The sequence below is a fragment of the Ambystoma mexicanum genome, chromosome 7q (genome assembly GCF_040938575.1).
Source record: "Ambystoma mexicanum isolate Mex_15411 chromosome 7q, UKY_AmexF1_1, whole genome shotgun sequence".
NCBI classification, from domain to species: domain Eukaryota; kingdom Metazoa; phylum Chordata; class Amphibia; order Caudata; family Ambystomatidae; genus Ambystoma; species Ambystoma mexicanum.
The window spans coordinates 489,826,312-489,970,490 of NC_090941.1; positions in this window are offsets into that span (position 1 = coordinate 489,826,312).

Sequence of the window (144,179 nt, forward strand, 5' to 3'; positions counted from 1 at the left end):
TCATTTTCAGGTGAGTTTCGCTGACGTTTTATATATTAGGGTAGCGTTCCGGCCCGTTCCGTGTACTTTTTTGTGATAAAATGTAGATTTTGGGCAGTAATGGGTTAATGTCAGCATATTGGTGCACCTTTCTCATTTCAAAATGTCCTTCATGTGTGCTTGCATCATTTTCAGGTGAGTTTCGCTGCCGTTTTATATATTAGGGTAGCGTTCCGGCCCGTTCCGGGTACTTTTTCGTGATAAAATATAGATTTTGGGCAGTAATGGGTTAATGACAGCATATTGGTGCACTTTTCTCATTTCCAAATGTTCTTCATGTGTGCTTGCATCATTTTCAGGTGAGTTTCGCTGCCGTTTTATATATTAGGGTAGCGTTCCGGCCCGTTCCGTGTACTTTTTCGTGATAAAATGTAGATTTTGGGCAGTAATGGGTTAATGTCAGCATATTGGTGCACCTTTCTCATTTCAAAATGTTCTTCATGTGTGTTTGCATCATTTTCAGGTGAGTTTCGCTGCCACTTTATAATTTAGGTTAGCTTTCCGGGTACTTTTTCGTGATGAAATGTAGATTTTGGGCAGTAATGGGTTAATGACAGCATATTGGTCCACCTTTCTCATTTCAAAATGTTCTTCATGTGTGCTTGCATCATTTCCAGGTGAGTTTCGCTGCCGTTTTATATATTAGGGTAGCGTTCCGGCCCGTTCCGGGTACTTTTTCGTGATAAAATGTAGATTTTGGGCAGTAATGGGTTAATGACAGCATATTGGTGCACCTTTCTCATTTCAAAATGTTCTTCATGTGTGCTTGCATCATTTTCAGGTGTGTTTCGCTGCCGTTTTATATATTAGGGTAGCGTTCCGGCCCGTTCCGGGTACTTTTTCGTGATAAAATGTAGATTTTGGCCAGTAATGGGTTAATGACAGCATATTGGTGCACCTTTCTCATTTCAAAATGTTCTTCATGTGTGTTTGCATCATTTTCAGGTGATTTTTGCTGCCATTTTATAGGTTAGGGTACCGTTCCGGCCCGTTCCGGCGCGTTCCGGGTTTTACACACACCCTGGAATCTGTGTGCTCACTAGGTGCGCTGATTTTAAAAAATATACTCTTCGCGTTTTACAAACCCTGCCTGGAACTCTCACGACACGCCTTTCTACACGGTGCTGCTTTTGTTTCATTTTAGTCCTCTTCACATGCCACATTATGTCATTCCCTGACAGATTGGTATGCTCTCTGACATCAGGAAACCAGTGCAGAATTAAACCGGAGTTGGCTCTTCTCCAGAGGCGGTGCTGGGGGCCGGGAGGGGGGGGGCTTAGCCCCTGGTCTTTTGGTTGTAGCCCCGAATAGAAGTTCAGGGGCTACAACCTGATGTTTTAGATGTTTTATGCTATGTCTTGCACTTGCTTCTCCTCCCCTTCCACTGGCCCTTCACCCCTTCCCACTCCCCTGCACTTGCACGTTCTCAATGTCACTGGGCCTAGTAAGATCGCTGTCTTGTTCCCCCTAGTTCCCCTCCCCTGCTTCGTCACGACTTGAAACACTTGTGTATAGGAGCACTATCAATAAACTATCATATCATAGCCAAAGGGCTTGCTAGCCGCTATCCCGACAGTACTGACATTAGCGTAGCACCGGATCGTCTCCAGACCTAGCAACACCCTTGCTCTTCTCATTCACATCAATTGGACCAGTGACACTCCGGTACACTGCGTTGAGTGTCCGTCTATGGACTGCAACTATTTTAAGCTCCTAAAGCTTTGGGCTCTTGTTGGATGTAGCTGCCGACTGGAGGCATTTCTTGATTCATCTATTTGTTCTTTCCACCTGCCAATTGGCCTGCCGTTGTTGGATAGGTTCCTTAATTTGTCTAATATTGCACTCTTCAAAGAAGACCCACTACCTTATGCAAAATCAACTAGACTCTGTTATCAGCAGCTGCCACTTTTGGAAAGCGTTCTTTTCTGACAACGTCTCTCAGCACATCAGCCGCTGTTCTTATCATGTCTGAGATAAGGTGGAGTTCTGGTCACTGGGACAGGAAATCTACCACCAGTATGCCATAATGGCGTCATGTTCCCTCTGATCCAGGGGCCCCACAAACCCTAGTTCTTATTTCTTTAATGTGATGTAGTTTTAGCATAAAACGTTATGCATATAAAATAAATAGCACAAGTATAACAAATACATTACATCTTCAAATCAAATTCGAATTACACTCAAAAAATTACTATGACCAGAAGGTTCAGAAGTAAAAATCTTTCAAACTAGAGATATGAGTATGAATAAGCTTAAAGAAGAAAACGATTTTAATAGAATAACAAAGAAACAAGAAACCAGCAAACTGATATATGATAGAATAAGAGAAAAAAGAAGACAAATTCACTGTTCACAATTCGTAGTGCATAGTTCACGATTCATAGTTCGCAATTCACAGTTCTCAATTCATAATTCACAGTTTGATTATACTGATGTTATTGGATAGATAAATAAGTAGATGCTCCTCCTTCCAGAGGGTCACTAATCACCACCTTCCAAATTCTGAACAGAGCCATGTAACGCCCCCTATTATATGTATTAATGCATTGCTTCCAAAATAGGGGGTCTTTTATGGTGTCTAGATTGTGGACAAATGTACCCAGATGACTAGTGTACACTGTTCCCAGACTGGGACATTCAGTCAAGACGTGCTTGGCTGTCTCATCATTTGCTTTATTTAGACAGATACGACAATAATGTTCCTGTTCCGGAAAAGGGACAGTGAGGGACCCAGAACACTCAAGACAGGTAGGCGGTTGCTACGTAGGAGAAGAATACATCTCCTCAGGTGGATTGAGGGGCATACATTCAAATAAGGCTGCGCCTTCTTAAATTTGTACATGTTCACAACTAAAGCATAGGTTTTAACAAGCTAAGATGTTCAAAATTTGCATTCCAATTCAAAGTGGCAACTAAGATCAAAGATGCCATCCCCCAGTTAGGGATCTATCCTATATTTTGGAATAAAATATTCATATTCTTACTGAAACTGGACTTTAGTTCTAGCCTCCACTCCACTCAGCGTTGCCAATGGTCTGGAGAAGGGGAATGGAACGCCCACATAGCATTTAATGTACATAATTTTTCTTTTTTTTAAGACCAAGGATTTGAGTGACATACTGCCCAACTCAAGTCTTAATATTGCCATGGGCACAGAGTTGGGCAGGCCCAGTAGTTTCCTCCAAAAACTCCCTTCTACCAGCTGGAGCCATTTTAGGTAAATGTCTACCAAACTCTCCAGGCCATAGATTACTGCCGGGACCAAATACTGCAAATAAAGTCGTCTTGCTCCCACAAGCGTATATCCACCGCTTCTTTTGGCAAATTGGACTATTAGAGGTGTCAATTGTAATGCCTTTCTGGTACGGACCTCTATGCAGGTTTCGAAGCCCGGTCCTGCATCAAATTCAACCCCCAGATATTTATAAAGCTTAGTATATGTAATTTCAATATCCGGCACCATCATCCTAGGTCTGGCTATGCACTTTGAAGCGAATAACATGATCTGCGTCTTCTCCCTATTGATAGTCAAGCCATTAGTCTCAGCATACCTCCACAAGGCGTCTGCTATGCGTTGCATGCCACTAAAGGTATGGTCAAGGAGCACCAGATCATCCACGTAAACCAGTACCGTACAATGAGTATTGTCAATTTTGGGGGGGCAGCCTCTGGTCTGCCTCAGAAAAAGGGGAAAGTCAGAGAAATAGAGATAATATAATACATTGGCCGTAACACATCCCTGTTTGACCCCAAAATTGTGTAGAGTAGGCATAATCATTCAGCCCCTAGCATCAAGTCTTAAACACACTGTATTATTCTTACGGAATAGTTTAAGATAGTACATTAACCCCAATGGGCAGCCCATGTGTTCTAATGTGTACCAAAGTAGTTCCCTGCTGACAGTGTCAAAGGCAGCTTTGAAATCTATAAATAAAGCGTGAAGTGGAGAATTGTTTAGGCCATGAGCTTCTGTCACCAGAGAATCCATGAGCCGCAGGTTATGTGAAGTAGAATAATCAGGGTGAAATCCACAATGGTATCTTTCCAGAATACCCTTGTGTTCGACCAACTTCTGTAGTTCCTTCAAAAGGAATGAAGCCAAAGGCTTTCTGGTACAGTCTAGCATTGAAAGTAATCGGTAATTACCAACATCTCTGGGGTTCCCTTTTTTTAAGACGGGCACAAGGATGGCTGATTGCTAAGTGGCAGGGATGTTTCCCTTCTCGAGAACCTTATCAAAAGGTATCTTTAGGAAAGTGGACCAAAAATAGGGATTTTGTCTCATAACCACGTTGGCCAGACCGTCTGGCCCAGGGGCCCTAAAAGATTTTCAGGGTAATTCATGGAATTTCGCACAAAAGTGTCTCACGCGGCTGGCGCACAGTGTGTGTGTGTGTGCGAATGTCTGCGCCAGCCGCGTGCGCTAAAATCGATTTCCACGCACAGCGTATTCATGGATTTTCCCCTCCAAAACCAGTCGTGGCGCAGCGACCCTGCAGCAGCGCCAGTTACGCCCCCAAGAACGCCCCTAGCGCAAGGAAAAGCCATCAAAATCCCCAATCCAGCGCAAAGGGCTGCGCGAACCCTGGACCAGTTTACAGGGCTGCCAAACAGCAAACGCCAAGCGGGGAACGTGTATAACGAGTTTGTGTGAAGTTGCACACGCGAAAGGGCCTGTGTGAGTGGGGTACGTGTATAACTGGGCTTCGCGTGAAGTTTCACACGCGAAAGGGCCCTGTGCGAGCAGGGTACGTGTATAACTGGGGTTCGCGAGAAGTCTCACACGCGATTACAGCAGGGTACGTGTATTACGGGGTTCAAGGGAAGTTTCACACGCAAAAGGACCCTGTGCGAGCGGGATACGTGTATAACTGGGGTTTGCGGGAAGTCTCACATGCGATTACAGCAGGGTACATGTATTACGGGGTTCAAGGGAAGTTTCACACGCAAAAGGGCCCTGTGCGAGCAGGGTACGTGTATAACTGGGGTTCGTGTGAAGTTTCACACGCAAAATGGCTCTGTGCGAGCGGGGTACGTGTATAACTGGGGTTCGTGTGAAGTTTCACATGCGAATGGGCCTGTGCGAGTGGGGTACGTGTATAACTGGGGTTCGCGTGAAGTTTCACACACGAAAGGGCCTGTTCGAGTGGGGTATGTGTATTACTGGGGTTCGCGGGAAGTCTCACACGCGATTACAGCAGGGTACGTTTATTACGGGGTTCAAGGGAAGTTTCACACGCGAAAGGTCCCTGTGCGAGCAGGGTACGTGTATAACTGTGGTTCGCATGAAGTTTAACATGCGAAAGGGCCCTGTGCGAGCGGGGTATGTGTATAACTGGGGTTCGCGAGAAGTCTCACACGCGATTACAGCAGGGTACGTGTATTACGGGGTTCAAGGGAAGTTTCACACACGTAAGGGCTCTGTGCGAGCAGGGTACGTGTATAACTGGGGTTCGCGGGAAGTCTCACACGCGATTACAGCAGGGTACGTTTATTACGGGGTTCAAGGGAAGTTTCACACGCGAAAGGTCCCTGTGCGAGCAGGGTACGTGTATAACTGTGGTTCGTGTGAAGTTTCACACGCGAAAGGGCAACGCCGTGCACAATACGTCACAGACGCGCATACGTGCTAAGGGCCTTTGGTCCAATGAAATCGCGTACGTGTGCTGACCCGCTTACGCGCTAAGGGCCTTTCCTCGAATTACACGCTGACGTGCAATTTTTTCACGTGCCAAATCACTCCGTATCAAGCTAGCCACGCATACACACACAGAAGACCACGCTCCTGCCCTGAAGGCCATTTTCCTGCCCCCCAGAGCCCTGAGCACGCTCCCACCTGCCATCTGCTGCTGCCTGTCTGCTGCCCACATGCCCTGCTATTTGGTGCCTGCACATCAGCCATCTGCAGGGGTCCAGTTGCTGTGTCCACCCCTGCTGGAACAGAAGACTCCCTACTGGGATACCATCGCTCCACTGCCCAGCCCCAGGACCCAGTTGCCCACCCACTCCTGCCTCTGGGGTTGCCATGTCGGGCACATCTCCATCTGGCACCACTGGCAACCCCCAGCCAGAGAGGCAGAGGGCCATCAGCTTCACTGCCACCGAAGTTGGTGTCCTGGTGGAGCATGTCCTGGGGCATTATGATGCCCTCTTCGGAACATCACCTGCCAACAAGGAAGGACGGGAGAGGATCTGGGACGACGTAGTGGTTGCCATCAACGCGGAGGGGGTGGCAACCCGCGACATCAAGCACGTCAAGAAGCGCTGGGAGGATTTCAGGTCCAGGACCCTCCACAAGGCCCGGCGCCTCGCGGATGGGGGCTGGGCACGCATGAGTAACATCCAGATGAGGGTCCTGGAACGCGTAGGCCCAGCGCTCCACACCCAGATCCTTCGGAGGCATACCCGTCCGGAGTTGGGCGGTAAGTGGCCAAGCATTGCTGTGTGAGACAGGACATCTTGCAGTGTGCTGGTAGTCTTATGCTTGCCTGTATGTGTGACATAGGCCATGTGTGTGTGTGTGCAGGGACATCATGGTCATGCATGTGAGACCAGTTATGTGTGAACCACATGGTTGGTGCATGTGTTTTAATGTAACATGGAGAGATCTATGAGGAATGCACACATGAAAGCATGGTTGTCTCTGTTCCTGGACATGAAGGGGGGGTGAGGAATGGGTGCTGATGTCATGTATATGTATGGTGCACATGTGTGTGTGTGTGTGCCAGAGAAGTGTGTGTGTGACTTTGAAACGCCATGGCTGCATGTGACTTTGAAGGCAACATCTTGGTTTACAGGAGCCCTTCTACATGGATGTTGATGTTGATTGCAGGCGCCAGGACTGTTTCTGCATGTGTGTTGTGTGCATTCACCTATGTGTTGTGGAATGACAGGATGGAAGTGACATTTGACAGTGCCACTCATGTGTTATTGTTTCCTGTCTAGGGTATTTTGTACTGTACCCTGATGCTTGTGTTTTATGTCTCCCTCTACGCAGCGTCAAGTGAAGAAGAGGGCGGAGATGGCGCTGTGGAGCCAAGCGGCGGGGATGCCTCCACTGGGCGGCGACGCAAAGCCCAGCCACCCTCCCAGGAATTACCATCATCCAGGACCGAGGGGGCTGGTGCTGCGTCTGCCACAACGGCTGTGGTGGAAGGGCCGGGTGAGCCCCCACAGGGGCTTCCAATGGCGGAAGACGGTGTGGAGACATCCAGGTTGGTGGTCACCATAGAGGAGGAGGAGCCTGCTACTGAGCCGCACATGGGGCTTGGTGACGGTAGTACCACTGGTGCAAGTGGTGCAGTCCAGGGCCAGGGTCAGGAGGCAGCACAGGTCACCGCAGAGGGGCCTGTGCATGTCGCTGTCCCTGACCCTGTGACTGCACCACCATGCACCAGCAGGGAGGCCCCGTCCCAGGCCTGTCCGCAGGTAGGGGAGAGTGCCATGTCATCTGCCTCTCCACTACCTGCGGACGAGGGGTCCCACGAACGTATGGGCTCCGTCCTGGTTGGTGGGTCCCTACACGTGTCGTGCACTCTGGCGGACCTCTCCTCCTCTGTGGAGACTATGCGCCAGTCGTTCTCCACACCGTCTTCTGGCCCAGATTCTACCAGGGCCCCCTGTGGACCTGGCCCGACCAACACAGCCAGCTTGGTGGAGCTCACATTCCTGCCACAGTCGGGAGTTGGCGGCCCAGCAGGGGGGGACACCACAACTGGAGACCAGCTGATGGAGGATGTGCAGGCACCATCAGACACGGCACATGGACAGCAGCAGCAGGAGCAGGCTCTAGGTGGGAGCCATCATGGCTCGGGGCCTTCGACATCGGAGGGGCAGGCATCGGCCAGAGGGCAGGAGGACCCAGGACTGGAAGTGTCTTCCATGTGGCAGCGGTTAGGCCATGCCATAGATGCAGAGCGGCAGCGGGCAGAAGAGGCACGGCTCACGATGGTCAGGGCGGAGAACTCCATGCGGAGGGCCCTGAGGCAGGCCGAGTGCCTCGAGGCAATTCGCAGGGAGTTGGAGGAGAACATGTCGTCATCCCTGCGAACCCTCGGGGCCATGGAAGAGGACCGCCTCCAGGACATTGAGCAGGAGTTCGATGATGCCCTGGCCCGGGACATCCAAAAGTGAGCCGTCGGACTAGCCCGCTGCCCTTGTAAATAGTTTTTAGAGTTAGGTTTCCTTTCGTTTTCCTTTTATTTGTGGTCAATGGACAATGCCACACAAATTTGTATATAGTTATATTTTTAGGTAGGTAGGTAGGTAGGTTTCAATTTTTTTGGTTGGATCATGGACCCTTTACATCCTTGGACAATGGATTGTATATAGTTGGACTATGGATTGATTTCTCTTATTTTCTGTATCATGCACATGAAGCAATGGAGATTTTTTTTTACATTTCCTTTGGATTTGCGTTGTTGGAGGGTGACTTTGGACTGTTTTTCTTTCACATTTTTTTGGATTGGTTTTCATTTTCAGTCAATCATCTTTTTCACATGCTTTTCATTTCATGTTTCATATTTTGGTATGCTTTCATTTCATTTTTGATTCCATGTACATAATACATTTTCATTTTTTAGTTCCATGTGTGGGATTCGCTCATTGAGTTGATGCATGTGAAAATGTGCGTTTACACAAACAATGTCAACCAGTGTATGTGTGTGACGGACATGTGTTGATGTACATAGTTGAATTTTGGTTTGTGTCATGAGATCAGCATTTCACTGCTGGGAGGTGGGGGTGCAGGGGGACATGAGTGGGGGCCTGCTGGCAGGTGCCCTGCACTGCGGGGGGTGGGGGTGCTGGGGGACAAGAGTGGGGGCCTGCTGGAAGGTGCCCCTGACTGCTGGGGGTGGGGGTGCAGGGGGACATGAGTGGGACATGACTGGGGGCATGCTGGCAGGTGCCCTGCACTGCTGGGGGTGCAGGGGGACATGAGTGGGGGTCTGCTGGCAGGTGCCCTGCACTGCTGGGGGGTGGGGGTGCAGGGGGTCATGCGTTGTTGATCAGTAGTGCAAGGTGACATGTGGCTTGGCTGGGGGGCATGCCCATGGTGAATGGGCTGCCTGCGGGACATGACCAGGGGTGCAGGGTAGTCCCCTGTGGTGTGGGCTGCCTGCAGGGTCCGTGGAGGGTGTAGAGGGAAGGGTGTAGAGGGAACACCTGGGAGGACCCACACTGCCAAATCACATGTAGGACTTCCCTGCACCCCCGAAATACACGTACCCCGCTCGCACAGGGCCCTTTCGCATGTGAAACTTCACACGAACCCCAGTTATACACGTACCCTGCTGAAATGGCGTGTGAGACTTCCCGCGAACCCCGTAATACACGTACCCCGCTCGCACAGGGCCCTTTCGCGTGTGAAACTTCACGCGAACCCCAGTTATACATGTACCCTGCTGAAATGGCGTGTGAGTCTTCCAGCGAACCCCGTAATACACGTACCCCGCTCGCACAGGGCCCTTTCACGTGTGAAACTTCACACGAACCCCAGTCATACACGTACCCTGCTGAAATGGCGTGTGAGACTTCCCGCAAACCCCGTAATACACGTACCCCGCTCACACAGGGCCCTTTCGGGTGTGAAACGTCACGCAAACCCCAGGAATATTTGCCCTGTGCGAGCGGGGTACATGTATTATGGGGTTCGCAGGAAGTCTCACACGCCATTTCAGCAGGGTACGTGTATAACTGGGGTGCAGCGGAGTCCTACACGTGATTTGGCAGTGTGGGTCCTCCCAGGTGTTTCCTCTACACCCTCCACGGACCCTGCAGGCAGCCCACACCACAGGGGACTACCCTGCACCCCTGGTCATGTCCCGCAGGCAGCCCATCCACCATGGGCATGCCCCCCAGCCAAGCCACATGTCACCTTGCACTACTGATCAACAACGCATAACCCCCTGCACCCCCACCCTCCAGCAGTGCAGGGCACCTGCCAGCAGGCCCCCACTCATGTCCCACTCATGTCCCCCAGCACCCCCATCCCCCAGCAGTGCAGGGCCCCTGCCAGCAGGCCCCACACATGTCCCCCAGCACCCCCACCCCTCAGCAGTGCAGCGCACCTGCCAGCAGGCCCCCACTCATGTCCCACTCATGTCCCATTGCACCCCCACCCCACAGCAGTGCAGGGCACCTACCAGCAGCCCCCCACTCATGTCCCACTCATGTCCCCTTGCACCCCCAGCAGTGCAGGGCACCTGCCAACAGGCCCCCACTCATGTCCCCCAGCACCGTCACCCCCCAGCAGTGCAGGGCACCTGCCACCAGGTCCCCACTCATGTCCCACTCATGTCCCCTTGCTCCCCCACCCCCCAGCAGTGCAGGGCACCTGCCAGCAGGCCCCCACTCATGTCCCCCAGCACCCCTACCCCCCAGCAGTGCAGGGCGCCTGCCAGCAGGCCCCCACTCATGTCCCACTCATGTCCCCCTGCACCCCCACCCCCCAGCAGTGAAATGCTGATCTCATGACACAAACAAAAATTCAACTATGTACATCAACACATGTCCGTCACACAGATACACTGATTGGCATTGCTTGTGTAAACGCACATTTTCACATGCATCAACCCAATGAGCGAATCCCACACATGGAACTAAAATATGAAAATGTATTATGTACATGGAATCAAAAATGAAATGAAAGCATACCAAAATATGAAACATGAAATGAAAAGCATGTGAAAAAGATGATTGACTGATAATGAAAACCAATCCAAAAAAATTTGAAAGAAAAACAGTCCAAAGTCACCCTCCAACAACGCAAATCCAAAGGAAATGTAAAAAAAAATCTCCATTGCTTCATGTTCATGATACAGAAAATAAGAGAAATCAATCCATAGTCCAACTATATACAATCTATTGTCCAAGGATGTAAAGGGTCCATGATCCCAACCAAAAAAATTGAAACCTACCTACCAACCTACCTAAAAATATAACTATATACAAATTTGTGTGGCATTGTCCATTGACCACAAATAAAAGGAAAACGAAAGGAAACCTAACTCTAAAAACTATTTACAAGGGCAGCGGGCTAGTCCGACGGCTCACTTTTGGATGTCCCGGGCCAGGGCATCATCGAACACCTGCTCAATGTCCTGGAGGCGGTCCTCTTCCATGGCCCGGAGGGTTTGCAGGGATGATGACATGTTCTCCTCCAACTCCCTGCGAATTGCCTCAAGGCACTCGGCCCGCCTCAAGGCCCTCCGCATGGAGTTCTCCGCCCTGACCATCGTGAGCCGTGCCTCTCCTGCCCGCTGCCGCTCCGCCTCTATGGCATGGCCTAACCACTACCACACGGAAGACACTTCCAGTCGTGGGTCCTCCTGCTCTCTGGCCGATGCCTGCCCCTCCGATGTCGAAGGCCCCGAGCCATGATGGCTCCCACATTGTTGCTGCTGCTGTGCCTCTGCCTGTGCCCTGGCTCTTGCTGCCTGCACATCCTCCTCCGGCTGGGGTGCAGTTGTTGAGGTTGCCACCCCTGCTGGACGTCCGACTCCCGACTGTGGCAGGGATGTGTCCTCCACCAGCCTTGCCGCAGGGTCAGAGGCAGCTCCACAGGGTACCCAGGTGATACATGAGTGGGAAGATGGCATGGAGGACGACTGGGGCATAGGCGGTTCAGTTGAGGAGGGGGTCGGAACAAGGTCCAGAAAACGGAGGAATTCGGCCCTGGTGAGCTGTCCCAGTAGGTCTACGCGGTCAACGAGCCATCCGAGAAGACGTGCAGTCTCCTCATGGAAAGACTGCAGGTCAGCTCGCATGGCCCGTTGACGCAACGCCACCCCACCCAGGACAGGCTCAACCCGGTCCCGGATAGCCATGTCCGCAGGGAGAGGAAGGCCAGTTGTTGTAGGTGGATCCCCTCCCTGAAAACGGGTCTGGACGTAGGCATCCCTGCTGGTACTGGATGATGCAGTCACAGGATCGGGAACAGGATTACAAACAGGCACCTCTGCGGTGGCCTGTGCTGCCCCCTGCCCCTGCCCCTGCACTGCACCACTGGCACCAGTGGAATCCCCACCTCCAGACCCCGTCTCTGTCCCTTGCACGGCCTCCTCCTCCACCAAACCCCCCACCAACCTGGATGACTCCGTGCCATCTTCCTCCATCGGACCCTGTGGGGTCTTAGCTGCCCCTTCTGCTGCCGAGGAGTCCAACTCCGACCTCCGCCTCTTGGACCTTCCCTCAGCAGCTGTGGCCTGGGACGCGGCACCAGACTCCTCACTCCCCGACAAGATGACAACCTGGGAGGGGAGCCGGGCCTTGCGTCTCCGGTTGGCGGGATGATCCCTGCCACTGTGCTCCACAGCACCCTCTCCACCCTCTTCTTCAGTTGACGCTGCAGACAGGGAGAGATAAAACACAGGCATCAGGGCACTGTACAATGGACTGATACACACATGACAGTTGCACATGACTGGCATTGTTTAACTACAGACACGACATCACACTCCACGACACACATGCCATTTTAACTCACACACATGAACATTTCAACAGCAACATTGCACCAGGCAGCACCATCCATACACATACAAAAGCATGAACAGGCAAAGGTGGGCCTAACATCACATGGAACACAAGAAGTGCACTAGACATGCACACACGCCACCACACTTACATGCATGTCTACATCTCCTCCAACTGTTGCAGTGATGCGATCGCCATACATGTCACATCTGTCATTCATCCTTCTACATATCAGTGTCACGTGCATCCTTGTTGCATCACATTTGCACACTTGTCAGATACACATACATGCACATGTACACAGTGCAGATACATGCATTATGAACCACCATCCATGCCTACAACCATGCCACTGTACATACACAGAAATTCAAACATGTGTGCTCCCATACATGCATTTGCCCAGCATGCTTACCAACACATACACCATCAAAGTGTCTCAAAACTGAGAGGACTCACATGTGGCTGCCTCATGCCCATGTTCATACACATCCCTACATTCCCCTACATAAACACATGTGCAACCGGCACACTACTGGCACACCACGACACGCACAGCGTACTATCACCATGCATGTACACTTACCGCTCGACTCCAGACGGGTCTGCCTCTCAAGGATCTGGACGTAGAGCGCTGGGCATATGCGTTCCAGGACCCTCATTTGATGGTTCCACAGCTGGCTCCGGCGCCCCTTGGCATCCACTGCCTTAGCGAGGCGCCGGGCCTTGTTGAGGGTCCTGGACCTGAAGTCCTCCCAGCGCTTCTTGACATGATGTAAGTCGTGGACTGCCACCCCCTCCGCTTTGATGGCAGTCACGATGTCCATCCAGATCCTGGTCCCTCCTTCATTGTCGGCGCGCGAACTTCCAAAGAGGGCATCATACTGCCCCAGGACTTGCTCCACCAGGACACCAACTTCGGTGGCAGTGAAGCTGGTGGCCCTCTGCCTCTCTGGCTGGGGGTTGCCAGTGCTGCCAGATGGTGTTGTGCCTGACATGGCAACCCCAGAGGCAGGAGTGGGTGGGCAACTGGGTCGTGGGGCTGGGCTGTGGAGCGATGGAATCCCAGTCGGGAGTGTTCGGTTCCAGCAGGGGTGGTCACAGCAACTACACCCCTGGCTGACGTGCAGGCAGCAAATGGCAGGGCACGTGGGCAGCAGGCAGTCAGGCAGCAGCAGATGGCAGGTGGGAGCGTGCTCGGGGCTCTGGGGGGCAGTAATTCGGCCTTCTGGGCAGGAGCGTGGTCTTCCGTGTGTTTTAACGTGGCCAGCTTGATACAGAGTGATTTGCACGTGAAAAAATTGCACGTCCGCGTGTAATTCGAGGAAAGGGCATTAGCGCGTAAGTGCGTCAGCACACGCACGCGATTCCATTGGACCAAAAGCCCTTAGCGCGTAAGCGCGTAAGTTACATTACGCGCGCAGGGGTTTCCATCATAGCACGTGATGACAGAACACACGTGGAAAAATTGCACGTCCGAGTGTCATCGCATGTAATTGGAGGAGAGCGCCCGCGTACACGCGTCTCTGACGTGTACGTGTGGGCCGGTTTAAAAGCTACGTGTAGGACGCCATTTCCTTGTACGTGCTTTTCGTGGAGAGCTAGTGGGTGAAATTTGTACTTCTTGTCGGTTCACACGCGATTACTTCACAGCGTTTCTAGTTCGTACTCCCTGTTACCTCTGACAGCTCTTTTCTGAATTATTGTTGGGCCTGTTTCCTCTAGCAGAGTTCACTTCTGCTTTTGTCCTGTCTCCTCAGACAGCGTACAATTCTTCTTTTGGCGGGGGTGTTGCCAACGCGCACACGTGCGTATTTTTCATGTTCTTTTTCCAGGCAGACGGTGAGTTCCGCACGTACTTAGCAACTGTGCTTGCCCCGTGTGTCGCGTTCCTCTTCAGAGGTCATTGTAGGCTGCGTGTATTACGCGAACGCTTATTTTTGTGTTTCTGGGTGCCACAGCGTAGTGCGGGTTCATTTTTTCACGCACGTGGTCTACGAGGGGTTGCGTGCTCGTTTATTTTTGATTTTGGGCTGCCTGTGCATTGCGTGACCTGTCATCTTCCCCCAGGGGTCACAGACAGCCTTGTTAGAGCACTAGGGTACGAATTCCATCTAGTATCCTACCCCTTTGACCCCCAATTGCCCAGGACAATAGTTTACTGAAACTCCCATAAGCACAACAACATCAGTGCCATGGCTGGGAGGCGACCAAGCGGTAAGGGAGGCAAAGGTGGCCGACCCTCAAAAGGTGGGCGTGGTGGGCACGGTAGGGGACGTGGCCGGGATTTGCAGGGTACCCCTATACCCCCATGTGTGGAGGACCAATCAGGGACACCCATGCCCCCCCCCCATGGTTGAGGGAAACATGGCTGACACCATCCAAGCTCAGCCCCTGTTGGACCAGCCCATTGTGGCACCTGACCTGGCACAGGATGACTCCCTGGCTGACTTTCAGTTCAGCAAGTCTAGACCACGTGTGGCGGTGCAAGTTGTTGTCACCAATCCACGTGGATCTGGGGCAGCTATGCCATCTGCTGCCCCAAGTATGCAGGGTGGGGAGGCTTCAGGGGCAGCTGCAGCTCCATCCGCCCCAGCTCTGACTCTCCCAGACAGGACAGTGTCAGTCCCGGTCCATCAAACTGACGTTCTCCCTGCCAACATTACCCTGCAACCAATGCCTGCATCAAGACCTATGGTCATTGTGCATTCCCACACTCCTACTACCCAGTCCACCGGTGGTTCTGCCCCTACTGACCAGAGCGGCGTAAGCCACTCTGGCTCTGCTCCACCTTCAAAGAAGAGGAAGAAGGGTGCTCTGGCACGACAGGCTGAGACCCCAGACACGGCTACACACTCCGGTACCTCAAGGAAGCCTTGCTTTAATGATCCGAAACTTGATACACGTGTGGGCTATGTGTCGGCACATAGCCACGAAATGCTGGTGACTGCAGGGTGCAAGACCACACCTGGTCAACGTAAGGCACACTGGCAGACCATCACCGACCGCATAAGTGCCCTTGGATTTGTGAGGGACAAAGCTGATGATTGCTACAAGCAGTAGAATGACCTGAAGCGCAAAGCAAAGAACAAGCTGGCCTCAAATCATGCCGCTACTCTGGTGACTGGCGGTGGGTCTCCACAAGAGGACAACAAACTCACTGAACATGAGTCTGTTGCTGGGGCCTTCGTCACAGAGTTACAGATCCAAGGTGTGGGAGGACTACCTGATTATGATGCATTGTCCGGTGAGTGTCCATGCATGTGTGTGTAATGCATGTGTATGTTGTTTGGGTGACGGGTTCTGATTGAGTGCCAGGTGAGGGTGTGTGTGCCTGAGTGGTATGGGTCACCCATGTGCTTCATCCAAAACATTCAGCGGCCTTGGATTTGGGTGTGACAGTATCCCTTCTGCCCACATTAGTAATTTGGATCAACATTACGGCAGTTGCCCTTGAAGTGGCATCTTGCAACAACATTTTTTGTATTTTTCACATTGGGGGGGGAAATTTGAATGATCAGCTAGCAATAATTCATCCCTCAATAGTGGCCGAAAAGTGTCATCCAGAAAAATTCGGAAAGTTCATATGGTCCACTTGCCGACCAAGTGAAGTACAAATAGTGGGGAAACAGACACATCTCCATCACTTCGACGAGGAAACTTTCAAAAGAAAAAGAAGTCTGCGACAAACACTGCGAAGTATAAGACAGACCAGAGCAGAAGATCCTTTAGGCTGTATTCAAAAACTTAAAAAAACCAAACAAATTTATAGAAACTGGTCTAAGAATCACAAACATTTAAAAATCCAAGAGGATGGGGAGAAAATGCTTTCGCTTCTCAGTACAAATAATTGCAGAAACTTTTGGGCAGCTCTAAATCAACTTGAAACTGGCCAAAACAGTGCTCTTTGCAACTTAGTGTCGGAACACAAGTGGGTAGAACATCTGGCCAAGAACTTCGATGCAACAGGCTCAAGAGACATTAACATCAGCAACATTATCTGGTCTCTGGATTTTACCGAAGATGACATTGAAGAACTTATAACATCATCCTCTACCTCGAAAGCCGCAGGTCCGAACGGCCTCACATATCAGGTGTTAAAAAATCAGCCAAAACTTTGGTCAAAACTGCTATTCCATCTCTTTCAAGGAATATAGAGGGAAAAAACTTTTCCACCATCGTGGAAGAATGCAGTGATGATTCCATTCTTCAAAGGGGGTGATAGGCTAAGTCCAACATGCTATCGACCCATAGCCCTCTTGGACATTGACAGCAAAATATTCATGAGAATATTAATGAGGGAACTTTCTCTTTGGGTGGACTCAAATGAGATTCTCCCCCCGCACCAAACAGGTTTCAGGAAGGGTCTTTCTACCAGCCTTAATGGCCTTACACTGAACCTGTTGAGCGAAAGCTCGAATGAGAAAGAAGGCTCGCCGCTGTATGGGGCATGGGTAGACCTGTCCAAGGCATTTGACCTGGTGGACAGATCACTCCTCTGGCAGAAACTGAACAAACGGGGAATTCCAGCCCCCCTGCTGGCTATGCTCGTCGAACTACATAAAAATACTACGATCAGAGTGAGGCTGGATGACGCCGGCAACCTTTCAGAAGCAATCCAGGTCCTTAAAGGGGTTCGACAAGGATGCTTGGGTGCACCACTGCTTTTCAACCTTTTTCTATCAGACATAGGAGACTTTCTGGCCTCGGCGTCGCTTATCTGTCCCAGGATTAACAGCAGAAGACTTCACTGGCTGGCCTATGCGGATGATCTTGTTCTTTTGGATGGATCAGCATTAGGACTGCAACATCTTTTATCCAAACTCGATGAATATGCCAAGTTAAATGGCTTAATAATCAACCCACTAAAATCCAAGGTCCTGATCTTCAAACATCCAAGAAAAAAGGTAACATCAAGGATCTGGGTGTTGGACAACGATGAAATTCCCCGAGTAGATGAGCTCATATACCTGGGATACGAAGTCTTAGCCCATCCAACTGTAAATAAGGTGAATTCATCCATTCTCAACAAGACCTCGAAAATCATTGCGCAAATGAAAAACTTAAACGGAAAATTCTGTAAATTTTCATTGTTACCACTCAAGAAATTCTATGTAGGCAAAGTAGTTCCTGTCCTCCTCTACGGATTGGAGGCAAAACCTTTGCTGTGGAACTATGATTGGAACAAAATTGAGGGCCTAATTTGGAAATCATCCATTTGGCTACCAATGTGCACATCGTCAGTCAGTCTGAGGTTCGAACTAGGCTTGACCTCATTGAGCTGCTATGCAGAGTGGAAACTTCTCTCACTCTACCGTAATATAATCACAGCCAGTAAGGCCACTCTCTTTTTCGACATAAACCAACATCTAAAGAAAGCAAAATCAAATCAGCTATCGAGCCTAGAAGAGAAGATCGGACAGATTCTGCATAAGCTTGATTTAACAACAGAAATCCTTCTACAAAACCCCTCGAAAGTAAAAAAAAATCTAAAAATGGCTGACTGGATCGACACAATCACAAGAGTTAGAAGCCTAAAATCACCGAACTCCTTCCTGATAGTAGACAGGAAACTTGGAACCATGCCACGTTACCTGGAAAAATTCCCAGATCGCGAGATAAGGAACAGCTTTCTCAGACTACGTCTGAATTTAGCCTACACAGGAGAAATACTGGCTCAAAGAAACCAGGGAGAGAAGGCAATAAAATTCTGCGAAATCTGCCAAACTTCGAACCTCCAAACCTTGAAACATCTACTGTTGGAGTGCGAAGGCACATGGGCCATAAGAGTGTCTTTTCTGAGGAGATTCGTCAGCAGAGAAGAGAGCCTAATTCAAGATGCATTCTGGAACAGACTGATCTCCGGCCAGGAAATCATGCTCACTGCAGCGATAGTAAAAGTATCAGAGGAACTTACTATTCTAACAAAGTATCAAAAGATGACACAGCCTACTGAGCTTCCTGGCCGACACTCACTGGCCTCTCAGTAATCTAGTTATTCCCTGGTTTCCGAGAACCGTTCGTAATTTTATCTAAGGAAATGCACTATTCTTTTGTAAAGGTTTTCTTTTAAAACCAAAAACAAATAAATAAAAAAAAAAAAAAAAAAAGTATTTTTCAGTGTTCATTCAGGCTGATTGTTTCAATTCTCCCACTTTTGCTACGCATTCATCAGTCCTATTGTCACATTTGTGACATGCTTCTGTCATTGATGAACCCCACATTGGCCCACATGTGTTACCTTGTTAGATGAATGATTTGACCATTCAGGCTAATTGAGTATTGGCCTGATCACAGGAATTTTTGGGGCCTGTTTGAATGTGGAACATGATAGTTGTTTCCTGTCATGTTGAAGTGAACAACCATTGATGCGTGCATCGGCCTGCAATCACTGTATTTTTGTACACTGGATGTGTTGCAGTGTGTGGCACATGCCTATTCTGTCACACTATGTAGCATTTTTCATCTTATCATGTCCATCTCACATGGATGGCTGACAGTATTCATTCACGGACATATGGATGTACTTGTGGAATGTACCATGGCTATGGTACATGCCATCTGTGTGATGGCATGTGTCATGTATGTGTATTGGACATGCCACTCACAGGCCAATGTGTGATGGCAGTGCTACCCAGCATGAAGCAAATGTGTTGCTCTTCCATCTTGGTGTCATCAGTGTCTGCCTTTTGCCTCCCCTTCCAAATCAGTGACAGTGCATACATGGGAGGGTGTTAGTCATGTGGGACATGTGTAAATAATGTACTGGTTCTGTAGCTTGTCAGGCCTATTTGTGTGCTATGGTGCTAATGCCTGTTTCCATGTTTTGTCTTTCATGTTTTTGCAGGGGATGACGCACTTGATGCTGTTGAGGTTGAGGAGATGGTGCAGACCCAGGAGGAATCTCAGGCACGACCAGGCACCAGTGGGGGACGTGATGTGGTGGTGGGTGAGAACCCAATCTTGCTGCAGAACATTCTGGCGAGGGGTGCCTCTGGGTGCACCTCCCCAGACCTCTATTCAGGTGCTGATTCGGATGATGAGACCTATGTGGCGTCGCAGGTAAGTGTTTCTGGCAGGGATTCTGTTCTGTCCAACCCACCTGTACCAGGGGTAGAACCCTCTATGGGGATGTCAGTGTTGGTAAGTCCGCCTTTGGCGGTTACGGATGCAGGGTCACACTCCACAACATCTGATCCTGTTCCTGGGCCAGCAGATCAGAGGGGGAATGCAGTCCTGCAGCCTCAGGCAGTGCCAGCACAGCAAGGCGCAGATCGCCTTGCCCGAAACAGGTGTGGTGCCCGCCGACGCGGTGGCCGTACGCCACCAGGCAATACTGCATGGTAACAATCCATGTACAGTATGGCAACCCAACAGGCAGCATCAGTTGAGATGATGGCTCAAGCAATGGAGAGGGTGGCCACTTCCATTGTCCCCCCTGAAAGGCAGATGAAGCAACTACAGCAGGCAACAGACTCCATTTGCCAATCACACAGGGAGGACATGTTGGCGTCCAACAGGGACAGACGGGCGGCACTGGAGACTCTACGCCAATCGATATCAATAGAGTCCCAGGGCCACAGGGAAGCCCTGAGGGTAGAACTCCATCACCTCAGGGAGACTCTTGTTGACCTTGAGGCTTCCACTAACTTTAGGACAGAACAGCAGCTGGAGCGGTTCACACGTTCGCTCTCAGCTGAGATGCAGGCAACTCGGGAGGAGATCCGGGTATCACGTCAGGTGCTGCATGGGGATCTCTGCACTATAATCCTCCAGAACGAGACCTTCCACACCTGCATGCTTGCTGCCATGGAGGACCATACCAGGGCTTTGCGTGGGCTGCCTCCCATAGCACCACCACCTCCTGTGGCAGCAGCACCTCCTGTGGCAGCAGCAGAGGGTGATGAGAGCGACAGCAGCAGTTCTCCCACATTGGCATAGCCATGAGCCCATGGAGGTGTTTTTTTTTCCCAACATCCACACAGGTGGGTGTTGGTGCGCACCCTGTCCTCAGACCTCCTGGGTGGCCCCAGCCCCCACATGGCCATTTTTGATTTTTGATTTTTTTTTACAGTGTGTTGCCTTGTGTGGCTCCCGTGGTCATCCATTGTATTCCGGCTGGGAACATGCAGGCTTGTCCTGAGTTTGGGTTAGATACTTGGGTTCGTGAGACACACACCCCTCCTGCTTCCCGTTTCCATGGGCTTGCAAAGGGTGTGCCCAAGTGACAGTGACTTACACGGTGACGTTGGACTCCCATGAGCTGTGTGGGCAGTCTGTAGTCAATACTGTGTATACATTCCTAGTGGATATTGTTGTTGAATTGTACACTGCATAGTGTATTGCTATGTGCTTGTGCATCCATGTCTTTCGCCTAATTTACAGGTTAATTCCTCATGTCTTCACAAGGCCGTCTACTTTGGAGATGGAGTTCATGTTGTAAGTAGTGCACTTAGACATTTGTGTGGCAGCAGCACTGTACAGTTGGAAGTGGCCGATGTGCTGGCATGATCAGGTTGTAAGACTACCATTACTTTAACTTAGTACTGTCATGTTTATGCTATGTTTGAGGTTGTGTAGCTGCATTGTATTGTTGGTAAGTATTTGGTCATGTGTGTTGTTAGTTCTACATTACTGGGAGCATATTGTGTGTGGGCAGTTTCCATTAGGGAAACTTGTGTCATGTTTTGGCGATTGCTTTGTTTGCTCTCACATAGTATGACATGCCATGGTGTGTTGGGTGGTGGTGCTGGGGAGGGGTTGGGTGACATGGCACTGTTGTCATGTTGTATTTTTCAAGGGGGTAATGATTTTAGCAGAATAGAAGTGTGTCTTTTGATGACACAGCATTGGTGGTGTTTGTGTAGGTAGGGATGCACACAATGTAACACTTCCAGGTGACCAATCTCAGGCTGGTATGGTTGTGACAGTTGACTGTCCCTTATGTCATCATCATTGATTGTCAGATGGTATATGCCAGGGCTATGTGCACTCCACAGGGGTGTGATTTTAGGTGAAGTAATTAGCCACCAGCTGCGTGCAGCTGCCTCACCCCGTGCCCTTTCCCCTCCCATGCACAGCGGGCGTGCATGTGGTTGGGGATGTGGGGGCACCACCATGTCCACGGGCAGGCCCCGGCGTGTTGTAACGTTGTGCAGGACACATGCTGCCACTATGATCCTGCACACTACTGGGGGAGCGTATAACAGCTGCCCGCCAGAATGGTCAAGCGAAAGCGTGACTTGAGCACTCCGAATGTGCGCTCCACTATGCCCCGGGTTGCAATGTGGGCTGTGTTGTATCTTACCTCGGGTGGCGTGGTGGGGTTCCGAATTGGCGTCATCATGTGGGTGCTCAGAGGGTAGGCACTGTCCCCTGGGGAGGTGGTGATGGGTATCATTAGTGGGGTTGTGACATTGCTCTGTATCTGACATGCATGCATATGCTGTGGCATTTATACTCACCGAGCAGCCATGTATCGCCATGCCGCCCAGGTTCTAGGTCCCAGTTTAGGGTTGACATTCTGTAAATGAAACTGTCGTGGGTGGACCCTGGATAGTTGGCATATACTGAGGTGATGATTCCCTTGGCATCACATACTACCTCGACGTTGATGGAATGCCAGTGCTTGCGGTTTCTATAGATGTGCTCTGATGCCCTGGGGGGACGTAGAGCCACATGGGTGCAGTCAATGGCAACTAGCACTTTGGGGAAGTGTGCCATCCCGTAAAAATCCTGGACGACAGCCTGCCTTTCTGCAGGTGTTCTGGGCAGGTATATGTGCCTGCGGACTGATGGGCATGCAGTCATGATGGCCAAGACCTGGTGTAGGCAGCGTGACTGCGTGGCCTGTGACACCCTCCCCACACTATAGCAGATGTCCGCTGAAATGATCCAGTGGCCAGGAAATGCAGTACATTGAGGACCTTATGCAGGGGGCTGAGTGCTTGGGAGCACAGGGTGGGTGATGTGAGGTCCTCCTCCCACTCACTGACCAGGTTGAGTATTATGTGAGATGGAAACCTGTACCTCCCATACACCTGGTCATCGGGCATCCCAAAAAGGCTGGTTCTCGGTGTAAAAATTCTGGGCCTGACTATCCTCCTCCTCCTGCAGTATCCCACGACCACTGCTGCTACGAACGGTATATTCATCCTTGCGTCTGTGCTTGTTTGTTGTTTACGCGCATTTTTATGCTGCGCGGGTCCACGTACGCCTGCTTCCTGCTGGCGTACGTGTTTCCTGATTAGCGCGCCTTTTTTGGCGCATGCCTTAGCCCCGTTCGATTCCATGAATACGTGTTTTGAACGTGCGTGTGGGCGTTCCGCGCACTTGCCTCCTGTACTTCCCCCGTGACGCTCACATTTTCACGAGTTGTTTCCCATTCCTCGTGTCACAGCCCCTATTCCTCCTACTTTTGTTGTGTGCGCCGCGCTATGTGCGATTTCGCTGTGCGCGTAGCGCACGCTGTTTGGAGACGTGTGCGCCAGCATGCGCCACGCATAATTTTGGCACTCATCCTGGGATTTACACGCACACAGACTTCCATGAATCGCTGTGCGCGGGTTTCGCTGTGATTTTCGCACTGGCACTGCGATTCGCACGCTTTCGCACGCATGCGCTGAAAATTTCAGCACACATTAATTCCATGAATCGGCCTCTTTAACTTCTTAATTTTCAAGTAGATATCCTGCAGTTTTACCTCCATAGGGAGGACCGGGGGTTTACTATCTACCCGAAGAGTGGGAAGGGCCCGGAAAGGGGAGTTGTGCTTAGACAGAGAGGCAAACCATGTGTGTTCGTTTATGCGGTTAATCATGCCCTGTTTCTTACATCCCTTAACCTCATCTAGGAGGGACCAAATGCTGTAGGAATCGCCATCACAAAGGGCAATCACCATATGTTGCCATAAGGCATCTTTATTAGATCTGCGCCACCAGTTGAGCCAATTGCAATAAATGTTTTTTATTGATTTTATCGCCAGCAAGTATGCCCCCCCCCCTCCCGAGGCAGTGCAGTGAGTTCAGCCCTGCGCAGGCCTCCACGCAACATTCGTTTAGGGTCTCTGATGTTTTTATTGTAAATCAGATGAGGTTTCCTCACTCTTAATGTCAAGCATGTTTTAGACGTTGCAGGAAGTTCGGTAAAGGAGACAAACCATCTCTCAATGTCATCTATGTCCATTTCATGAAAGACCAGCCTGTCCAATGTGTTCATATGAAATTTGGCAAGCTTGGCTTTGATGATATTATTCTCAGACCATTTAATGCGGCTTCCAGCGTGATTAAACTCTAAGTCCCCGATGGGTTGCGCAATGGCCCGCACAGAAGGGGCCCTGAACTTCAGAATGAGGCCCTCATGATCACTCTATGTATTAACGCTAATATGTAGATCTATCGCCCTCAGCGCGGCTTTGCAATTTACATAGATGCAATCAAGTGTTACACAGGTACATCCCCTCCTCCAAGTGTAACCCCCAGGGGTGTCACCTTTAGTGCGCCCATTCAAGTGCTGGGAGCACCGGAGACCCAAAGTGAAAGCCACAGCTGGCAGAAACACAACGCGGTTTTGTTTACATGCCGCGTAGTGTTTCTGCCTACAGCTGATTTCCCATTTGGGGCTCTCGGAGAGCCCCAAATGGGAAATGCTAAATGCTGCGTTGTTTCTGCCTGAATCTGCTTTCCCATTTGGGGCTCTCGGGGAGCCCGAGAGCCCCAAATGGGAAAGCAGATTCAGGCAGAAACAACGCGGTTGTTTTCCGCAATGCTGCGTTGTTTCTGCCTGAATCTGCTTTCCCATTTGGGGCTCTCGGGCTCCCCGGGAGCCTGAGAGCCCCAAATGGGAAAGCAGATTCAGGAAGAAACACAACGCGGTTGTGTTGGAAAACGCTGCGGTTTTTCTCCGAGCCGAGCCGGAGGAGCCTGAGAAACTTGGAAAGAAAAACCGGAGCTTTTTCCAACACAATAACGTTGTATTTATGTTTGCGGTCGCTTCAAAAGCGACCACAAACATAAATACAACGTTTTTAAAGCTGCGGTTTTATTTCTAAGTTTTCCGGGCTCCTCCAGCCCGGAAAACGTAGAAAAAAAAACGCAGCTAGTGCTTATTTTAAAAAATAAATAAATAGCACTCACCGAGATTCAGCTGCAGCTTTCCTGCTCTGGTCTCCGGTCCCCGTCCTCCGCGTACAGCACTAATGAAGGGAAAGCCACCCAGCGGTAGCTTTTGTTTACTACAGCTGGCTGGCTTTTTCTTCATTAGTGCCGCAAAAGCAAAAGCCAGCACAGGAGGGCATCCATTTCACAAAATGGATGCGCCCATGTGCTTGCTTTTGCGAATTTTGAGCTTGAATAGCTCAAAATTTTACATAGGAAGTTTTAAAAAAGAGAATGCTAGTATTTTTTTTTTATGTTGCCTATCTATTTTTTAAATAAAAATTTTTACTAGCCCATGCCTTTAATCTGAATACTCAATATCATTCGTACTTTGAAGATGTTTGGGGGAAGTGCATGGTGTGAGGTGGCATAGTGGGGCATAGTGGGGTATTTGGTCACGCCATGGCAAAGGATAGATGGGGTTCGCACAGAGGAGAGATTGCTCTGAGTGGTACAGGAGTTGAGTTCACTCTAAAATAGGTGTGTGCAGAAACATATATGGTAAAATTAATAATAATAATAATAATAATAATAATAATAAATGTAATACTAACCAATGGATTATAAATAAAAATGACAAAGTACAAAGAACTGACCCTCTGGACAGACACCAAGTGGTACACAAACACACATTCACTATACCTTTTTTAATGTTTTATTTAAATGTTATTTCAACATGACTATTTTAGTGCAACTTGAAATTTCTCATATATAATTACACCTGTGATCGAAGTGAGCGGTAACGGTCAGGAGCGGTGTTCCACTACTTTTATTTTATTCTGTTAGACATTCCTCAACTTTTTGTGACCATATTCACCATTCTATACAGAGGATTTGTCCATTCATGTCTCTTTGCAAGTGTAAAGTTGTAATAGGAGCCTTAGTTACTAGTCACTTACTATTGCAATGCCCCGGCTGCAGGACCTTGTTACATGTTGCTCTATGTTTCCCCTACCCTCTCCCTTGCCGAGACCACAGGGCCACTACTTTTTTAGGTAGACTTCTACCACTGAATTACATGCTTTACATCAATGGAGGTTGGTGTGCAAGTGTGAACAGTCTGATGCATGGCGGCAAGGCATTTGAGGATGCTGGCATTGAAGGATTGAAAGGCAGGGAAGTGATGAGATGCAGCGGAAGTCATGGGCAAGGTGTCAGGGAGAGGTGAATAGGCACTGAGAGGGTGGTTCAAAGTGTGCAGCTGAGAACAGCTGGAGGGGCGCTGGTATTCCTACTTCTTCATCGTCCAGCCCCTGGAGTTGTCGAGTCAGCTCCCAATGCTGTTTCAGCTAAAAGGCAGACTCCTTTCTAGGAGGAGCGCATGCTGCTTCTGGGTGCACAGCCCATTGAAAATGATCTTGGTGCATGCTGTGCGCGGGCATTCAGGTGCAGGCTTATGTGAAGGCCCCAATACATCCTTGCCACCAAGGCCTGGATGTTAAAGAATACGAATATTCTTGCAAGTCATAAATCACCGGGAACACAACACAGCAAATAGTACTGTAACCCCATGCACAGTCTTCCAAGACAGCAGAAAAGGAATGACAACCTCACACATGGGAAGAACACTACAAACAGTAGTGTGTCCCATATGAACCTTTCCAGCACCACCAGGAAGAAATGGTTCTATTCTTGTGCTGACTACTACCTTCTCTCACTACTCTCCACTCCTACTGCTTCCTACTCTCACCTCTCACTACTCTCCTCAATCACTACTCTCTGCATCTCCCTCCTCCCACTACTCTCCACCCACCCCTTCTCCCACAGACAACATCCTTTCAGTCTCCCAGTCACTTTTCCCAACTAATCTCACTCGCACCCCTGCACTCTCCCTTAGACTGCCTCACTCACATTTCGTGCACTGTCACGCCCATGTACCTCTTTCAGCAACCAATACCTCGGCTGCACGCACGCACGCATGCACGCACGCACACACACCCTATGGGCCTCATTACGACTTTGGAGGTAGCCATGCCCTTAATAAGGGCATGGCTGCCTCCGAAATCGTGTCCAGGTTCCCTGAATGGGGAAATACAGGGCCATTCCGAGTATGGAGGGCCCGGTATTTCCTCCTTCCGGGACCCCGGTGCCCGGTCCTTCCCCATTCCCATTCGAGCCCTCGTAGGGCTCGAATGGGAATGGGGAGGGGGATAACAACGGGCCCATTACGAACTCCACTCCGTGCTCACCCATTTCGCCTCTATCTACCAAACCTTTAAGCTATGATGGCAATAGAAATTTGTTCATATTGAGATTTGGTTCGTTTTCTCTTACCTATCCTTCACCCTAGATAGGCAGCTCACCAGTGTACTCTAGGGCTAATAAAACACCCAGGGTGAGCTAGCACTTGTTGGAGGGATAGAATAGTGATTAGAAAAACAGAAAAAAGATAACGATAACTAAGATTATGGAATGATATTCGTTTGTGTTTGATCATTAGGGCAATATAACCGGTCCAGCTGCCCTTGGGCCCTCTTATGTGTTAATAGACTAAAATGATAGCACATTTTTGAGTTTGCCAGGATTACTTGATCGTCTGGGTGCTGGTTTGATTTGTGTAGTCTGCCGGTGCTGCTCCGCTCGTTGCCATCTCTCTCACCAGTGAACTGCAAGATTGAAACTCTGCCGCAGGGATCGCTGATGTTCGTGACCTATGGGGGAACAGGGAAAACACTGGCCATCATGTTGCACAGCCGGTAGGGGGAAGTTAAAAGTAGTACTTTTTTTCATTTAGCCAGTCACACCTAGAAGGGGAAAAGGCTGGGGCCTACCCAACTCACTCTCCCTGCCTCTGGGGCAAGCCTGGCTCTGGAAAGGACCCTGGTAGGCCTCCTTCCCCAGGTTCAGAGGTATCCCCATCCCCTATTGACAGGATCTGGTCCCTGTCCATGTCATATAGTACAGGAGCTTCAACCTCTATTTAATGACAAGGACACACCTAATTGCGAAATGCTAGATAGTGTCTCGGAAGCTTGTATCTGGCGTGTATTGGAGATCAAACGGGGCCAAAATAGTGGCAAGATGTGTTGGTGAGATGTTGTTATGTCTGATAAAAAAGGGGCAATATTTACAAATGTTGCTCTCAATGCAGACAATGGCCCTCATTACGACCCTGGCGGAAATCGAAAAACGATGGCGGAAATGCAATACCGCCATCGAATAGCGCTCGGTGTGACTATGACCCGTCACCGTAAAGTACGATGCCATTAGCGACACCGTAGTGAACGCCAATGCTAACTGCACCAAGTACGCGCACGCGCGCCATGCCAAACCGTAATTAGCACCATGGCGCAAGGGTACGCGAATTCCGACCCTAGCGGACATGTACTTAACGCCATCAAGCACGGCGGAAAGTACCATTCCGCCATGGTGAGAAGTACGGCATCGCGAATCAACCGTAAACGGCCCCACTGAGTGCCTGTACACCGCTCCCTGGCCACATAGTACAACTCCCCGTAGGTGCAACGAAGCCACAATGCAACCAGTGAAATGTACAAGTCACCCATGCATGCCAACAAACAAAAGAATCACAAGAGGGGCCAATGGGAGCTGCAGGGCACAGATGGCACGAATACAGAAGCTATACCAATGGACATGACCCCAGTCTCCCACCAAGAAACGCACGCAAACACAGGCACCTGTGACCAGCAATATTCCGATAATCACATCATTCCACCAATCCACCTGGCTGACCGCCATCTGTTACACAAAACCTAATCCCCCGCCCCTGAGCATGACATCATCCAAACAGTCATATTGGCAGCCCTCACCCCTGACCTCACTGGGCTTCGTAGGCAAACGCGCCCAGCACAGTACCACGCAACTATACTCCGAAGCTGGAACCCAATGCAGATCTCCTCACAATACATCGCTCCCCAAATAGGAATATGCCACATCACTTGCAAAGAAGAACGCTACACGGCCCATATCAGAATAGAAATTTAATGCACAACAAATTCACCAAGCCCATACAGCCATTAGGCCATGAACTCCAAAACACATTTCACCATTGTGGGCTGCATCCGCAAGAAATGACCAGCTACTTCTTGTGTGACGCCCTGTTCCTTCATGGTACACAGGGGCTACATTCTCGTACGAAAAGGCAACATGGAAGCGCCTAGAACCGCAGGGCCGTCCCAATAGGGAGGCACTAGTCCAGCTGAAAGGCCGAAATGTTGCTCCGAGCCACTAGTACTGCGTAAGGGCATGTGGCCCATTGGCGATCGTCCCATAAGATCGTAATGCTGCTCCACTGATTAACACGAAGCAGCAGGTGTCGGGAGTAAAACCCATCTGCAGGAGTGGCATACAGATGGCAGTGGCAAAAGGGGAGGAGATACCTGTCAACCAAAAGAAAAGAAAAAGAAAAGAATGGCCATCAGAACTACATTCGAACAACTCACTTCAATGATCACACTAGATCCACAGCCATATGCATGCTAGCCCACTCCAAAGGATCATCACCACCCCAAAACCACTTGCGACTCATAACTATCCATATCGAGGTGAAAACACCATCACAAACGAGTGTACCTGTGCATGCGTCTGTGAAAACAGAATCCATCAGATGGGATTGGTAACGTGCATGGACACAAGTGTCTGAAGGCGCGTCGAGACAGGGAGGGCTCAACAAGGCCAGATAGACGATGGTCCCACTATGGCAGCCCTGCATCACATAGCGCAGGGGAGGCGGACAGATTCCAAGAAGCCCTGTACATGGCAAACACCGTATCAAATCATCTGCCCATGCATCCATTCATCATTCCCTCATCCCGTAAGAATAACGCCTGTTTCCATACTCACATAACATGTGAGAATTCCATTGAGTCTGTGCGTTATGCAGCCTGCAAAATCCACTGTGCCCCAGCCCGTAATTCCAGTGTTGTGAAGTAACATGTATTTGGGAACGTCCGGCCTCATCATCCACTTCGCTATTGCGCATCCCAAACTATTCATATCAATCATTGCATCCTCGCCATGGCCCCTGTCCCAAGGACACTGAACAATAGAACGTTATATTTGCAGTCAGACCTGTGGGCATCTCCTCGCCGCTAGCTGAAGACCGAAAGCGCCGCCCTTCGAATTCCTCATTTGCAACATCACGTCGAAAAGGCATCTGTGGCCGCTTGAAATCACAAATTGATCCATCTAGTGTGGCTGTGTGTGAAAATGGCAACTGCCTTCACTCACAAATGGGACGCCCCGCCCGTCGGTGTACCTCGGTACAGTGATGCATGAGGGTCCACCGTTACTCGAGTACTACGTTCCACTGACCCTTCACAAGTCTGTTCGCGACTGCAAAGAATGCATGTGAAACAATGGGACCATAGCCGAATGAACATATCAACCAATGTTACACGGCCATCGGGTACTAATACGTGATTGTAATAGCAAGATGCCATTCCTCGAATTGCAGCGTTGTGTGCGGGACGTGCTCGCCCAAAGGGGAGAGCAGCTTGCACAGGTGGAATGAATCACCACAGGTGGAGGCCATACAGCCTGAAAACACATAAATTGCACGCCCAGTCTCCTCCCACAACCACTCCGAAATGCTACCGGCAGGACTCGCGATGTTGGCCCTGGGGGACCTGATAGCACTGCAAGTACTCCAACTCCAAGAAGAAGACGAACACCAACTACAACCGGCCGCACGGAGGAGACGCAGGAGGAGGAGGAGGGCAAGGCAGGGCCAGCAAGGGCCGCCAGCACAGCCACTACCACCACGCAGGCAGCCCGCCATCCCACCCCTACTGAAGGTGGTGTCTGTACTCCACTTCCTGGCCACAGGCACCTACCAGCACACAGTCGGACAGTTGCATGGCATTTCTCAGCCACTGTTCTCACGGACACTATTGCAAGTGCTCGATGCCCTCCTGCAGCACGCAGACGACTACATCTCTCTACCACGCTCGGAGCAGGAAATAACCAACACAAAAGTGGGATTCCATGCACTTGGCGGCATACCGGGTTGCATTGGTGCCATCGACTGCACCCATGTGGAATTGGTCGTCCCACATGCCATGGAGGCCCAGTACCGCAACCGAAAACAATTTCATTCACTGAATGTACAAATGGTGTGTGACTCCAACAGGATCATTACACATTGTTGTGCCCGATTCCCTGGATCAACCCATGATTCTATGGTCTTGAGGAACTCTACAATACCACGCTACATGGAGCGACACGCAGGGAACAGATCCTGGCTACTCGGTGAGTCTCATTTCATGCATGATGATGTGGGGTATGTGATGCGGCAATGACCTGGCAGGAAGGGGGGGGGGGTGCGTACGTAGCAATGGCATTCCACATAATTCGTTTATCGTCCACATACAGGTGATGCCGGATATCCACTGAAGAGATGGCTCCTCACACCAGTCCGGAACCCACGGGACCAGCATGAGGAGGACTACAACCATGCCCACTCACGTACCCGTGTAGTCATTGAACAGGCATTCGGCCTACTGAAGACTCGTTTCCGGTGCCTCAGCAGGTCTGGCGGGGCACTCCTGTACCGCCATGAGAAGGTTGCAAAGATGGTGATGGCATGTGTCATGCTCCACAACATGTGCGTACGTAGAAATGTGCCCATGCCCCCTGACGCAGAACTGCAAGCACCTGAAGATGGTCATGATGAGGGTGGGGATGTGGCAGCACCTCAAGGAGTCTGCGAGGCACAGGAGGGCCGTGAAATTCGTCAGCATCTCATAGATGCATGCTTCTAGCACTCACGCCTGGTGGCTGATACATGGACACGGGACTCGTGGCACTGTGTGTGTCTGGTACATGCACAATATGGACTGTACGCCTATGATGGCCTAGTACACAAAGATCATTGTCCACACATCTCATTGTTTGATCGTGCATTGTTTATGGCATATGTGATATCATGTGGAACACCCTATCGACCCGCCACCCAAGTGAGCCCAACACACCCCCTCCACCCTCCCACCTCCCCCCCGAACACCAGTGTCCAAAGATGCTCATTGTCAGTGGGCAGTCGCTATTGCAAGCCCCCTCTGCGGGTATCAGGGGCACCCCTGCCTGTGGAGCGCAGGTTCCTCCCAGATCTACGTTGGGGGCTGCCCTGGACGGAACTTGCAACGGATGATGTCTCTGCCTGCTCACGTCCATGCATGTCCCTAAGGGTTTGTGAGAGCTCAGTGAGCACACGGCGCACTGCGGCAAGTTCGGCACATACGTCTTTGGACGTCGCATGCAGTTCCCCCCTCAGGCTCTCGGTGCTTCTCTCCATTTGGACTCTCAGGCTCTCGGTGCTACTCTCCATTTGGACTCTCAGGCTCTCGGTGCTACTCTCCATTTGGACTCTCAGGCTCTCGGTGCTACTCTCCATTTGGACTCTCAGGCTCTCGGTGCTACTCTCCATTTGTGCCCTAAGTGTCTCAGTTGATGTTTCTATGTCTGCCTTGGTGCCCCCACATCCATCGGCATGGTCCTTGAGGAGCGTGGCCAGTTGCTGCTGTTGCACGATTAACTGGTCGAGGGACTGTTGCCTCTGCTGGGCCATGGCCATTTGCGGTGGTGTCACAGAGGGGCTGTTCGCCTCATGTTGCCCTGCCACAGGGCTTGTGGGGGATGGCCAGTCGTCGTCTTGTGGGTGCCCCTGCGTGGTATCCTCATGGTGTACGGGATGGAACAGACAGGGGGATTGGGACAGGTCATGGATGGATCTGACTTCGACATCCCCGTCTTCTGTGTCGGAGCATGCTGCCATTAATGGGGTGTCACCTATGGTGCTGCTGCCACCAGAGGCAGTACCTTCTGTGGCATCCATTGGGGGGACCTGTGGTGGTGCTGTTGTGGGCATGCTGGCTGCTGGGGTGCCTGTTGATGTTCCCTCCTGTGTGCTGCCACTTGATATGTGCTGCTGCCGTGTCTTGATGCGTGCAGCTGAGGTGGAGGGTCTTTGGCCGTCGGTCTTGGCCCTCTTTGCAGGTGTGCTGGTAGGGGTGTCCTGGAGCTCGTCGTTTGGATCGGACCCTGTGGTGGAGTAAAGGAGGGCGAGCGTTATTAATGGGTCTGTGGGAATTGGAATGGCAATGTATCACATGCATTGGGGTGGTACCTGAGGGTGATTTGGGTCGGGCCTTGGAGGTGCTTTCATTTGTGTGTGGAGTGAGGGTGCAGTTGTTTGGCAGCCTGCAGTTAGGGTGTGCCTGCTGCACGTGTAGTGGGTGTTTTTGGGGTTTTTAATTATTTATGTATTTATTGTGTGTTTTAAAGTGCGCTATCAGGCCAATGTGTGTGGACGTTCTCCTGGCCATGTGTTGCTGTTGCGCTATGTGGACACATGTGAGTCACATGATTGGACATTGTGGATTTGGCATGGTTTTATTTGGGCCACCTACCTGATTCTCCGGATGTCTGCACTCCTTTCTCCATCCCTCCGACTCCCTCTATGCTCTCCATTCCAATGGTGGAGGCACAGATTTCTTCCCAGGGGGTCAACTTGATGGGTGATTCCGACCCTCCCCCGGTGGCTGTGGCAATGTTGCGGTTGGCAGAAAGTATGCTACGGACGCGTATCCGCAGGTCGTCCCACCGCTTCCTGCATTGCTGTGGGTTGCGGGGTGCGGTCCCCACCGCACTTACCCGCTGTGCCACCAGGGCCCATATGGCCTTCTTGTTCGCAAGTGCCGTCCTGGTCATTTGCGTGGAGAAGACGGCGGCGGCATTCTCCTGGAGGGTCTCTGTGAGTACGGTGAGTTCCTCACGGGAGAAGTGGACCTGCAGCTTGCGGTCGCACGCTTTCTTCGCTACTTTTCCCATTTTTCTTGGTTTCACTAGGGTGGATGACGGGTTGGGATGTGTCTCAGGGTGGTGTTTTTAGTGGTTGTGTGTATTTTGTGGTTTTATAGGTGTACGGGGTGTTGTTTCCCGTTCCGGGCCCATGTTTTTACTTCCGTTTCCGTATATTTACGGTCGCCGTACTTTCCGGTTGGCGCTCACTGCGGTGTCCGCTATGATGGGTGGCGGTATTGCACCTAGGGCGCCGTACGGCGGCGGTGTGGGCCGTTTTGGGGTCATTTCCGCCATCGCGGACTTTGCACTTCCGCCATGGGGTGGTGCTCGTGCCCGAGGGGTCGGAATGGGCCGCACTTTGCTCCATCGTGCAATGGCGGAAACGCTATTTACGCTGTGGCGGTCCGGTCAGTCACTTTCCGCAAGGGTCGTAATGAGGGCCAATGGGTCTCATGAGTTTGGTGGTAAGTAATGGAATAATGCCACTGTCAATTTACAAGCGACACAAACGCAGTGCTAATTCCTCTGGTGCTAATTCTGTCTGAGGACTTTGCACCAAAAAAAGAAAATATGAAATCCACAGTATTGCATGTAGAAATACCAGCAAAATTCCACTAAAAATTTGTGGTAATTGCTCCAAAACATCAGTGTATCTCATAGGTGTGAGTGAATGCATCCAGCTGATAGAAATGGAACCACAGGTTCACCTAAATGCAGCAAAAAGGGCATTTGAGGTCTGCAACTTCCCCAAACCCACTTCCAAGAGACATTCAGCCTCAGAGCAGATGTGGACTGCTAACCTTCTATTTCAACAGGTACCGACCCAAACCCACCCACCCTCCTCATCTCCAATACCCATGCCCACCCACCACCCTCAATCCCAACACCTTCAATCCCAACACCCATGCCAATCACCACCCTTATCCCCAAACCAATGTCTGTGCCATGGCGCTCCTTATTTGTGCGAGGTCTTGCCACATCCCTACCTATCTGGTGGTGAGGGCTGCAGTTTCCTGTGACAGTGCATCACTGGGCTGTTATGAACTGATTCCTCTGTTGGTGTAGTCCCGATGACGAGGCCAAAAGATGTTTGGGGATGCTTGTGGTATCGTGCAGAAGACAGCCTTAAAACAGCCTTAAAACATGGTTACGCGGACCAGTTCCCTGCAATGGCAAGAAAACCACCACCCCTCCGCTGGCTAGACAAATACGACTAACGCAACTCAAAACCAGCCCCGAAGCCCACACCGAACTCACCTTCCTGAGTGAGGCCAACTCGGAACCAAGAGCAGCGGAGGAAAAGGCGAACCCCCAGAAGCGCCCCAACGCAGACATCGACCAGTAAGACCTCATGGCAAAAGACCCAAAACAACACCCCCAAGAACTACAGCACCCCCAATTGTCCCTCCCACAGTGTACCCCCCCATCCCCACCTGATTATGTTTTGTTTGTTATGTTCATCTCTAAACGAATGACACAAGATGTGAATTGAGGTGCCTGAGATGTTTGTTTACTGTTAAAATCAAATAAAAATATTAATTGAAAAAAAAAAATGGTTGATTGTGTAATTTGTCTTGGACGCTATTTTCTTGCCACAACCCTTCTTCAGTATATTAAAGCATTATGAGTAACACGTATCTATCGGCACCTTGATGCCCTTTGGCTTAGCACGCTTTATAAATGGACCAAGCAGTTCGGGCTGGACGGCCCGAGGTTAAGATTCATTCCAAACCTTACAGCCATCACTGCTTTTGTTTTTCCATAGTCACTCTGAGTGGGACGGATATGCCCAGATGTGGGTCCCGTGCCTGCTTGGTCTAGAGACCCAATCTACTCCTCACTGATGAGACCCAACAAGGCCAAAACATGTTTGGGGATGCTTGTGGTCTCGTGCAGAAGGCATGTGATCAACCAGCCCTGGCTGGACTGTCCCTTTTTTAGTGGGACCAGGCCTGATTTTCAAATGGTCTTTACCTTTTTGTAATGGCTTGGCAGGCAGAGAACGATGGTCTGGAGGGTTGCCCAGAGCAATGCCAGAGTTTAAGATTAATTCTAAACCTTCCATCCATCACCCATTTTGTTTTGTCTTGTTCTCATTTGAGTTTAGACCACTTCCTGGACAACTGGTGTTCAATTGCTTTCAGAAAGGTTTGGAATGAGGTTTGTATAGTACTGTAGAAGACTAAAAAAAGAATCCAGTTCATCCTTAGAGTTGGAAGCTGGAGCAGCAGCAATCACATTGACAGGTCTAATTTGGGCCTTATTTCTTCGTTAGGGATAGTAAAAGCCAAGGTATTCCACAGTCTCTGTTAAGAATTTGCATGGTTCCTTCCATAGGTGGATGCCCACACTTTGTAACTTATGCCTTCCTCTCTTCATTGGGACCAGGATATCACCCTGGAAATGGGATGTATTTCTGATATTACTCAACGTCTGGTCTATCATCCTCTGGAACACTGACGCAGACGAGGAGCGGCCCAGTGGACTGTGAGTATACCAGTGTACTCCAAACGAGGTAATGAAGGCTGTTAAAGGCGTAGGGGCAGTTTCTGAATTTTCTTTGGGCTAAAGTGATGAAATGCTGGCTCTTTGCTATTCCTTTGCTTTGTTATTGGATTGGATTGGTTCTAGATCGCGCTTTAATAAAATGCAATTTTCAAAACATAAAAGCCTGCAGTGCTAGTTGACTACTGGTTCCAGAGAAATAAAGGTATAGATGCTAAGCCATTGGAATGCTAGCGAACTGGTTTAGAAAATATGGTGGGAAATCCCCCCTCATGTCCCTAGTATTCATGTTCTGGACTGCCAAAGGACAGATAATCACGACAGACACTCTACTTGGTGATTGTGGGTGGCTATGCTCACTCATCCAGCCACTGCAATCCCTCTTTGTGTTGCACTGAGCATTAATGAGGTCTCACAAGCAGGGAAACACCCATGCCCTTTTCCAAGAGGTGTTCAATTCATTCAAGTCCCTATGTCCGAAGGACATAGAGGGAAACAGCAAGGACAGAGAAATGCCAATTTCCTGAAACCTCTGGGCAGCTAATGTCACCCTCATCCCCATTTGAGGCCTTTTGTGCCGATATCAGTATTTGGGTTGCCATCTTTAGGTATACATCAGAGTCAGTAGAGAAGGTAGCGTTTGGTGCCTGTTGCAGTGATAGGCTCCTGAGGGCCGCCTCCATTCTAAGAGATTTGAAGTATGTGTTGGCTTGTGATTTTCTCAGCTGAGGCGGGTTAATATTTCCTCTTAATTAGAGGGACCGCAATACTTGATTAAATGTCACTCAATTTACATAATACATGAAAGCAATCAAACAGATGCCAGTTCAGCAACAGCACACTGGACCCTTTTATAACTCTTTTTCATGACCTCTTCGCTCACATTATATGCCAGTACTGCCACACCAAAGCCAATATTCATGATGCCTCTCTCCACAATATATATGAACGTAGCCTTGAAAAGCTCTCGTTCATGCGGCCTGTGCAAAAATGCAGAATTCAAAATTGAGGCGAGCAAGGAGCCATTTAGCTCCTGCTTGTAGCATACAAGAGCCCGGTCAGCTTGACACCAAAATCTACACTTGGCTCCCCCGGCCAACCAATGCCAAACACAGACCTATGTGAATTTAACTCTGTGCATTTGGGACCATCTATAATTAAACATTATGCTACATTTACATAACAGTTAAAACCTAAGAGGTCCTAAATAATGGACACAATGATATGTTTCCATCTTATGCAGAAGTTAGATTTGCAGCACTCTTTTTACTTGCTCCTCATTGCTAGTGGTAGCTCCTGGTCACTGGTTAATGCTGGATACCCAGGAGCTGCTTTTAGCTCCTGCTTATGTAATCTGAATTAGGGCCTTGATATATATGCCAACACCGTAACAGTAATAAACGTTTGTGATGCTGTGCTCACAATATAGACCAGCACTATTACAGTAAAACACTTTTTTAAAGGCTTTATTTATCCATTTTATAAATGACAAAGACAAAAGGAAATAAAGAACAAACTCTACATAAACAGTGTGCAACAGCGGAAGAACATAACAACAGAGAGTGCATAAGAACCAACACGGTGTGGAAGTCGAACCACATTCAGGAACCCAGTCCTAATCATCCATCGCTTCCTTTATCGAAGAACTATAATTATGGAGACTTATATTAAGAAAAGTAATGTATCTTGTGTGGTTTGACATTATGTGCAGGGTAGTGCTCAAAACCCATGTAAAGGAAGCCATGTAGAGAAATGCCTGGTATGTTTATCCTGAAGCAAAGCCCCCAATTTCTCTGCTGCTGCAACCTCCAGGATCTACACCACCATACATTAATCTGTGGCCCCTCCTTATTCTTCCATGTTTTTGGGAAGAGCTATGCATCGGGCTAGCAACAACTGTGATATCAATGTCATTCATTCTAGGACTGCTCATTGGGTAGGCCGACTCCACTGGTTCGCTCAGAAGGATCACTCCTGGATCCATTGGTAAGGCTGAGCCTGTGATTTCTGTTATGAGCGCTGTCACCTCCCACCAGAAGATTTGAGATGCCCTGCCATACCACCACATGTGAAAGAAATTCCCCTTTTGGACACACAGCCTCCAGCACAGGAGGGAAATCAAGCCATCAAATGTATGAAGGCGGATATGATACAAATACCACTGATAGAGCACCTTATAGGAATTTTCTTCATTGGTGGCATACCAAGACAAGGTTGCAGCCCTCTGTCAAATGCGCCACCATGTCTCTTCAGATATGGAGTGGTCCACGCCTCGTTCCCATTGGACCATATGTGCAAACCTTGCTGAGGAATCGGACCGGTCCAGCAATTTATATATTTTAGAGACTATCTTAGATGCGCATCTATCTTGCAAAGTTAGTTCTAGAGCCAAAAGGGATCTCGTTCCCGCTGCACGTGTCTCAGGATTGGTGATCCCATGGCGGAGTTGACAGTACCTAAAGCACTCCATCTCGGGAAGACAAAATGTTACCTTGCACCCCTCCTGATACAACTGGTGTAAGCGCTTTAGGGTGCCTCTACTCCACTGTGTGAATGTGCCAGGCTCCACACAATGGGCAAAGTGGGGGTTACCAAATATTCGGGAGATGGGGCCTTGTCCCCATGGGCTCCACACTGTCTAATCGCACTATCCCAATAAGAAAGAGTGGTCCTAGTGGAAGACAATAGAGGTCCACCACACGATCTGTCCGTTGCTGCCCTATGTGGAAGACAGGATAAGGGGAAGTCTTTCACTGCCTGCTCCATTCCCACCCAGAGCCGCACCTTCCTCCATGTCCAGGAGAATATCCTAGAAATATTCACTATAGCAACACAATTGTGGAGAATTGGGAGACCTAGATCCCCACTGTACCTGTTGGCATGAAGGACCTGTTTACTAACCCGTTGCTTACTACTCCCCCAGATAAATCTCATCACGTTACGGTGCAACATCTCCAGCAATGCTCTAGTAATAGGAACTGGAAGGACTGAAGCAAAATATAATAATTTGAAATATGTTCATTTTGAAAGCAGTATTCCGTCCCAGCCACAAAATCTCTTGTGAAGCCCATCTAGCCAGATTATTAGCAAATGTTCTAAAAAGTGGCTCAAAATTAGCTTTATATAAGTCTGTCAATGCTGGGGTCAGTTTTATCCGCAAAGAACTCGAACCCTCGATCGCCCCATTGGAATGGGAAATCCCGCCATATGAGAGTCATTGTACCCTTAGGTTCCAAGAAGTTTAGGCCTTCAGACTTTCCCATATTAATGGTGAAGACCGATATCGCCTTAAATTCATCCAGCACCCTCATGGTAGCCCAAATAGTTTCCTGCGTGTCCGACATTATAAGCAAAATATCGTCTGCCTAAAGGGCCACCTTGTGTTCAACCCCCCATGTTTAAACCCCTGATTTGTCGGTCCACCCGCAGTCTAGCCACCAATGGGTCCATTACTAATGCAGAGACCAAGGTAGAAAGGGGGCACCCATGGCGGGATCCTCTATGAATTGGGATGAAGCATGAATAGCGGCCATTGATGGTAATTCGGGCTCTGAGAGAGCCACACAAGCCATCACTCATTCAATAAAGTTGGGGTCAACCCCAAACCTTTGGAAAGTCATCCTGATTAACCTCCAACCTACTCTGTCCAAGGCTTTGTCGGCGTTCAGCACCAACAGAGTCAGAGGGGTGCCTCGGGAACACCTCAGCTCAATTACATTGATGGCTCGTCTGATACTGTCGTGAATGCTAGGAACTTCTATGAATCCCGTCTGATCAGGATGGATTAGGGAGGGAAGGGATCCCATCAGAAGCGCAGCAGCAACCTTCCTAAAGATCTTCACGTCTGTATTGAGAAGGGATATCGGGCGGTACAACCCACACAGAGTAGCCTCTTTGCCAGACTACAGCTATGGGAGAGGTATGATTCAGCAATTGTTTGTGTGACCACTTTAGAGACCAGGAACAAGTTAAACAGGGAGGTGAGGGGTCCCCATAATTGTGTCTGGAAGGTTTTTATAGAAGGCTGCTGAAATCCCATCAGGACTAAGGGCCTTCCAATTACAAAGAGAACCGATAGCCCAACCCACCTCTTCCTGGCTAAAAGGAGCCTCAAATAAGGCTTGTTGGACTTCCGAGAGGGTAGGTAGCATGTACTCAGCTAGGAATGTGATCTGATTCCCTGTCTCCAAGGTCTCAGCCCTGAGTAAGGATTCATAGTATTCGGCAAAGGTCTCGATCTTCTCCCCCTCTGAAAATTTAAGTATTCTGTTCCGATCCCTGATTGCTTGAATACAATTCCTGGTTTTCTGTTTCTTCAATTTATATGCTAAGTATCTATTAAGTTTATCTGAGAGGGGATAATATGACATGCAAATCAGTGAATTGGCAGTTTCCGAGGCCATAATGGCTTCCAGGTTCGACCAGACCAGCCTCAACTCTTGCAGTGCTTGCCCCGTTTTAGTATGAGCATCAATAAGCTTGCACTCCCTCACTTTGCCCTCCAATAATTCCATATACGTTTTTTAGTTGCAAAGTGAGAGAGAAAGAAGAATTCACCTCTAACCATAGCATCCTACACCACCTCCAGTCTTGTCTCATCCACCCGTTCTCCCTAAAATAATTGGAAATCACCCCTGTCATCTGTGTTCGCAGAGGAGCATCTTGAAGTAGCAGGTCATAAAGAGGCAACTCGCACTTCGGCGCAGGCGTAACTCCAGAGAGAGCAGAGAATGATCCAAAAATAACCTCAGACCAATGGCTGTGTCAGACGGATATTGAACCAATGAAGAGAAATCAACTGGAGATTGATGCGGGAGAACCCATGAGAATAAAAGGTGAAATCCTTCTCTCCTTGGCAAAGAAGCCTCCAGACATCCACCACATCCAATTCTCTTAAGAATCACATCATAGCAGGGGAGCGTTTATAGTCATCTTTAGCTGGGGCCAAGGACTTGTTCATAACTAGGCCTGGGGTCAGGTTAAAATCGCCGCCCTAGAGTTATTCCCCTTCTGTGAATCCTGCTATAATTGGAATCAAGGAATTTATATAGTCATGCTGGTTGTCATTATGGAGATAAAGCAAAGCCAGGGTAAAAGGCGTCGACCCCAAGGTACCCCTAGCCAGCACGTATCTCCCTTCCGTGTCTCTAAGTAGTATCGCCCGGCAGGAATGGAAAATGTTTGCTATCAGAATCGCCACCCACCCACTTTGTTTAGCCCCCGGAAGATGCATAATACTGCTGAGGAAAGAAGTTGTATCTTGTGCGGGACCCGTCCATGGGAAGCATGTGGGTCTCCGTAAGCATTGCTATGGAGATCTCAGATGTCCGAAGCATCGACCTACGTTTAACCAAAGAATTCACAACCTGAACATTCAGTGTTGCTATTTTATAGATTTCATCCTCCGCCATAGACCAATTTAGAAAGCGTCAGCCCTCCTTCCCCAACAAGAATATAAGCAAATCGAAGTACCCCCACGCTCCCAACTCTTAAAACTAATATTAAACACATAGACGAGTCCCCTTTGCCCCCCATAATGAACCCCAAACCAAACTCTGCTTCCTCTTCCACTCCAGAATCGAGCACTCCCTCCAATGCTACTGGGCTATATGGGGGCATCGGCCAGGAGAACATCCGGATGGGACCAACCATGACGTATACTATCATATCTGTGAAGCATCAGTACTGCCTTAGATATAGTCAGAAATAGCTAATAAGCAATCATGGAAGTATGTGCTTTTGAGGAGATGTAATGCTAAAGAACAACATGTCCATGTACTGTCTGATAGCCCCCTGAGGGGGTGGGGCGGTCCTCTGTAGTGGATTGGTTGCCTGCAACTGCATTTTGTCTGTGATTCTTTGATCTCCCAACTCTTGTCCAGGCTATGGTTCTTCTTGGACGATCCTGGGTTGACCCAATGTCTTCAACAGAGCCCGTGGGTGAGGACTGGAGGTGAATTCATGATGGACATAGCTTCCTTTATGGTGGACATTGAACTTCTCTCACTTTCCTATGTGGAGATCACACCAAGCGGGAAACTCCCTCAATATTTAATGCTTTTGCTCCTCAGCCATTGGACGAAGTGCCAGAGTGCATGTCTTTTGGCTAAGGTAGAGGTAGCCAAGTATTGTATTGTAGTTTTATTTATATAACGAACCAAGCCCTTAGGGATCTGGGCGCATTTCTTACATTGGTGCAGTAAAAGTAGTTACATGTGCATACAGTGGATAAATTAGAAGGATAACAAAAAAATAGGTACAGTAGTTAATTTACAGCAGTTACAATTAATCACAGAGGAGTAGATACAGGTAGGAATGTGGTACAATAGACAAGTAAGTGGGAAAGTATACCGAAGGTGTGCTATACATTGTAGAAGGATTTAGCAGTATGGAAGATCAGACTGTTTCAGCCAGGTCACTCACTACCTGACTTCTGAATATGTTGAATGAGGGTTCGGCTCTGAGAATTGCTGGTAGAGAGTTCCACATTTTGGCTGCAAGGACTGGGAAGCTACTGCCGCCTGCCTTTTGTAGCTTGAAACTGGGAATGGTCAGGCAGTTGGAATATGCGGATCTAGTCGGCCTGTCCGAGGATTTCCTGGTGAATTTGTCACATAGGTACCTGGGGGCTAAGCTGTGCAAGCATTTGAAAGTGAGAGGGTTTTGAGACTGATTCTGATTCTGTAGAAACATGATCCTGGACTCTTCCATTTCAAAAGCGGATAAGCACAGGCGGCTTACATAATGTCTTCCATAAGCTTGTAAAAGTGAATTCTGCTAAGGAATTTGGGCGACCAATTGTTTCAGATCTGAACTGAAGAAAAGACCCTATGAGTCCATTCCAGTTCGAGCTCCTTCTCTGCAGACCATTGGAGTAACTCTTTAAAATGCCAGGTCTGAATCATGAATCTGCATCGGTACCACTCGTAGCCTAGTTGTTGTTTCTCGTAGAGCGATTTTCCTTGTCTTCCACTCAGAGCTGGTGGCATTCGCTCGTTGATTCCAGGTCTTCCACCCCCCGCTAGTTGTGAAATATCATAGGATATCGTATGTCGTAGGAATATTCGCAGGCACCAGTTTCCAGCTCTTCGATGTGAGATTCAGTAGCTGTCACTCGCTTATCGATTTCCGACACCTTCTGGGAGAGTTCTCCAACCGCACCCTGGTTATATTTTTAATATCTGTGAACATTTGAAGAAGGTCAGGTCTGATAGCAAGAACCATCAGGTCACCATCAATCTCTCCCAGGCTCGTCACATGCACTTGCGCCTCCGTCAATATTTCCAGAGATTTCCTTTTCCTGGTTGTGCATTAGCAATAGCACATCTCTGTTTTTGCCCCCTTTTGGGGCTTTCCCCGCCATAATTGAGTTGTAGGGTAGAGAGGGCCTCTCCCACACCAAGATCACTGGACCCAAGGGGACCCCGCCAACAAAACATCACAGAAACACTCTGGGCTCTAAGGCAGGGGCTCCTCTGACCAAAATGCACTGCTGGGCTATGGTGGGCATCAAAAATTAAAATCACCTCTAGCATTTACGCCCCTTCCTTAAGCGCATTGCTATAAAGGGAATCTGCCTCTCCCAGAGGCCCATTAGTCTCAGTCATTTGCAACGTGTGATTTCTGCTGGGCCAAAGACTAACAGCGCTTTTCTCAGGCGCTGCAGGGCACTCAACAGTCTCTCCTCATGCTCCGTGAGGCCGCTCTGGAATCGTACCGATCATCAAGCTGAAGAGGAGGATGCTGTCTCAGGCGAGGCCTCTGAAGAGTCTGGAGCCCCTCTCCATCCACCAATGCCACAGTCCACTGGATCCTTGATCAGGAAAGGCTCAGTGCACCCACTGAGCTGAGAGCAGAGAGACGAGCCACCATGGAGGACCCCATGGCATCCAAAGTGCCCTGGTCCAAGGGTGATATTGAGTCCATCTGGATCGGTTGACGAAGAGCGGGCCTGCACTCAGCAGCCCAAAGCAGCCTCTAATGTTTCTCTGTAATGTCAGTCCGCCATTTTGGAGCTGAATCTCCAAGGATGTTTCTGCATGCTTCCTGTCACTTTCTTTTGTTGTGCACCTCCCTTCGGCGGACCTGGGTGTTCCGGCAGCGCTTCCTCTTCCAAGATCGATAAAATGATGGGTCCCGAGGTCGGTATGAACCCCATGCCGCCTTCAGCTCACGGGTCCATCGAAGGATGCAATGCTCCAACTTGCGGCCAAGCCACATCCATTGATAAAACACTTTTATGATACCTTACCACAATATCTGCAAACATTTCCATACTGCCCAGCACAGGTCAGAATTGCCACTGTAAAATATTTGTATGCAAACTATGACCAATAAATGGCAGTATTACCAACATAAGAAGATACTTCATGCTGGTTGTGCCCACGATAAGGCAGAAAACCACTGTAAAAACATGCTGATGCTGTTGGTGTGCCCCACCACCCCTTCACACACACGCATGCAGGTGTTACACACACACACAACTCATACAGGCTTGCACACTTGCACAAAACCTTTCCATGCACATAGTGTCTTCTTATCAAAGGCTGCTGCATCCGCTCTCAGGCACAACCCTGGCATGGGCTTGTAACGTCTCACGGTGCTCCCTCTGGCACACCTTGCTTGCTTCAGCCCTGTCTTCCTGCTCTTAGGAACCACATTCTTATCAATTTGTATTTGTATTTATTTTATTTTTGAAGCAATTTCGCCAAAGCGCTTTGACAAAAATTTGACACAACGACAGTACGAAAAAACAGAAAAGAACGTGAAAAATCAGGGAAACAGAATTAAGTTTGAGCTAAACTGAAGTAGATGGGTTTTGAGGTGGATCCCAAAAACATTGGTGAGAAGGGAAGGAACAGCGAGGCGCAGGAAGAGAGTGCCAATGTTTGGGATAAAGAAGCGGAAATGAGTGTAAACATTGGGAGGTGCAGGGTGGTTTAGGGACAGAAAGAACAAAGAGAGATTGAGAACAGAGAGAGCATGCAGGGACACATAAACCAAAGAGCAGAGGTATGTGAGGGGCAAGACCATGGAGAGATTTGAAAACAAAGCATAGAAAATGGAAATTAAGATAGAGATCAAATGAGGGAAGGGGTGACATGGGAAGGGGGCAGGAGATGAAACAGTAACCAGTTAGCAGTGTTAAAAACAGAATGTAAAGGGGTCAGGCGAGAAGAGGGAAGACCAAGAAAATGTACAGAACAGTAATTAAGTCAGGAAGAAACTAGTGAGTAGACACGGAGCTTTGTGGCCTGAAATGAGAAGAAAGATCGTGTGCAAAGTAGATTAAATATATGATAGTGAGCAGGACGAGCAGTAGCAGAGATGTGAAGAAAGAAGGAAAGAAAGGAGTCAAAAATGACCCCAGGATTGCGAGCTGTAGAGGAAAAGGGAAGCAACGTACGGGGTGGGGGTGGAGTAGAAAGCAGATGGCTGGGGAGAGGGAGAAGGGGAGGGGAAGGAAAGTAGAGGATTTCAGTCTTAGTAGGATTGAGATGGACAAAACATGTCCATGTCTTAATAGCAGAAAGTCAAGAGGAAACAGTGTCAATGACTGTGTGACATCAGCGTAGAAATGACATGAAAGATTAAAGGAGCTGATGAGTGCAGAGGGAGGAATTGTTTAGAGAGAGAAAAGATGGAGCCTTGGGGTACCCCAAAAAGAAGTGGACAGGTTGAAGACAAATGCCCAGCCTATGAAACCAAATAGGAGCGGTTAGAGACATAGGCTGCCAACCACTTGAGGACAGGCCCAGAAAGAGAAGAATGGGGTGATTGACCGTATCAAAGGCCCCAGACAGATCAGGGAGAATTAGAGTAGAAGATAAGTTGCTGTGCCTAGTAGAAAGAAGTGAGTTAGAGACGTTTAACAGAGCAGATTCCGTAGAGTCAGCGCGATGAAAGACAGACTGCAGAGAAGGAAGAAGAGAATGAAGGTGGAGATAAGAGGAGATCTGAGATAACCCTATCAAGAAGTTTAGATAAAAAAGGAAGGCGAGAAATCAGGTTGAAATTAGATGAGAGAGAAGTGTCAAGGGTAGGTTTTTTAAGAATAAGAATGATAACAGTGTATTTTAAGAAGAATGAAACAGAGGCTGTCAAGGATATAGACCGATAAGAGCTGTAAAATAGCAAATCAGAGGTGGGTAGATGGAGGAAATGAGGGAGGAAGGAATCGGGTCCAAAGGAGCGGCTGTGGTATGAACATGTGCCAAGTAAGCAGACGTATCGGAATCAGTAAGAAGAACAAATTAAGATAGAGACGGAAAAGGAGGAGAGAGGGAAGCAGAACAAGGAGAAGCAGCAAGAGAAGATAGTGAAGACCCAAGGAGCAAGAGAAGAGGGAGAAGGTATAGAAATTGAGAAAGAGGAATGCAGAGATGTGACTTTGGAGGTGAAATAATTAATGAAGTCAATAGCAGAAGGTTTAGATGAGAGGGCAGGGTCCGGAGGGGGAGGGGCAAGAATCTAGTTGAGTAAATAAAATAAGTGACAAGGATGGTGATATAGTGAAAGAGTACGCAAGGAATACTATTGTTTTCTAGCAGAAAGTATGGGAGAATCATAGGAAGGTGACAAGATATAGAACGTAGATGATGCTTTGAATTCATTTCTTCCATTGCCGTTCAGCCTTGAAAAGAGAGGAGCGAAGAAAGTGGAGAGGGGGACATAGCCCGGGCGGAGAAGGTTTCAGAACAGGGACATCATTTCACCAACATGCCAGGGGTAGCGGAAGTGACATCACATGACCCTTGAACTCTGATGACATCACAGGAAGTGATGTCATTTGACCCTCACCTAAAGTGACATTGCGGGAAGCGATGGAAGACAACCTTTCACCCCTTGACAAACAGGAAGTGGGATCACATAGCATTATTCCTATGTACACTATGAAAAATATGGTTACGATATCACTATAATGTTATATACATTTCATACAAGAATGGGTCACCATATGTATCGTTAAGATAAGTGTGTATAGGCCCATATTACCAAATTACTGTGAATGCAAGCAGACGTCCATGGCCAAATGATAATGATGTGTTATTATATAACACTTAACACTTAACCGATTCATATAGAAAAAATATGCATACAATACTCAGTTGGGGTGTTTAAGAATAGACTAAATCAGTGACCCCCTGAAGCGTGCCTGAAATAAACCTTTAATGAGTCTAGCAATTGTATAGAATTCCCGAAAAACACATTTTTTGGTATTCCTAGTATTTCTTATTCAGGGTCACTGCTGCAAGTGTTAGACTTGTGGAACCCCTGTTTTAAAATAACCAGGTTACTCACCGTAGTGACCACCTTACTCCTAGTCCATAGTCCCCTTTCCTCCATACTTATGGGACATTCCTCCGTCCTGTGGGACGGGACCGGAGCACTTTGAAAAAGCATCAAAAATTGTGCAACATTTTTTTTGTCCTTCCTCTCTTTCTGCACAGGGCACAGCGCACGGCTCTAACCCCGCCCATCTCAGCTCCGCCCCACGCATCGCCCATCAGTCCTTTTCTATCGCCAGGTCAAAGACCTTTAAGCAATAACAGAGGAACCTTATTAGAAGGGACGGCGGGCGGGCGTATGGAGGAAAGGGCCCTATGGACTAGGAGTAAGGTGGTCGCTACAGTGAGTAACCTGGTTATACTTCTACGTCCCGTCCCCTTTCCTCCATACTTATGGGAGATTCCCAAGCACTCCTTACAGGAACTACGGGTGGATGGAAAAAAACCCTATTGAAAAAGGTTCTTCAGCACAGCCTGGCCAAACTGAGCATCAGATCTAGAGCTCAGGTCTAGACAATAATGTTTACAAAAGGCCGACGGGGAGGCCCATGTAGCCGCTTTTGCGATGGACTCCCAGGGGACATATTTCTGAAAGGCAACTGCGGCTGCCTTGCCCTGCACCCGGTGTGCATGAATACCTTTGGGAGGCTGCAGTCCTTGGACAGTGCAAGACTCTGTAATTCAGGCAGCGATCCATCTGGATATAGTCGCCTTAGAGGCCTGCTTACCTTGTGGATTACCAAAGGTCACCAACAGTTGAGAAGAGCTCCTAAATTCGGATGTTCTGTCCAGATAGAACTTAAGAGCCCTTCTAACATCCAAGCAATGCAGAACCCTTTCCGCTTCTGAAGCAGGGTTCGGAAGAAAGACCGGTAGGGAGATTGATTGGTTCAGATGGAAATCAGAGACCACCTTCGGCAGGAAAGAGGGGTTCGTCCGTAAGACCACTTTGTCCTTGAGAAAAACCAAGAAGGGATGCTCCACCGACACAGCCTGGAGCTCACTCACACGCCTTGCTGAAGTAACGGCAACCAAAAAGGACACCTTCCATGACAGGTGCTTGAGGTCCACCGTGGCCATTGGTTCGAAGGGTTTATGGCACAACGCTGTAAGGACAACATTCAGATCCCATGCCGGGTGCGGTTTACGAACCGGGGGATAAAGGCGCATCAAAACTGTAAAATGTCGCGCCTTGAAACTCTTGTGTATAGGCGCGTTACAAATGCCATATCATATCATATCATCATAACCACTAGATTAGACAGAGAGTAAGAGCATTGGTCCGAAGATAGGTAGGCGGATACCGCCGAAAGATAAGTTCTGCATGACAGAACGTGAATTCCCGACTCTGCTAGGTGGGATACAAAGGACAGTACAGTGTCAATCGTATCTGCCCTTGGATCCAGTTGTTTGTGTAAGCGTCAATGAAAGAACCTAAGCCATTTGCTTCTGTACTGAGACCTAGTCAAGGGTTTTCTGGCTGCCTCAATAATGAGCATGTTATCCGCAGACAGGTTGAGATGTTCCAAAGACCTGAACTCAGGCACCATGCCGCCAAGCTGAAGGATTGTGGGGAGGGATGCCACAGCTGTTGATCCCCCTGGTGAAGCAGATCAGGACTCACCGGTAGCCTGATCGGTGGATACACCGACATGTGTTGAAGTTCTGAGAATCAAAACCTGGTCGGCCACCACTGGGCTATCAGCAGAAGAGAACAGTTCACTGTGTTCTTCAGCTTGCAAATCGTCCGATGAATCAGATGTAGAGGCGGGAAAGCATAGGCCCTCATGTTGTGCCATGGAATCTCGAGAGCATCCCCCAGAGAGGAGGCTGCGAGCCCGTTTCTGGAGGCATACAGAGGATGTTTCTTGTTTGCCGCTGTCACGAAGAGGTCCACTTCCGGAGTGCCCCAACGCAGGAAAATCCATGAGAGGATCTCCGCCTTCAATTCCCACTCGTAGCTGACCATCGTCCGCCAACTGAGGGCATCTGCCGTGACATTCAGCTGGCCCGGAATGTGTACTGCAACTAGCCAGACACCATGAAGAACCTCCCACTCCCAAATCTGGATGGACAGGTCAACAAGAGGGGACACTTGCTTGTTGATGTAGTACATTGACACCACATTGTCCGTGCGGATACGGACCACTTTGTTGGCAATGATTAGTCTGAACGCCTTGAGCGCTAGGAAGATCGCTAGGAGCTCCAGATGATTAATGTGGAGGAACTTGTCCTGAGGCGACCAAAGATCCGAGACCTGAAGACGATCCAACATCGCACCCCAGCCCAGAAGGGAGGAGTCCGTCATGACCGTTACCATAGGGGCTGGGTCTTGAAAACCCGCACCCACGACAAGTTGCTGTGAGACGACCACCACTCCAGGTCCGCTCTAATGGAAGCCGGAATCAATATCAACTTGGAGTCCGGATCCACAGCTTGACGCCAAGAACTCTGATGAGCCATCTGAGTCTGCCTCATCTTGAGACGAGCAAGAGGAAGAGCCAATACGCACGAGGCCATGAGGCCCAGAAGCCTCTGGAACCACCAGGCCGACATGCGCTCTGACTGCGCAAACATCTGACACGTGGTCAACAGATCTGCCATTCTGTCCCTGTCAGGTACACTCTGCAGTCGATCGTGTTCCAGCGAAAACCCAGGAAAATCAAGTCCTGCGAGACCATCATGGAAGATTTCCGCCAGTTCACCGACAGCCCAAGATGGAAAAGGAGCTGAAGGAGAGACTGAAGATTGCACGCGGTTTTCAATGGGCAAGGGCTGCGTAAGAGCCAGTCGTCCAAATACGGATACACATGGATACCCTGCAGACAAAGATAGGCCGCAATCACCAACATCATCTTCGTGCACTGAAACTGGAAGTGCTCCTCTCCCACAGAGAAACAGAAATCTCCTGTGTGGATTCCAGATCAGAATATGCATGTACGCATCTGAAGGTCCACCACGCTGAGCCAATCGCCCATCTGCAAAGAGGACCGTATCTGGCCGGGCGTGATCATCTTGAATTTCTCTTGGGGTAGGAAAAGATTGAACTGGAAAAGGTCTAGGATGGTGCGCAGGCCAGCCTGGTTGGGTTTGGGCACCGTAAACAGCCGGGAGTAGAAGGCCTCCCCTCGTTCCCCGAGCGACTGACAAGACCCACCGGTCCTCTGTGATGGTCTGCCACGCCTCCCAATGAGAGGCAATGCGTCCTCCCACCGGGGTCTCGTGCGATCGCAGAGAACCCTCATTTGGCAGGATTTTCAGTGGTGTTACCACTTGAACCTGAGGAGGAGGCTGAGAAGCGGGGGGAAAAACTGAGTCCGTTGCTGCCTCCGGCGTTTATTACCCGAAGTGGTATCTGCTCTGTGGGATTTCCAATCTAGAAACCCTCTGAAACCAGAGGAGGGCTGGCTTTGCGACAACGGTCTCTGGGTTCTAAAAGGAGTTTTAACCAGGACGGACAAGGACTTAGCTGTCTGGGTGCTGTCCTTCGTTTTGGTCAGCTCCACATCCGTTGTGGAATGGAAAAGCTCCTTACCGTCAAACGACAGGCCCAACACCTTGTCCTGCACCTCCTTTGAGAACTTGGTGGCATGCAACCACGCCTGTCGAAAGGTATCAAATCCCAGCATAAGGCCCGGAGCCGAAGTGTCGAAGCAATGAGCCGTGACCTCCAGCAGATCCTGGGCCAAGACCCTGGCATCGGACAATCCCACCTTAAAGTCCTCCAGCTTCTCGACCGGAATGAATTCCTCGAACTCTGACAGACCTTTCCACATTTTCATATTCGCCCCCGCTAACACCAGTTCTGCATTGGCCTGCCGGAGCTGCAGGGCCGAGTTAGCAAAAATCTTCCTCCCAAGGGAGTCGAGGAGCTTGTCCTCTTTCCCCAGGACCTGAGTAGCTGTCGTAGAAGAGGATGCTGCAGGCCTGGACTGTAAAGTGGCCGCAGCCACCATCGTGGAGGAGGGGGGCGGACAAGATGCTAGGGCCACCTCTTCCGAAGAATGCAGCCTGTATCGTGCCTCAATTTTCTTATTGACGAAAAGGCCGGAGTGTGGCTTCTCCCAAACTCTACGGACCTCGGCCAAAACATCCTTCTGCCAGAACAGGCCGGTACGCTCCGAAGGAGATAAGGTGAACGCCCCCGATAGCACCCCCTCCTGCGGAGCGGGTGCCTCGGGCACTGGAACATCCAATAGACACATCATGTCCAGCACCCAGTTGTGGAAAGCTCGAATAGAGCGGGGCTGGTCTTCGCTGTCCTGATCGCCCTGCGCATCATCCGACAGGTCAGGGTCTTGCTGAACTACGTCTGGCACCGCCTTGTCCACCGGGGACAACAGGGGCAAGGGCGGAAAGGTAGGAGGAGGCACCGCAGGCAAAGGCGGTGCCGGCGGAACCACCGGAGGTGCGGGTGGAGCCGGAGGCGCAGTGGGCATATCTCCCTAAAAAGACCCTTGAAATACTCCCTCATGGGGTCAGTGTTAGGTAAAATTTCCACAGAGCTGGTAAATCTTCCTTTCCTGGTTCAACCCCAGAACCTTTTTGCTTTTCTAGTGGGATATTTTTCATTAATACCTCAGTGAGTGGGAACCTTTTTCCACACTCACCTAATCTTTAACTCTTTTATGGGTGTCATTTTTAAGACTCTGCATAGTGTCTTTTTAAGGTTATCATGTCTAACAACTTATTGGCAATAAGTGCCTGTTGTTGCTGGGTTGCCCTAGGGGCTCCCCATTTAACTTCCTTGTGCTAACCTTGAGCGAACTACAGTTCCCAAGGGAGAAAGGATCTTTGGATCCCTTTTACATTTTATTCTGTGAAACCAGCACACCCCACCTTATGTGGAGTGCTGGGGAGATACAAGGTATCCCCTTCCACATTAAAACTGTAACAATTCTGTTACAGTGACAAGCGTACCTTTAATGGCTGGTGGCAGTGATACCTTTTACTAATTTGGTGCACCTTTACTGCGGGCTGTAATCACAGCTGCAGTAAAGGCACCTAAGGATGCTCATTTTACCAAAATGGCCCCTGTCTTCTTTTTCTGCCACTTTAGTGTTTCTTGTCGTTTCTTGTTCCTTCCGCTGACATCCAGGGCAGGAAATTCCTTTGTTTGAGTTTTGTCTTTGGAGGGAGTCCCCTGGACACCCCGCCCAGGCTCCCATCAGTCTGTAAGCACAGGAAATGGGGGAGGATTCCAAAACTCCCTCATCCTTTGTCTTACGCCTTCCTTCAACTGGGACAAATCCCAGTGGGGGCTGGCTGCCTGATTGGACAACCAGACGCCCCTTTCTTTTAAAATGCAGGGAGAGAATGCAGAGGTTGTGCTGTAGTTCCTGATAAATACTGGACACCTGGAAACTGAGGTCATGTCGACCACTGGAACAGAAAACATAAGAGGATGACGAAGGAAAAGCGGCGGGAATGATTTCCAGCGACCAGAGAGCCTGCTGTGTAACCAGAGCCTGCTGCAGCCCTTCCTTCCAATCGACCTGGGGTCTCCAAAAACTCCACTAGACTCAAGAAGACCTTACCCTGGGCCCTCCAGCCACTGTGCGGTGCACGGTCTTCCGAATTCCGATTCTCGCTGAAACTTCGTGGGCATTCTGATGTATCTCCGGAGACACGAATCGAGTCCAAAAAGTCCCCTCACAAGAGTGCTGGACCTTTTAAACGACGAGAATGCAACCGCGATTTTCTTTCTTCTTCTGTGCTTCTTGAAAAGGCGCCAAACCCGCAGAACCGCATTCAGCCGCGAGAGAAATCTTGCCTAGAGCCTTCTTCATCGATCCCTGCTGCAAAGTCCCTGCTGAGGTCTTGTGTTCAGTCTCCAAGACAAGGAATCCACTGACAGGGTATTTGGCTGCAGTCCCTGAAGTTCTCCTGCTGCAATCACTTGTTCATTGCTGAGGTACTGTGTTGGCTTGGGTATATACTTACCTTAAGCCTGTTGGGATTTCTGTGTAGTCCTGGGGTGTTTTCTGTGATTGGGAGGTCCCTCATCCAGTGCACCCAGTCCCACTGCTAGAATTCTGCTGGGGTGTCTTCTGTGAAGCCCCTGGACCCTCTTCTAACCCTAGCAGTAAAGTACTCACCTGTTTGCCAGTTTTCCTAAGGAAACTCTGACTTTTGCTACTAAAGAACGTATTCTAACACTGCCTGTTGGTAACTGGTCCTAGTGACCCCCCTTCTGCCACTGAGAACACTCATGCTCTAAGAGAAAGGGAAAGACTTTGAAGGGATTGGGACTTCTGCCTAGAAAAGAAATCAAGTGTTTTACTTACTTGTAAAGAGTTGGTGGGTAACTGTAATTCTCAGAGTGAACAGTTACAAAAGTTCTTACTGATCTTGAACGTGTGATGCACTATTCTTAAAAGTATGGTTAACATCTTTTCTTCCTTAGCCACTGTTTTACCAGTCTAAAAGAAAGTAGATGTAAAGGTATTTTTACTTTCCTGTGATTAGGCTGTGCCTCTTTAAAAAAGTAATGTGTTGGTTTCACCAGATTATTCCTGTAGGGTAATTGTATGAGTGTCCCCTAACTGGGTCCTGCTTCCCCTGACTTGCTGCTAGCCTATCCTTAATAAGTCTACATTAGGTTGTTGCCTACCTAGAATAACTATTCACTAAAGTGTGACATTGGGTTTTACTTTCCCCTTCATTGTGAAGTTAAAGTATGTGGGTTTTACTTACCTTGTGTTAGCTGTGTGCCATCCAAAATAAGTTACCAGAGTTATTGCTTACCTCAATCTGGGGTTCCCTGATTTCCAAAGCATCTGTAATTGTATATTACATATTTTACTCACCTGGTATAACTGTGTGTTATGACAAAAGTAATTATAGGTTTCTACTGCACCTAGAATAAGTGTTTCATTATTCACCAAAAATTATATTGTCCAGTTGACTGTTTATGTGATTTGTTCCAAGAGTCACTGTACAACTAGAAGGGCCTACTGCCCTTGTATTGCCAAAAGTAATCTGAAAGTAACCATTGGTCTTTTACTCCCAAAGAATAGGCTTGACCTATACTAAATGTGTATAACAAGGTTTTGACTTCCCTAGAACTACTGTTAGGTGTTCCAAATAAGGTCTATACTTGGGTCTGTGTACTTCCAAGTATAGTGTTGTGTTTTATATTGTGATTTCATATAATGTGTTAGTACTTACATAACCCCTAGATTTATCTGGGCATACCTGTATTTAAATAAATCCTTTATTTTTACAATACATAGTGGTTCAGTGTTTCTTTGGATCATTTGTATTACAATTTCACTTGTACTGTATCAACGGCCCTCTCTCCCTCCTAAGATAAGCCTATCTGCTCTGCCTACGCTGCCATGTACTCAGGTGGTACAGTCTTATACTAAGAGTGGAGTCGTGTACTGCCTCAGTTGAATGGTTTTGAAGAAGTGGGTAGCACTTCAAAAAAACTGTCCTAACAGTCGGTACGCATGAGCGTCTGAAACTTGCTGAAAGCCTGAGGCCGAAGGCATAGTTGTAGGTGAAGCGCCCAAAATGACCACCGTGGTTGTGGCAGGAACAGCCACCATTTTGCCGTCACCTGAGGGGAACTGCGGCACATGTGGAAGTGAGGCAGGGGTCCCCACCGGTGGATCAGGGGTCTTCATTTTAGCCTTTACACAAGGAACCTCGGCTGAGACAGTACAATGCGGCCTGGAATGTTTCATGCGACATACCAATAGCCAAACTAGCCTTCACAGGAAGGACCTCGGCACTGCCGGTAAAGAGGAACTTCGGTTTGAATTCTCACTCCTTGCCCCCTCAACAGTTCTGGCGTCAACACAAGAGCGGGAACGGTGAGAAACACCCTTCACCGATAAGGCCTTCTCAGGCCTCTCAGAACTGTTGGCTTCCTTAGCCTCTGTACGAGGGCCCTCGGACCCAAGTCCGGTAGCAGCCTTTCCACAGCGGGCCTCGAGCACACGTTCGGTAACACCAAGCCCAGCCGAGGCCTCGAGGCGCACCCCGGTACTTTTGAGGGAAGCTGATAAAGAGGCCTTGGTGCGAGCTCTGGTACCCCACGACTCAGTAGAACTCGGTCTACAAGCAGCCCCCACAGGAGGGGCCTTGGAGCGTACTTCGGTTTCCACAGGCCTCTTACGGAGACCCTCGGAGAAAACTCTGGTACACATCTTAGGCCCTGGAGGCACCTCGGGGCAAGCCCCGGTGAGAGAGCGGTCAACGCTCCTCCCGGACAGGGAAGACCCCGGGAAGGCGTCTGCTGGCCGGGGTGCTCTGAAAAGTAAAGTATTTACTGGCGTTTTTTCTTTTTGTCGATGAAGGATTGAAAATGAGTAGGAGGAGTACGCTGGAACACCTCCTCCCACCGCTCTTACCGACGTTGAAGCGCTGGAACCGAAAGGGAATCACAATAGAAACAGGAGTCCCAACGGTGATCAGGACCCAAACACTCTAAACAAAGAGGATGGGGATCCGCCCTCGCGAAGCATCGCTGACACGAGGAACAATTTGGAAAGTCTAGTTTAAACGACATAGACTAGTACACGTCGCTAGCGAGAGCCAGACAGGAGGAAAAAAGGAAGAAATTCTTCCGCAGATGCAAGTGCGTCCAGTCCCGAACGAGCGGAGAAAAGGACTGATGGGCAATGTGAGGGGCGGAGCTGAGATGGGCGAGGTTATGGCCGCACGCTGTGCCCCTCGCAGAAAGAGAGGAAGGACTAAAAAAATGTGCACAATTTTTGATGCTTTTTCAAAGTGCTCCGGTCCCGTCCCACAGGACGGAGGAATGTCCCATAAGTATGGAGGAAAGGGGACGGGACGTAGGAGTAAAAAAAAAAATACTTTTTTAAGAGGCCTGAACAAGAAAGCCAGACACTCCAGAAGCAAAGAGCCACATGGCGCTGGCCACAGCCTAGGAGCTTGCATTAATAAAAAATGTTTTTTAAAAAAGACACTTTATTAGGGGTAGAAAGGGAGACCTCAGGGGTCACAATTACGACCCCTGGCAACCCCTAAATGACGTCCCTGTTTCACAGAGGGAGTACAAGAAGAACAGGCAGGAAAGGAGGAATATAGAGTAGAGCGCAGTGCCCCTCTTGCCCCTCCAGCAGCACCACTGGTCAGAAAGTATCTAGCCACTATACATACCAGTTTATATTCAGACCTCTGCATGGCTGCCAAACGTGGTCAACTTTATACCTCCTTCTGACTTCTTGTATATCTGAGGCTCAAAATCCAATGGGCAAGGTTGATTTCCCTTTTTCAAAGCAAACTCCAGGTAGCAATAGGTCATGACGTCCGTTTATTATTCTTCGTAAGGCAAGAAAAGACACAGACAGAATATCCCTGTCTGACCAACTGAACCCTCATACCAGAAATGTAGGCTCCTTTTATTGATTTCAGGTTGACTTACTAACAAAGAACATTTCATGACCTCATGCATTTGACCTTGCGTACATACCTCTTTCAGAGTGTGAAGTGTCTACTCCTTGCACTTCTGGACAGTCAGGTTGGTTGCTTCTGGGCTAGGCGTCCCCGTTTTAGTCAGAACATCCTGTCTCCATTTAGTCCAGTGCTATATCCCTGCATAGTTCGTTCTGCAGCGCCTTATAGGCCGCTGTGCTGCTTTTAGGCACAATGCACCAGAGGGTTCGGAGATCCCCAGATTCCCAGAGAAAGCATTTTCCTTTGCTCTCTTTCTTGTGCCAGCAAACATTGCTGCACATTGTATGACACCTGCTTATGCCAGTTTCTAATACACTTGCTTATGTCTTTTTATAATGTAGGTTAATGCATTTGTCTGCTGCCACACATGTTCTTCCTGTTATGTATGTGGAGAGTTGTGTGTCTCCTACTACAACAGCATGGAGCATGTGGGGGGGAAACTATGGAGGACTAATTGATAGACTGCCATCGGCTTGTAGGATTAACATCCTGCGCACCAATCGGACGTACTACAAGAAGATTACCAGCTCCCACGACCTGCCATACCCAGCAGGCCATGTTTCACCTGCCTGCCTTTGTCGTGCCAGGATGCAGCAGGGAAGCGATGGCCACACACTATGCTAGACTCCGCTTAAAGACCCGCTGCCATATTACTCTCTGGAATTAAACGCACACGCCTGGGAGATGAATTTCCACTTTGTGCACGAACTCGAGTCTCCCATTAAGATGGAGGCCAATAAAGCAATCAAGGAAAAATGTCTTTGTTTACCTAAACTCTAAAGTGCTCTGAACTGCCAGAGGTAGGACTTTACATCAACAGGATAAAACTTTTATGTGTTGACTCATCCCACATTCACATGATCATCCAGCCAATTGTTTTAATGACTGCTTCTCCCTCTTTTGTGCGCCCCACAGTGGCGTCTCACTGGGAGTGTGGCGTATTTCCGTCTGGTTCTCACTGTTCCAGTCACTGAGCACGTTGCGCTGCCTTTGATCAGGTCCCTTTCATGGTCACAGCCGGCCATACAGGCCCACTGCCTCACAGGTAGAGCAGAAAGTGTGTCAGTGTGTGTGCGTGCCTGCCTTTTCGAGTACACACCTTGAAAACTGATAGCTGTAGCAAAGCAAACAGGCTTTCCTTTGTGCTCACACCCCGAGAGCATCCGCCCAGGCCTTACTCATGACTGCACAGTGCCCAGTGCGGGCCTCAGGTCTGCCAGCACACTGTGCGAGATTTGTGCACCCACCGCCCACCACATATGCAGAACAGCAGGGGGCTCAGTTATGTTGTTCGGCAGAACTGAGCCCCCTGCTCTTCTTGCAAAGTGTGCTTAGGGGCACCTTGGCTCGAGCTCAGTGCCATGCTAGTTACGACGAACAGCGAAGCAAAATAGAGGAGGCACCCCGATAACTCGGGCAGTGTCTTCCTCCTGTCCTCCCCCTCCTGGGAAGAAGGGGAGGCGCCGGGCAGAGGAGTGACCGAGGCGGACCAGGGGTTCCCGATCGAGTGACCTGGGCAGCAGAAAGGTGTTTACAACTACAGGAGCGGCGGCCGAGGGAGCAGAGCACAGCAGCGCGAAGAGGACGGCAGCCGACGCAGAAGGAGCTGCACGGAACGTGGAAGGCGCCATGGGCAGGACCAACTGCCATTGAGGGACCAGACCGGTGCTCCGGAGGCGTGCAGCGAACGAAGGAATCAGGAGAGGGGACGCCGTAAGAAGAGGGCCGGGCAACAGTTGAGCAGGCAAGAGGCGGGCTATGGGCAGGGTGTGGAGTAAGGGGAACGCGCGGAAACCGGAAGAAAGCAGCCAACAGCACAATGCTTCCCCGGTGTTACGTGCCACTCCACGCACCGCCTTACTGCTCCCGGACAAAAAGAAACACTTGTGGCAGGACAGAGGCCTTTGGACGGTAGGCACGGAAAATTGGAAGAAAGCTGCCAACGGCCCTGAACATCCCCGGCGCCACGCACTGCCTCGGGCGGCGGCCCACCACTCCCTGATCCATAAGGAGCGTGTTTAACAGGGCGGAGGCCGTTGAGGGGCAGCGGAGGGGCACGGCAGCCTAAACGGAATAAAAAACGCCTAAAAACTGCAACAAACACGCAGGGCACGCTTCAATAAGAGCAAATGGCGGCATATTAAGGAATAACACTGTGTGCGGCACGCACTGCAGGAAACTTGCTCCCTCCTCCCCCACACATTCAGTGGGCACCGAGGCTCAAAGACTTCCAGCAACAAAAACCGAGGACAGCCACGAGAAACGGCACACGCGGAAGGAGGGAAGCGCAGCAAGGAAGACAAAAAACTTGGGCCAGGTAAAACAGTCTACTGCTGTACCATGGACTTGGAGGCATTAATGGCGATGGCCAGATCAGCAGCAGCCAAACACGGCCCCAACTGGATGGAGGCCCTGATGCCTCAACCAAGGGAGGAGCAAGCAGGGACAAACCAAAGGCCTGTCTCCCCGCTAATGTTCCCGGATGATGAGGACCTAGAGGAGCAGGAAGAAGAGGAACAGGTGGAGGAGGAAGAGGAACCAGCCAGAAAAAGGAAAAGAACCATGACCCAAAAGGCCAAAGCTAGCAAGGGGCAAGCTGCGAAGGGCAAGAAACCCAGGGCAACTGGGGCAAAGAATAAGGGAAGGACACAGGAGGTTGTAGCCGTACCGGCACCTGCACCAGTGGAGGCACCAAGGAACCGGGGGCTACCCAGCACGTCTGCAACCAGACCGGTGGCTGCGAGGGAAGACGGGCCGCCTCCTTGGAAGCTGCGAAAGGTATGATAATGCAATGTATGCAAGCATGGGGGAATGTGGGCAATGGGCAACTGTTGAGTGGGAATGTAAATGCTTTTAACCAAATGGCGTGCGGGGCGGCAGTGGTACAGCAGAGGGGAGTGACTTTGGGGCAAGGGGGCCTGGACACAGGGGATTACCAAACAGGGATCCCTCCCAGCGACAGGGTACCAGGGGGAGCAGGCCAGTGGGCGGGTACCTACCTCAACACTGCATTGCCAGGCGGGGTTGCACAGTTTGCCCAGGGTCACAAGGCCGCCACATTGGCCAACTCGAACCCCACAGGTGGGGTTAATGCAACACAGTTTTCTCAAGGTCACCAGGCCAATTCAGTGGCCAATGCGGAATCCGTACACAGGGTCATTGCTACACCGCAGGATCGGCTGGCAAGAGCAAGGGGGGCGCAAGCACTCAACTGGTGGGGACAAGGGGTGTCAGGGGCAGGGTTTCCCTCTGTCTCCAACCCCAATAGCGGGCAAGATGGGATAGGGGCACCTATGATGACACGGTATGGAAGGACAATCCCGGGTTTTGCTCCAGTCAGGGTATCGGTAAACTCCCTATCATGGCACATACCAATGGCCATCAAAGAGAGGGTGTGGAGAAAATAATTTATTGAGATTTTGGATTTTGTGGGGATGGAACCTCTGGGAGAAGGTATAAAGGAGTTGTCTGAAAAAGAGAAGGAGAAGAGGGATAGGGAGAAACCCAAGACAGAAGCATCCATACATAACTGGCGAAAGGCATTCAAAGTGTATGTGTCAATAGTGATAGAAAAGTACCCACAGGATGCATTATCAATGATGGCATATGAACAGTATATATATGACCTGTATTTGAAGCATGGGGTCGAGGGATGGTTACAGTATGACCGGGGTTTTCGGTTGAAGATCCAGGTATGGTCAGCTTTGTCCTGGGATGAAATGGATGTGGGTAGCTTTTTGGAGAAATTAGTACCAGCATGCCGCTTTAAGCACCCACAGGGGGTGGTAACAGGGACCACAGCGCCTCAACCAGCGATGGGAAACGTAAGAGCAGCCCCAAAGCAAAGGACAAGATCAAGAGGGAATGAAGTTAAGAACATCATGCCAAAATCAGCGCAACAACAGAGGTGTAATAATGTGATTAAAATTGGGCTGCCAACCCCGGTCAGCTTGCAAGCAATGACTCCGTGGTTGAATACTTATCACAACTGTGGGGATGCTAAATTTTTGTGGGAGGGGTTCAGGTGGGGGTTCAAGATCCCATGTGCAGAGGTAAAAAAGGGCATGTAGCCGCTCAACCTACAGTCAGCACTAGGGATGCCAGAGGTTGTGGCACTGAAGGTATCCAAAGAGGTGAAGTTAGGCAGGGTGACGGGCCCATTCAATCAACCACCAATTTCTAACGTGGTAGTATCCCCTCTGGGGCTGGTCCCTAAGAAGGAGGAGAGGCAATACCGACTTATCCACCATCTCTCTTTTCCTGAAGGGGAGTCAGTTGACGATGGGATTAGCGAAGAGCTGTGCAGAGTGCATTATTCATCCTTTGAGAATGCAGTGGAAGTGGTGAGGGGTGCCGCGAGGGGAGCCCTGATGGGGAATGCGGACATCGAGTCTGCATTCCGGTTGTTGCTCATTCATGAGGAAAGTCAACATTTGTTTGGGTTCAAATTGTAGGACCTGTACTATTATGATAAATGTTTACCGATGGGGTGTACAATCTCCTGTGTATATTTTGAGGCATTTAGCACCTTTCTAGAGTTTGCAGTAAAGCAAGAGTGCCAGGAGGGGCAGTGGTTCATTACCTGGATGATTTTCTGTTTATTGGCAAGAAGGGGTCCAAGGAGTGTGAGGCCATCATGAGTAAATTTCAAAGGTTGATGAAGTTGATGGGGTTCTGCTAGCCGGGAAAAAAACGGTAGGACCAGTGACTTGTCTGACCTTCCTGGGAATTGAAATTGACACAGTAAAAGGGGAGTTCAGGCTTCCCCAGGACAAGGTGGAAAAACTGGAGGAGACCATCACAAATTTAAGAGGTAAGAATAAAGCAACCCTGAAGGAACTCCAGGCGCTGGCAGGGAACCTCAATTTTGCAGGAAAAGTCATCCCGGTGGGGAAAGTATTTACAAGGAGTGTCCAGCTGAAAACTGTGGGCTTACAGCATGCAGGCCAGCATGTCAGGCTGGGGGTTGAAGTACGGGAGGACCTGGCCATGTGGGACACATTCTTGGACAACTTCAATGGGGCATTGATGTGGAGAGGGGACTGGAGTACCAATAACAAGTGTAAATTGTTCACAGATTCTTCTGGGGCCCTGGGGTTTGGGGCAATTCTGGACACCAAATGGTGCGGGTTAGCGTGGCCCGAGGAGTGGCATCAGCAAGGGGTCACCAGGGATATCACGCTGTTGGAACTCTTCCCCATTGTAGTAGCATTTAAACTTTGGGGGGATCAGATGAAGGATAGCAAAGTAATGCTCTGGTCGGACAACCTAGCAGTAGTTCAGATCATAAACCAAGGTTCTGCTAGCAACACAAGAGTGTTGCGATTGCTAAGGGAACTAAACAGATGCTTGCTGGAATGCAATATCGAAGTAGGAGCAAGACACATTCCAGGGGTGCAAAACACAGCTGCGGATGCTCTCTCTCGTTTACAGTGGTAAAAATTCCAAGGGAGTTGTCCGGGAGCAGACAAGGTGATGTCCCCATTCGAAACACGGTGGTGGGACATGATTGGGGCAATCTGAGTGCCTTGATTCAGACGGCGCTAGCACCAGGCCCGGCAAGGAGATACAAGGCATGCTGGGAACGGTACCTGGCCTTTAAACAGTTGGTATTGGGGAAAGCCAACAGGAGCTATCGGTGAGGGCCTTTGTGGGTTGGGGCTGGCAAGAAGGAAAAACCAGGTCATGGATGGTTAACCACCTGGCTGCCATCACCCACTATTCGAAACTGGAAGGAAAAGGTGACTCTACAAAGGAGCACTACATTATCACAGCCATGAAGGAGTGGGCCAAGCAAGGACTACCAAAGAGTGATGTTAGCAGGCCCATAGACATAGTCAAGCTGCAGAGGGTAGTGGGATGCATGGGGGAAGTTTGACACAGGGGTTTTGAGGTAGCATTGTTCATAGCAGTCTTTACGTTAGCATTCTTTGGGGCATTCAGGGTGAGTGAACTGGTACCAGAGAACAAGGGGGCAAAGGGTACAGGGTTTCTATAGTTGCAGGATGTTCACTGTTTAGGTGAGCAGGTTGTGTTGTGGTTAAAGAGATCAAAAACGGACCAGGAAGGCAAGGGGTGTACAGTTACCCTGCAACCCATCATGGGAAGCATAGTCTGCCCAGTCAGGGCGGTGTCAGACTTCCTCAGGCTAAGATCTCCCTCGGTAGCGGGGGCGCCACTGCTCATCCACCACGATTGATCAGCACTGAGCCGCTTCCAATTCAGAAGGGTGATGGAACTGGCATTGGAGAGAATTGGGGAAACGGAGGGAGTTTTAGGGACACACTCATTCTGGATTGGGGCAGCTACGTCTGCCGCAGCCATGGGCATGAGTGAGGGAGTAATCCAGCAGATTGGGAGTTGGAAATCAGGTTGTTTTAAGAGGTATATCAGGCCGGAAAAAATATAGGTTGACAAGCCTCCTTCTCTCCCCACTAGCACCAGCCCGAAGGAGGAGGAGATCAGTCTGGGTAATAGGACACTCATTTGTGTCTAGAGCAGGGGCAAGCTAGACGGCGGAGCAGGAGGAATTGACGGCCGGCGAGTTCAGGATTGGGTGGCACTGGGTGCCAGGAATGAAATGGGCTCAGCTGCAGGGGCAGGTGCCCAGATTGCTGGAGAAACAGCAGAAGCCAGACATACTGGTTATCCACTTAGGGGGTAACGATCTGACAAGCCTAGGGGGGGGTGCATTGATGCGGGAAATTATGTTCTCATTACAAGAGCTGGTGGGCCAAATGGGAGAAACGGAAATCATCTGGTCGGAGATAATTCCGAGGCCAGAATGGAGAGGCGCGGATAATCACGCAGATGTGGAGAAATCCAGACGGAAGCTAAATTGTGCAATGGCAAAGTTCTGCAGGGGCAGGGGCTTTAGCTAGATCAGGCACGGCCTGATCAACTTGAAATCCCCGGAATACTTTCTCAAGGATGGGGTGCACTTGTCACCAATGGGGATGGAATTGTTTTACAGGAACATCTGCACAAAAATCCTTTTAATGTAAGGAGAGGAGCAAGGGGGGAGCCACAGTGGGCGGTAACCCATCTGTGGTGTGGCGGTGTTTGGCCGAACTGTTACGCTCACCTGGTATCCACAGGGACGCCACCCAGCTGGGTTACTCGCTGGTATGCTTCTCAGCTTTGCCCTGATGTGGTCTGCGGGGAAGGTTCTGCCTTGTGGTAGAATTAGGCATGCTCTCCGTCCTGCCTTCTTTGCAGGGGCGCGTTGTCTTTCATGGGCGAGTGCGGTCCAGTTACTTCACTGACGCTGGCCCGTTTGATATTGTTCAGGTAGGTCTTATTGCTGTTCTTTAGTTTTTTTGCTATCCTGCATGCCTTTCTTTGTTTAAAATGTCTCTTTTTTCTCCCTTAGGTATGCAGAGCTTCAACGCGGCGAACTGGCTTGGTTGAGCCCCGCTGGTAAATGATGGCACATTAAGAGCGCTATGATGCAGTGAGTAAGCGCTATGCGCAGCGCTGCGAAGTCTTGCTTTTGCTAACCTGTGTTTTCCTTCGTTGTCGGTCGCGGTATTCTTCAGCGCGAGTGGAATGTCCGGAGTGGTGCCAGCCGAGAGGCGACCAGCCAGGTAAGCCTTTTGAGCAGTTCGTAATTTGTAAATGTCTCTTGCCTCTATGTTCCTCTTTCAGGTCGTTCTGTCCGGGAGGCGTGCAGATTCGAGGAAGCTGTTCTCAGTAGCTGCGAGTGTTTAAAGATGAAGACTGCAGGTAAGATGCTGCTGCTAATGATGTTCCTTTTGTCTCCTTGCAGGTTCTCCTTCTCCAAGGTTCGAGGGAATAGCTGGACACGGTGAGCATCACGTTGCAAGCTGCAAAGTAACGCGAAGCATGTTCTGCAGTCAGGGTGTGGTTTATATAGCCCAGGTAAAGTAGTACCAGGGAAAGTAGTAGGCCTGCCACAACCAAAACACTAGACCACATAGCTTGGTTCTTAGGAACCAAGCTATGTGGATGCCTCCATGTTGGCTGACAATACAATAAAGTAGTTCCCAAGCACATTGTTGTTCACGGTGTATGAGCCTGGCGCCATAGGCGCCAGGACTGGCCCCATGAGGGCTTTTGAAGAGGATGCCAGGCTCTAGAGGCCCGAGTCCTGACTCCACCTGGCCAATGGGTTTGCCAGAGGGGATTTTGGGCGAGGGTCGTGACACGAACAAACACTAGAGACAGACTCCGGATGAGCCAGGAGAAAGCCGAAAGGGTCTTCGCTCTTCTCAGCCCAGCGCCCCTTGGGAGCCTGAACGGCAGGGGCGTCTGGGGGGAACAACAAGGGCTCAGCTTCCCCCAAGGAAACGGCACTCTTCCCGCCCAGGAGCACCTGCAGGGGAAGGAGAGGCTTGGATGCAAGAGGTTGGGAGAGTTGGGCCTATTCTGGACTCTTTGGGAAAGAAAGGGGGAAGCAGGTTATTTGGACACGGAGCAGTCGCCGCATCTTCTGAGTGATTTCCACTAATGTGTGCAGTGTGTTTTTTTATGTGATTGTGGAAAATAAATCTGCGGCCTTTTCATGCCAAAACTAAGCAAAACTCATTCTACACATTTCTGGGGGAAAGGGTAATGAGCTATTGCTATATGTTGGTCCAAAATGGACGGATGCCTGGGTTATGCCAGTGACGACAAACAGCAAAGCAAAATGGAGGAGGCACCCCGATAACCCGGGCAGTGTCCTCCTCCTGTCCTCCCCCTCCTGGGAAGAAGGGGAGGCGCCGGCCAAAAGCGCGGCTAAATGAGGGAAAAGCCCACGAAGGGCAACAAAGGGAAGGGGTGGGGCTACCCCTTTATAACTGGCGGGCTCCTTACTGCAGGCAGCAACCAGCCTCGGCAGAAGGACGCCCGTCCGCTACACAGGAGAAGATTTTGTTTTCCACCCACCCACCCTACAAACAGAGCAAAGCAGAGAGGCCTGGTCGTCGACGTCGCAGGACGACAAGGCGGTGTGGCGGTGTTTGGCCGAACAAACACAAGAGACAGACTCCGGATGAGCCAGGAGAAAGCCGGAAGGGTCTTCGCTCTTCTCAGCCCAGCGCCTCTTGGGAGCCTAAACGGCAGGGGCATCTGGGGGGAACAACAAGGGCTCAGCTTCTCCCAAGTAAACGGCACTCTTCCCGCCCAGGAGCACCTGCAGGTGCAGGAGAGGCTCGGACGCAAGAGGTTGGGAGAGTTGGGCCTATTCTGGACTCTTTGGGAATTAAAGGGGGAAGCAGGTTATTTGGACACGGAGCAGTCGCTGCATCGTCTGAGTGATTTCCACTAATGTGTGTAGTGTGGTTTTTTATGTGATTGTGGAAAATAAATCTGCGGCCTTTTTATGCCAAAACTAAGCAAGACTCATTCTACACATTTCTGGGGGAAAGGGTAATGAGCTATTGGTATATGTTGGATCAAAAATGGACAGATGCCTGGGTTTTGTAAACAGCACCTATAAAAGAATGCTTTTATAGGCGCAGTTTACAAGACGCTGAACTGGAGGCAAGGCACCCTTTATTTGCTGTGCCATTGGAGGCGCCCTTGTGCAGCTGCACCCTCTGAGCGTGCCTTGAGCAGGCGCTGACAGTACTGACAGTACCCACTGCTTTAAGTGAGATAAGAAATAGGGGTGGGGGTGGCGGTGATGGGGGGTCGCTCGAACGCGTATTTTCCAGTGTGTCCTAAAAAGGGTCTAGAGCAGCCTAACATCCTAAACCTTTAAAAGAGGTGGTGCATATGTAAATGAAGGAATGACCTAACGGAGCCAATCGAGATTTCATATGTTCAATGAAAAGGAGCACATTTTACTTTAAAAGATGTTAGAAAATATAATTGTGTATATTGATAAAAATAAATGTACTCAACTATAAAATAGAACATCAAATTAAAATATATCAGCGTAGCATGCAATCCCATAGTTCGTTTGAAAGAAATCCAAGTCTATGCAAAAAGGACGAGCATGCTCATCCTTGGCCCTTAAGTGGTTATATTCCTTCTATGGACAGTTCTATAAAACGTGCTGTACAATTGAAACAATCTATTCGTCTGTAATTGCCATTTGTGTTTAAAAATAACCACATTTCTTTAAGTAATGTGATTCTCAACACAGCTAAAAGTGACATCTACTGGTGAAGAGCAGTATTGCCGTTCATGTTTTCATTTGCATTATTTCAGGAAAGAAATCTGGTCTGGAAAGTCATTTCGGGGAGCTTTGGCGGAGCCCTGGCTCAAGACCAATATTTTTAGTCTGCCAGGGCTGAGCCCGGCTAGCCCTGGACCCACTTAGAGTCTCAACTGCATCCTCACTGCTGGCAGGACAATAGTAAGGAGATGCACTCAGAGCAACATAAACACTTTGGGGCTCATGTTCCATGGGTGCGTATTGCTAAAGGAAGGCGGAGTCTTGCATGAGGCTTTTATGCCTTCCATTAACATTACCCCCATTTTAATTCATTTGTATGGCAGAGAGGAGGGGCGGGACGCCACTTGCATTTCCGCTGCCTCCCTTCCTCACCACCCTAAAAATGCTCCAGCATTAGCGCCAGCATGGATTTTCATGCTCGCGAAAATGCTGGCGGTCTCTATGGATCAGCATAAAGCTAGTGGACCTCATAGGGATCCATTGTGCACGCTACCTGCATGCTTGCATAGCAAGCGGCGCTCACAATTGAAATTAAACTCTGCCCGACATGCTTATATGTCAGCAGGATTTAATTGGAATTGTGAGTGCTGCTTGCTATGCGAGCATGTCAAGCGGCACTCACAATTAAAAGTAAATGCTGCCAGGCGTGCAAGCATGCCAGCCAGTGTTTACTCACTTTGCACGACATAGTGTAAAAGTGCCTTTTGCCCTGCACTTTTGCACCCCACTGAACAAATAACGTACATTTGGCGGTGGGGAGCCATTTACATTGCAGTGCATACATAACAGCTCTCTGCTGCAAAATTACTCCTTTTTATAAAATTAGCTACTTTGCACTGCAAAGTAAATGGCTCCTCGCCATCAAATTTTCATCATTTGCACAGCAGGTGCAGAAGTGCAGGGCAAAAGGAACTTTGGCACTCTGCCGATCATGGCAGGCAGCGCATACAATGGATCCCTATGGAGTCCACCTCCTTTATGCTGGTGCATAAAGCTGGCGGACCCTTAGGTATCTGCAGCATTTGCACCAGCATGAAAATCCAAGTGGAGCAAATGCTGGAGCATTTGTATTGCGGAGAGGAAGGGAGGCAGCGGAAATACAAGTTGCGTTCCACCCCTCATCACCACCATACAAATGCTTGAAAATGAGCCGTGACATTAATAGAAGGAGCACAAGTCTTAGGCAAATCTCATGCAGTCATGAAACAACAAACAATTCTAAAAACGAAAGCGCACAGCGCATTAAGAACTGAACAAAAGCAAAAGAGACAGAATTGGCAAACAAAACCCAGTGAAATTCATCACTGTTTCACAAAAGAAACCAATCAATATCCCCTGAAGAACCGTCGACAGCCAGACGGGGAAACAGGTGTTGGGATAAGGGTACAAGCAAGTGCACTAATGGGATAACGGTACAAGTAAGTGCACTAAAGCACAGCACAACACAAAGTTCTAGATGGGATAACGGTGCAAGCAAGTGCACTAAAGGGATAACGGTACAAGTAAGTGCACTAAAGCACAGCACAACACAAAGTTCTAGATGGGATAACGGTGCAAGCAAGTGCACTAAAGGGATAACGGTACAAGTAAGTGCACTAAAGCACAGCACAACACAAAGTTCTGGATGGGATAACGGTGCAAGCAAGTGCACTAAAGGGATAACGGTACAAGTAAGTGCACTAAAGCACAGCACAACACAAAGTTCTGGATGGGATAACGGTACAAGCAAGTGCACTAAAGGGATAACGGTACAAGTAAGTGCACTTAAGCACAGCACAACACAAAGTTCTAGATGGGATAACGGTACAAGCAAGTGCACTAAAGGGATAACGGTACAATTAAGTGCACTAAAGCACAGCACAACACAAACTTCTAGATGGGATAACGGTACAAGCAAGTGCACTAAAGGGATAACGGTACAAGTAAGTGCACTAAAGCACAGCACAACACAAAGTTCTAGATGGGATAACGGTACAAGCAAGTGCACTAAAGGGATAACGGTACAAGTAAGTGCACTAAAGCACAGCACAACACAAAGTTTTAGATGGGATAACGGTACAAGCAAGTGCACCAAAGGGATAACGGTACAAGTAAGTGCACTAAAGCACAGCACAACACAAAGTTCTAGATGGGATAACGGTACAAGCAAGTGCACCAAAGGGATAACGGTACAAGTAAGTGCACTAAAGCACAGCACAACACAAAGTTTTAGATGGGATAACGGTACAAGCAAGTGCACCAAATTGATAACGGTACAAGTAAGTGCACTAAAGCACAGCCCAACACAAAGTTCTAGGTGAATGAAGAAAATTCAACCAATTTATTTGCGATTCAAGCAAGCAGTTGAATGAAGATTAATTCAACAAGTTGTATCAAATGTATGAAGATAATTCAATAAATAATGCAAAAAATTCAGCATGATTTAAACATTTACAAAAAAAACATTTGCTGAGGAAAACAAAAAGCAAATCTCAAATTGTGCTTTCTATTAAGTAAATCATAAGGAATGCAAGCGCAGCATAACTGGTTCTCCTTCATATTGTTAGATTTTCAGATTCCTGTACAGTCTCAGGTCATGAACCAGACACTCGCAGCAAGCACAGCATTTAAATACAATTATACAAACTGAGGAGAAGCGCCACAAGCTGCCAAGGCTGAAATTCAATAGTCATGAAACCTGGTGCTTTTCCAAGACAGAGGATGAAAGCAAAGCGGAGATGCAAACTCTGCTTTATGCCCCTCCTACGCCTTGGAAGGGCACGAAAATGAGCTGGAGTGCAAAATCGAATCCGAAAAGCAATACACTTTGCTTATAAACTGTCATTTTGTACACCGCTCATTGTAAAATGAACCCCCCACACTCTACTTTGAAAATGTTCGGAATTGCATGCAGGTGACCCAACAGCATATAAGTGCTAATGTTAGTGGTCCCCTACTTGCAATGTTCATTCAATTTAAAATGACCTCCATACTGGTGGTAAAGTGCTCTTTGGAGACAGAGCAGGAATGTACAGCGTAAATGCTATTTAGACTTTGTGCACCTACTCCACCTTCAAAAGGAAAGAAAATCTCCTGGAGCAGTAAAGCAAGGAGTAAGCCGCTTTATGTCTTGGTTTCATGCCTTCGCTTACCTACGGGGTAATTGTAATTGTGAGAGCACACATGTACACCTCCTTTTACACTGCACCATGCGAATGATGCAAATTTGTTGGCAGGGAGCCGTTTACAATGCATTGCTAACATAACAGCTCTCTGCCGCCTAATTACACTTTTGGAGAACATGAGATCCACAGAGTGCACAAGTAAAATGAAAAAGTAAGGTGTAAAAGCAAGACTTATGCCTCACTTTTACACTCCAGGGCATTTTTGTGCCCTTTGAAGGCATAGCAGAGGAATAAAACAGGGTTTGCACCTCTGCTTTGCTTTCTTCCTGTGTCTTGGAATAGCACCAGGTTTTACGCCTGCATGAGATTTGCACATAGTCGTAAAACCAATGCTTTCCTATGGAATCTGCTTTGCCTTTGCACCTGCTAATGAGCAGACGGATTCCATAGGCATTCATTAGTAAACGTCACCTGCAAAGCGTAATTAGCAGGCGGCATGTACTTTTTTTTCACAAAGCGCAAGTTAAAAATGAAGACTAAAGGCGATTTTACTCTTCAGAACTAGGGAGTAATTTTTTATGGTAACGCAAGGTGTAACAGCAAGGTGTTAGCCATTTACGCCTTACTTTTACACTGCAGGGCATTCACATGCCCTTCCAAGACGTGGGAGGGGAACCAAACAAAGTTTGCATCTCTGCTTTCCTCTCTTCCTCCATATTCGCATAGCACCAGGTTTTACGCCTGCATGACATTATCTTGCAGTTATAAAACACATGGATTTCTAAAGAATCTGCTTTGCATTTGCACCTGCCAATGAGCAAGTAAATTCCATGGGAATACCTTATGAAACGTCATCTGCAAAGTGTAATTTGCAGTTGGTGGTTATTCTTTTACAAAACAGAACGTTAAAGCAAAGACAAAAGGCCATTTTGTCTGGTTTTACTCTTCAGTTTATAAATGTTGAAAATGTCATGCAGGGGAACTAACAGCAAGTAAGTGCTAACATTGGCGATTGACTGCATGCAATTTGCACTTAATTTAATATAACCCCCATAACTGAAACAGGTTCAAAAATGGTTTTCAGCTGACCTTTTTGCCCAACGCAGAATTTCCACCAAGGACAGGACCTTTACAAACGAGCCTGACTCATGCCCGCCTCAGCATTTCGTAGAACATCAAACCTGTGGAAGAAGAGCAGGCAGCGTTCTTCCTGGTTCCACTCCCAGGAGACGTGAGCAGATTGTGTGTCGCCACAAGTGTGCAGCGTGGAACTCAAAGATGGGGGTAACGATTCAGACTACCCGGGAGGTGAGGGGCGCTGGGGTGCAGAACGGTGTTGGCCAGAGCGGGGCATGAGGATTTGTACGAGGTGCCGCGACTTGTGTCTGAATAGTGGCGCTGTGATCACACTACTCATGATGGACTCCTCATGTTGGGGAATAATATGTCTCTGCTCACTCAGAAGATTGAATTAGCATGGCTAATGTCGAGCCATGTACTACCACTTGCGGATGAAACCAGTGTTGCATTCTTTGACATGACACCTACCACAAGTAGGGTGGGGGGGCAAGGTCAGAATGGGATGGGAAATAGGCCCAGGCACCTAAAAAAACGTGTCCCTCACCAAAAAAAAAATGTGGCACTCAAACCGTCTTCCTTGAATCGTGCCAATTCACAACTTTGCAGAAAATGCTACTTATGGAGGGTTAATGGTGTTTGTTGCATGTAATGGAATTATTCTCCAATGAAGTTGGTACTCATCTATCAACCTCGGATTAATGAAAGGCTGGGTTGGCCTTTCCAGGATTTGAACCTGCTACCTGAAGATCACACATAGATCGCAAAAGCACCAGCGAGTGCTCAACCTCCTGGTCTATATTACTGGAATAAGACAGGAGGAGCAAGTATTTCCTTCCTTCCATACTCCCTCACCGCTCTCTCCTTTCCTTCCTCTTTTGATTTTCTTCTTTCTTTTTTCTTTTGTTCCTTCATTTTTTTATTGCTTCCCCTCCCATTCTCGCCCCTTTCTTTCATGGCATATTTCCTCTCATCCTTTCCTTCCTCTCTCACAATGTTTCCTTCGTGTCTCTCTACCATCTTTTCCCTCAACTCAACCCGATGCTTCTACTGTCATTCTTTTTCGTCTCTCCTACCATTCCTCCTTATTCCTTTCCTTCCTTAAGCTCTATAAATCCCCCCCCCTTTTATGTTTGAAAACAGCTGTTAAAGATAAATAATTGTGCATGGGCCAACAGGCTACTCTGCACTTGAGCTGTGTGCAATGATGGGTTCTGCAGCATTCTTGAATCACAGCTGATACCAAAGGGCTAAATCCATGTTCAGACAGAAGCATTTAATCTATGCATGCATGAACCCACATCTGGCTCTGTCTAGGTATAGATTTGTGACGGGAGTAGGGGCCAGGATTTACAATGCTTGTATGTGGAGTCTAGTCGTGCTTTTAAAGGGTGCTGTCTGCAAACAAACATGCAGTTTCAGCTGTGACTTAACAATGCCACAATTCACCACAACAATGGTGCCACCACACACCTCATGCCGCCCAGACAACCCCAGCTTAAAGCAATGCAATACTACCATTATCACCCCCCCCCACCAATTGTACCCATATGTTATTCAGTGAAGGGGACTGGGACTCGAACTTGGAAACGGGAAGCTTGGCCTACGTGTGAAGCAGGTTCTTAACTCATGAGCTTGTCTATCCAACAGGAAAGAAGCAGGAAACCTACATGCAAGAATTCAGCAAAGGAAATGGAAACTAGAAACCAATTGACCATACATATGCCATTATTAATGACAAACCCTACATGTGAAAGGGCAGTCTTATGAGCCTAACGACCGGGTATTTGGATGTTCACAACACACACCTATAAGTATGTTTCCAGTGTAACCTGATATGGAAGCACTGGAAGGAACATTTGCTATGTGTACAAGCCTGCGGAGAAATCAATGGCAGTGACCACAAGAAGAAGGTAGTGGAGCCAGAACGAGAAAGGAGGGTGGTCTTATAGTTGCCTGCTAACACATAAATACTTTATGTAAAAATAACTTCTATTATTTATTTCTTTGTTTTGGTTATTAACTAACCGTTACATGTGACAGATTCTAACCGGGCGTTACACACCGGACCAGGACCTTCGCCCTCAGCCTTAAATGTAGCGCGCGATTAGAATGCTTTTCTTTTAATTTCAACAAATTCGATTTGGGCCGATACCCAACCCGTCTCACACCACCTTTTACAAATATACAGGGTCACGATGGACCATGAACCAGGCTGGTGGGTGGTAACCCAATATTCATTTATTTTAATTGCAAAGAAAATCACACATTTTTTAGATTGGGCAGCAATCACCAATGGGGTGATAATTACAATGAAAACCACTGTTATGATTTCCCCCTGCAATGTTCCCCCAACCCACCATTAATCTAGTTCTGAGTGGATAGAAAGAAGCAGCAGGTAGTCAGGGTTATGTGGCAGCAAACAGAACCAAAATCTGACCTTCGCTCACAAAATGGCATAAAATGACACTGGGAAATTGACAAATAAATGATTAATGTGCAGTTATATCTATGAGGCAAATATGATTTCTCACAATAGCAGGAAGGTATAAACACTGGCAATCACGAGACAAGGTATTAACAAAATCATACAGTTCAAAAGCAAGTTGAAAGTAAGAACACGATGCAGCCGGAATCACACGTTGGAAAGTTGCATTTTACACGGATGCAGTTTTAAATGACACAAACAGTTTTAAAAAAAAACGGGTGAAATACTCAAAATCGGAATGTGGTTTTTGGGCTGTGGGATAGATTCACATTGCAGGGACAATATAGATGTGAAAGGATGGCTATAGCTGGGGAACTGGATGAGATTTGCAAGATAAAAGGAGGTTTGGTTTTGGTAAAACGAAGCAGTGAAAGAGAAGAAAATCAGTTTGGAAAGAAAAAGTTTACTTATACTAGTTTATCAAGAAGATAGCGCTGCCCATGAAACAGGTTAAGTTGGCTGCATCAACCCGCTCCACGCCGTGTGTCTCTTTATGTGGAAATTAATTAAATTATTCAAAATATTGCTAAGGAGTTACAAGATGGGGTGAATGAAAGAATAGCGCTAACACTAGGAAGTCACAGACAAGATGCACAGAGAATTCCGACAGTTTGACAAATTACCAAGGCATGGATAGGGTTGCTTAGAGAGTGGAACAAATACAAAGGGTCAATTTGGGGTAGGCTATGTGTTTCTATGGGATGGGGAAATACTCACTGTCCACACTTGAATTTGGGATTTTGGGACAGTCAACCGGGTTCTGGTCACCACACGGCGGATGCCCCTTGCAGTGGAATCTGGAATCTGGCAAAATGAATGTTGAATATCGGGATACGCAGGCTGGAAATTCGGGAGAGCCTGTGTCCCTGTAAGCTCCCACCCTTTATAAGGCATGGTGACATCATAGGATTATATGGTGGGGCAGGCTTAAGCTAGGCACGCCTCTAACAACTGGATTGTACAGGGGTGATCGTTACCGCCTTCCTGTCAGCTGATTGGACTTTTAGGGACATGACATCAGCTTTATTATGTGGGTTTACTATGTCCAGAACCTCACCCAGTTAATTTTGCCCCAACCCAGTTTTGACATAAATGGCACATTTTTACAGTTGTGGCATCTTAACAAATTACATAGGCAGATTACATATTTTCCGCAGAGCATGGCAGTCCAATTCTCACATTTTTAGGACTTTGTTTCGCCCGTCTAATAATTTTTCACAATTTTTTGTGAGAAATATTCGACCTAAAATTCTACAACTTTAAACATGTGTATAGATTATCATAAGGCATCTTTCCATTAATTTTAATTTTTAACGTTCCATCATATATCCTTTCCCCATGATTCACATTCTTCTGGCGTTTGTGTCCCATACATGCTATGTACGGCCGCAATGTCTTGTTTAGAAGCCACGAAAATCACATTTAAAATGTACAACTTTTACATTTCTGCGCTGTCTGGTTACAGAATTAACAGTGTTAAAAGTTTATTCATCTAATAGTATTTTGAGACAGATGGTCAGCCTTTGTCCTTCAATTGGGACCATTTTTTTCTTTCTTCAGCTACCACCAACTGCCAGTTTCAGCCCAGGGTGGCCATGGGGGTTCCCCAGTTTGATTAGATGTTTATTGCCACTTCACACATTGGTGTCCCAGATCTATTGTCTCAAGCTGAAGCCCAGACAAATATCTGACGAGCGTGTGACATTTCTTTGTCTTGGTCCATTCAAAGTTTTCAAAGGTAGCAGTTAACAGGTAGGTGTCCTAGAATCTATTGTGGCTCCTTCTTTCAGGGGTTAGGCCACTCCTGCTGTTGTCAGCCAAATGTCCCTTGAGTCATGGCAGAAAAACCTGTCTGGGCAGATTTCCCCAGTGTAGCCAATGCCATTATTTCTTGATTTTATTTTATTTTGTTTTGCATCAGAAGCAAGCCTGTTGAATAAAACATCCCATATGTGTTTCCCAGCCCAAACCCCTTTACATTGCTAGGCCAGCGCAGGGCCTTATCCAACATACACTTTTAAAACAGGTATTTTTCTTATTTGCAAAAGTACATTTAAACACGTAATGAAGGTTGGTGGCATGTTCCTTTCAAAAGGTTCCATCTGAATTTCCCACATTGTTCTGCAGCCCCAGTCAGTTTCTCTTTTGCAGCAATCTGTTTAAGACACAGATCCACTGAAATTGACATAGGCCCAGAGAGCCAGGCTCTCTTTTGCAGCATTGATTATTGACATTTTGTAACTCAAAAGTCTAGCGTTTTCCTGTGCGGCTGAAAGTAAGCTTCATTTGATTTCTCAGATTAGGCCTGACATGGCTTGTCATTCAGGGATAAGGCTCTCTTCTGCTGGAGCACAATCTGGATATGGGTGGGCATGGCAGGGTCTCACTGATAAAAGTAGTTTGATGATAAACAGATGAAAATAGCATCAGGGCAGCACCCTTTTTCATGTAAAGTATTTCCTTTTCACTGGGAAGCAAGCAGCAGAGCAGTGCTGCTTTTCAATTCTCTTCTTTTGGTGCACACAAGGACACACACTGGCACCTTTCTCGGTGTGCTCCCTGTTCCAACTCGCCCAATAGGTGTTTGGCAAGATGGTGCAGCCATCCTTTTGTAGCTGCAAAACGCAGTTTTGATACAATGGTGCTCCAAGGAGCCAGCGCAGCCATTTTGCTGTTGACTGCTGAAGTGCAGCTTGATCATTGATGGGAATTCTGCTGAGTAGGTCAATGTACCCCACATACAAAAAGAAGAAATACTAAGATTAAAATACCAAATTAGAGTATCAAGTTAAATTCTCATATTCACATAGCAAAATAAAATCACAATATCAAAAATGTCTATAGATCACCTAAATTAAGACAATTACCATATACATAATATTTAGCAAAAGGAGGAAAAGAATAGGGGGATCACATATTCAACCTCTAAACTCAATAAACATAGACTACAACAAAATTCATAGAGAGAAAACATACAAAGATCTAATTACTAAAATAGATTACAAATCTCAGCGAGAAAACAAAGCACTGCTAAAACTGATCTGCTGTGTAGCATATCCCACCATAAAGTGTCTACATAGACTCTTTCTAGATTCAATACAACATTTTTAAAACAGTCAATCCGTTCCTTCCTCAATGCGGTGCACTCTATCAACAAGTGCAACATTTCCTTACAGTTAGCCAACTTACAGAATCTAACAAATGACATTTCCATAGTTATTTCACCCCTTATTGCCCTAATCTCACCGGTCCTCAAAACATTAAATCTAAACCTCCTCAAACCACATCGGCGATTCTTATTTGGAAATCTCTTGAGTTAAGGTTCGAGGCGACCCATTTTTTTCTGATAGGACACAAGTTGAAAATACAATTTAGTGTCCAATACTGCACCCACTGTTTTAGCCCAGTCATTATACTGCAGAAATCTTTTGACCCTTAATGGTTGTAATATAAAAGTTTCAATTGGTGGGCCCAATTTAGCAAGTGACTGGAAGCATTCTCCCTTTAACTTCGATAGAAAACCTCTGGGGCACCTTGACGTAACCCCTAACCTAGTAATGCATATAGTGTCTTGGTCGTACTGAAGTTTCCGACATAAAGACAACCTTCTCCATTCAACCAGGCTTTCAATAGATTGTAGTCCCAACTCATATCTGATTGCTGAGAATGGAACAGATTTAGGTAGACAGTACAGGATAGAGCACCAAATAAGGGCCTCCAATGTATGCGTTTCAGCCCTTGCCCTCGCTGGAAACAGTTCCAGACCATAACACAGTTGTGGTATGATCTTAGCAGAGTAGAAACACATCAATGGCACCATTGAAAATTTGCCATATTTATTGTCAACTTTTTTCATTCGCGCAGTTTGTTTAAGTGTTTTCTCATATAGATAGTTATGATAATAGCATTCTTTTGGCTTATCAAAAATAGGGAACCCTAAATACATCATAGAAATCCTAATGGCAAGTTTTTCGTGATTCAAAAACCACACATAGCCAGTAGGCGAAGGTCGTCTAATTAACCTCATCACTACGGTTTTCTTTGGGTTTACTTTCAAACCATTAGAAGTGATTAACTCATTAAATGTGGTTATTGGGCATTGTATGCCCCTACGGGTATGGTCCAGAAGGGGAAAGTCATCTGCATAGGCTGACCAACAAACTTGAACCCCCTCAATCTTTGGCAGCACAAAAGCTGCCTCATCCAGTGTTTTGCCAACGTCTGCCATATAAATATTAAACCAGGCTGGCGCGAGGATGCATCCTTGACAGAGGCTGTTGAATGTACATATGGAGTGTGATAGAAGACCCTCTTTATTTAAGCAAACTTAGATTTGGGACCTATCATGCAGATGAATTAATAAGGAAAGTACACCTCCTGGCATCCCCCATTTATGTAATTTCCTCCAGAGGGTTGTTCTGTCCACCAAATCAAAAGCAAGAGAAAGGTCCATGGCAGCCAGACAGATTGGGGGACTATTCTCCTCAAGGCAGTCCCTTGCAAAATGAATACTTACTAAGAACCTGCCAGCATCCGTGCCCACTTCTTTCCTGAAGCCTGTTTGTTGGTTCGCAAGGATATCATTCCTATAGCTCCAATCCTCAACATACTTTACGACAAGAACAGAGAATATTTTGGAATCTGCGTCCAATAGCGCAATTGGACGATAGTTCAAGGGACTGCGCCTGTCTCCTTTTTTATAAATAGGAACCACATATGAAATATGCCAGGAGGATGGTATGCACCTAGTAATAACTTCTATACATTTGACCCAGCTCAACTGTGCCCAGGGAATCACATTCTCAAACAGTAAATGAGTTGTGCAGTACAAGGCGAGGTCGGTAACCGAGTCAATTGGGCACATTTGTTTGAGCGCTGTAATAGCGGGCTGGGCTGAAGGAAAAAATAATATATTTCTCTGATTATATTGAGGACTGCAGCTTGACAGATGAAAGTCAGGTTCATTATGGACATTAAAATGGTGCTGCTAATTGAAGTGGTCGTTGGGACTCTTTGGTAATTACACCATTATGGGGCCATGTCATCGCTCTCTCAAGCTTATAGTTATGCAAATATTTATACACTTGATGCAACTTGGCTCTTTTCCACTACTAGATGTTTCATCTCTGATCAACAACAAACGAATGCTTCTTTGGCCAAACCACACGTCGAAGAATATCATTATCATTAAGCACGCAGACCACTAATAACCCCTCTCTCCTAAAAGAAATTCCAGAAAATCTTTACAGATTTCTCGCCAGTCAGCAACCACTAATTGCCTGCACGGGCACGGCACAACTACACTGAGTGCTTTGAACCTAGCGTGAACCCCTACCCGCATTGCCACCCACCCCGGCTGCCTGTGCCGTTCCTGCTTTGTCAGAGGGCAGCCGGCACCAGTGAGTGACGCACGTACTGTAGCTCTAATTTGTGGATGGGTATCTTGTTGCAAAATTGGCTGCCTGTGCTCTGCAATGCAGCTGCGCCATGGGAGTGATACTGACACAATCATTCACTTTCTGCATGTTGTGGAGCATGCAGGTTGTCCTATTATTCATTTACTGGAGGCCATCTTCTGGGGAGTGCAATGACTTCCATTTCTTGTATTCCTTTTTTTTACACTGCACACTTTGGGTACTCAGACTAGTGTTGCACTATAGTTTATTTGTTATATCGTTGATAGCTGTGCATGACCGTTTTATACCTAGTGCTGGGCAAACTAGTGCAGGAATGTTCCAAGTAACCAACATTTTGGGTGATTCGAGGGCCTGCAAACGTTTCAAACTTTTCTGACTAGTCCATTGGAAATGTTTGCGATCACACAGCGGTACACAATAAGGACTTCATGGGACGAGGAGGCTGCTGCTTTCCCCTACAAGGCCCCATTACACGTCCCACTGCCCTACCATTTCTCTATTTCCAGCTCTCCTGCCTGCAAATGGAAAATAAATGTTGAAACTATTGTTCAGGTACCAAGGGGGAGGGAGGCCAATGGGAGGTGTGGGACAAAGCAGTAAAGCAGTCCTGCAATGACCTACAATCAGGAGAATGCTCCGAAATCAATACCAACGTAAGCCTTATACTACATAAAAATAACACTTATGTCTTTACTTAGTTACTAAGCAGCAGCTCGCTCCTCCTATATAGGGCTCAAGGCTGGTCTGTCGTTTCCAGGGCTGCTGCTAACAACACCTGGCTTCCTTCGCTAAATCTCGCACTTCCGAGCCGACTTCCGAGTCCCGGCAGCCAGCTTGTACTGGGGTTTGGTGACAGCACCCAGCACAGCACACTCAATGCGCATGACGGCCCAGCCCTGGTTCTGGGATGGTGGGAGCGGGGCGTGCAATGATTGGCTGCCGGGCCAGCGCTGATAAATACTGTAGCAAGTAGCAACAACACAGCCACACACCCTGGCCCCTCGAGGAGATAGGTATGTGGCAGCCCAGGGCCAGCCCAACCTTCCACAATTTAGCATTCCATAGCTTGCAAGCCACAAAGTGCAATGCAACTTGCAAAGTACAACAAGAGACACAGACACAAGCTCAGCCGGCAAGGCTGAGTTGGCTCAGACATCCTGGCAAGCCCAACCCCAGGCCCACACGCCATTTGTTGATTGATTTCCTTGACTTGACAGAGCGAGAGTGCAATCATGGACGAGGGCCGAGCGGATCTGCCTCCTGGCTGGCGGCATCACGCCACGGAAGATGGCTAGGCCTGGGGGCACACTCCTGCTTTTCTGATGCATTTCATCAAAGCAAACTTAACACTTAGTAACTGAGTGTTAATTTGTTGTGATGAATGTGCACAGAGGAGAGCACATAATAAATCAATCGATCTATGTGCCGCATGGACGCGGCAGCAGGGCAAAATAAAAACCGCCCGCTGCCTATACATTAATATCCGCTGCTAAATCCGGCCCACCCCATTCCCAAGGCCAAATTCAACCTTCTGGGGGCGAATGCCCAATAAGACAGTCTGACCCTGGGGGTAGGGGGGGAACAAGCATCTGAAATAATGCACAAAGGTTATGATCAACACATATCCTGCAATCTCCCTCCTAGCTTGGTCCCTCTCTCCTCAGAGAAATCCCTCAGCCAGGGCAACGCAGGCTTGGGCATTACACTGTCTGACAAGGCCTGGACTTTCAGCATTCTTCTGATGCAGGTCTAAAGTTCTCCACCGCCCCCGCCATCCTAGAAATGTGCTTCCTCATTCGTGACTTTGACCTGGGCAGATGTTATAGAGGAGAGGGGTGATCTCGCCTATGGAGCACTACCAGGAGCCAGGTGGTGATGGAGAGATAGATGGGGGCTCTACTTGGCACGCTGTTCTTGTAGCAGACAGCAAGAGACACCCTGGGGGTCTATTTCAAGAAAGAGCAATTGTGTGTAGGCCCAGTTCTACTATGTGTGGATATTGGGCCTTTCTACCCGAGATGACATAGATGTATGCATATGCCCTGCAGGGCATACGGGCGGGGCCTGAGCGCTGTGGTGATTCTGGCTTCAGGGGCTCGTTAGGCCTTCTGAGCAGCAGGTTTACCTGGGATATGCATGTTTTTGTAGCATCAAGCCTTATTCTTATAATAACGTTGTATGTTTGATCAGGTATTGATGGACGTAGTAGGGTTGGTTTACTCACTTTCTGCGCTCAATCTTTTTGACTTATATTTTCCTGTTAACTCAATTTGGATTTTAGCAGAGACTCTCGACTGCTGCCTTGGTACAGTGTTCTAGCTGCTGGTGTTTTGGCCATGTTTCCCAGCAACCACTGGAGGTCAGGAATATGGGTAGTGCCTCTGATGGACAATTCGAACTGTAAGCAAAGGCTATGTTTGTTATGTGCTCCTTTGTAGGACAAAACATTTTTCGATGCATGTTCAATTGGTGTTATTCTTTAGCCTGCTTGGTGATCAATATGATTTAATCTTGGGTCCACCTCTGCTCCTTCCTGAGGGAACCAATTTTAGCAGTAGGTGGGATTGAGCAATGCCCAGGCAGCACCGCACACAGAGGGAAAGTCAAAGGCGACATTAGAATTGTGACATGGCACGTTAAGGTGCTAGAGAGCGGAAAGAAGCAGAATAAAATGGGCAAATGTGCTCAAATGGCTTGGGATGTGATAGGACATTCTTACAAGAGACATGCTTGCAGGATGACAAAGCCGAAGGATCACACATGGCTGAGTGTGTAAGGTGTATTTCTCTAACTATATCTTTAAAGCCGGGAGGGGGATATGGGGGTGGTGGTGCTGATACACATAACAGTCCTCCTAGAAGTGCTTCCCCATGACATGGTGGTGGTCGGAGACTTGTCTCTGTCTGCTGAAGTCTCAGGTTCACAATATACTCCTGTGTAATATATATGCCATGCCCGCACAGGGGGTGACCCACATTTAAGCTCCAGATATCTCAACACATCCAAGACCACTATTTTAGGGGTGATTTCAATGAGGTCCTAGACAATCTCCTCTACAGGTCAGGGGGATATTAACTGCTCACGCACGCAATGCTGCCTCTAGGGCCCTCAACTCCCTGCTCAGGGAACTTGCCCTTTGTAACTCATGGGGACTGCAGCATCCAACTGGGAGGGAATACACCTTTTTTCCGGGACCTATGACAGTTACTCACAATTACACTTTTTTCTGACACCACAGGGGGTGACGCAGAATTGCTTTAATAATTTGATAGGTAATATTTTGATCCCTCACCATGCACCAGAGTCCCTGGATCCAGCCCACGGCCATGCCATAGAGAACCCTTTCAACTGGCCACTCAATACATCCTTCCTACGAGATAATGTGATCAGGGACGAGATCCACCAGCAAATACGGAATTTCATAAGAGGCAATCAGATAGACGATGGGACCGATTGCATCTTATGAAATCCAGTATTTCAGATGATGTGACCGCCTCAACTCTATTGGAGGAAGTGAAATGCCATTTGCAAGGATTCCTAATGGATCAAGTGACACAGAGAAAATTCGAAACGTTGCAAGTCATGCAGAGTGAAATATGCTTTGTTCATAATGAGTACCAATTAAAGAGTAGTACATTACTGGCACACAGACTACAATATATGGGAGTTTACAGGGCCATTGCAGGGATCAGAAAAGAAACAAAGGAGTCACGTGCACACAACACGAAATAAAGCAGGAGTTCCAACAATGCTATGCAGAACTGTATGAGTCAGGAGGGAATGACGTGAACTACTCAAGGGAGTCGTACATACATGACCTGGATTTTCCATGTCTGTCTGAGGAACAAGCGACTGTGCTAGATGAACAAATTAGTGCTGGGGAAGTGTCTGTGGCTATAGTTGCCCTGAATAATGGAACAATGTTGTGCAGGCAGAATTCGACAAAATGTTGGAAGAGCCGGCGACTGAATTTCTAAATGCGGTATTCCAAGAATCTCTTTGAGTGTGGAATGTGCTTGGATCTCTAAGACACAGTCTGGTCAGTCTCCTACTTAAGAAGGATAAAGATCCAACTTCTTATAGCAGGTATAGACCCATTGGCCTCCTCAATATCGACAGTAATGTTATGACCACAATGCACAATATTTTACAGAAAAACAATGGACCCTTACCTGTGTGGAGGACTGCCAATGAGGAAAACTGAGAGCCTTCCACACTCCACACCGGTCCCTGGAAAGTGGGAAACAGAGTCCGTTGGAGAGTCTGGGAAACGCTCCTGGGGGGTAAAACCCACATGAATTTGAAGATCACAGGGCTGCTCCTTTGGGAAGATTCCTCTGTGTCAGAATATGTGTTGCAGTTAAGTATTCCAAGGTTGTAGGCAAAGAAATGCAGACAGTTGATTGCCAGGAGGAATAAATAAGATTCTTCAAAGAATAGGAACTATCTGGCACATGTACCAAGTATAGGCAAGATATAATAACTCCTTTACTTGCACAATTCAAATGTCACAAGGCCTAGTAGGACCGTTATTGTATCTTCCTCCCTTGTCCCCCAGGCCCCTTTTTGTATTGTGCTGCCTTGAAACACCATTTGTTGTATAGGCACCTTACAAATAGCCAATAAACAAAATAAATAAATAAAGCTGCTATACTGTGGCAGCAAATCAGACTTCTATTGCAGGCAATTTCTCCAAATGCACACAGACTCGTATATGAGTGAGGCGCAGCTGAAAGGCTATCATGAGGGACTAGGTGGCCCGGCATGGTTAACACGCAGAAGCAAACACGGAATGGGATGCCCAGCGAAGCGCTGGCACAGCTGTAGGGGGAAGCAAGTCCTCCCAAAGGAAGCGAGTGTTCCTGTCACCAGGAACACTTGACAAGTAATGCAACATAGGTGCACGGCATACCTGCCTACAGTCCAGACTGAAAAACCCAGAGATCTATGTCACTGGAATGGCCAGCCCACATGTTCGCTGGGCCACGCCCACACATTCGCAATATATTTTACTTTGCACTATATGTGTTTTGTAAACTCCCAGATTTGTAATAAGCACTAAATGTGCAAAACATATTAAAAACATATTAAAGAATCCATTATAAATATATAGATTCAAAGTTGAACGTATATGTGAACTAAGGGCATTATTAAGGTGATAAAGCAATCTAGAGAACACACGCCACAACAGCTTTTACTTTCTTAATCCACATGCGGTATAAGTGCTTGCATAGCGGAGGCCTTAACGTGTGCCCTTCATTGCAGTTACATCGTTTTGAAGTCAAACATAAGCGCATTTCGGGAGGGATAGCAAAGAAACGTTTACTCCCATCAGATGTGCTGTTAAGAAGTGCTGAAGGGCACAGGTACCGCGTGGCAGGAAAGGAATCAAAGCACACACATCTAGTGGAGATGCAGGAATGGCTGAAAAACCCAGAGACTCCATGCTCTTCGCCGGAGACCCAGAGAAGAGCTTAAAAACCCTGAGTCTCCGGGCTAATCCCAAAGTTAGGCAGGTATGCGGCATGGCTATGCAAGTGCAGCGATCCTGTTCGGAAATTTAATGGAGATCGGGTCATGCTTAGAGGACGAGTTAGGTTGGTGAACGTGGTGAGCACAGGTACTCTCTTCCTGGTACCAATGGCTAACGTGTTTCACTCAGAAGGGTTCTAGTTCCATTGAGAATGGTGAACGTGTTGCAGATAGAAGTCCCACAACGCGAGGATCCATGAAGAAAGACAAGAAAAAAGGGGGAGGAAGCAGGAAGTAAGAAGAAAAGGGAGAAAAGGGATATAATAGAGAATAATCCAGTTAAGCTAGGGAAGAGGGTATATACTTACAGAAGTGTTAGAGTTAAGAAAGAAGCAACTCACAGTGTTGACTGGGAAGTGCCTACTTATTCAGCCAACAGGGTGTTTCTGGCCAGTGTGTCAGTTGCTGGTGGCCATCTTGAAATAAACTAGTCTGCTATAGATGGTTCACTCCTGAGGCACAATCTGATGCCACCTTGGAAGAGGGGCAGATATGTCTTATCCCCCTCCTCCTCCACGACCATCTAGTATAAAGGCTCATGACAAGCAAGGTGTTTGTGATGGTGCTAGTGAAGACAATGGAGAGGGCCTTGCCATCACCTAATCACCATTATCCAGAGTGGCTTTATGAAGAGGAGGAACGTGACAACGGTATGCAGAGATTGCTGCAGGTGCTGATCAAAAACAGACATTCAGAGACAGGAACTACTGTGATGTTTCTTGGCAAAGAGAAATCCTTCAAATGGATTGATTGTGGGTACCTTTTAATGGATGATGTCTCAGATGGGTATCGGTGATAGATCCATTGGATTGACAAAGCTGCTGTATAGTTGCCTGCCTGGCTCTGTGCTGATGAATGGACGACCTCATAGTCCTTCAAACTCGGAAGAGGGCAAGACAGAGCTTCTCAGGGTCCCTGCCACTCTTCATGATTACTAGCAAGTCATATGAGACCTAATGGTTCGATTGCGAGGCTGTCAAATGCAGGGGTGAACTGGGAATCAAAGGAGGCCCTGAACATGTTTTTCAAAGTTGCCCTATATGTACACAGTGTGAGCAAGTCCAGCCCCTTTCCCATAAGAACATTAGGAAATAAAATAGATAACGACACAACAGAGGTCCATGATGCAAAGGGCCACCGGATAATCTCCTGAGTTCCCTGTAGGCCAGTCCACCACTGGTCACATGGAAGCTCCCATCAGAAGCTGTTACAGTATGCTGACAATATTCTGCTGGTTTGGAAGGAGGTCCCTAAGTCATGGCCTGCATCCCTGGAGACTATAGAAGAACTTGATTTGATAGCTGGATATAAAATGAAGTGGGTAAAATCAGCCCCTTAACGTGGTGTCCATAGAAGATCAAATGCCTGGGCATCTGGGTTACATCAGATATTTCAACCTTGCTTAGAGCCAGTACAATGGCCCTGTTGGATCAGGTCAAGAATAGCCTTGATTCCTGCAAAGCTGTGCAGTTGTCCCTGGTGAATAAAAGGCTACTTCCACAAGTCGAATGACAGGATATGGTACCCAGGGACTTTCACCCAGTACCAATGATGAGCCAGACAACCAAAAAGAAGCATAAACAGCCTTCTTACGAGGGGAACCCACCAGCCTGGAGCAGAAGCAAGGACAGGGAAGACACAGGGAAGGCGTAGGAACCTGATCAAGTGCAACCCAAAGGCTCAAAGAGCTAAACAGAGCAGCCATCAGAAAATGGCCCCACAACAGGGCCAACAGTGGAGGTGACCCAAGAGTGGCCCAGGTGAAGACCAAAGGTGGCGTGGTGGTGTCCCACCACTCTTATTGAAGACCGAGGCTTCCTTCTTCGAAGCACTCGGACCAGGAGGATAAAACAGATATACAGTGGTAAAACATCCAAAAGCAGTCCAAGCACAGGACATCCAGTCCCTCCAGGGGTGAGGAGGGACCAGGAGGAAGAAAAGGAACACATTTTCTGCCACCAGTCTGTCTTTAGGCATATATAAAAGTAGCCAAATATCCCAGCTGAAGGCTTCACTTCCCTGTAAAATGTCAGGACAGGTTCAAAAACAACAGCACAACTACTGGGGGTCCATAGAACTATGGAGAGAAAGTTGCCAAATGAGAAATCTTTCCTGACAGTAATGTGGGGCTCCTGTGTGATTTCTCTCAATTCCGAGCAATTTCCATACTGGGAAAGGAATCAATTTAGTGAAATTACAAGTTATCTCAGCCCAAGCATCACAAATGAATTTTAAGGACGTCCAAATTAGTATGTACGACCAGCGGTTGCAGACATTTCACTGGTAGGGTGTGCATTTTGACCAATGGAATGAGCACAAGGGCACTGCTCAGAATGTTTCTCTGCTTAAATCACTATCATATATATTTACATATTTGCCAAATGTAAAGAAATCTGCAGTGATTCCATGTGGTGATTTCTGTGTTGAAGAACTTGATTTGATAGCTGGATATAAAATGAAGTGGGTAAAATCAGCCCCTTAACGTGGTGTCCATAGAAGATCAAATGCCTGGGCATCTGGGTTACATCAGATATTTCAACCTTGCTTAGAGCCAGTACAATGGCCCTGTTGGATCAGGTCAAGAATAGCCTTGATTCCTGCAAAGCTGTAAAGTTGTCCCTGGTGAATAAAAGGCTACTTCCACAAGTCGAATGACAGGATATGGTACCCAGGGACTTTCACCCAGTACCAATGATGAGCCAGACAACCAAAAAGAAGCATAAACAGCCTTCTTACGAGGGGAACCCACCAGCCTGGAGCAGAAGCAAGGACAGGGAAGACACAGGGAAGGCGTAGGAACCTGATCAAGTGCAACCCAAAGGCTCAAAGAGCTAAACAGAGCAGCCAGCAGAAAATGGCCCCACAACAGGGCCAACAGTGGAGGTGACCCAAGAGTGGCCCAGGTGAAGACCAAAGGTGGCGTGGTGGTGTCCCACCACTCTTATTGAAGACCGAGGCTTCCTTCTTCGAAGCTCTCGGACCAGGAGGATAAAACAGATATACAGTGGAAAAACATCCAAAAGCAGTCCAAGCACAGGACATCCAGTCCCTCCAGGGGTGAGGAGGGACCAGGAGGAAGAAAAGGAACACATTTTCTGCCACCAGCCTGTCTTTAGGCATATATAAAAGTAGCCAAATATCCCAGCTGAAGGCTTCACTTCCCTGTAAAATGTCAGGACAGGTTCAAAAACAACAGCACAACTACTGGGGGTCCATAGAACTATGGAGAGAAAGTTGCCAAATGAGAAATCTTTCCTAACAGTAATGTGGGTCTCCTGTGTGATTTCTCTCAATTCCGAGCAATTTCCATACTGGGAAAGGAATCAATTTAGTGAAATTACAAGTTATCTCAGCCCAAGCATCACAAATGAATTTTAAGGACGTCCAAATTAGTATGTACGACCAGCGGTTGCAGACATTTCACTGGTAGGGTGTGCATTTTGACCAATGAAATGAGCACAAGGGCACTGCTCAGAATGTTTCTCTGCTTAAATCACTATCATATATATTTACATATTTGCCAAATGTAAAGAAATCTGCAGTGGTTCCATGTGGTGATTTCTGTGTTCCCAAAATGGTCTTTGCTTTTATGCAAATCAGCCAGGAACTGACACTGGAATTGTCCCTCTCCCATGTCTCATAGCAGCTTTATTTACAAAATGGGGTGATTTACTCCCTGATGTAATTGCTTAGATAATGAATTAGTGTTTTATTCACAGGCAGCGATATATCTAAAAACGGAGCCAGCAAAATGTATTTTCATTAAGCAGACTGGATGCAAACAAGGCTACTTTTGACCATAATAAGTGACCCAGAATATATGCGAGCAGGATTTCCCCTTTTATGGTTTGGGGCATGAGCCCCCCTCCCACTCCCAGACCCCTTTTGAGTTAAAAAGCTGCTTCTGTCACTGACATGCTGTATAATGTCACTGGCCGCGCATAGTGGCGGCTGGTATGATTGGGCACCAGGCAGGATATGCTGCCCCCCATAACTTGCTTCTACACAAGGCGAAAGATGCAGCGTTTGATGAAAAAGCGTGCATATTTCACCGAGGTCAGTGTGCCCCTGCAGCAGAATGACCATCTTGGGAATTGCGCATGCATGGTGGCCCAGTCTGGCCCGGGGGTCTACTGTCTATGCATGCACTTGTATGCCAAGCATGCGGGATAGGGGGGCGTAAGCAGGGCTCGCAGATGGGTCCACTCATTTTGTGTTACACCATTGATTGCCTTCAAAAAGGTGTCCATGTGCTAAAAAAACAAACTCAAAACAAGGAATGACATGTTTTTCTTATACTTTGTACCTGATATTACTGCCTTGCTTTGCTCAAGCACTTGCAGTATTGGGTAAATAAATAAAAAGGAGGCACTGGGAGGTACATGGGTCCTTTAACACAAAAACCCGATTCATGAACAGCAGTTTAACTGCCATGAGTTTACTCCATACAACACTCATGTAACTTAAGTGGTGCCTTTCTTGGCTTCCACAGGTCCAATGGCTCTGCAGGTCTGAAACGCAGCACTCACACAGAAAATATCACGCACATTCCTGTTTCATGAAGGTTGAAAGGCGGAGTCAGCACTGTTAGCAGGAATGGAGCAGACATATTGTACCAACATTAACACACCAATAACGCATATGTGTGAACAGTAACGCTCAATGTGTCTGTGTATATTAAGTGAAACACTTTATTTAAGAGACATTTAAGGTGAAAAAACTGAACGCAACATAACCCATGAAATTCAGCAGTTTATGGAAGTGATAAAAACATAAATCGGAACCTCCCCTTTGATGCCATACATGGTCATTTTTTATGTCAATGCTGATGCATTCTTTGGTATGATTTATATGTTCATGGGCTGAGCAACGGGTGACTGTGAGTTAAGGTTGTCCTCACTTGCAACACCTTCTGAATTTCATTGGTTTTGATGCATTGAATAGTTTTGCCCTGTCTCGCAACTAAAGTTTTTCACTGTATTTTTCACTGTATGTGTCCGTCTCATGCCCTGGGTAATCTGGCCACTGGCCATAGCCACAGGCATTACCTCAGTCACCAAAGGTATATCACTATTTTTGAACCTACATTATGACACTTTTAAAAAAAATACAACACAAGACACATTTGCAAAACCATGCTTTCAGGCCCTTGCCAATGCTCCTCTCACATGTTTGCTTCAAACCCATCTGTGCTTTAATTTATGAAAAGTATCAAAATATAGGTACGTAAAATAATGATATAACTTAGCCCCCCCTTGACAAAACCTTTCAAACTTTGCACAAATATTCAATGTTGGGTCTGTAATCTTTTTGCAAACATTTGTAAAGATTTTTCAAACGGCCCCATCTAAAAATACCTCTAATTGTGCCTCCTCTTGACAAAATCCCACCAAACTTTGCAAAAGCATTCGGAGATGGGTCTAAAATTATATTGCAGAATTTCATGCTGAAGAGAGGGTCCCTGGAATGCCCCTCTTGACCTCTATAAGCACGACCGCCCGAAGAGTCAGAGATGCAAAATGTCAGGTCCTGTTTGGCCAGCCCCCAGAAGGGCTAGTGACAAATACGTGTGGGCAGAGATATTCTCTCAGACAGCCATTAAAAACTTATCGAGCTAACGTTATCATGGATACAGGTGGCCCAGCACTGATCATGGATCCAGACGCCTGAATGAACATGATCGACTATTAACAAATATCCTGCAGTGCTGACATCATTAGAGACACCACAACATAGTAACGTCAGTCAAGAAGCACACTCGCATCCCTGCAAGAAATTACAGTGCTGTAGATAGAGGACACATACATTTACATACTGACAAAAGCTTTTATTATTTTTTCTCATTAGCCAAACACAGAAATGCAAGGCTACAAAAGATGCAGAGCAAGCTTGAAGCAGCTTATTGCAACTAACCACATGGAACTACAGGATCATGTAAGGACCCTGGAAAAACCAACATACTACTAACCTATAAGAGAAATAGCACAATATAGACATATGCAATTATAGCATAACTATAATAGAGTTACTTGAAGCCACACGCCTCAGAACGAAAGGTGAAGCAAAGCAGAATTAGACTGCACAAAGCACCAAGCCAGGGCTTGCAGCCAAGGTCAGAGACAAGCAGCACATTCCTGAGCTTAGAGACAAGGAGCCATCCGCAGAAAAGCAGAATAAATCCTCACTAATTGCAGACCAAGAAAGCTCAATTTTGCATTCTTCACCCACGTGGTGCAGCCAAGCCGAACAATGGCCATTTACCCATGGTGCGAAGAGGAGCAGTTCCCAGCAAAGCAGACCCTAAATGATACAGATATTGGGCCTCATTACGACCCCGGCGCTAAACCATGGTGCTATTAGCACCATGGTCCATGCCGGGGTCCGCCATGGTGAATGGCGGAATTACCGCCCCATTCCAAGGTTGGCAGGGCGGTAATTCCCCATTCACCATGGGACCTTCCCCATTCCCATTTTTACCCCATAGGGCTCAATGGGAATGGGGAAGGCGCTAAGTAAGGTGCCGCACCGTACTTAGCACCAAGGTCCCTTTGCGGCACTCTACTTTAACAGCTGGTAAAACCAGCCGTTAAGGTCGGGTCCCGCAACGGGACCTCGTAATTAGGTGCTAATAGGTTAACGGCGCTGCAGCCTTTTGCGGCGCCGTTAACCCATTAGCGCCTGGGTCGTAATGAGGCCCATTGTTTTGCAATGTTACAGCCCTGAAAGCACTCTCAAAGGCAAAGTGGTAATAATAAGGGCTACAATGGGAACATATTGTCTTTCTCATCACCTTGAGAAGGTGCACTGAGGCAGAAAACAGAGCTGGGTCCCAGGCCTGGGGAGATCAGTTCCAGCCAATCAGAGAACACAGATCCAGGGGTGGATGGCAGTGGGCAAGTGTCAATGGTAATCCTAAGACACTGCAACAATGTAATAGATCGTTTTTGGGGAAGGGTCAGGCAAGTCACCTGACATGCAAGGGCCAGTAGAATACCTTATATAGGTGCCAGCCATAGGTGATACCACCCCAATCATCCAATCAGGTGGGCTTTTAGGTTTTTAGGGAAGAACCCTGATTTGTGATGTCAGAATTCCACAACAACTCCTGACACAGGCTCAGGAGATGTGATTGCTGGAAACATCTTTCCTGTATGATCCCTATCAGTTATGGAAAATAAAAGACAGTTCTAACTTGTCCTTGGCTGAGTCCTCCGTTTGTATCCCGGTGGAGGGTTTGTTGGGAACTGGGTGCTCTGAACGGTGATTGTGTGGTGTGAACCCCGGTCCTCTCTGGCCTACCTATACAATGTGGTAGCAGAGAGATGGTTCACTGCGCCCATTTGGGATAGAGCCACCTCTTCTGTCGCAGTGCCTGGAAGACTGTGAGGCGCATCGCGAAGAGCAAGCGCACACAGGTGGTGCACCCTGTGCAGAGGCTCTCAGGAGCCATCTTGGAAATATCCTGCCTGCCGCTCGTGAGGAGCACAGCAGACCGGATGGGTGTGTGGCGGTTTTGGCGACAGCCGGTGGTCCAAGCAGCGTCAGTGGATCACGGTGTGATGCCGGAAATGCATCTGAGGGACAGGGCCTCTGAATCCTTGTCCTTTCTCTGTTTTTACCGTGTGTTCTGTCATGTTTTCTGCCCAGGAGTCCATGAGGGACTCCTGGCAGTGCAGCTCTCTTTTGATTTGGTGAACAGACCCATGGGATACCCTTATGGCACCCATGGGTAGGGGTACAACCCTGTGCCCCTAGTGTATGTTTTTGGGCACCTGTGGGTGGCCCACAGAGCAGGGTATGGGCTGGTGGCAGCTCCATGCTGAATTTGACAGGTGCTCTGGGTGTCCTCCATTTTGGGATACCCAGGCCCTGCCATTGGAATCAGTTGATTCCTGATAGGAAACAAGATGGCCCCTGTGGCCTCTTGCTTTCTATTGCCTGTTATCTTGTTTTTCCCAAAGTCCTGGGAAGCCCTGACTCTGTCCCTTCCCCCTGACTGGCTGTTGGGTGGAAGTTCCATATATGGTGTTGTTGTGAAGGCCCAGCTAGACTGACTGGAGCCTTCCCAGTGACTGTATGTTGTGGGTACCTCCTGTGGGTGGGACCTGGGTGAATGGAGTGTGTGACCAATATACACTCCTTGTTGTGGTTGTCTGGTTTCTGGCATGAGAGACAAAGACTGAGACAGCCCTGCCCGAAACTGGCCTGAATGCAGTGTGTAGTGTTGAATGGCTGGGTACTTGTCCCAATCCACATTCCTTGTTGTGAGTGTCTGAAAGGGAGGAGTGTGGCCTGAATGCACTGTGTGCCTGATTGGCTGACTGACTGCATGAATGCCCTTCTGTGTGATTGGCTGCTGTGTGTGTGCCAGCAGTGTGGATGAGAGACAGAATAGTATATCTGGGGACCTCTCACCACTGGAAATTGTTCAGAAGCATTCAGAAGCTGAGTCTCCACTCAAGAGTAACTGGATTTGCTGATCCTCGACGTCCAGCTGGAAGAAGAAGACTTGCTGTGGCATTTGCTTCGACGGAACTGAAGGTTGTCGAAATCGTCGAGGACTGACCCGAGAGAGGACCTGGTAAGGCGCCCTCTTCCCGTGCTCCGAGGGACCATCGAGCACCGCTGAATCTTCGCCGAAGCGCCCTGGAAGTCAGACCCTCGAAAGGCTGCCGACCCGAGACGGGACCGCCGAGGAGATCGAAGTGAAGCACCCGGACCTCGACGCTGTCGAAGTCCATTGCCGTCGACCAGGGTTCGCAGGTCTGTGTAACCGCTGGAGGCCCGTCGAAGTTGTGTTGCCCAGCCGTGGGAACCACTTGACGCCGTGCCGCCGACGACCGGAGCCGTCCGCTCCTTGCCTAAGAACATTTGACTCGAAGGACTCCCTCGTCCGCACCGTCGACCGCTTTTGCCCTGCCGGAGAAAGTCGAGGACGACCAACGCGCCGAGGAGAATCCGCCGGTGGGTTTCCCGCCACCTCACGATCCCAAAGACTCGAGCGACTCGACGCCCTTGCTGGGCTCCCGTCTCTACAATCTTTGCGGTCCAGAACTATTGTCATCGAGGTGCCCCGCACACCTCCGCCTTGCAGGACGCCGACGCCCCGACGCCGACGAGCACCGCTCGGACGAAGCTGCCGCCTCTTCGACATCGTTCTACCTCGTTCGTCGACGGACGTTCGACGCCCCGTGCCTCCCGCTTGAAAGGGAAGGCATTCAAGAAGGGCCGTCGATTCCCCGTCGCCGAACCCCGAGGTCTTCGACGTTTCTCTACGCCTCTCGACGATCCGTGACTCCTGCTTAAAAGGGGGTCATTCAAGAAGGATCTGTCGACGCCTCTTCGAAGAACTCGACTCCACCAGGTACATTGGGGGGGTAAAAACATTGTAGGAGAGAATAAGACTGTTGAACAATATATGGACTGGGCTGGTGTTATATCTCTTTATTTTACAGGTTGCCCAGGTGGGGGGATCTCCACACAGAACTGTGTCCAGTGGTAGGGGCCAGTATTCTGCCTATTGTTTCAACCCTCTGTTATCTCTCCTCTCTCTATTGCTGGTTTCCTTCTTATTGATCTGTGTGCCATTTTAACAGTATTGTGAATGCACTTTAATGAGGTCTAATATTAGTGGTACCACTTTAGAATTGTAGATATTTACCATTGCTGATTTTCCTGAGCACAAAGTGCGTTATTGTGATAAGTGTACATAACCCTTGAATATTAATTATATAAAGACTGTGTTTTCAGTAATACAGTGTGTGGACATTCCTTTGTGGGGGCTTGGGGATACACTGTACTTAAGAACCAGCCTGCATCACCTCCTGAGAAGCTAGGCCTTGATTGCTCGTCCATCGCTACCGTAATCGAGAATCTTGGCTGGGGTCTTCTGTGCCTCTCCTCTACCATATAGAGAGCGGAAGTACAGACCCCCCCACCGGTCTTCTTTACAAAGCTGGTGGCAGCGGTGGGATGCTTATGGTTTTAAGACTCAGTGTATAACCGTGCCACTTACAAAATATCCGCACTTTATTAGATTAAGGTTTGGGTGTGTACCAAATAACTGCATTACAGGCAATGGAGCCCATTGCAAATGGTAAATTGACTCGGATGAGCTTAGAGGCTCTCCAGAGTGCTTGTGAAGCCAGGGAGTTGGACTTTGTGGATAAGTCTAGGGCTGAGCTGATAGCTGCCCTGGTGGACTACCAGACTGATGGTGAAACCCTTGATGAAGGGGGGGATGCAACCAGTGAGGACTCTGCCCCTGGGGTTGTCGCTGAATCTGTTTCTGGGAATGCCACCATTCCTGCTGCCTCTGTTCCAAACCCCAGCAATTCCATGGAACTTGAGTTATTAAGGATGAAATTGGCCTTTGAATATCGCAAGTTGGAAATAGAAGCTGAGCTTAAGAAAGAGGAGCTGGCACAGCAAGTGGAACTCAAGAATAGGGATCTTGCGCTCAAAGACAAGGACACTGAATGTCAGAGAATCCAGCTAGAGAGAGCTAGAGTGGAGACTTCAGCTAGACCAATTGAGAGTGGCAGGTCCCCAGCCACCAAGTTTATGAAAGATTTGGTTGGTGTGTTTGTGGAGGGTTCAGATATCCTCCAATGGATTGAAGCGTTTGAAATGGCTTGTGCAATTCATGATGTAGATAAAAGAGATTGGGCTAAGTGTTTGTTAAGCAGGGTGCCTCAAACTGGATATGACTGTATTCTGAAGCTGAGTGTGGAAGAAAGGGGTCAGTATGAGTGTATGAAGTCTGCTTTGATTGCCAAGTTTGGCAAGACACCTGCCCAATACCTTAAAAGGTTCAGGGAATTTAAGAAAAGAGAGAATGTGTCTTGGGTTGACTGGGTGAGTACTGCGCACATGAACATGATGGGGTGGATTGATGGATACAAGGTGAAAACTTTTGTTGAGTTGTCCCACCTCTTGTTTTTTGAGCATTTTTCTGAAGCCTGTTCACCAGAGCTGCGTCAGTATGTGGCTGACCAGAACATTTTGGACCCCTTTAAGCTGGCTAGGTTGGCTGACAAGTGGGTCTCCCACCGGGTGTCCCCTAAGGACTCCAGTGGGAAGGACAAGGACAAAGAAAAGGGGACCTCTCAGAAAGCTGAGGAGTCCCAAAAGCAATCACAGTCGGGTAAACCAAAACCTTCCTCTCCTAAGACCCAAAAATCTGGTGGGGATAAGTCCTCTGTGGGTGGGAATAAGAGTAGTGGTCCACCTGCTGCAAAGCAGGTTCCCAGTGGTTCCAGTACCGTACCCCGCACTCCTGGCACTTGTTGGGATTGTGGGGCTCTGGATCACAAAAGGGGTGACCCCAAGTGTAAAGGTAAGGCACTTGGAGTACAGGCTGTCAGCCTGACCTACCCTTACCCCGTGGCTGAGGTGGAGGCCACTGTCCTCCCCTCCTCTACAGGAATCACATTTGGTGCTCCGGTAGAGATTTCCTTAGTGTCCCTTGGGGCCTGGGACCAGTACGCAGAAGTACTGGCAACTATCCCGCAGAACACCCGTAGGTTTTTGAGAAGTGTCCTCTTGAATGGCCAGCCTTCTACTGGTTTGAGAGACACTGGGGCAAGCATGACAGTGGTGGACAGGACCCTGCTCAAGCCAGAGGACTATGTAGGTGCTCCTCTGAGAACCACCAGGTTAGCTGGTGGGCCTCCCAAATTATCGCCTGTAGCCCTAGTCACACTCATGATTGGAGACAAGACAGCAAAGCTTCCTGTCCTGGTTCAGGACAATGTCCCTGCTAACATTCTGTTAGGAAATGATCTAGTAGAGTTGGGGTTGATCTCGGATGGTCTTCCCATGACTGCTGCTGCAGTCACTAGGTCACAGGTGACACCGGGTCTGGCTGTGAGTCAGGTATCCGAGCCAAAGGCGAGGCCTAAGGCAAGAAGAAGGAAGACCAAGAAGGCCACCTCTGTGGAGGGAACACCTTCTCTTCCTGCTGTTCCGACAGCACCCAATGGGATCCATGCTCCGGACGGGCTGGGTCCAGCGGAAAACCCAAACTCAACTCCTGTGGGAGAAGAGACAGAAGACTCTCCTGTGGGAGAGGTTCTCAACCCGGAGGATCATCCCGACCTTCAATGCTTGTTAGCTGAAGGGGGACCCTCCCGGGCAGACTTCTGTAAGGGACAGAGAGAGTGCCACTCTCTCGAGGGCCTGAGGAAACAGGCCCTGTCCCAGGCACAAGGTGAAGTGCCTAGGACATTCAAGATTTATTGGGAGGGTGAGCTCCTTGTTAGTGAGCCCACTAAGCCCGAACCTGGTGCCCGCAAGAGGTTGGTGGTACCCCAGGTTTACAGGCCCTTCCTACTGCAGTTGGCGCATGAGGTGCCCTTGGCTGGTCATCTTGGGACCAAGAAGACTAAGCAGAGGCTCTCTGCCCATTTCTACTGGCCACGGATGGGAGTAGAGGTGGAGTCCCACTGCAGGACCTGCCCAACTTGTCAGTTGTCTGGCAAGACTGGAGGCAGGGTCATTGCCCCACTGCAGCCATTACCAGTGGTTGGCACACCATTTGAGAGGGTGGGCATCGACATCGTCGGTCCCCTTGACCCTCCCACTTCAGGTGGACATCGGTTCATCCTGGTCTTGGTAGATCATGCCACCAGGTACCCTGAGGCAATACCCCTTCGGACTGTTACTGCCAAGGTGGTTGCCAGGGCTCTCCTGGGCATTTTCACCCGTGTTGGATTCCCCAAGGAGGTTGTCTCTGACCGAGGATCCAACTTCATGTCTAGTTACATGAAAACCATGTGGAAAGAGTGCGGGGTAACCTACAAGTTCTCCACCTCTTACCACCCCCAGACCAATGGTCTGGTTGAGAGATTTAACAAAACTCTCAAGGGCATGCTAGGTGCTTTGGAAGAGCCCCTAAGGAGGAAATGGGATCTCCTCCTGCCATGCCTGCTGTTTGCTTACAGAGAGGTACCTCAAGAGGGTGTTGGTTTCAGCCCCTTTGAGTTACTCTTTGGACATCCCGTGAGGGGGCCCCTCGCCTTGATCCGAGAAGGCTTGGAAGCCACCCCTCCAGGTCCCGCCAAGCAAGTGGGGGACTATGTGTTAGGCCTCAGGCGGAGGATGACACAAATGATGGGTCAGGCAACAGCAAATCTCAAGGCCAGCCAGGAATTGAATAAGTACTGGCATGACCTGAAAGCTTCGCAAGTGGATTGGACTCCGGGACAGGAAATCCTTGTGATGGAGCCTACCAAGCCTAGAGCTTTGGCAGACAAGTGGACTGGACCCTTCAGGATCATCTCCAAGATGGGCGAAGTCAATTATCTGGTGGACATGGGAGCCTCTGGGGTAGCCCCCCAGGTATTCCATGTCAACAGGCTCAAGCCTTTCCACAGGCGAGCAGAGGTCTCATGTCTCTTGCTAGCTTCAGGGCAAGAAGAGGATGAGAGTGAGCCCCTTCCTGATTTGCTGCATAGCAACCCTCAGGATGGCTCAGTGGAGGGAGTACAACTCTCTCCCGATTTGACAACAGAGCAGCAGAGGGCCTGCCGGGCTTTGCTCCAGCAGTATGCCCCTCTGTTTTCACTGACACCGGGCCTTACACCGTGGTGTAAGCACGAAATTGACACTGGTGACAGTGTGCCTGTCAAAAGCAGGAGCTATCGTATGTCAGATACCGTCAAAAACCACATCCAGGCTGAGGTCGCCAAGATGTTGGATCTGGGTGTTATTGAACCCTCCACCAGTCCCTGGTCCAGTCCAGTGGTCCTTGTCCCCAAGGCAAGTTCCCCGGCGGGTACCAAGGATTGGAGGTTCTGTGTGGACTACCGAGGAGTCAATGCCGTCACCAAAACTGACGCGCACCCATTGCCCAGGGCTGATGAGCTCGTGGACACTATAGGTGCTGCCAAATTTGTGAGCACCTTTGACCTTACCTCAGGCTATTGGCAAATAGCTCTGACGGACCATGCCAAGGAAAAGACGGCATTCTCCACACCTGAGGGACTCTACCAGTTTAGGGTCATGCCCTTTGGGTTGAAGAATGCCCCTGCCACCTTCCAGAGATTGGTCAACCATGCGCTCAGTGGGCTGGAAGCCTTTTGTGTGGCTTACTTAGACGACATTGCCGTCTACAGTTCCACCTGGGAAGAGCATTTGACACATCTGGATAAGGTGTTGCAGGCCTTGAAAAGGGCTAACCTCACTATCAAGGCCACCAAGTGCCAGATAGCTCAGGGGAAAGTTACCTATCTTGGTCATGAGGTAGGAGGGGGTCAAATCCAACCTCTCTCCAGTAAAGTACAGGACGTACAGAACTGGGAGACGCCCACTACTCAAACCCAGGTGAGAGCCTTTTTGGGCCTCACTGGGTACTATCGCAATTTCATGGCAGACTATGGAACCATAGCTGCACCCCTGACAGCTCTAACTTCACCCAAACAGCCTAGGAAGGTTAATTGGACTGAAGACTGTCAGAGGGCCTTTGATGGCTTGAAAGAAAGTCTGTGTAGGGCACCTGTGTTGAGTGCGCCTGACTACAGCCGACCCTTTATCGTCCAGACGGATGCCTGCGACACCGGAATTGGAGCTGTCTTGTCCCAGTTAGATGACAAAGGGAGAGAACATCCTATCATATTCATCAGTAGACAACTCAAGGGTAGAGAACTTAGGTGGGCTACTGTTGAAAAGGAATGTTTTAGTATAGTTTGGAGCCTTAGGCGTTTTAGGCCCTACCTTACGGGGTCCACCTTCAAGGTCCAAACAGATCATAAGCCCCTGAAGTGGCTTATGCAGATGAAGGGTGAGAATCCGAAATTGCTCAGGTGGTCGATTAGCCTACAAGGGCTAGACTTCACCATAGAGCACAGACCAGGGAAGAGTCACGATAATGCAGATGGCCTTTCCAGAAGGTATGTTGACCGTCTGGATGAGGGTGTCTATCCCGTGGGAGATTAGGCACCCTCCACCTCAGTCTGGGGGGGGCGACTGTGATGCCGGAAATGCATCTGAGGGACAGGGCCTCTGAATCCTTGTCCTTTCTCTGTTTTTACCGTGTGTTCTGTCATGTTTTCTGCCCAGGAGTCCATGAGGGACTCCTGGCAGTGCAGCTCTCTTTTGATTTGGTGAACAGACCCATGGGATACCCTTATGGCACCCATGGGTAGGGGTACAACCCTGTGCCCCTAGTGTATGTTTTTGGGCACCTGTGGGTGGCCCACAGAGCAGGGTATGGGCTGGTGGCAGCTCCATGCTGAATTTGACAGGTGCTCTGGGTGTCCTCCATTTTGGGATACCCAGGCCCTGCCATTGGAATCAGTTGATTCCTGATAGGAAACAAGATGGCCCCTGTGGCCTCTTGCTTTCTATTGCCTGTTATCTTGTTTTTCCCAAAGTCCTGGGAAGCCCTGACTCTGTCCCTTCCCCCTGACTGGCTGTTGGGTGGAAGTTCCATATATGGTGTTGTTGTGAAGGCCCAGCTAGACTGACTGGAGCCTTCCCAGTGACTGTATGTTGTGGGTACCTCCTGTGGGTGGGACCTGGGTGAATGGAGTGTGTGACCAATATACACTCCTTGTTGTGGTTGTCTGGTTTCTGGCATGAGAGACAAAGACTGAGACAGCCCTGCCCGAAACTGGCCTGAATGCAGTGTGTAGTGTTGAATGGCTGGGTACTTGTCCCAATCCACATTCCTTGTTGTGAGTGTCTGAAAGGGAGGAGTGTGGCCTGAATGCACTGTGTGCCTGATTGGCTGACTGACTGCATGAATGCCCTTCTGTGTGATTGGCTGCTGTGTGTGTGCCAGCAGTGTGGATGAGAGACAGAATAGTATATCTGGGGACCTCTCACCACTGGAAATTGTTCAGAAGCATTCAGAAGCTGAGTCTCCACTCAAGAGTAACTGGATTTGCTGATCCTCGACGTCCAGCTGGAAGAAGAAGACTTGCTGTGGCATTTGCTTCGACGGAACTGAAGGTTGTCGAAATCGTCGAGGACTGACCCGAGAGAGGACCTGGTAAGGCGCCCTCTTCCCGTGCTCCGAGGGACCATCGAGCACCGCTGAATCTTCGCCGAAGCGCCCTGGAAGTCAGACCCTCGAAAGGCTGCCGACCCGAGACGGGACCGCCGAGGAGATCGAAGTGAAGCACCCGGACCTCGACGCTGTCGAAGTCCATTGCCGTCGACCAGGGTTCGCAGGTCTGTGTAACCGCTGGAGGCCCGTCGAAGTTGTGTTGCCCAGCCGTGGGAACCACTTGACGCCGTGCCGCCGACGACCGGAGCCGTCCGCTCCTTGCCTAAGAACATTTGACTCGAAGGACTCCCTCGTCCGCACCGTCGACCGCTTTTGCCCTGCCGGAGAAAGTCGAGGACGACCAACGCGCCGAGGAGAATCCGCCGGTGGGTTTCCCGCCACCTCACGATCCCAAAGACTCGAGCGACTCGACGCCCTTGCTGGGCTCCCGTCTCTACAATCTTTGCGGTCCAGAACTATTGTCATCGAGGTGCCCCGCACACCTCCGCCTTGCAGGACGCCGACGCCCCGACGCCGACGAGCACCGCTCGGACGAAGCTGCCGCCTCTTCGACATCGTTCTACCTCGTTCGTCGACGGACGTTCGACGCCCCGTGCCTCCCGCTTGAAAGGGAAGGCATTCAAGAAGGGCCGTCGATTCCCCGTCGCCGAACCCCGAGGTCTTCGACGTTTCTCTACGCCTCTCGACGATCCGTGACTCCTGCTTAAAAGGGGGTCATTCAAGAAGGATCTGTCGACGCCTCTTCGAAGAACTCGACTCCACCAGGTACATTGGGGGGGTAAAAACATTGTAGGAGAGAATAAGACTGTTGAACAATATATGGACTGGGCTGGTGTTATATCTCTTTATTTTACAGGTTGCCCAGGTGGGGGGATCTCCACACAGAACTGTGTCCAGTGGTAGGGGCCAGTATTCTGCCTATTGTTTCAACCCTCTGTTATCTCTCCTCTCTCTATTGCTGGTTTCCTTCTTATTGATCTGTGTGCCATTTTAACAGTATTGTGAATGCACTTTAATGAGGTCTAATATTAGTGGTACCACTTTAGAATTGTAGATATTTACCATTGCTGATTTTCCTGAGCACAAAGTGCGTTATTGTGATAAGTGTACATAACCCTTGAATATTAATTATATAAAGACTGTGTTTTCAGTAATACAGTGTGTGGACATTCCTTTGTGGGGGCTTGGGGATACACTGTACTTAAGAACCAGCCTGCATCACCTCCTGAGAAGCTAGGCCTTGATTGCTCGTCCATCGCTACCGTAATCGAGAATCTTGGCTGGGGTCTTCTGTGCCTCTCCTCTACCATATAGAGAGCGGAAGTACAGACCCCCCCACCGGTCTTCTTTACACACGGAGAGTAAGTATTGACTCAGCCACACTGCAATTGAAGGAGGGTAATAAAGGAATGTCGGTTGTGGGGTGGTGGTGGTGATGAGTGTTGTTGAGTATCAGTGTAGTATTGTCAAGCATCGTGAAGTATAGTACGGAAAGGAGCGGAGGTAGATGTCAAGGGAACATTCGGTAAAAGGTTCTGGCCTATACTATTGACTTATCGGTACGGATGACAGGAGTTACGTGAATATTGGATTTGTGTAGATTGGGCGATTTAGCTCGGGTCATGGATGATGGTATTCCTGTATATGGGGCTCAGCAAATGCAGTTAGCTTAAATTGTGGAAGGTGTTCTTCTAGCTAAGTCTCACAGAGGCGTTTTATCTACAAGGGGATGTTGTAGGTACAGACTGAGCACATGAAATATTGGTATTCGATGTTAGGAGTCAGGATGACGGCCTTGGGTATATGTCATATGTCGGGGTTTTGAATACATCTGTGTATTGAGAAAATATTGTTGTGAGCTCTGTTAGTAGTTTCTCTCATTCCGAAGAGGTGACATCACCAGGGAGGTCTGTGCATAGGACTAGGAGAGCACGAGGAGTTGCAGAATTTGTTTTTGGTCATAAAAAAATGGATGGAGAAAGCTGCTCTGTGGCGGTGCATGGATGGAGCATGTGTGATATTAGTGGGTGTGCCTGAGGAGGCAGAGTTGCATACGAGCACGTCTGGAAAGTTGGTTGAGAGCCAGAGAGACACATGACAGTACAGAAACAATTTTTATTTCAAATTTCACACTGTGCATGATAAGGCATATTTTGTAAAATAACTGCAGAGTTGTCGAAACCCTCGACTGGAGGTTAAATAAGTAGTAAAAGCAATGTATTGTGGTTAAGGTGCGGGGGACATGCCCCTACAGCACCTATCTAAGGCTCTTGTGCGATATAAGGACAAGATTTGTAAATATAGCACAGAATGGACAAAAAGCACAGAAGGTAAATTGACTAAGCCATGGCCAAAGGGTGGGAGCTTCTCAGAATATGTGCAGCAACCATTACACACACATTTGCAAGAGGTTTATAAGGGAAAGAAATTGAGCAATCGTATGGCAATATTTGAGCTTCGGAAAATGTTTCAGGATGACGGGGGGATGTGGTGAGGCATTAGTAGATGCTGAGCCAACAGGAGGCCCCGAGCGATATGCCCTCGACTCCAGCTCCCCCACCTCCTTCTGACTACGAGAGCAAAGGGGCCGCAGCAGGAACACAATGATTATACTCTATGCAGGAGTTAAAAGCATCGGAGGTGTACTCAAAGGGGCCGGACAAACAGGAGGTGGAAAAGGGGTGCACAGTAAGACACAGACAAGCACAAGTGAAGGGCTGGAGAATATAGAATCGAAAGAGTGGGTAGGAGGACAAATACTCCTGAAATTAGATGGGAAGACAGCAGGAGAAACAGGAGGGCTGAGTAAGGTAGAAGCAGGGTGTAAAGGGGACAGGGAAGCACAAGACTGGGCAGAGATAATGGAAGTGGTGGAGAGAAAAGAAAAAGAGAAACAAGAAGAACATGACAAAAGTGCAAAGGGAGAAGCTAAATGCAGAAGAGAAAGAGCGGGAGCTGCGAGAGATGAGAAGGAGAGAGCTCGAAGAAATAGAGAGATGAAGGGAGGAAGATGATAAGGAAAGGCAAGTTTAGTAAAGATGGAGCTAAGGAAGTGGCAAATAGAGTGGCTCGCAAGAGAGCGCAAACGCAAGGAGGAGCGCGCAGTGATAGACATAAGACTAAGGTTGAGATCAACCACTTTTGACAACAACGAAGGAAGGGATAGGCAAGTGGAGTAAGAAGGGAGCATGAAACATGACAGGGCAGCTACACTGCCAGACACAGCTAATACAGGGTCCCCTGTGAGGGGGGACTGCAGGAACTTGGTTGACTGAGAAGGGGAACCAGAGGGAGCAAAGTTACTGAGGAGACTGAGCTTCCATGATGATTTTGGCAGCAACCTCTGAGACACCGGGTCAGATGATGACTTGGTAGGGAGTAAGGACGAGGGAGTAGGGCAACTTGATCGCTGATCAGAAGGGAAAAGCGCTGATCCAAGCTCCATGTGGGGAGCGAACTAAGACACAGAGGGAGTGTGGGGGGATAAGGACGAGAGACTATGACAGCCCATGGCTACATTGCACAGCCTGGATGACTTAACCCTATATGTGCAAACATTTAGAGAACTTCCAGCATGAAGGAGGGGAGAAGTGGTAATGACACCTGCATCCACCAAAGATACCGGGGCACTAGATGTGTGTCAGGGCTGTCACAGTTCCCCTTACTGGAAACAAATCGATAAGGAAAATTTGAGGTGTAGGCTGCCTTCATTGACCACGGGTGTGGGGAAATGGATATACGAAATGGAAAGGATGAAAGTAGAACAAAAATTAGCACAAGGGATGTAAAAGGTTTACTAGTGGCGGTCCTCGGAGAGGCTGCCAATGACGTATGGAAAAGGGTGGTGTACCCAGGAATAACAACACAGAATAAGGGGCATGATGGCTTTCCATTTGCTAATTGTCGAGCAGCTGTACGGCAAGCTCTACGAACACAATACTCAGACACGTCAGATATCAGTGCAATCATGGCACCCAAAATGGGGAAGATGAAGACCCCTTAAAATATATTCAGGCCATTCAAGAGTTACGGCACCTTCAAATGTGAGAATCGTGGGATAAAACAGTGTCATTATTGTATCATATACTATGCCAACAGTTACCAGAACAGGTGCAAAGGCAACTAAAGAAGTTGGTGGGGATGGAAGCAAAGCCATGGTCATAAATACAACTTACAATAGTAAATAATTGCAGGCTAATGCAAGAAAACATGAGAAAAAAGCATGAGGATAGAAAGCAGGAGGAGGCGAATTTAGTGCAGAAGAAACTGTCCAAATATGCCATGGAAAGAGCAGTGTTAACAAGAGTGGGTGGTCAGAATGCACCACAGACACAGTATGCACTATCACCTGCAGGAGGAGGGTTCATGGGATGGGGGATGCATAGCATGGGTTCCAAGGAAAAGGGGGACCATCAAGGGGAGGCGAGTATGGGCACACATTCAACAGAGGCAGGGGGGATTTCCAGGAGCGTATAAAGGATATGGGCGACAAATGCAGCAGGGTTCAGAATGGTTCTCTGGAGGAAATCAGAGGCAAATAAGAGAACCACCCCAGTGCTGGGTGTGTGGACAGATAGGGCATATCTCTAGAAGCAGAGGAGGAATGGCACACAATGGGGGAATGCCACAGAATGGGGGGATTCAATACCAGCCAGCATAACCAGGGGAACAGAATAAGTTCTATGCCCCAGACTAGACCCAACAGCAAGGATAGATACTAGACACATACCCGCAGACACAACACCCCTTGACACAGACACCACAGATGCAGCTGCCAGTGCAACAGTATTTACAGACACCACATATGCAGAATAACATGCAGCCATCATATACGGCACAGCAACACGACGGGACACTGGCACGCACTGACTCCATGAAGACGACTCCTATTAGGATACTGGGAGGGGTCACTTTAGTGGGGGCAACCCATTCTTGGGAAACAGAATGTCATTGTACCCTCTATATGACAGCCCACAGACAGATCAGATGTGTTCCATCCTATCGATTACACCCAACCCTGTGGAGGAACCACGCATTGGGGTGACGATAGGTGACAACACATTTTCCTTTCTTGTAGACACAGGGGTGACTAGATCCTGCACCTGGGAGGAAAAGTAAAGTATGTCAGGTTATGCCATAAATGCTCAAGGATTCTCTGGGGCGATGGAATTGGTTCCATTTACAGACGATATTGCACTTTCTATAGGAGAACATGACTTAGCTCTACCCTTATTGTATTCACGACAGACACCAGAAAACATAATGGGGAGGGATATCATGAGCAAACTGAACAGGACCATCTCGTTCACTGACAAAGGGATAGTGTGTTCCACAGTAGGGCTACACCTTCTAAACATGAGGGAGATTATTCAAGCTTATTGTGGACGCAAGGTGCAGAGGAGGGTGCCAGCAGACGAGGAGCTATTTTGATATGGGACTGAAATAATAATAGCATGGTTCCCAGGGATACAGGGAAAAATATGGAAGGGATGACAGTGCCACTAGAATTAGAGGCAGTAGTTCTCCCCCCCCCTCGCCCCTAACTGTACTTGGCGACTTTAATCTTCACCTCCCTACTCCCCCTCAATCCTACCCCTTCTCTCTATCCTTGACTCCTATCTCCTATCCCCTCTCCCTTCCTCTCCTACTCACTCCTCTGGCTCCACTCTTGGCCTTAGCTTCAACTCAACCTACCCCTCTTCTACTGTCTCTACACTACCTATCTATCTCTCTGACCATGTTTTGCTCTCCTTCTCCCTCACTCCCCACCCCCTTTCACCTTCTCCTCTACCATCCCCTACCATCTTTTCTCAATGTGACCTTTGTGAGTTTAAGCCCTCTCTCTTTTTTGACAATTGCTCTTCCTTTCTTCCCCCACTCACTGATTTCTCCTTGCTTCCAGCAAGTGAAGCTCTAGCCACTCTTTCCTCTTCTATTTCCTCCACCCTTGATCTACTCTACCCCCTCTCCTCTTTCCGTCCTACCCATAAACCCTCTCAACCTTGGCTCTCTCCTCAACTTCTCTTCATGTGTCGTCTCCTTTGACGTCTCAAGCAACTCTGGCTCAAATTTCCCTCCCTATCCAACCAAACTTCTTATTTCTCTTACCATTCTCTTTATGACTCATGCCTTGTCTCTGCCAAACGTTCATACTACTCTAACCTTCTCCACTCCCAAGCCTCTCACCTTCGCCGTATTTTCCAAACCCTCTCTCGTCTTCTCTCCCTGCCTACCCCTGACCCCTCAGCCTCTTCTACCATTTCTCCTTCTGACTTTGCTAACTTCTTCTCCTCTAAGATTCTTTCTCTTCGTCAAAAAATAAACAGATCTTCCTACTCCCCCTTTACCTCTCCCTATTCCCCTTCAAACTGCATGTCTGACTTCTTGCCTGTCTCCCCTTCTGACGTGTCCCTCCTCCTGTCCAAAGCCCATCCTATGTCTGCCCCTACCGATCCTCTCCCCTCCCTTCTTATCCCCAAGATCTACCCTCTTCTTATTCCTTACCTAACCTCCTTCTTCAATACCTGCTTTTCCTCAGCTACCTTTCCCACTGCATTTAAGCATGCCACCATCATTCCTATTATAAAGAAACCCTCTGATGATCTCTTTCTTACCTCTAACTTCTGTCCAATCTCTCTTCTCCCATTCCTCTCTAAACTACTTGAACGCCTCACCTATTCCCAGCTCTCAGCCTTTGTCACTAATCTTTCTCTCCTACCCCCCTCTCAATCTGGTTTCTGGCCTAAACACTCTCCTGAAACTGCCCTCACTTATATCCTTAACTCCCTCCTCTCCGCTCATTACTCTAAGTAATCATCTGTCCTTATTCTCCTTGACCTTTCTGCTGCTTTCGACACTGTTGATCACTCCCTACTTCTCAACACTCTTTCTTCCTTTGGTTTCAAAGACTCTTTTCTCAACTGGCTCTCATCTTACCTCTCCTCGCGCTCATTCGCTGTCTCCTGGGGTGGCCGTTCCTCACCTACCCTCCCCTTGGAATATGGTGTACCCCAAGGTTTGGTTCTTGGCCCTTTCCTATTCTCCCTCTACACCTCTCTCCTTGCCCCTGCTATATCTTCATTCGGTATTTCTCACCATTTCTATGCTGACGACACCTAACTCTTCCTTTCTTTCTCCTCCTTCTCCTCTGACCTCCACCTTAAACTCTCTTCCTGTCCTACTGCCATTAAAAACTGGATGTCATCCCGCTTTCTTTCACTCAATACTGATAAGACTGAAGTCTTATTCTTTCCCTCCAACACTCTTCCCCCTCCCTCTCTTCTACCTTTCATTCACTTTCCCTCCACTAATCTTACTATTTCTGCCCACGCCCGCAATTTAGGCGTTCACTTTGACTCTTCCCTCTCCTTTTCCCACCATATTTCTCTTATCTCTCGCGCCTGTTGCTACTACCTCATCAATTTCCGCAAAGTCCGCTCCTCCCTTACCTTCCATGCAACCAAACTCTTAATCTCCTCACTTATCTTCTCTCGCCTCTTCTATTGCTCCTCCCTATTCTTTGGACAACCTGCTTCTCATCTTGCCCCTCTCAAATCTATCTACCACTCAGCTGTCCGTACCCTCTGTCTCCCTGCCCCGCATGACTCCATTTCTTCTTCACTGTCCTCCCTTAGCTGGCTTCCATTCCACTCTCAACTTAAATTTTTTTTTTTGACAACTTTATTTAAAGATTTATCAAAAGAAATACATATCATTCCAAAACAACAATTATGATAACAAGAAAACAACAAATAAAATGAAAAAAGCATTATACAAGTTGATACAAATAGTACAGAATAAATAAGAAAAACCTATCAATTATCTCTACTAATCGCAGCAAACCTAATTTGAAATGATAACTAGCCAAAAATCAGAGGAAAACAAGAGAAGAAAAAAAAAACACAAACACAACCACACAACACAAGACAAACACAATAAAAAGAACACAATAGTAAATTAACCACTCTGAAACAAAAACCATCGCCCATCAGCACTTAATTCACACATAGAGTTCATTAAAAGCCTCCAACTGTTCCTTATAAAATTCTTCTTTATGTAAAGCATAATACTTAATCCTCTCAAATCTTGAGAGCAACTGCACCTGTGATAACCATTCATCAATACTTGGTTTCTTTCTCGTCTTCCAGAGGCGTAAAATTTGACGAGTCGCCACCAAAAACACCTTATTAGCCCAACACAGAGTCGCATAGCTAAAGTCACGAGTGCCCACTGGTGTTTTCAAAAGAACTGATGATGGGGTCCTTGGAAAAGAGATGTTCCCGACCAAATCAACTCTATCCAAAACCTCACTCCAAAAACCTTTAACCCTAGAACAATTCCATAACATGTGAAGCAAAGTGCCTTCCTCCGTAGAACAACTCCAACACATACTATCCTCCCTTAAGCCACATCTGTGCATTTTAACTGCAGTCCAAAACAGACGCCCCAAAATGCTCTGTTGAATATATCGTAAATTTAGATCAATTTTCATCCTAATTGGAACCTTCCATAGAACCTCCCAATCCTGCATAGAAATATCTCCACCCAGTTCAGCACACCACATAAGTCGAAGAGCATTCCATGAAGATCTAAATTTCTCTTCTACCGGGAACAACCTCAAATAACTAGACACTGCACGAGGCGCAACTACAATAAAACTACACCTTTCTGGTCTTTGTAACAAAGGGTCAGTAAGCATTAATACTCTCTCAGAAATCAAATCTCTCAACAATCTATATCTCCCCATTTCCCTATTATGTAGGATAAACCTCCGCTTCAGAGACTCAAAAGATATCATACCGTCATCATCCCATATGTCTCTAATAAGCAATATACCCTTGTTCATCCAACTCCTCCAGCATAGCATCTTATTATTGATCTGCAACCCTGGATTCTGCCAAATGGAGGCCTCCCCATAGAAATGAAGTCCCTGCCCTCCACTTACAATCAATGATGTGACTGCATCTTTGGAAGCATGGACAGCCTGCAATGTACTGACCGATTTAGGTAACTTTCCAAGAGAGTACAGTGATTCAATTCGGAAGGGTCTCATCTTAAACTCTTCTATCTGAGCCCAAACTGGAATGTCTGATTCATTCAACGAGAAATAGGATACACATTTTTTAATCAAAAAACTTTTGTAGTAATTTTCAATGTTAGGATAACCAAAACCCCCCTCATGTACACTCCTAACCATTAAATACCTGGGTATCCTTGGTTTCCTTGAAACTCCCCATAGAAACTCCTGAAAGACCCTATCCACTCGGCCCAAAACTTTTTTCGTAAACCTTAAAGGTAGCGATTGAATAATGTACAGAACCTTCGGTAGGAGCACCATTTTAATAGCATTAACCTTTGCCCAGATGGATAAAGAGAGTCTACTCCACCTACGGAGCATAGTCCTCATGCTTTCCAGAACTTTATCTATATTGAACTCCGCCATACCTTTCACATCTCTAGACAAAAAGACACCTAAATATTTCACCCTACAGTTTTCCCATTTACAATTCCAATCTAATAATCGTCTACACACCTGAGCGTCTCGAGCTGGAAACACAACCGTCTTCTCCCAATTAATTTTATAACCTGAGAGCCCACCACACTCAGAAATCATATTCTTCAAGATGTTTCCCCCCTCTACAGGATTACTAAGAACAATAACTATATCATCAGCATACGCCAAAACCTTAACTTCAACTTCACCAACTATAAAACCGGATAGGCAATCTGACTGCCGAATATATGACAAAAATGGCTCAAGAGCCAAATTAAAAAGGTAAGGTGGTAGTGGACATCCTTGACATGTGCCTTTAAATAATCTAAAAGAAGATGAAAGTACCCCATTCACCCAGACCTTTGCACTAATACCCGACTGTAATGCCCCAACAGCATTTATAAATAGGGGACCAAAACCCATCTTAACCAAAGTAAAATTTAAAAAAGCCCAAGCCACATTATCAAATGCCTTCTCAGCATCAAGCAATATGAAAATCAAATCATCAATTCCTGAGGATGACAAATTCAAAATATCCAAGAGAGTCCTAATATTATCATATCCATGACGTTGCTTCATAAAACCCACTTGAGACCTACCAATTAACAAACCCATATATTTATCCAACCTGGAAGTCAAAATTTACGTAAATAATTTTGCATCCACATTCAAAAGTGAAATGGGGCGATAATTACAACAATTCGATGCATCTTTCCCCTCCTTGGGGATTGCCGTAATCACTGCCTCCCTCATTGAAGGACATAAAACACCCTCCATAAGAAACCGATTATAGAGTTCACATAATTCTGGAGCTAGCTGCTCAGCAAAAGATTGGTAAAACTCAGTCGGCAGTCCATCTGGGCCAGGAAACTTGCCAGACTTCATTTTAATAATGGCCTCTATCACCTCTTCCACTAAAATTGGAGCATCCAGAAATTCTCTGGCCTCATCAGACAGACAAGGAACTCCAATCTTATCAAAGAACTCCACCAGATCACTTTCTAACAGCACATGCTCTTCAGAGTATAACAATTCATAATAATTGCGAAAACACTCACCAATATCCTTCCTTTTCACAATAATCCTACCAGACTCATCTTTTATTTTCTGGACAAAACACCTCTTGCACAAACACTTCAACCTGTTCGCAAGCAATTTACCCCCAGAATCCCCTCTCTCCCAGAAGCGTTGTTTAGAAAAAAAACAGTCCCACGGTCTGCTTCAATCTCAGACTCCAGACGCAACTGCTCATACAACCTTTCCATCTTTAAACGATCCCTCACTGATCCAGTACAAGCATAAGCCGATTGTGATTTACCCAGATCCAGTTCAAGATCTCTCATTTTTGCCTCCCCTTCCTTCCTCACTCTAGATGTCCAAGTAATCAATTCACACCTAGCTGAGGCCTTAAACGCATCCCAAACCATTAAACTATCAGCCGAACCCTTATTTACAGAAAAATAGTCTGACACAAAACCAGAAAGCGATTGTAACGCTTTTTCCTCTTTCAGAACAAATGGTTTTAGCCTCCACCTAGCAGAATCCGGAGAGTGCGGAGCAAGACACAATCTAACCAAAACTAGAGAATGATCCGTAAGATGCCGCTCACACATTCTAGCTTCGATTATCGTCTCAGCCATATGATCTGATATAAGTAAATAGTCAATCCTTGAAAAGGAATCATGAACCAGAGAGTAAAATGAATACTCTACTGTCTTCGGATGCAAGACTCTCCAAGAGTCAATCAAATCAAAGGTATCCACAAAATCACAAAATTCTCTACTAGATCTGAGGCCAGTAAAGGAGCACGCCGAAGATCTATCCAATTTGAAGTCCATAACACAATTGAAATCCCCAACTAAAATGATTACTTCTCCTCTCATGTCAGCCAGAAGTTTAGTTACAGTATCAAAAAAGAGACCCCCCACTGCACATGGGCCATAAACTGAGCTGATTGTAAACAGCCTATCTTCAAATTTCAAATCAACTAAAATGACCCGACCTGCATCGTCCATAACTATCTTATCAACACTTACACCCAACCCCCTTCTAACCAAAATTCCAACTCCTCGTGAATTAGTAGAATAACCATTCAACCACACCTTCGTATATCTAGAATTAGTAAGGAGGTTCTCAGTGCCATCCTCAAGGTGTGTCTCTTGAAATAGAACCACATCAATCTTTTCCCTCCATAATCTGGATAGAATTTTTTTCCTTTTAGAAGGACACCTCATACCTTTAACTTTCCAAGTACCAAAAGTCAATAAGCCCATACTTTAGTTCCCTCTAAAGCAAAAATCAGCAGAATCACCATTCACATGACCTCAATAAAGTGCATTACATCAAAATGATGAACAATAAGCAATTGACAATGGATAATCGAGTCAGAGCAAAAAACAACACACACCTTGCTAAACTGACAAACAAAACAAAAGACACAAAGATACAAGTAAATTGAACAAAAAAGAGCCCGACAGCGATTGGGCCCACTATGAGTTACAATATATACAAAACTAGACCTATTCATGACCACCCTCCAGAAAGCTGTGCCCAAATTTAAAAGGTATAAACTATCCATCTAGACAGTGCAACAAGTACAAGTCGTGAACAACGAGTAATATTCCCCCCAAAACAGGAATCTGAGAAAGCCTCAACAAAACCCCAAAAGACCCATCACTCCAAAAATGCTGGCGCTACTATGTATATAGTCTCAGACAAACTCACCACTGCAAACAAACATTTATCCATCAGCAGCCACTAAAAACAAGCGACCTATGACCAAATCAAGATATATATAAAACAATGTCTCGTCCGTGCTTAGTGGCACAGTGACTACAGTGCGCAAACGATTGAATAGAAGAGAAAGGGAAAGAGAGTAGTACTCCACATTAGCCCTACACAAAAGCACTTAGACAACCTTATCACAGTACACACATCAGCACAAGATTGCTAGATCACATGAGAAAATTAAACACACACCACCAAACCGCTTAGCCATAACAACAGTGCCATAGACTACTTGCACTAACCCCAGCAACCACAATATGTATTACTACAAGGGTGCTCCCGAAACTAGTGCACAAACAGTGACACACAAGACCCAGAGAAAAGGTGCCCCGGAATACATTATCAACATAAAAGCATCACATGTCAAGTAGTAAGCAAAACATATACTTCCCCACCAAGGAAGAAAAAGAGTTATGGATTAAGAGGGGATGTACAGTGTCTCCAACAGAGGCCTTAAAAATAAGACAGGGAAGTGGTAATGTGATTCTCATTATTGCACACTGCACTGACACAATTACACCATCCGACCCATATGGGGAAGGAGGTGTTTGCTGCTCATATTGGAGCGGACTGGTTCTGTCCAAACTCACTGAACACAGGCTGAATTCATGACTAATTGTCTAGTGTGTAAACTATTTATTGCAGGTCATACATTAAGAGTAGTTACAGGAGCCATACCTTGCCCAATGGGTCCATTCCAGCACCTGCACGTTGACTATGTCCATTTTCCCGATGGATCGAAGCCGGTCCTTGTTACCCATCCCGATGCCCTTAGAGCAGTGAAATTCCTGGTTCGGGAAATATTCCCATGATGTGATCTGTGTGAGGTCCTGCGGTCTGACAATGGCCCCCACTTCGCCAATGAGATGTTCCAACACTTCACAACCCTGTTCGGAATATAACACAAATTCTCCTGTGCCTATCACCCACAAGAAAATGGACTGTATGAGCACCTCAACGGCCTGCTCAAGGAAAGTATATCCAAGATTAAAAAGACTCTCAATAAAAGTTGGCTTCACTGTCTACCATTAGCATTATTCGCATTGTGCAATAAACCAGGGTCCGTCCACCATTTGACCCCACATGAGGTAGGGACAGGACAGCGCATAAGGCTTCCCTGGCCCCTCCCACTAGGGCACTGAAAGATGCTGAGAACGTTTCTGAAGTATTGGGTCAGGAAATATACAAATATGGCTAGTTCCTCTTTTATTTCTCATCATCTGCAGGGACAATGGGAGAGGCCTGAAGCAAGAGAGGAAAACAACAATGCTGAAGCATCTGAGCATCTCTTAAAGCAGCCACCTTTGTATCGGGGGAACACCACCCTGTTATGAAATTTCTGCAGAAAGTGGGACAAGCCAGGGTTTACTGGACCTCAAATTGTGGAATTAGTGACTGAGTGAGCTGTAAAACTGATAGGGAAGAACACTTGGCATCACCTAGGGGACATCAAGCCCCACAAAGCAGTGGCCTCTCCTAGCGCCAATATTGAAAGGGCCAACAATCCACCAACAGAACAAAACAATTACAAACCAGCAGAGGTCACCCTAACATTACTCGTACCAGAGCAATTGAGATAGGCAAAGGACTTCCTACACATCCAGAGTCAAGGAACACTGTCTGCTTGTTATTTTTCTTTTTGCACACTAACACAATTCATTGTGTAAGTACGACTGTTATTATTGCATAGTTAGTATTGCATTGTTTCATGATCCCGGTGATCCTTATCCTGAAAACCTCCAAGTGGAATTTGTCCAATTTGTCAGGAGGTCCAACAGCACCAGGAGACACCATCCAAATGTATATTTCAATGTCTTCATAGCTTATCTGTCCCAAGAATATCAACACTCGGAAAGAGGAAATCCATATGAACTCTCTGTACCGTGTGAACCCAGAATAAAAGCTTTGGGGGAACAGTTAGTGCTTCTTGCTATGGCATATTATTTTGTTTGCAGAGCTTGAACTAATAAAATACTAACACATTAACACTCATTTGTGTGCTTTTCAGGCGGGCAACTGATGTCTTCAAACTACACAAAGATCCAAGAGGTGTAAGTGATAGAAGGCATTATTAAAAGAATGATTATTGTGACGTGTATCTTATTCTCATGTAGTATTTTCACACTCATCTTTTGTCGAGTATCATTTGTTGCTAACAGTACTGCTGTACCCTCTACTAACACAACCCCAACTCCAGCAGGTGGAACAACCGTGTCAGTTGGCCAGGTAAGCACTGTAAGTACACTAAAGAAAGGTAGATGCAGTGCAGATGCAGGCATGGGGGAGTGGAACTCAATGTTACTGATACTGCTCGAGTATCCAATAACATGTGGTTCAAGCATATGACTAAAGTAGGCAAACCACTGGGGAGAGCTATGTCTGCTCACTAATACCCTATGCCATGAGTGCCTCCAGAACTTCTGTAGCAACCAAAATACCAGCAGCAAGAGCATAATGCCTTCTGTACTTGTCCATGGTTACAACCTGAGGAAGATTCCAAGGTAGAACAGCAACACTGAGATAGATGTCCAAGGCAACATTTCTCTATGAATATAGTTATATAAAGACACATGACATGATGAACAATTATTGGCAACTAGACCAGGCTATACAATACATAACTGACAGCCCACAGAAAGGAGAGACAAAAACCATAACACTGAAAGGATTACAGTGCCCTAAGAATGGCCCCAAGGAAATAGGAGGAGAACCAGGATGTTGTGAATGACTGCAGATGCTTGTGTATGGCCAAGGGTGCAGGGCAGAATGATGGAAGGAGGGCGTAGAAGGTAGCAAAGCACATACACTCCTACAGGCTCCAGTGAACACAGCACAGGGAGAAAATGATGTGTCGGAAAGAATGGGATGCAAGTACGAAGTTACTGACCTAGGTGGACAATGAAGTTGAACCAATGCCCATAATACAACTGAAGAAACCAGCATTATTTTTCCAGAATGATAGTGCAGTAAAGGTTGGAGAATACAAAGAGTGCAAGTACACAGAAAAGCATCCAGCAAAGAAGGTTGGGATCGCAGTTTTAATGGATAACTACTGGGCGTGAAGATACAAGGCGTATGAGAAGCTGCCACCCTTATGGGGAGGAATATGTTTGTTGGTACACATCAATACAACAGCATTAGAAGTACCACAGAAATAAATCAAGACAGAAGACTTCCCTAACATGGACAATAAAAGGAGAAAGAAGAGGTCAGTAGAATTGAGAAGAGTGAAGACGGAGAACTACTTCTTATCAGCGTCAGAAGCATCACTAGACGACATACCACCTGAAAGTAGATTGTTCAGTAGGTGTAACGCTCACCTGGCTCCCATGGAGGCGCTGGTCTGGTCTGGGTTGCTGTGGCCTCTTCAAGCATGATGCGCAGAATTCGGACCACCGATTGAACAGGACCCCCAAATCTTGCTTGTCTGGCCCGTAGGAATATCCTTCTGCAGATGAGAAAGGGGATTAACTGTCTGCTGAATAGTGTGCTTGCTCCCCCCTTTCCCCCTTCGTTCTTCTCTGACTTCCTCCAAAACCCCTGGTTTAAGATCACCTTATGGTTTGGAAGGATGAACTCTCCATCCTGCTTCTGGTACAGGGGCGTGCGTTCGTCCAGTTACTTCACTGGTTTTCAGAATGGCGCTGGCAAATCCACTTCACTTTTCTGAGCGATACGCCGTAAGTATGAAGATGCAAAAGTTCAAGTGTGAGCCTCCTTTTATGTTGTCTTTTCTGTCCTTTATTTCAGGTGCAGAACATAGACGATGCGTCGAGGGATTAAATTGCCGGTGGTAAAATCAGGTGAGTTAGTGATGAGGGCGACCCCTCTAAATGTCTTTATAAAACCCCAGTAATGTCTTTTGTCCTTTCCCCATAGGGGCCGGGGTGCGGTACCTGCCAACGATGCGGCGCCGACCCGAGATGTGGAAGGGTTCACCAAGAAAAGCCGGTAAGTAATATGGCTGAGAATTTGGCTTTCCTCTTGTGTTCCCTTGCTCACCTTTTGTCTCTTCTTCTCTCCCCTAGGTGCAGAGATGTGGCGACCGGTGCTGAGAGCCACGATGGAGCCGGGCGGCGTCTCGGGAACAGGTGAGTGAAGCGCGGCGCTGCATCGAGTAACACGGTGCTTTTAAATGGAAGTCTTCCTTCAGGAATGCTGGCGTGAAGATTCCGGATGCAGGTAAGAAGGTTGAATAAGTTCTTGGTTTTCACCTTTCTCTTCTCTTATTCCTTTACAGGTGTTCCAGGTTCGAGGCAGGCGTGGCTGGAGTCCGGGTGCAGGAGCAGACACAGTGACCGTTCAGCTGCTGGGATGCAGAACAACGCAAAGCACGTGTGGCTGTCCGGGCGTGGCTTAAATAGCCTTGGAAGAAGTTCCAGGTGAGTATTCTTCCACAGCCCCACCCAAGTAACAAAATAGTTCCTTCGGAAAAATAGTCCCTCCTAAGCCTCATTTGGCTTGGTTCTTCATGCAGCATGGTCTGCATCAGGTGAGTGCGCAGCATGGTCTGCTTCAGGTAAGTGCACCAAACACTTCCCCTTATGAGCCTGGCGCCTATGGCGCCAGGACTGATGTCCAACATGAGCCTGGCACCAACGGCGCCAGGACAGAGTCCAAAGATCCCCTATAAAGGGCCGCCGGGCTTTTACCCGGGGGCGTGATGACTGCTCCCGGGGGGGCTGGGCCTGGCCTGGTGTTCCGGGGGTAGGCATCATGACAGTAGGACAGAGATGTTCTTTGAGTCAGTAGTTCCAGCTGTACAGACATACACAAACGCAAAATGGCTCCCGATTACGAGATGGGAGCTAATGCAGACAATAAACTCAACAGTAAATTACTTCAATGCGATAAAAGAAGGACTCTGAGCAGTAAGGTTGATTTCACACCAGAGCAGATATGTTCTAGACCTTCTCACAGCAATGGAAAGAGGAGTTTGCGCCAAGATCCGGAGTTCCTGTTGTACATTTGGCTACGCAAATGTCAAAGCAAACTGACTGAAGCAGTGACCAGATTGTCGAAAAAATGCACGCAAGATGGAGGAAGAAGCAAAAGAAACAGGAAAAGACCAAAGCTGGTTATCGTATATATATTCATGTGGATGCCAACATGGATGGTAGACGGACTAAAGGTACTACTAGGAGCACTAATATTAGAACTAGTAGGATTATGTGTGATAAAGACTTGCATCACACAAAGCCACAAGATGACAGAGAAAACAATATGGGTGAAGGTGATAGTAGACATAAATACAAATGTGAAGAGGACAAGATTGTAGAGGAAATAAATAAAATAAGGACACAGGTAAAAGAGTCGCCATTGTTCCTGACTGAGATGATAACATTTGATGATCTTGTGGGCAAGAGGTACTGGTTGAGATGGGTTTGGTGTAACCAAGAAGGAGACTGCAGTTACATGACATGGGGCCTCATTACGGGTTTGGCGGTAGCCATACCGCTATTGACGGCATGGCTGCCACCAAAACCGGGTCTGGGTTCCCTGAATTGGAAATTACCGGGCCATTCCGAGTTCGGAGGGCCCAGTAATTCCTCCCTCAGGGAATCCGGGCCCGGACCTTCCCCATTCCCATTTGAGCCCCCATAGGGCTAAATGGGAATGGGAGAGGGAGCTAACAACGGGCTGATTACGACCGGCCCGTTGTTAGCTCCCTGGTCCCCTCACGGGACCCGGTAATGACGCCTGGTTTTACCATTAGCGGACCCCGTTAACCCATTCCGCCTGACTCCTAATGAGGCCCATGGAGTTTCGATGATCATGCAAATTAGTATGGACATCTTGGAGGAATAACTAAGATATGGCTACCAAAGGCAACAGGGACTAAGCTTGGTGGTTTGGTCGACAAGTCGACCAGAGGGGTTCTGAATAGAGGGTCCCTTGAATACCCCTCTTGGCCCCTATAAGCATGACAACCCAAAGAGTCAGAAATGCAAGATGCCAGTCCCTGTTTGGACAGCCCCTAGGAGGGCCAGTGACAAATACGTATGCAAACAGATATTCCCTCAGACAGCCATTCAAACCTTATCCAGCTAACGTCATCATGGATACAGGTGCACCAACACTGATCATGAATCCAGATGCCTCAATGGACATGATCGACTAATGACAAATATCCTGCAGTGCTGAAGTCACTAGAGTCACCACGACATAATAACGTTAGCCCTGAAGCAAACTCACATCCATGCACGAAGTTGAATGGACACAAATGTGCACACATGAAGAACATGCGTACACAGCTCTGTAGATAGATGACAGATACAAATACATACTGTCAAAAGTTTTTATTATTTGTTCTCATTAGCCAAGTGCAGAACCTCAAGGCAACAAGAGATGCAGAGCAAACTTGCAGCAACTTATTGCAACTAACCACATGGAGCTACAGGGTTGTATAAGGAACCTGGAAGAACCAACATACTACTAACCTATGAGAAGAATAGCATAATATAGACATATAGCAATTATAGCATAACTATAGTAGAGTTACATGAAGCCACAGGCCTCAGAACGAAAGGCGAAGCAAAGCAGAATTAGGCTGCATGAAGCACCAAGCCAGAGATTGCAGCCAAGGTAAGAGATGAGTAGCACATTCCTAAGCTTAGAGACAAGGAGCCATCTGCAGAAAAGCAGAATAAATCCTTACTAATTGCAGACCAAGAAGACTCAATGTTGTGGTCTTCACCCACGAGGTGCAGCCAAGCCGAACAATGGACATTTACCCGTGGTGAGAAGAGGAGCAGTTCCCAGCAAAGCAGATATGAAATGATACAGATATTGTTTTATCTTGATGCAACCCTGAAGGCACTCTGAAAGGCAAAGTGGTAATACTGGCGGCTACCATGGGAACACATAGGGCCTCATTCCGAGTAGGGTGCAAAGGGATACCGGGCACCGTTAAGGACATCGGTGCCGGTAATCCCTTTACGCCCTACTACGAGGTCCCTTAGCGGGTCCCGCAATGGGTGCCTGGTTTTACCAGGCGCCCTTAGCGGGAGCCACTAAGGGACCAGAGAGCTAATAATGGTACCGCAAATTGCGGTACCGTTATTCGCTACTTCCCCATTCCCATTGAGCCCAATGGGGGCTGAAATGGGAATGGGGAATGTTTTTTTCAATGGGGACTTGCCCGTCCCTCCAAGGTTGGAATGGACCGGTAAATCCCCATTGAACCAGGGCAGACTCGGTACCGGTATGGGCGGTAGTCATGGCGCAAATAGCACCATGATTACCTCCATACTCGGAATGAGGCCCATAGTCTTTCTCATCACCTTGAGAAGGTGCACTGAGCAATGAGAACAGAGCTGGGTCCCAAGCCTGGGGAGGTCAGCTCAAGCCAATCAGGGAAAAACAAATCCAGGGTGAATGGCAGCGGGCAAGGCCTCCAACAAAGCAATAGATAGTTTTTGGGGAAGGGTCAGGTAAGCCACCTGCCATGCAAGGGCCAGTAGAATAACCTATATAAGTGCCAGCCATAGGTGATTCCACCCCAATCACCCAATCAGGCGGACTCTTAGGTTTTTAGGGAAGAGCCCTTTTTTGATGTCAGAATGGCACAAAAACACATGACACGGACTCAGGAGCTGTGATTGCTGGAAACGTTTTTCCTTTATGATCCCTGTCTGTTATGGGAAATAAAGGACAGTTCTAACTTGTTCTTGGCTGAGACCTCCGTTTGTATGCCGGGGGAGGGTTTGTTGGACCTTGGGTACTCTGAAAGTTGATTGCGTGGTGTGAACCCCGTTCCACTCTGGCATACCTATACAATGCAGTTTTATTGAATGGCGCCAAAGTTATGAGCCATCCAAAAACTGCCCTTCACCAACCCCATAATGCATAAATATGCATAGATGTCCTCGAACTTTTGTCAAGTATGCAAACATCTCAGCAATGTCCCCAAACATTGGAGAAGAAAAAACACCAGATTTTTGGCTTTTTTTGGAGATTTTCCATCCTCATCACCCCTCATATCTCCAGAGATAGTTTCATTAGTCTGACAAGTGCAATGTTCTGTTTTAAAAAAATATATATGTTTTTACTACGCCCTAAACCATGTTCACCGAGAAGGGAAACCAAATGTTTACAGCATCAGGTGAAATTACTTTTCCAGAGGATTCTAGCGAGATGGTGCCTGCTGATGAAGCCGTAAGCCATGTTTACTGGGAAGGGAAAGAAAAAATGTTTCTCAACCGGTTCTGACACGAGGAGCAAAACATACAGTCGAAAACCACGTTTCAAGGCCCTAGGATGCACGATGTCTGAGATACTTGCACCGCAATGCACTGCAACAAACTGCACCAATTTCGGAGAATGGTTACTTATATATATATATATATCTACATATATATATATATATATCACCGTAATCGTATTTCTGATGCGTGTATCTGCTTAGATTCACATGCTGTGCATAGGCTGACATCTAGTGGAAGCTGCAGAGTATTACAGTTTGTTTTTTGAAGTTCGAAAAGGGGCGTCGAACTAGGGCCTGCCAGTAATACTATCCCTAGTGTGACATCCACTGTACCCATGATCCCTCACGCATGTAGGACCCTCAGATTGTATTTTTTCTGACATGAGGTAGCATGAGGAGTAGCGTGAGTAGAGAGTATCCAAGCAAATAAGATAGATAAGACTACAAGCACGCATGCACCCTCTCTCAGAGGGGAGGAAGGGCGGGCGTATGTGAATCTAAGCAGATAGAAGCATCAGAAATACGATTACGGTGAGTAATGTATCCCTTCTGAGGTTTGTGGAATCTGCTTAGATCACATGCTGTGCATGGATTAGCAAGCAGTGTTAGAAGAAGGAGGTGGGATGTGAGAAGGGTCATGAGTGGACAAACGTCTTAGAACCGCTTGTCCCACTTGAGTATCTGTCTTGGAATGAGTGTCAATGCAGTAATGCTGAGTAAAGGTGTGAATAGAGCTCCATGTAGCTGCTTTGCAAATGGTGTCAAGGGGTACATTTGCAATGAAAGCCAGAGTGGGCCAGTACCTCTTGAAGAGGGGGCCCTTGGCGTAAAAGGCAGTGTTTTGTCTGAAAGGGAGTAGCACAGTTGGATACATCTGACTATCCATTTAGAGATGGCACCTTTAGAGACGCGATCTCCTTCTCTGCCTAGAGCTACGGAGACCAACAGTTGATCTGTCTTTCTTAGCGGTTTGGTCTTGTCTACGTAGTAGAGGACCACTCTCCTCACATCTAGTGTGTGGAGTTTCACCTCAGCAGAGCTTTTGGGTTCTTGGAAGAAGGCCAGTAGCTCAATGGACTGGTTAACATGGAATTTAGAAATTAACTTAGGTGAAAACCTAGGGTGAGTGCGTAAAACCAGTTTATCCTTATGAACAGTAAAGAAAGGATCCTGCACTGACCGAGCTTGAATTTCACTGACCCTTCTTATGGATGTAATGGCTACTAAGAAGGCAGTTTTATAAGTTAGGTGTTTGAGACTAGCCTTATGCATGCGTTCAAATGGAGGTCCCATGAGTTTAGCAAGCACCACATTAAGGTCCCAACCTGGTGGTGGGTTTCAAATCGGAGGGTGCAGTCTCTTTACCCCTTCCATTGTCATGATGCCTACCTCCAAGGAGCCAGGTCCGACCCAGCAACCCCAGAGGCAGGCATCATTTCCCCCAGGGGAGTGCCAGCGGGCCCAAGCTGGGGCCCTTTGGACTCAGTCCTGGCGCCTTAGGCGCCAGGCTCATGTTGGACCTCTGTCCTGGCGCCTTAGGCGCCAGGCTCATAAAGCTAGACATGTGTTCAAGTGTTTTAATGTGCACTTACCTGATGCAGACCATGCTGCCACATCCAGGCCCTCTTGAGGCCTGAATAGGAACTACTTTACCTGTGGGACTACTTTCCACCCGGGTGTGGTCGGGGAAGGATACATACCTGATCGGAGGAAGGATACACACTTGGAACTTCTTCCAAAGCTATTTAAACCACACCCGATCAGCAACTCACGCTTCGCGTTGTTCTGCTCCTCGCAGCTGGACGCTCACCGTGTCAGCTCCTGCATCTGGACTTCAGCCACGCCTGTCAGCATCCTGGGTCACCTGCAAAGGGAGACAAGAGACCTACCAGCTAATCTGCACCACAGAGACATCACCGACGATCCTGAAAGGGAAGACATCATTTTTAAAAAGCATTTCGTTACGATCGCTGCAGCGCTGCATTTCACTCACCTTTCCTGGGTTCCTCCATCTTCAGCAGCGATCATCCGGATACACAGCCACTTCCCAGAGCCTAGAGAAAAAGACAAGAATAAGAGGTGAGAGAAGGAAGGGAATAGGAAAAGCTCAGTTTCCTTCTAAGACTTACCTGTTGGGTCATTCCCATTTCATTTCGGGTCTTGCTGCTTCCAAGCAGGACCCCGGCCCCTATGGGGAAAAAAGACAAAGACATTAGATGAGCGAATGCAAAAACATTACCTGAGCGCTCATCTAGGACTTACCAGATCTTTACTGGAACTGCACGTTTCACTTCGGGTCGGCGCCATATCTCCGGCATTCCGAACCCCGGCCCCTATGGGGAAAAGACATCAACATCAGCGCTTTGTTGCAAGAAGTCTCCAAAGGAATCTTCATTCATCACCTGAAAAAAGACAATGAACATTATTATTTAAAGCTTGAACTTTTGAACTTGCAACAGAACTTTTACAGCGCCTTACCAGTATAATCAAGCTTACCTGAACTCCCATCCAACCTGAATCCAGTGAAGTAACTGGGTTCAACGCGCCCCTGCGTCAGAAGCAGGATGGAGAGCTTGTCCTTTCAGACCCTAAGGTGAGACTTCACGGGGAATCGTGGAAGGGTATCGTGGAGGGTTGGAAGAGAGTGGGAGGCTTGAGCATAACTCAGTCAGTAGGTAATACTCCCTTTTCACGCACAGGGGAATATTCCTGCGAGCCGAAGAAGCCAGAGTAGAGGGCCCTTCCTGTCCATCTTCAGAGTCCTGCGCTTCACCATTGAAGAAGCATCAGCACTCGAAGCCAGACCTGCGCCTCTGTGGGAATCAGGTGAGCGTTACAGAAAGCGAAGCCTACCCACAATTTCCCACCCGGGCGCTATGGAGACTTCTGAGACTGACCAGCTGGCCCAGCTTTTGGGGGAATTACGGGTAGAGGTGCACTCAGCCCGCCAGGAGACTAACGCTCTCAAAAGAGAACTGATCTTATCTAAGGAAAGAACTGATGACCTAGCCAAAAGGTTATTACAGGCCCAGGCAGGGCACACTCCTTTACCTAATTCCGGAGACATTTCCACATCAATGGGTATGAGTAACCCGGTACAAATTAATCTACCTGGACACATGCCTTTGGCCCCGCCTGAACGTTTTGCGGGGGATCCCAAGAAATATGCCGTCTTTATGAACCAATGTCGTTTACACTTTCTATGCTGACCCGGAGCCTTCCCTAGCGACCAGACCAAGGTAGCCTTTATACTATCTTACCTCAGTGGCAGTGCTGCCGATTGATCTATTCCATTGGTAAATCAGGATGATCCCATTCTCCAGAATTTTCAGGGCTTCCAGGCCAGCATGGAAAGATTGTTCGCTCGACACTCTCAAGGACAGGCCCTTGATAACGAACTGCTATCCTTACGACAAGGTAATCAGGATCTTCTGTCCTACATAGCCACCTTTAACAGACTGGTTGTGGAAACTGGATGGCCAGAAAGCAAAAGGATCACATTGTTTCATCGAGGCCTGCGCGGAGAGCTTAAGGATGTTCTAGCTCAGATAGTAAACCCACCCCAGGTCTGCGCAGACTACATTGACTTGGTGGTTCAACTTGATCACAGACTTCAAAATAGAAAAGCAGATTGGTTCAAGTATGAAAACCGAGCACCGATCAAAACCCACGCTACCTCCAAGAGTACCGACGTATCTGAAACTATGCAAATCGGTGGTGTTAAAGGACCTTTAACGCAGAAAGAACGAGAGAGAAGCCGGCAAATGCAACTTTGTCTGTATTGCGGGACTTCCGGTCACTTTCTTCGAAATTGTCCAGTTAAACCACTTAAGAAGGTGGTTGGAGCTACTGATAATGAATTAGAGACACCTGATTCGGGAAACGACCTAGCCCGGCAAGCGTAGGGGTCCGCTTGCCGAGCTTGAAAACTAACTCTTTGACCTCGCATTTCGTCATGCCAATGGTGCTCGTGGACCCAAAACAGCCTCAGCAGTTGCATGCTATAAAAGCATACATCGACAGTGGAGCTATTGGAAATTACATAGACCGTGAATTGGCTTCCAGGATTAAGCTTCCTCTCCGCCCGAAAGTAACCCAAGATGTCATTACTACAGTAGATGGAACCGAAATAGCCTCAGGGCCTGTAACACATTCCACTGTTGAAGTGACACTGGTGGGTCAGGATGGACATCGGGAAGCAATCGTGTTTGATGTGATCAAGGCCCCACAATTTCAAGTAATTCTTGGAATTCCTTGGTTAGAAACACATAATCCCAGAATTGACTGGCGAGCAAAGAAGGTAAGTTTTCCTGATTGTGAACCAACTTGTTATCCAAGAAATCCAGCTATGGGTCTAGCCACAGCAACTTCCACCCCTGTACAGCTACCGTCAGAATACCAAGAATTCCAAGACGTTTTTCAGAAAGAACAGGCTAACACGTTACCTCCCCATCGGTCTTATGATTGCCAGATCGATCTGGTACCCAATGCTCAACTACCTTGTAGTAGGATTTATGCTCTTACGGAACCTGAGAACCTGCATTTGCGTCAGTATTTAGATCAGTACCTAGCCAATGGTTTTATTCGCCCGTCCAAGTCTCCTGTCTCTTCAGCTCTGTTCTTCGTGCCAAAAAAAGAAGGCGACCTTAGAACGTGTATAGACTATCGCGCCCTAAATCAAATAACGATTAAGAATCGTTATCCTCTGCCCTTGATCCCTGAACTTATCGACCAGGTGAAAGACGCTTGTGTGTACACCAAGTTAGATCTCAGAGGAGCTTATCACCTGGTGCGTATAAAAGAAGGCGACGAATGGAAGACTGCAATCCGCACCAAATTTGGGCTCTTCGAATATCAGGTGATGCCCTTCGGTTTGTGCAATGCACCTGCCGCCTTTCAGTACTTTATGAATGATGTTCTTCGGGAACTTATCGATGTCTGCGTCATTGTTTACATTGACGACATCCTGGTGTACTCTTCTTCAGAATCTGATCACAGAAAACATGTTAGGGCAGTTCTTGAGAAACTGCGCCAGCACAGACTATTTGCAAAACTCGAAAAATGCGTTTTTCATACCACAGAAGTTGAGTTTCTCGGATTCATCCTGACACCTCAAGGAGTCCGAATGGACTCGCGAAAGGTGGACGCCATCCTCAAATGGCCATCTCCAAGCTTGGTGAAGGGAGTTCAGAGCATGCTCGGCTTTGCCAATTTCTATCGAAGATTCATCCCGGAATTTTCCCGAACAGTCCAACCCATCACCGCTCTCCTAAAGAAAAACAAACGCTTCGAATGGACTCTTGAGGCGGAACAAGCCTTCCAGGACCTGAAAACCAAATTCACCTCTGCACCTGTATTGAAGCACCCGCACCCAGATCTCCCGTACATAGTGGAAACCGATGCTTCCAGTTTGGCCATGGGAGCTGTCCTGTCACAAAGAGACCCAAAAACTAACCAACTACACCCAGTGGCCTTTTGGTCCAGAAAATTTTCTCCTCCTGAAATCAACTACGCAATTACCGATAAAGAGTTACTGGCCATCAAATCTGCTTTCAAGGCTTGGCGTCACTACCTTCTCGGGGCAAGACACACCATCACCGTAATTACGGACCACAGAAACTTACAGTATTTAAAGACGGCCAAAGCTCAATCTTCACGACAACTCCGATGGGCTCTATTCTTTGCAGAATTTGATTTTGGAATTACCTATCGCCCTGGCTGCAACAATGGAAAAGCAGACGCCTTATCCCGGATTGGCATGGAAGAACCTAATTCGAGCTTAGAACCTGTGCCCATCATACCTGAGCAAAGAATCTTAGGCTTAACTTCATTGCAATCTATTGAGGATATCCAAACGCAAGTAAAACAACTTCTAGACTCTTCAACCTTACTGGAATGGAGTCAAAAGGGTCCTCATTACACCGTTAAGGCTGACTTACCCTACTTCCAGGAGCGGTTGTTTCTGCCAAGTAAAGAATTGCAAGAACTTGTTATTGCCCATCATCATGAATCTTTACTGGAAGGACACCCTGGTATCGCTAAAACGGAGGAAAAAATCAAACGCCACTTCTGGTGGCCTTCTTGGAGAAAAGACATAAAGGGCCTCATTACGACCCAGGCGGTAAGTTACCGCCTGGGTCGTACCTTTACCACCATGGCGTAAACTATGTTTACGCCATGGTGGTTGGTGGACTTACCGCCCCATTCCGAGGTTGGTGGGGGGGTAAGTCCCCAATCCCCATTTACCCTTCCCCATTCCCATTTTTGCCCCATAGGACATAATGGGAGTGGGGAAGGCGTTAATTACGCCACCGTAAATTACGGTGGCGTAATTAACAACAAGGTCCCTTAGCGCCATGGATTTTAACACCTGCTAAAAGCAGGTGTTAAATCCTCCATGGCGCTAAGGGACCTCGGAATCAGGCGGTAAGGGTCGGCGCTGTTTACGCCGCCGTAAACCCCTTACCGCTTGGGTCCTAATGAGGCCCAAAGTCTTTTGTACTGTCTTGTGGAATTTGCGCCCAAAACAAGGCTCAAAAGAAAAGGCCAGCCGGCCTACTTCAACCCTTGGATATTCCACCGGCACCATGGCACACCCTGTCAATGGACTTTATAACATATCTGCCTCCTTGTGCTGGTTACAACACAATCCTTGTAATTGTGGACCTATTCTCCAAAATGGCCCACTTTATCCCTTTAAAGGGTTTGCCTTCAGCTTCCACCTTGGCCAAGGAATTCCTGGAGAATATAGTTTGCATACATGGTTTCCCTTCCATTTTAGTCTCGGATCGTGGAAGTCAATTTATCTCACATTTTTGGAAGAAGTGTTGCCAACTAGCACAAATAGATGTGTGGTTATCCACCAGCCACCACCCCCAGACCGACGGACAAACTGAGAGAACCAATCAGACTCTCGAGCAATATCTTCGGTGCATGTTAAACCAATCCGAGTTAAATTGGAAAGACATCCTTTGGATTGCAGAATATGCATACAACAATTCAGTGCATTCTGGAACCGGACAAACCCTCTTTTATACTTTGTATGGTCACCATCCTCGGACCTCTGATCTAGATCCAACTCTGACCCTGGAAATGGCCGCAGTAAATCATCTGCATTCCACAATAACCCGAGCCTTCAAAGAAGCTGCAACTCATTTACAGCAAGCCAAGAAAAAGTATAAAGAAAACGCTGATTTGCACCGAAGTAAAACTCCTCCTTACCAAGTAGGAGACCAGGTATGGCTAGCAACTAAACATTTACCCCTCAAGGGCCCGCGAACCTTCAATCCCAGATTCATAGGACCTTATCCCATCAAAGCTATAATCAACCCAGTGGCCTTTAAACTGGATCTACCGTCCAACATGCGTATTCATCCAGTTTTTCATGCATCACTTTTGAAGCCAGTACAACCAGGAACCCGATTGTCCAAGCCTCCAGATCCAGTTCAAATTGAAGGGGAATTAGAATTCGAAGTTAAAGACATTTTAGACTCCAAGGTGGTAAAGTCGAAGGCATATGGCCTCAGGAGAGATCGTGGGAGCCTAGTAACCATATCCACGCACCTCGACTAGTACAACGGTTTCACCGGAGATTTACGAACAAGCCCAAACCCCCGGAGGGAAGAACCTTGGGAGGGGCCTTGAGGGGGGGTACTCTCATGATGCCTACCTCCAAGGAGCCAGGTCCGACCCAGCAACCCCAGAGGCAGGCATCATTTCCCCCAGGGGAGTGCCAGCGGGCCCAAGCTGGGGCCCTTTGGACTCAGTCCTGGCGCCTTAGGCGCCAGGCTCATGTTGGACCTCTGTCCTGGTGCCTTAGGCGCCAGGCTCATAAAGCTAGACATGTGTTCAAGTGTTTTAATGTGCACTTACCTGATGCAGACCATGCTGCCACATCCAGGCCCTCTTGAGGCCTGAATAGGAACTACTTTACCTGTGGGACTACTTTCCACCCGGGTGTGGTCGGGGAAGGATACATACCTGATCGGAGGAAGGATACACACTTGGAACTTCTTCCAAAGCTATTTAAACCACACCCGATCAGCAACTCACGCTTTGCGTTGTTCTGCTCCTCACAGCTGGACGCTCACCGTGTCAGCTCCTGCATCTGGACTTCAGCCACGCCTGTCAGCATCCTGGGTCACCTGCAAAGGGAGACAAGAGACCTACCAGCTAATCTGCACCACGGAGACATCACCGACGATCCTGAAAGGGAAGACCTCATTTTTAAAAAGTATTTTGTTACGATCGCTGCAGCGCTGCATTTCACTCACCTTTCCTGGGTTCCTCCAACTTCAGCAGCGATCATCCGGATACACAGCCACTTCCCAGAGCCTAGAGAAAAAGACAAGAATAAGAGGTGAGAGAAGGAAGGGAATAGGAAAAGCTCAGTTTCCTTCTAAGACTTACCTGTTGGGTCATTCCCATTTCATTTCGGGTCTTGCTGCTTCCAAGCAGGACCCCGGCCCCTATGGGGAAAAAAGACAAAGACATTAGATGAGCGAATGCAAAAACATTACCTGAGCGCTCATCTAGGACTTACCAGATCTTTACTGGAACTGCACGTTTCACTTCGGGTCGGCGCCATATCTCCGGCATTCCGAACCCCGTCCCCTATGGGGAAAAGACATCAACATCAGCACTTTGTTGCAAGAAGTCTCCAAAGGAATCTTCATTCATCACCTGAAAAAAGACAATGAACATTATTATTTAAAGCTTGAACTTTTGAACTTGCAACAGAACTTTTACAGTGCCTTACCAGTATAATCAAGCTTACCTGAACTCCCATCCAACCTCAATCCAGTGAAGTAACTGGGTTCAACGCGCCCCTGCGTCAGAAGCAGGATGGAGAGCTCGTCCTTTCAGACCCTAAGGTGAGACTTCACGGGGAATCGTGGAAGGGTATCGTGGAGGTATGGAAGAGAGTGGGAGGCTTGAGCATAACTCAGTCAGTAGGTAATACTCCCTTTTCACGCACAGGGGAATATTCCTGCGAGCCGAAGAAGCCAGAGTAGAGGGCCCTTCCTGTCCATCTTCAGAGTCCTGCGCTTCACAATTGAAGAAGCATCAGCACTCGAAGCCAGACCTGCACCTCCCTGGGAATCAGGTGAGCGTTACATCCATAAAGGCCTTGACAACTGCCACTATCCACCATGACACCTTGTTATGGGAGGTGGTGTAGGCTGACAGTGCCGGCAGGTGTACCTTGAGTGAATTAAATACTAACCCTGCATCCAGCAGGTGGAACATATAGGTGACAATATTGGAAGGAGTACAATCAATTGGGTTCATTTGTTTATTCTGGCACCAAATAACAAATCTTTTCCACTTATCAAAGTAACAGTGCCTTGTGTTAGGTTTTCTTGACTCTTTTAAGATATCCATACATCTTTGGAGTAAATTGAGATGGCCGAACTCTATGGCTTCTGGATCCATGCTGCCAAGTTCATCGAGTTGGGTTGAGGATGCACTGTTTGTCCTTCATGCTGGGAGAGTAGGTTGTACCAGCACGGGAGTCTGATGGGGTCGCACAACGCCGGTTTGCGTAGGTGTGGAAACCATGGCTGTCTCGCCCACATTGGAGCAACTAGGATGAGCGTCATCGATTCCCTGTGTATCTTGTTGACCACCTTCCTCATTAGAGGAGTTAGTGGAAAAGCGTAGGCAAACATCCCTGACCAATTCATCCATAGAGCGTTCCCCTTGGAGCCTGGCTGGGGGAACCTGGATGCGAAGTCTGGGCATTGTCTTCTCTAAGCCCCACTTAGAGAAGAGATCTTGTACGACTTCTTCGTGAAGTCGCCATTCGTGTTCTTTTGGGAGGGGATCTCTGCTCAGAGCATCCGCTAGTGAATTGAGATCCCCTGGAACATGTTGGGATGACAGGTAAATCTTTCGTCTGAGTGCCCATTTCCAAACTTTCTGGGCAAGCTTGGTCAGGTTTGGTGAACTAGTGCCCCCTTGTTTGTTTAAGTAAAGCATAGCCGTTGTGCTGTCTGTTAGGATTTGCAGTGACATGTTGGATAAGAGGGGTTTGAATGCCCAAAGCGCTCTGAAGACTGCCAGAAGTTCTAGCAGATTGATATGGTTCTGAGCCACTGTGTGAGACCAGAGACCCCGAGCTGTGTGGTGAAGGTAGTGAGCCCCCCACCCTGCCAGCGAAGTGTCTGTTGTGATGACTGCTTGTATCTCTGCATCGTAAAAGGGTTTCCCCTTTGTAAGATTCTCTCTTCTCCACCAGCGAAGACTTTGTACTAGTGTTGGCGAAACAACCACTAGATCGTCCCACTGACCACTTGCTTGAGACCACTGTTTTGTCAACCATTCCTGCATGGGTCACATGCGCAGGCGTGCGTCGGGACCCAGGTAAATGCAAGATGCCATCATGCCTAGCAAACACATCCCTTTGTGTACCCTTATTTGGCGACCGGACTGATATTGAGGAATTTACAGCAACAGATTTCAAATTCTTTCCTCTGACGGAAAGGCCAACCCCTCTTGGGTGTTTAGGACAGCTCCTAGGAACTGTTTTGAGGTGCTTGGCACCAGGCTGGATTTTTTCTCTTTTATTAAGAAACCCAATTGGAAGAGGAGGTTGATTGTTCTTTGAATGTTTAACCTGAAAATTACAGGTGTTTCCCCTGTGATGAGTGAGTCGTCCAGGCAAGGGTACACCGGATTGCCTCCCTCCGTAGGTGCGCCGCCGCCAGTACCTTGGTGAATATCCTTGGAGCCGAGTCTATTCCGAAGGGCAGCACCTTGAACTGTTAATGCTGGCTGTCTATATTGAAACACAAGAATCTTCTTTGCGCTGGGAACATGGAAATATGAAAATAGGCATCTTTCATATCCAATGTTGCCATGTAATCCCCCTTTTTTAGTAGGGGGATTACCTCTTGAAGTGTAGTCATGCAGAATTTTTTGGCTTGACATACTTGTTTGCAGGGCACAAGTCTAATACTGGGCGCATTGTTAGATCTTTTTTTGGCACAAGGAAGTAGGTTGAATAAATACCCTTGTTTACCTGGTTGCCCGGGACGAGTTCTATTGCATTCTTTGCAAGAAGGTGTCATGCACCAGCCCTGGAGATTGGTTTATCGTTGGAAGTACTACTAACATGGCTTCCGGTTTCCTAACTTAATAGTCTAGCTTATTTCAAGATGGCCGACGGAACCTATAACTGTAAAATCAGACCAGCGCACTGCGCGTTGTATCATTTCTTGTTACGTGCGCTGCCAGTCTCTCATAGTGACTAGCCTAACTCCTCTTTCCCGTGTTTTCCCTTTTGTTCAAGTCTTACCTGACCTTCCTTATACTGCCACTCGCAGTGTTTCTATACTTTCAGGTAAGGTGATCGGGATCTATCTAACTGTGCTTGCAGTCACGACGCATACTTCCAATCACTACGCGTATTTGTGTCTGTGTCTCTTTCGGTGACTTCTCTCTGCCTCTGCAATAAGTTTCCGCTTTCGTGGGTTGTTCATCTCTCTTTCTTTACCTGTCTGGTTTTGTCAGCTCCATTTTCTTTTCCGTGCAACTTTGTATCCTGTTCTGAACACCTCTTCTACGTCCTGTCAGTCAGGAGTTTTTCCCGGAAGACTGTGTGAACGCCCTTACTCTTCGGTCTCACTACCCACTGGTTTACCTCTATCTGAACGAGTGTTATCAGTTACTTGGTTCCACCTATATCATCGGAGTTCTAAATCCGGAAGGTTGGCTGACCAGACCTACCAGCAGCAAGACTTCCTGTTAGTGATTGCCGTATCTTTGAATACGGACCGGATTCCGAACGGGGTTTTTTCTGCCAATCGGCTTTTCCCCGTTTTAGGACGTGCTCCTCGGGTTACCTCCGGATCTGTAGCATATTCAGACCACGGGGGCTACCTATGACAAAAAAAAAAGAAGAAGCCTGGAAAAGAGGCAAGAATTAAGACGAAGAAGAAGAGTACAGTCAGCGTGGAGGAGATTCCAGAAGAGACAGGTGAGGAGGAGTCAGGCGAGGAGGAGGTCCAGCCTGACAGAAGGATGGTGATCTCCTCGAGGAGGATTCTTTGGTGCTCCAAGGAGTGTACTTTCTGTCTTGGAAGATGGTTGCGGGGGCATTCTAGTATCTCTATACAGTATCCAGGCACTGTGGACAGCACCCATCTGTCTGAAGTGATCCCTTCCCATGCGTGGGTGAAGGTGGAAATGCGCCTCCCTACTGGGAATGCATGGGAAGGGACCCTGAGCGGAACGTCACTGTTTATTGGGTGGCGTACCACCTCTACCGGGGCTGCCTCTACCCCTAGTGCGGCCCCTGCGCTAACCTCTGGTGAAACCCTGAGTATCCTGGGATTGATTGCTGCCCCATGAGGTTTCTTGATTCTGATCGTAGTTGGAACCCCTCTGGGAGCTTTGGCCGCAAAAGCGACGAAAATTATTATTTCCCCTTTGACATGAGGGCATATTTGTCAGTTGGCCGAGGGATTTTAAGGTCTCATATTCGTCCTTAGGCATCTTTAGTGCCTCCTCCACTGGTTTCCCAAATAGGATTTTCGACTCTACCGGCATGCTATGAGGGTGGCTTGGGTCTCGGGCTTGAACCCAGATTGTCTTAGCCAAGCATGGCGTTTTATTACTGTGCCCTCTGCTATTAATCTCCCTGCATTATCTGCTGCATAGACGTTTGCCTTAAGGATACATCCAGACACAGATCTTCTGTCTGTTGCAATGTGGGCCAACTGGCCCTTTAATGGTTCAGGTGCAGAGGCTATTAGGGCAGCTCCTTGTTCCCATTGGTGTCAATTGTAGCTTGCTAACAGAGTGGTGGTGTTAGCAATACGTGCCTGATATGCTGACGTGGATGCCACCTTCCACCCCAGAGCATATATTTTCTTGCTCTCTTTGTCAGGGGGTGCTTCTGAAGAAGCTAGGGGTGTGCCCGCCCTCTTTCTGGTGGTTGTTACTACCAATGAGTCAGGTTTTAACTGACCCCTTATGTATAAGGGATCTGAGGGAGCGGCCCGAAATCATTTTTCTATTCGTGGATTAACTGCTCGAGTAAGATTGGGGTTACCACAGAGGGATGAATTCTGCGCTGGACTGATTTTAATATGGGGATAGCTTGGGCAATAGCTTTCCTGTCCCCTAGGATTTCTTCTGCGAAATCTCTTTCTTCTTGGACACCCTGTGTGTCTCTTTGAAAATGGGCTACAGCCTTAGCTAGTACCTCATTGAGTAATGGTTGATTATCAACTGGCGAGTCATTCACTGGGGGATCCTTCAGAATAGGGGAGTCAAGGCTGTAGGCTTCTGCCTCATCTTCCTCTTCCTCTTCCTGGTCCTCATCATCCCCATAGTAATCAACCACTGTCTGGTCTTCTAGCATCTGTGTTTCTGACTCCTCACCATATGGCTGGTAAGGTAGAATTATTGAAGGGTCTGAAACTAAACCCTAAGCTCTCAGAACGGAGCCTCTTAGTAGGGGGTTGAGGGGTTTTGGATCCCGAAGGGGCAGAGGTAGCTGGGGTATTCTGATAGCTATGGAAATAATTAGGGTCCTTTTCGTAGAAGTCTACAAAAAAGTACATCCTCCTCATTACCTTATCAATGTCCTCTGAGTTCCACTGCTTGGAACTGGGGATAACTCTCTCTTGCTGTGGTTCTTCATCCATGCCTATATCCTAAGGAATGGGAGGAACAATCAGTCAGGAACCTTGGATCTTTCGATCTTTCTAAAGATGTAGGGTCCTTTTGTTTTTCCTTCTGAACTTGATGTTCTGAGTTTTTTTAATGTTGTTTTTACACCCTCCCATGACTAGAAGAATGTTTTCCTGAACCCGTAGGGTTTTCTGAGTGTTTCGACATCTGGTGTCAAGATTCTGAGGTGTTAGCACGAGATTCGGGAGTCTTGAAAGCAGACGTCGAACGTGCTACTAAAGTAGACGTCGAAAGTGCTACTGAAGTAGACATCGAACGTGCTACTTGGGTGAAGAGGTTGGATTTGTCTTCTGATGACCGGGCCTCAATGACTTTTGATAATGTGGCACCCTTTGCAGCTGTGGGCGGTTGTTGTGTGTCGTGAGGCTAACGTGACTGGGAACGCCCAGAGGACATCTAATCAGCAGACCGCTCTCTCAATGCCTTCTTTTGCTGATCGCTCGACATATGCATCGAATCTCGGCTGGGGCTAATGTAATTGGTGCAAGAGGTGTGTGTTGCACTCTTGCCGGAGGTGTTGTCCCCATAACTGAACCGCCGGTCAGTCCTCCGAGGACGGGGGCTTGCGCCTGAAGTGCCCTTGCTGTCCGATAAGGCGGTGTTGCTGCCATCGCTGAAGGAACCCACGGCGTACATGGCCGCTAGCTGCCTGGCGTAGTGGGCCCAGCGCTTCGTCGAGCGGTCCTTGAGTGTTTTCACCTTGAAGAGTTAACAAGCTCTACAATTGGCCTCGGGATGGTCTCGTGGGGGACACAAGTTACATGTATTGTGTTTGTCTACCCAGGGAAACTTACGTTTACACTTTGGGCAGAATTTAAAGGGAGTACTCTCCATGTGTTACTAATTGGCAGCGGGCGGGTATATGTAGGAAACGAGTGTCTTTGTTTGTGTGTCCACCTCCCACTCTCCCAACTTGCACAGGTACGATGCCAGAGGCCTTCTGAGGCCCGGGCCGAGGCCAGAGCCCTCCGAGGCCCAAAGTCCGTTGTGTAGTCTAGATCTTCGGCGTAGGGTTGGAGAAATCAGGGACATTTTGGAATAATCTTCATAAATGGCTAAAGCCAAGGGAACTCCGCGATATGCTTCCAACAAGTATGGCGGAAAAAAAATTGGAGGGTCCTACACGCATGAGGGATCATGGGTACAGTGGACGTCACACTAGGGATAGTATTACTGGCACACCCTACCTAATTCGACACCCCTTTCCGAACTTCGAAAAACTAACTGTAATACTCTGCAGCTTCCACTAGATGTCGGCCTATGCACAGCATGTGATCTAAGCAGATTCCACAAGCCTCAGAAATATATATATATATATATATATATATATATATATATATATATAATATATATATATATATATATATATTTGGAACAAAAGGAAAAGTAATAAAGTAATTCCACTTTTCTACACAGGGACGGCACTCGAAGCTGTCAGGACGTCAATAATTGTCTCCCAAAATAAATCCACTGTTCGCCACAAAATTCTTATACCATCTCCAGCTTTATTAAAGGCATGACAGAACTACGACGCGTTTCGCAACGCTCCCGTTGCTTGATCACATATATAAGTGAGTATTTTGCACAGCGTTTAAATACAATCGAAAAAAGGGTTTGAACTCTATGGTTCTGCCCAGCACAATTAGTCTCCTTTCTCTTTCTCCTTTTCTCAATCCATAGGGATTTTCCTTTGTGGAACTGCAGGCGGCCATTTTGGAGTGTTTTGGATATCATTCACACTGTCGTCGATGTTATAAAAATATAACAAGTTTATGGTAGACCGGCAGTTTTTGAAGTGTTATACCGCTCATAGTATATACATACAATGCAATATAGCAGACATCAATGTGCCTTGTTGACGAACTTTCAGAGGAGCAGGCTGGATTTCCCAATATGTTTTGGCCATTAAATTAAAAAATCCACTGCATCAGATTCAATGAGAGATCTTCTTTAACACATTGTCCCATAAATATAAGGAAAGAGAGGAAACATGATACTTAGACTCCTCGAACATTTTCGGGATTGTCATTAAAGTGCATAGTGCTGTAAACATAGTGCTGTAGTCATCAATAAAACTAAAAGGTTCTAAAGTGCATAGTGCTCATCATTGTTCCTCACATGCGGACAATTAATTAATTGTCAGTAAACTCATTGATTGTATAGACAGAAAATGGATTCCTAAAGTGCATAGTGCTGTAAACATACATTACTACTGGCAATCAGTATACAATATAAATTAGCATTTAGGGAAATGGAGGCCGAAGTATAGGCAAAGGAAAAGTACAAAAGGAAAAAGATCAGAGAAATTGAAGCTAAAAAGACTGTGCAAGTTTCACTTCAAAAAGTCAATACACATAAAAAAAAATTGAATTTTGAAAAATGTTAAAATATGCTCAGATATCAACAAATTAGGCAAAGCATTGTCATCTGTGAGTTCAAATGCTAAAAGCGAATTATGTCCCAAGAAATGTGTACAATTCCTCATCCAAGTTATGTCCCCCTGGTTTTTTAGTTTGGAAGTCTAAAATACAACGTGTCTCCATATGTCTCAGTTCAAGCTCTCGATTAACACCACGTGGGTTAAGTTTAGTATGATGCACACCAAAAAATCTAAAGCTGTCCAATTAGCTCTGATGTTGGTCTCTAAAATGTACTGCCATGGCTTTGTATTTGGTGCATTTTGAAAAAACAATATTTCTTTTGTTCAGCCACGTGGGTTCCACTTGAGTTACATTTTTCTGTGGCATGAAACTTGTAACTAGTGTGTCTTTGATGGAGACTGACTTCCGGTAGGTTATGTTGACGCGTTGCCCCATGTATGGAAATAAGGCTTCATCAGTTTTCAGGACATGCCAGTGTTTTTGTAATATTTGCCTTATCGTTTTGGCATGTGAACCATACCTGAGTATCAGTCTTACATCATCAGTTTCAAGAGATTGTTCAGGTATTCGATTAGTAGAGAGCAATGCCGCGCGGTCTAGATTTCGAGCTTTGATATACGCTCTTTCAATAATAGCCTTTGGGTATCTTTGTTTACTGAAATTTCGGGCTGTGATTTTACACTCCCTATCAAAGCAGTCCAACTTGCTACAGTTACGTTGAATCCTGACAAACTCACTGTATGGTTTACTCCATTTAAGTGGAGTCGGATGGTTACTTGTCGCAAATAATGGCATGTCCGAACTTGTGGGTTCACGATAAAGTTCAGTACTGATTTCTTTTTTGTCAGTTTTTACCAGTACATCTAAGAAGATTAAGGATTCTTGGCTATGGGTCTCAGTAAATTTAAGATTTAAGTTGTTAACATTCAATATAGTCACAAAATCTAGCCAATCTTGTTCTTTTCCATTCCATAGGACAAACAAATCATCAATGTACCGTAACCAGAGGACAACTTGGTCAGTGTACTTGGTATTAACATTAGTCCAAACAGTGAATTTTTCCCACCAACCCATAGTGAGGTTTGCATAGGGTGGTGCAAAGCTTGTTCCCATTGCCGTTCCACGTAATTGATTGTAATAGACGTTGTCAAAGAGAAATACGTTATTAGTCAAGCATGGGTCTACCATTTCCATAATCATTTGTCCATGACTCAGATAGTTTAACGATCTACTGTCTAGAAAAATATTTGCATGCTTTTTTGCCATCGTTGTGTTGGATGGAAGTATAAAGTGATACTACGTCCAATGTGGCAAACATGAAGTTTCTTTCCCAGGTGATTCCTTCAATTTTGCTGAGGAAGTCTTTTGTGTCACGTAGGTAAGAAGGTAACGTTAAAACTAAAGGTAGTAATGTTTGATCGACGTACTTTGACATATTTTCTAGTGAGGCACCGTTCAGGATAACAATGGGTCTTCCAGGGGGGAAAATCAGATTTTTATGGATTTTTGGCAGGAAGTAAATTGTGGGGATAATGGGAGTTTTGTTGAAAAGATATTTCCAATCGTCATCATCAAGAATATTCAATTCCTGCCATTTACGCAGAAAGCACTCAACTTTAATTTTTATGGATTCCAATGGATTTTCCTCAAGTTTTTCGTAGCAATGTTCATCGCCAAGTTGGCGTTGCGCTTCCTTCACATAGTCTTCTCTATCAAGAATTACAATGTTACTTCCTTTATCTGAGGCTTTTATGATCACATGGTCAATTTCTTGCAGTTCTTTTAGAGTTTTTCTTTGTTTGAGTGAGAAGTTTGGCTTCATGGTGTTTTTGTATAATCTGGCTTTCTTCAGGTCATGAATTACCAAATCCTGAAAGGCTTCAACTTTGCCACCTGGCTGAAACATAGGGTTGAATCTTGATTTAGCTTTTAGATTGCTCTTAATGGGCCAAACGGTTTCTATGTTCAGCATTTCTGGAGTGATGTCAGCGCCTAGATCTGTTGATAGATCGGTGGATTCTAGTTCAGCCAGAGCAGTTAATGCTTCAAAATCCTCAATTGCTACTGCTGTTCGACCAGATAGACTTGATTTGGGTTTTGTTTTAGGTGGATTCAAAATGAAAAATGTCTTCAGACGGATCTTTCTCATATATTTGAAAAAGTCTATTCTTGTTTACATGTAGTTATATCCTGCTGTGGGGCAGAAATTGAATCCGTATTGGAGAACTTTTATTTGATCCTGGTTGAGTGCATACTTTGAGAGATTGATGATGCTTCTGTCAGAGTTGCTGGGCGCTATTGTGCCTTCTTCCTCCCAGAGCGTGTTATTGAACCTTGCTCTGACTCTGAGTTGCTTGTGCCCTTGTCCCCTCCTTGTTTTCTTCTTCCTCCTGACCCTTGGTATTTTCCCCGTCCTTTGCCCATGTTTTTGGTGGGTTTTTTTCTGCCGTCTAGACCGAGCATCCTCATCTCCTCTAAAAAAATTAGTTTTTTTGGGTGAATTTTCGTTGGTGCTAGTTGACGCTTCTGAATCTGAAGTTGTTGCTGCTTCACTTGAGAACGGAATTGTTTCTTTGCTTTCAATACTTTGGTTGGCTATATTTTTTCTCAGGTTGTCGAATCAACGTGCAAAGGTGTAAACTCTTCCTCTTAGGTAATCTTCTTTGTCGCGAAGGAACTTTCTCTGTTTACATAATTTGATGTCTTCCTCATAAGCTTTTAAAGTTATTTCTATACTTTTTCTGAGTTTGTTACCTTCTATATATTCACAGAAAAAATGTTGTTAAAGGGTCATTATGGTTAAGTTACATTAATAAAAACCCATGAAAATCAATGAAAAAACTTTGTTAAAGTGACGTTCTCGTCACAAGTAAAACCGAAAAACCCTTGAAATTCGCCATTTATTTATAAGCTAAGCAACCATAACTCGCGCCACCTCCGTGCACTGCTAAGACTAACACCCAGGACATCAAAAATGACATCACAAATATCCATGGCCACAGGCTATACCTCAGTCGCCAAAGGTATATCACTATTTTTTGTCCCTACATTATGGACATATTTGCAAAACCATGCTTTCAATTACTTGCCAATGCTCCTTGCTTGAGTTTGCTGCAAACCCCGTCTATGTTTTATTTTTGAAAAGTGTCAAAATGTATCTACATAAAATAACCATATAACTGAGCCCCCACTTGACAAAATCCGTTCAGACTTTGCACATACATTCAAGGTTTGGTCTATAATCCTTCTGCAAACTTGTGTGCACATTCGTCAAATGGCAACAAAGTTATAAGCCATCTAAAATGTTCAGACCCCGCCTCTAATTTTGATCCCTCTTGACAAAATCCCACCAAACTTTGCATATCCATTCAATTCTGGGTCTAAAATCTTTTAGCAAACTTCTGTGCCGATCCGTCAAATGCAACCAAATCTATAAGCCTTTCAAACATTTTGGGACCTGCCCTCTACTTTTGCTCCCTCTTGGCAAAACAGCACCAGCAGAACCATTCAGGGTCAGGTCTAGAATGATATTAAAAAATGTTATGCAGTTTCATTGAGTGGCGACAAAGCTATAAGCCATCCAAAAACTGCTTTTCACCAACCATGTAACTCAAAAATAGGCATGGATGCCCCCAAACATCTGAAATGTTCGCGAACATCACAGGACTGTACCCGAACATCTGGACTGTTCGCAGACTTTGGGGATGAAAAACCACCTGTTTTTTGGCTTCTTATGGCCATATCCAATCCTATCCTCATCACTCCTCACCTCCGCAGAGATTATTTAATTAGATTGACAAGTGCAATGTTGTGTTTTTAATATGTTTTTACTGCAATGGTTGCGGACAACGGGCACTGTCCACAAATCCAACATGGCGGGCGTTTCCAATAAATATGACACACGTCATGCTTTTCACCATCCAATCAACGGGCGCATCTGATGTCCGCAGACATCGCGCCGCCCTCTTGACCAATCGGAGGCCGGTCTGCAGACCGGAGAGGGAAGTGAGTCCGTGGACCGAACCCAGATAACACTATCATTTGTGCCTACTTTTTGGCCGTTTAAAAAAAACTACTGGACAGATTTACACCAAATTTACAAAAGCACGCATTCAGGACCAATCCGCCAACCCTGGCACAAATTTGGTCAAACTACACATTTTGGGAACCCCTTATAACTCTGCCCCCCCTGCACAAAACCTCACCAAAGTTCACAAAATCTAACTGATGGGGCCATATAAATCTTTTTGGAAAGTTTCGTGAGAATTCGTCTGGGGGGACAAAGTTATAAGCTGCCCAAAAAGTGCTCTTCCTATGGGTTTAGGAACATAACCATAACTACAGTGCCACTACCGCAGGCCCTGTAATATATGTGTGTGTATATATATTATGTGTGTGTCTTTAACCAAACTATACCACCTAGCCGCAGCGAACCTGGTAGGCACTCAGCAGATGGTACATTATTTCTGTGACAAAAGTAGGGCAAAAATGCTCCAAGTCACACCAACAACTCCATAATTGAGAGAGAGAGCGAGAGAGGGGGGGGAGGAGAGAGAGTAAGAGTGAGAGGGAGCAGCTCTCTGCATAGGCCACTGGTAGGGGTTTGGGGAGGAGACCTGTCTATTTTCCCTTGTTAGATTTGTTCATGTTTTGCAGACGTCTAATGTTTTGTCATGCCTTGTATCACCATTCTATTTTCTACCTTATACTATACTGCCCAGTTGCTCCACTGTGATTCTGCGTGTTGGAATCCGCCACTGAAATTTTGCTCTTGTGTGTCCCACTGTCATTTTGCCGCTTTGAGGTTTTTCTCCATGGGTTCCCACTGTAGGTGTGCTCGCTGGTGCCCGATGCAAATACAATACTCTGTGTTTTGCTCTCCGACGTTCAGTATAGTTCACGTGACTGGCTCCTAGATAACAGATCTTGTAGCATGATGAGGTTTTCCTAGGGACCCCAAAGGACATGGCCTTTTCTACATTTCTCCTCTGAACAGCCCTCAAAAACCATTCTGACCGACTCTCTACTCTGTACCCACTGCTGCATGCTCCCTATGTCTTCCGTGCCTCCCTGTAGTCCCCCGCTCTCACAAAGGACCAATTGCTGTGCACTGTCCACTTCCAGAGGTACCACCCTCCTCCAAGGTACCTGAGGTCATCTCCAAGTACCTTATCCAAAGGGCAGCACTATTGGGATGTCGCCACGGCCCCACCGGATGGATGCTCCAAGTTGTTCTACACAAACTTCCTGCACTAACCTTCTATGCTCAAACACACTACATGCATACCCACTACATCACTCGCACAAAGCAATTGCCTCCCAACAGACATCAATCAACTGAAAGCTGCACCTCTTCTATCACCCTACATAGCAGCGTACCGGCCAATGCGTCATTGAACCACGGGTACACACACAAATGACTCTATGCTCGCAACACAGGACATCTAGAAACCGACCTGCACCAGACTCGAGACTACTTCTGGCCTGCACGCGTCAACACAACAGTAAAGCTATGTCGCATTTGCTCTCTCTCCACTCACCTAAACCCCTACCTTTCTTTCAGTCCCACCAGAACGGCTGGAGATTATGCAAATGATGGTGGACACGGTATAAATCCCATCAGCACCCTGGAAGGAGGCGCTGGCCAATCAGGAGGCTCGGAAAGTGGGCTGTGCTTTATGGTACAAGCCTGTGTTCCAAGTAGCCTGGTTAGCCTGCGCCCCCTTCCGTTCTAGCTGTGCTCGGGCCCTTAACCTGGGCGGCTGGCCTTTACCGACAGGGTCGACCCAACGTCTCCTTTAATATCACCTGAATAGCGTAACATAACCTTGAAGGGGATTGCATCGTGCGCTGACATTTTGGCGTTCAACTTGTCCTCCCACAGTACCCATATCAATGGTGGAAGTGAAGGTAACGTGAAACCAGGTTCATATGATATGGCTTTGAAAAATCAGGTTCAGCACAGTCATAAACTTTATGAGGAGTTCTGTGCGTTTCTGGTGTGAAATAGTGTCCTCCGACACTGCTGTTGGTACATGTCAAGGATGCAGAGTTTCATAGAGAGGTTGAATATATGTGTAGTGGCAGCACTGGCAGATCAAATTATGGGTGTCAAAACGGAGTCACGTCACTTTTTTTTTTGCTTGACCAAATTGTATTGGTGGGAATAAATGAGATCATTATTCCCATTAGGGATTATGAAATCCCTTGTTACTCCATAAATGCAAATTACAACAATGCAGAGATGAGATGACAAGCTATGCTTTTGGTATTCTTCCAAGCATTTGGCTGATAACTATTCTAGCAACAATGTATTTACTATTCTATTAAGGGTTCCTTTTTCATTGGGCAGTCCTTGTTCCGCGAAACAGCGGTGGCAGTCATTGGATGTATAATGTTGACCAAAATAAGGTTCCATGTTATTTCATCGCCATTTTAACGTGTACATTCCAACGAAAATGCTCATCGGTTTTTTCTTTTTGGAGAGTTCTGCCCCCCAGACCCTGCTCCCACAATTATTTTTGGCTATTGCCTACCCGCCCAAACCCTTTTCTGCCCTTTCCCACCCCCCCTAAAAAATTCGATGAGCATATTCGTTGTAATGTGCACGTTAAAATGCCAGGGGATGGAAATGCAGGGGATAAAAGGACGTCGTACCGAAAATAAATATTATTAAATGAAGACGACATGTTTGACATACAAACTGTGGTAAGTGTTCTGGTTTATGTCGTAGGACACTAGAGAGCATGTCCCTTTTGTTAATAGAATTGTGAATGTTCCTCATTGAGTCTTGCTAGTTTAGCCTTGATACATATTTTGCAAATAACCACAAGGTGGCAACATTGCATCGTTTGCATGATTTTCGCTTTTAAAATCTCACAGAATTCCGCATAATATTTTCATCTATATATAATAATAGCTATCAAAAACTGGGTTTTGTAGGATTTCCTTGAACGCTCACTTTGCTCATCAACTTGTACTGCCTATGATAAATGATTTGGCATAAATATTATTGTGAAGCTATAAGAGAATGCTTTTCTATTCAATTTAAAATTCTGCTTGTATAGCGCTAACGAGCAAGCAATGTCAAAAGCGCTTTCCTAGGACTCGTAAACACTAGGAGAACATCAAAAAAAGAGCAGTTTTATTATGTTTGGCAGTATTCTATCTGGAACTATTACAAACCTATTTATCATTACCGC